General features: G+C 46.0%; 1 protein-coding gene across 1 annotated transcript; it reads left to right on the top strand.

Annotated features, from left to right (window-relative positions):
* The first annotated feature begins 8,827 nt into the window (after positions 1 to 8,827).
* Positions 8,828 to 121,409, top strand: CPEB1 (cytoplasmic polyadenylation element binding protein 1). Its single transcript, XM_073579563.1, has 12 exons — positions 8,828 to 8,974; positions 69,683 to 69,860; positions 77,117 to 77,317; positions 99,149 to 99,366; positions 99,554 to 99,806; positions 102,605 to 102,718; positions 103,382 to 103,486; positions 104,535 to 104,671; positions 106,699 to 106,897; positions 106,993 to 107,087; positions 118,376 to 118,456; positions 119,951 to 121,409. The coding sequence occupies exons 1-12, from the start codon at positions 8,960 to 8,962 to the stop codon at positions 120,059 to 120,061; spliced, it is 1,707 nt and encodes a 568-aa protein (XP_073435664.1). The 5' UTR covers positions 8,828 to 8,959; the 3' UTR covers positions 120,062 to 121,409.
* The last annotated feature ends 487 nt before the right edge of the window (positions 121,410 to 121,896 follow it).

Here is a 121,896-nt window from a genome sequence, read left to right as displayed (position 1 = left end):
GATCTAAAAATGGCAGTTTGTAGAAGGCACCCTTCAAATATCAGGGACCTGGAGCAGTTTGCCAAAGAAGAATGGTCTAAAATTCCAGCAGAGTATTGTAAGAAACTCATTGATGGTTACCGGAAGCGGTTGGCCGCAGTTATTTTGGCTAAAGGTTGTGCAACCAAGTATTAGGCTGAGGGTGCCAATACTTTTGTCTGGCCCATTTTTGGAGTTTTGTGTGAAATGATCAATGTTTTGCTTTTTGCTTCATTCTCTTTTGTGTTTTTTCATTGAAGACAAATTAAATGAAGATAATAATACCAAAGAATTTGTGTTTGCAATCATTTTCAGGAAGAAACTGAGTATTATCTGACAGAATTGCAGGGGTGTCAATACTTTTGGCCACAACTGTAGATGGCCTTGTAGGTCAGTATTAGTAATTTGAACTGGATACACTGAAGGAATGGAAGCCAGTGAAGAGAGTTGCAGAGGGGAGAAGCGGAGGAGTAGCGAGGAGAGAGATGAATTAAGGTCCCATTACACACAGCGATCTCTCCAGCGAGATCACTGTGTGACATCCAGCAGCGATCGCCCCCCCCCGCGGGGTATCGCTGATCGTGCTGGATCGTCCTGGCCCGTTTTTTCATCGCTGGTCTCCCGCTGGCCAGCGTGCATCGCTGCGTGTGGCAGCGGGAGCCAGCGATGAGCGACGCTGCACGCTAGTTACCAACGTAAACATCGGGTTTCTAAGGGGCGCGGGGCCCTTAGAAACCCGATGTTTACCCTAGATACCAGCGTGCACTGCAGGCAGGGCGGGAGGTGGAGGCAGAGCGGTGCACAAACCGGAGTAGCTCTGTTATCTGCTACTCCAGAATGTCAGACCGGAGTAGCAGATAGCAGAGCTACGCTGGTCTGTCTGTGCCGCTCTGCCTCCACCTCCCGCCCTGCCTGCAGTGCACGCTGGTATCTAGGGTAAACATTGGGCTTCTAAGGGCCCTGCAGCCCTTAGAAACCCAATGTTTACTTTGGTAACCAGCGTGCTCGCTGGTCCTGATCGCTGGAGGGGCTGTCTATGTGACAGCTCATCAGCGATCAGTTAATGTCCCAGCGATCCCATCCACGTCGGATCGTTGGTGGGATCGCTGGGACATCGTTATGTGTAACGGTACCCTTAGTCTGGCAGCAGAGTTAAGGATGGACTAGAAAGGTGCTTGGGTGTTAGCAGGGAGGCCACAGAAAAGGATGTTTCAGTAGTCGAGGTGGGAGATGATGAGTGCATGCACAAGCATTTTAATAGATTGAGGGTTGAGGAAAGGATGGATTCTGGAAATATTTTTGAGCTGGAGGCGACAGGAGGTGGAAAGGGCTTGGATTTGCAGTTTGAAGGACAGGGCAGAGTCAAGGGTTACTCCGGGGCAGCGGACTTCCGGTACGGGGGAAAGCGTGATGTCGTTAATTGTGATAGATAGGTCAGGTAGGGAAGATCTGTTAGATGGAGGAAAGATGATGAGTTCAGATTTGTCACATTGAGGTTGAGGAAGCGAGAGGAGAAGAAGGAGGGTATGGCTGATACACTCCAGGATTCTGGACAGCAGAGAGGTGACATCTGGGCCAGAGAGGTAGATTTTAGTGTCATCAGCATAAAGGTGGTACTGTAATCCATGGGACTTTATGAGTTGCCCCAGGCCAAGTGTAGAGATTGAGAAGAGTAGGTGTCCTAGAACAGAGCCTTGAGGACTAAAATAGAGAGAGGGTGGGATGAGGAGGTAGTGCGGGAGTGGGAGACGCTGAATGTGCAGTTGGAAAGGTATGAGGAGATCCAGAATAGGGCGGGGTCTTTGATGCCAAAGGAAGAGAGGATCTGTAGTAGGAGGCAGTGGTGAACTGTGTTGAAAGCAGAAGACAGGTCTAGAAGGAGAAGTATAGAGTATTGTCCGTTAGCTTTGGCTGTAAGTAGGTCGTTAGTAATTTTGGTCAGGGCTGTCTCAGTGGAGTGATGGGGGCGGAAACCAGATTGTAGATTGTCAAACAGCAAGTTAGAAGAGAGGTGGGAGGAAAGTTCAGCATGGACAATATGTGAGCACTGCAGGAAGTAACGACTGACAATACTAAGAAACCTGAATGTGAACATAGAAGACTAAATTCCATCTATGAAATATTTAGAGACCAACTGGTTGCAGGCCTAAGGCATATTTACCTGAGACAGGCTACTTTTTACTTCCTCATATTGCCCCAACAGGTCTTCTACTTGTCCCACTTTTCTAGGGAAAAACCAAGATAAGTCTACTTCTATCTGCTCCATTATATTACTCCCGTCTCTTACATTGAATTGGTGAGTGCCGCATCTATTATCTTAAACCCAATATGAGGAAGTGTTCGCTTGTCACAACTATGACTTTGGAGTTATGGAGGCTATCCAGCATGAGATCCGTGTGGGAAGTGTGGCCCCCATCCAGGGAAAATATTGTCAAATTCCTCCCACGATGTATTATGAAGTGAACGATCTGTTAGACCACATGTTGCAGAGAGGGGTGATACAAGAGAGTCAGAGCAGCCCCTGGGCTACATCCATCGTTTTGGTCCGGAAGAAGGAAAGGATTCTGAAGGTTCTATGTGGATTATCGGCGGTTGAACACCAGCATAGGCCGAGCCTCCTACCCTTTGCTATGGATATAAGAATTTCTGTCAGCATTGTGAAAAGCTAAATGCTTCTCCTCCCTTGATTTAGCCAGTGACTGTTGGAAGATCCCCATGGCCGAGCAAGACCAGCTGAAGATAGCTTTTATCCTCAATACAGGACTATTCAAGTTAAATCGGATCAGTAGTGGCAGTCGTCACCTGACCCAAGAACAGACAGCCGAGTCAGCGGCCCAAGCTATCTGCTGAGACTTCATCCGAGTCTATGGGTACCTGAAGAGGATTCTCTCAGATCAAGGGGCCTTCTTCCAGGCAAAACTCATGAATGAACTACATTGAGTCTACGGCATTGAGAAGTCTAGAAAAACGCCCTACTACCCTCAGGGAAACGGAGCCTGCGAACTCTTCAGGAAGACGTTGCTACAAATGTTGAGGTCGTCGAAAGATGATCGGAAAATGAAGTGGCCTGAGTTTGTTCCGGAGCTGGTGTGGGTGTACAACAACCGAGCTCATGCCACAATCTAGTACACACCCTACATGTTGCTGTTTGGTCGTACCGGTTGTGAAATAACCAAGGTAGAGCTGGACCCAGAGGAGGATATTACCAGGATGAGCATGACCACCTGGGTGGTGAACATCGACATTGACTGCAGATACTGAGTCGGCTCATCGAACAAAAATTCCAGGAGATGAGCCATCCAGAAGTGACCCTGGCAGGCACTACTACAACCTGGATACCGAGTGCAGGCATAAACAAAACATCCCAGGGACAAATTGGACTATAGGTGGAAGACAACACCTCCCCAGGTTACCAGAACGGTACACCCTGAGAATCCGGTGTACAAGGTTCAACCAGAGGAGGAAGAGTGGGCTCCAGGAAGAGTGCTACACCTTAAATTGCTTCGTCCCTGTGTCTCTGTGGGGGGGGTGCCCGAACCTCTGAAATAGCAGAGGAACCTGGCAGTAAGGAGACCTTCAGAGGACGTAGATGAATGGTGGGTGATATCCGCAGAGCCTAGAGAGACATTACCATTCCCTCAGACTGACAAAGAGCATAGGCCATAGGCTAGAGGCTGAGACTGCGAGAGAAAAGTCAAAAGGGGCAAGTGCTTTCAAAAGAGTAAGTCAGGAAGAGCCGCGTAGAACTGAGCATGCCAACGCTCGTGTACCACAGATAGGGTACGCAGAATATAAATTCATTGTACGTATTGTACAAAAGGCACAGGAGTGCACCTGGATACTAGCTAAATAAAATGGGAATGGTTGGTGATATCAACTTCCTGTTTGTGGCACATTAGTATATGGGAATGTTTTTTTTTATTTATTTATTTTTTTTCAGGACAACAAGGAATTCTTTTGGATTAGCAGAATAATAAAATTGGTCAAAAATCTTTGTGTGATTACTTCATTAAAAGAATTTGCAATTAATGTGTGTGTCTTTTTTAACCCTTTACTACTATAGGATTAATAATGGAAAGGTGTCTTATTAACACCTCTCCATTATTAACCTGGCTTAATGTCACCTTTCAATAGCAAGGTGACATTAACCCATTATTATTATTAACCCATGAGCCACCGCTAAAGGCAATGGGAATAGAGAGGCTAAGTACCAGAAAAGGCGCATCTTATAGATGCGCCTTATCAGGGGTGGCTGGGGGCACATTTTTTTAGCCAGGGTGGGCCAAAAACAATGGTCCCTCACTAGGCTATTAATATCTGCCCTCACTCACTGGCTTTCCCTCTCTGGCAAAGAAATTACCGCGGGAGCTCACACAATTTTTTTCTACAAATTTACCCGTTAATTTAACACCTACACGTCCAAAATTTTACACACATACCCTAATCTAATTATTATTTAAAGACATATAAAAGACTAAATTAAATGAAATGGTTTACTGTATGTAAACCATGTGTCATTTCATGTCGGGTTTTGTAATGATTTTACAGAAGCCGGCAATTGATTTAGTGGCTATTATGCTATGTAGAACTCTATGAAATATATATATATATATGTGTGTGTGTGTCTCAATGACCTGTATATATATATATACACTGCTCACAAAAATTAAGGGAACGCTTAAACGGAATATAACTCCAAGTGAATCAAACTTCTGTGAAATCAAACTGTCCCCCGTCACACACAGCGAGATCGCTGCTGAGTCACAAGTTTTGTGACGCAACAGCGATCTCACTAGCGATCGTGCTGTGTGTGACACTTATCAGTGACCGGCCCCCCTGCCGGATATCGCTGTTCGTCCTCGAAAGCCCTGGACATTTTTCTGATCGTTGATCTCCCGCTGGCCAGCACGCATCGCTGCGTGTGGCAGGCGGGAGACCAGCGATCAGCAAGCTGGTATCCAAGGTAAACCGTGGGTTTCTAAGCGCCGCGCGGCGCTTAGAAACCTGCTATGTACCATAGATACCAGCGCGCTGGTGCAGAGAGCTGGTAACCAAGGTAAACAGCGGGTTTCTAAGTGCCGTGCAGCGCTTAGAAACCCACAGTTTACCTTGGATACCAGCTCCCTGCACCAGCACGCTGGTATCTAAGGTACACACCGGGTAACTAAGCGACGTGCACGCTTGTTACCTGCGTCGTCGCTGTCCAGTTCGCTGCTGAGATCTGCCTGTTTGGCAGCTCACCAGCGATCATATAGCAACACACCAGCTATCCTGACAAGGTCATATCGTTGTTGGTATCGCTGGTGCGTCGCTATGTGTGACGGGGGCCTTAGGAAGCAACACTGATTGACAATCAATTTCACATGCTGTTGTGCAAATGGAATAGACAACAGATGGAAATTATTGGCAATTATCAAGACAACCTCAATAAAGGAGTGGCACAGACGTTTTCGATGTTTCGTGTGAAGAATTTAGCAAATTCTGTTGTGAACCAGTTGTCAACAGAGTATACTGGTGATGGGTCACCCTGATAGTGATGTGAGGTGCATTCGTACCTGTTAGTACCCTCTGGGTCGCGCCAGCCGCTGTCATATTGCTTCGGTCTGACGTGCGATGTGTCAGCAAGGTGATTCACGTTGGTTACCTGGTGAGGGGCAAGGTAGTCATTAGCAGAGTTGTTTTGCTCCATGTTTTCGTGTTTGTATCTGTCCTGGAGCTGAGCCTCGTGATGACTCTCGCTTGCTTCACTGGAGATGTCCTGATCTTGTTTTGGTACTGGTTCAGGGTTATTGTTTGGATCAGGAAGTTCATTAACGTACTGAGATGTGCGTTGTGGTGAATCTTGCAGTGGAAACTCCAGACTCGGCAGACTTTCGTCTATGCAGCTCAGGGTTTTGCACAGCTTCTAGCGATCCTGCCTCAGCGGCAGCAGCTTCCCTTTTTGCTGATAGGCTTTCTAAGGTGGCATCCACGCGTGCCTTCTCCAACTGCGACCTTCTCTCTTGATCGACTCTCTCATCTATTCGTGCTTTCTCTAATTTAAGTTGCATTTCTTGGTCAGCAAAGCTTGCTCGCATTTTGGCGGCTTCAGCATTTGCGCGGGCAATGGTGACCGCGTTGCTGATGGATGTTGTCTTTGAGGAGACGGAATTAACAGATTTTGTCCTATGTGACTTGTGGGACATGGTGTCTTGGGGATGCTTGGCTGTACAGAGATTGCTGTAGCTGTATTCATTCTCTTTGTAGTCGGTGACTTGAATCCCACTAGCTGGATGGTTGCTGTTTCACTGTTCTGTCCTCCCTAAATGAAGCAGACTCATTGCAGATATACAGACAGCTAAACCGCTGTACTGGGGTCCAATAAGGAGACTGTGGTTGAGTCTGTGCTTTTATTGAACGTGATGGTATATTGATGCGGTGAAACTGTAAACAATCATAATACATACAATCAGTGCAGGGTACAGCAGAAATACATATTATACATGTCATACATATTGCATGAAGGTTACAAGCTAGAACTGACCAGGGATACAACTGACTATGCTAGGCTAACATTAAGACAAAAATTACCTATAGAAAGCATAAGTACATATCGGCAATGCAATCGCAAGGGGACAGCAATGGATGAACTCCTTCTTGGATACAAGCTGAAGGAAAATGGAGGGAGATGGAGGCAGAGCTACCATAATGCATTGCAAAAAGAAGGGAGGAGATTGAGACACAGGTAAAAAACAGAATAGGACGTGAACATGACTCTGGCCGCTAGAGGGAGCCAAAACACTGCAGACGAATAAAGATTGTTAAAACTCCTGAATATACAAATTTCCTATATGAAAATACAAAATTATGCAAGCAAACAATCAGATAACAATTAGATGTCAGAGACAGAACACCCCACCTCCATAATTGTCCTCTCCCAAACCTCCATCATTGTCATCTCACCACTAACATCATTGTCCTCTCCCCCACCTCCTCCATTATCCTCTCCCCTACCTCCATCATTGTCGTCTCTCCACTCCCTTCTTTGTCCTCTCTCCATCTCCTTTGTTTTTCTCTCCTCCACCATTGTCCTCTCCCCCACTTTGATCATTATCTTCTCCACCATCCCCATCATTGTTCTCCCACATCACCTCTGATTTCCCACTCCCCAGTGTTCAATTTGTCTGAAGGCGGGGACAGTGATGCCAGTACTGATTGGGCGTCGTTGTCATATGTCATGTGTCACAACAGCTGCACGGGAGCACTGGGGAGAGTGAGTGCCGACAGCATGGGAATAGCGCCAGCACAGAAGGTGAGTATAGGTTTTTTTTATTTTATCAAGGCCAATCATGGGGTATAAGAAGAAGTTGTCCAAGTAGTGGACACCTTCTTTAAACTCAATGGCCCCCCTGTCGGCGGCTATGCCTTAGACCACGTTCACTGATGAGATTTTTACCTATCTTTAAGGCCTCTTTCACACATCCAGAAAAACTGGTACCGAAGATATCCGTGTGTGTACTATGTGTGGCATACAAGTGGCAACCGTGTGCCGCATCAGTACAACATGGACGGCCGCCGGAGAAGAAGCGCTACTGTAAGCACTGTTCCCCGGCGGCTGGTGCTGAAGCTGGCTGTCATCATTCTCCCCTGCTCTGCCGGCAGAGGAGAATGATGAGCGTTATATTAAAGTCCGAACGACAGCAGGTGAGTGCTGTGGAATATCCTGATCATCTGCACCTACTGTCACTGTTATTAGTGACAGCAGGTGTCAGATAATGGGGGTAAGAGTCCCAAAAGCCCCCACCTGTTGTTGTTCGGACTTTAAGATAATGCTCATCATTCTCTGCTTGCCGACAGAGCAGGGGAGAATGATGACAGCCGGCTTCAGCACCAGCCGCAGGGGGAACAGTGCTTAATTCTTCCCCGGTGCCGATGCGTGTCACACGGAGGACATCAATGTGTTCTCCATGTGCACGTGTGCGGGATGTTTTGCCATCCGTGTTGAAGGCAAAAAACGGAGATGTCAGCGTGTTTTGCCCACAGACACATGGTCCGTGGAAACACACTGATATGTGCACGTCATGTGAGTACGTGTCTCCGTGTGAAAACTGTCACCACACGTACCGGAGACATGGACTTGTGAAAGAGGCCTAAGCCAAAACCAGGAGTGGGCGAAAAATGCAGAAGTGGTGATGTGTTTCTATTAGGCTATGTTCACACTCGCGTTTTTTTTATGCTAATTTTCAGTTGTGTTTTACAGTACCAGCAAAGCCTATGAGATTTCAGAAATCACATGCACACACATTGGTGTTTTTTGTCATCAGTATTTTGTGCTTTGTTGCGTTTCTTGGACACAGAGCAGGTCACTTCTTTCAGCATTTTTCACCCATTGAATAGAAAAAAATGCACCAAAAATGCAGCAAAAACGCCCAGTGTGAATTTAGCCCTCTGGTTGCCCACTTCTGGGTTTGGCTTACAAATACTGATGGACCAAAATGTTGACTTTATCCCGTTTTTCAGAGATTCAGATGGAAGCCCTGACATGTGAATGTGGTGAAAAATGGTCCAGTTTTTCCTCTTATGTAAAATATATAATAAAAAAATGTCATTTAATTGAGACTTTAAATGAATTTTTTTTTGCCTCTTTCACACCTGACACCTCAGCAGAAACCACAGTGAGCAGCAATGGCTGCACAGGGCGCACAGTCCTCTAAGAATAAGGGGCACAGACCCCAGCGCCGCCCTCAGCTCCTCCCACCCGATGTAGCAGCCGCGGCCTGGAGCGCGGGAGGCAGGTGCAGGCAATCAGTGCACTTGGCGGGGATATAAGGGACCGGCGCCCGCGCACACGCCGGTGCATAAAGGAAACGTCACAGCGTGCATCAACAGGCTGCGGACAACCGGCGAGGACCAAACTAATAAGTGTGAAGAAGCTCCACCCGCGGGGAGGCTGCACAGTGCAATGGCTTTTCCACTGGTAAGGGCTGCGGTGCGGGCTCCTGTGCGGAGGCCTCAGGCTGCAGTAAAGTGGCGGCGAGGGAAGCTGATACTGTTGCCTTCTCCTTATACTTTGCAGCCAAATGTAATGCATAGTCTTGTATTGCAGTAATGGCCTGCAGTGTATGTAGGGGGGCTGCAAGCAATGGCCAGGCACTGGCTGGAGGTAACGCGCTGCTCGGCGCTGAGCGCAGATCCGCCTGGTCCAGGGTTCCACAGGCCACGCCCACAGACCAGAGTGGCGGGAAGGCGGCTGGCAGTGAGCGCGCAGTGTCTGCTGCTGCCGCCCGTGCAGTGGCGCTGACTAGCTCTGCACCGAGGACAGTAGTACGCACGGCTGCGCGTCTCTGCGCTAGCTGTGGCTCTGCTGTGTTCTGTCTGGCACCTTGCCTTCGTTATATCACAGCTGGGGCACTGGTGCTCGCATCTGCCTAAAGTGGCGACTGGTAATGGGCATTGGCTATTAAGCGTAGTTTGAAGCTTTTGCATGCTGGCAATTAGGTGGGGCATCACCAGTGTAGGGGGCTCTGCTTGTAGCAACTCCAAGCAGGATGTGCTGCCCCTGACAGCCCACATGCAGGTCACCTCAGGGGCCTCTCTGCCCCTGACAGCCCACATGCAGGTCACCTCAGGGGCATCTCTGCACTTGACAGTGCCAGTGGGTGCCTGGCTTTTTTTAATTTGTCTATTTGCACAACTCTGGAATGGTGCTACTAATTCAAGTTCCTGCACTTTTGTACTAACCAGCTGCCCTCTTCATGTGTTATCAGCTCTGTTCAGTTTCCATCGGTCTGTGATCTCGCTCCAGTGTCTGGGTGAACTGAAAGTCACAACTCAGTGCAAGTAGGCCCCGACACACGGCAATCTCGCTAGCGAGATCGCTTATTATGTGATGCCACAGTGATCTCGCCAGCGAGATCGCTATGTGTGACGGGGATCAGCGAACCAGAGTTAGGCCCTCAGACTTAGGAACCGCAGCAGAATATGCAGTGTGTTCACACCCTAAATGTCACAAGTGGGGCAACCCTTCTAATATGTCCTTGCATTTAAAGGGCACAGAAGCCTGTTGGCTTTTACAAATCTCATTAGACACTGTTCTTTGATCAGCCTTTTGGTTTCCTTAAGGCTTCTTTCACACATCCGGCTTTGTGTCTCCGGCGCCGTGTGGCAAAAAGCCGTAGGGGCGGATCCGGGATGTGCCGGAGACACCAGATGCCTGTTTGGCCGGATACGGTGGAGCCCATATTTAAAAGCAGCGTGAGACTGTCTCCGCATGCGCTGTCAAACGTTGCAGCGAACGTTTTTTGCAGACGCCAGACGGCTACTTTTTGCCGTATCTGGCAAAACCCGAATGCGCCGCATACCCGTGCGGCGACAATACAACTCTATGGGACAAAACTGGATCCGGTTGTTCCAAATTTCACCGCATCGTGCCGGATTCAAAAAGCCGGATGTGTGAAAGCAGCCTTAGCTACACCAATGTTTTGCAGGAAGCTATAGTGCTCATTTTTCATGTATACTTTTCAGTGGTGAGAAATCTGAATTTTTTTATTTTTTTTTTCTGCATCTGACATTTTCTGAGACCTATATCTTCAACTTTCAGTATGTGGTGCTGATGGCTTATAATTTTGTTCCCTGAAATGACATTTTTGTAGATACAATTTTAGCTAAGATAAGATGTTTTTGATTACCTCATTGCAATGTTACAGTGGCAAAAAAACCCTTTATTACTGATCAGCAGGGCTGTGGAGTCCATAAGCCAAACCTCTAACCCCACAGCACTGGTCACTACTGAGCATGTGCATAAAGTGCAGCACAGATTCATCTCAGCTGACTCCACAGCACTGGTCACTACTGAGCATGTGCATAAAGTGCAGCACAGGTTCATCTCAACCAGAAGCCAAGATCCTTAGATCATGAACAGACATTTCATAATGTTCCCAAATTCTGAAACATTCACAGGACTGAATTGCTGTATCCCAATTTATTATATTGTCTTTGTTTCTTTTATACTGACTCTTCAGCGCTGCTGATTGGTTTAATTTTTATTTTTGATATAACTTCTACAAACTCTGTTATAAACACACTTTGTATTTAAACTGTTTTTTATATTGTGGCAAAAGGATGTGATTGTTTTATTATGTTAAATGCTCACTTGCTGTATTAGCCCCCCCCCCCCCCCTTAAGGGACTTGAAGCTGGAATTATCTGATCGCTTGTACTACACATAGCAGTACTGAGGCACAGCTATGTATAGAGAACTATCCATCAGAAATGAAAGCAGCACACCATGGAGTCTTCAAATTTAGTGATGTTTATTAGCCCATCCGGCTATGTGCCCATACAGTGCGATGTTTCGGTCCAAAAGGGGTATGGACCTTTCTCAAGCTTGCACCCACTTTTTTCATCCCTTTTTTTTTTTTTTTTTTTTTTGTGCTGCTTTTTCATTTTTTTTCATATGTATAGAGAAAATCACAATTTAGTATAACCACCAGCTGAACACTGGCTCTACCAAAATTTGTAATTGCAAGTATGGAGATCTTCAGCAGACCTTGTCATAATAATCATCAGCGACCCTCTACCGTGTAATGGGCATGTGGTATGACTTGCTCTTCTGGTGCTTGTTGAATGCTGCTGTTGAAAGCACATGATGGTGTATAAAATCTGCCAAGAAAGATGCGTCCTTGGCGTGCAAGCCAGAATATGATGTAACACTATGCCATATCAGTATAGGATTAATCCACAAAGTGGCACATCTTTCAATAAGAAACCTTTGCATGCTACAAGAAGCACACCCATCAATTCTTTACCCTCAATATATTGCAGTCATCATTACATGGCACTAACAGCTCATTTTCTCTTCTACCCAGTTAATTATTTTCTGTTTGGTCTGATGTGTGAATAGACTGGATGACTCCTCCAAAGCTGTGTAGAAACAGGAAAGTCTCTTCCTGCATGTGTCAATCACTCCAGAAGTCCCTGGCCAGGGGAGGAACAGCTAGGTCAGGAGTTGAAGAGGGACAGGGAAAAGACTTCTGTTTCTACATAAAGCTTAGGAAAGATTCAGCTTGTCTGTTTTTGATCACATGATGTCATAGACCTACAGGTATGTACTCAGTGCTACATATTACTGCAATATATTAAAGGTAAAAACTGTTTTTGTTTTTTCAGCTCTTATCAATCTTTTATTTTTTTTAACCCCTTCACGACCAATGACGCCACATAGGCGTCATGAAACCTGGTTCAAATCTGACCAGTGACGCCTATGTGGCGTCATGACTTCAAAGCCCCCCTGCGGGTCGGGTGACCGGGGTCACTGAAAGGTCACCCGACCCGCAGATACAGGGGGCTTTGTAATTCACCACAGGGGGCGTGGCTTCGCCCCCACGTGGCTACGATCGCTCTGATTGGCTGTTAAAAGTGAAACAGCCAATCAGAGCGATAGTAATATTTCATCAATGAAAATTGATGAAATATTACAATCCAGCCATGTCCGACGCTGCTGTAGCATCGGACATGGCTGGAGACACCAATTCCACCCCCCCCCACCGGCAATCGCCCCCCCGCAACTGAATGACAGCGGCGATCTGCCGCCGCTGTCGTCATCTGCCCCCCTCCCATTCCCTCTGCTCCCCGCCAGCCTCCGATCCCCCCCCGGTACCTCCGGTGTCCCCCCGTCCCTCCCGGTGTCCCTCGGGTCCGGATGATGGGCGCCGCCATCTTTGAAAATGGCGGGCGCATGCGCAGTGCGCCCGCCCGAATCTGCCGACTGCAGATTCCATTCTTTCATTTTGATCACTCTCACAGTGATCAAAATGAAAGAAAAAGTAAATAAACCCCCCGATTATCACCCCCATAGGTAGGCAGAACTAATAAAATAAAGATAATAATTTTATTTTATTTTTTCCGTTAGGGTTATGAAAAGAGGGTTAGGGTTATGAAAAGAGGGTTAGGGTTATGAAAAGAGGGTTAGGGTTATGAGAAGAGGGTTAGGGTTATGAGAAGAGGGTTAGGGTTATGAAAAGAGGGTTAGGGTTATGAAAAGAGGGTTAGGGTTATGAAAAGAGGGTTAGGGTTATGAAAAGAGGGTTAGGGTTATGAAAAGAGGGTTAGGGTTATGAAAAGAGGGTTAGGGTTATGAAAAGAGGGTTAGGGTTATGAAAAGAGGGTTAGGGTTATGAAAAGAGGGTTAGGGTTATGAAAAGAGGGTTAGGGTTATGAAAAGAGGGTTAGGGTTATGAAAAGAGGGTTAGGGTTATGAAAAGAGGGTTAGGGTTATGAAAAGAGGGTTAGGGTTATGAAAAGAGGGTTAGGGTTATGAAAAGAGGGTTAGGGTTATGAAAAGAGGGTTAGGGTTATGAAAAGAGGGTTAGGGTTATGAAAAGAGGGTTAGGGTTATGAAAAGAGGGTTAGGGTTATGAAAAGAGGGTTAGGGTTATGAAAAGAGGGTTAGGGTTATGAAAAGAGGGTTAGGGTTATGAAAAGAGGGTTAGGGTTATGAAAAGAGGGTTAGGGTTATGAAAAGAGGGTTAGGGTTATGAAAAGAGGGTTAGGGTTATGAAAAGAGGGTTAGGGTTATGAAAAGAGGGTTAGGGTTATGAAAAGAGGGTTAGGGTTATGAAAAGAGGGTTAGGGTTATGAAAAGAGGGTTAGGGTTATGAAAAGAGGGTTAGGGTTATGAAAAGAGGGTTAGGGTTATGAAAAGAGGGTTAGGGTTATGAAAAGAGGGTTAGGGTTATGAAAAGAGGGTTAGGGTTATGAAAAGAGGGTTAGGGTTATGAAAAGAGGGTTAGGGTTATGAAAAGAGGGTTAGGGTTATGGTTAGGGGTGTGTTGGGGTTAGGGCTGGAGTTAGAATTGAGGGGTTTCCACTGTTTAGGCACATCAGGGGGTCACCAAACGCGACATGGTGCAACCATTGATTCCAGCCAATTTTGCGTTCAAAAAGTTAAACGGTGCTTCCTCCCTTCCAAGCCCCGACGTGTGCCCAAACAGTGGTTTACCCCAACATATGGGGTATCAGCGTACTCAGGAAAAATTGCACAACAACTTTGGAGGTCTAATTTCTCCTGGTACCCTTGGGGAAAATAAAAAATTGGGGGCTAAAAAAATATTTTTGTGTAAAAAAAAAAAAAAAAAAAAAAAAAAAAAAAAAAAAAAAAAAAAAATTTTTAATTTTCACGTCTCTGCGTTATAAACTTCTGTGAAGCACTTGGGGGTCCAAAGTGCTCACCAGGCATCTAGATAAGTTACTTGGGAGGTCTAGTTTCCAAAATGGGGTCACTTGTGGGGGGTTTCTATTGTTTAGGCACATCAGGGGCTCTGCAAACGTAATGACGACCGCAGACCATTCCATCAAAGTCTGCATTTCAAAACGCCACTACTTCCATTCCGAGCCCTTGCGTGTGCCCAAACAATAGTTCCCCCCCCCCCCCCCCCATATATGGGGCACCAGCGTACTCAGGACAAACTGTACAACAACTTTTGGGGTCCAATTTATCCTGCTACCCTTGTGAAAAAAAAAATTGCTGGCTAAAAATCATTTTTTTGGGGGGAAAAAAAAATATTTTTTATTTTCACGTCTCTGCGTTATAAACTTCTGTGAAGCACTTGGGGGTTCAAGGTGCTTACCACACATCTAGATAAGTTCCTTAGGGGGTCTAGTTTCCAAAATGGGGTCACTTGTGGGGGGGTTCCACAGTTTAGGTACATCAGGGGTTCTGCAAATGTAACATGATGCCCGCAGACCATTCCATCAAAGTCAGCATTTCATAATGTCACTACTTCCCTTCCGAGCCCCGACGTGTAACCAAACAGTGGTCATCCCCCACATATGGGGTATCAGCGTACTCAGGACAAACTGGACAACAACTTTTGGGGTCCAATTTATCCTGCTACCCTTGTGAAAAAAAAAATTGCTAGCTAAAAATCATTTTTTTTGAGGAAAAAAAAATATTATTTTATTTTCACTGCTCTGCGTTATAAACTTCTGTGAAGCACTTGGGGGTTCAAGGTGCTCACCACACATCTAGATAAGTTCCTTGGGGGGTCTAGTCTCCAAAATGGGGTCACTTGTGGGGGGGTTCCACAGTTTAGGTACATCAGGGGCTCTGCAAATGTAACATGACACCCGCAGACCATTCCATCAGTCAGCATTTCAAAATGTCACTACTTCCCTTCCGAGCCCCGACGTGTGCCCAAACAGTGGTTCCCCCCCACATGTGGGGTACCAGCGTACTCAGGACAAACTGGACAACAAATTTTGGGGTCTAATTTATCCTGGTACCCTTGTGAAAATAAAAAATTGCGCACTAAAATATAATTTTTTGAGGGAAAAATTTTTTTTTTTTATTTTCACGGCTCTGCGTCATAAACTTTTGTGAAGCACTTGAGGGTTCAAGGTGCTCACTACACATCTAGATAAGTTCCTTAGGGGGTCTAGTTTCCAAAATGGGGTCATTTGTGGGGGAGCTCCAATGTTTAGGCACACAGGGGCTCTCCAAACACAACATGGTGTCCGCTAACGATTGGAAGTAATTTGCATTTCAAAAAGTCAAATGGCGCTCCTTCCCTTCTGAGCCCTGCCGTGTGCCCAAACAGTGGTTCCCCCCCACATATGGGGTACCAGCGTACTCAGGACAAACTGGACAACAAGATTTGTGGTCCAATTTCTCCTGTTAGCCTTGTGAAAATTAAAAATAGTGTGCTAAAAATCATTTTTGAGGAAAAAATATTATTTTTTATTTTCACTGCTCTGTGTTATAAACTTTTGTGAAGCACTTGGGGGTTCAAAGTGCTCCCTACACGTCTAGATAAGTTCCTTAGGGGGTCTAGTTTCCAAAATGGGGTCACTTGTGGGGGAGCTCCAATGTTTAGGTGCACAGGGGCTCTCCAAATGCGACATGGTGTCCGATAACGATTGGAGCTAACTTTCCATTCAAAAAGTCAAATGGTGCTCCTTGCCTTCCGGGCCATGCCGTGCACCCAAACAGTGGTTTATGACCACATATGAGGTATCTGTGCACTCAGGAGAAATTGCTCAACAAATTTTAGGATCCATTTTATCCTGTTGCCCATGTGAAAATGAAAAAACTGAGGCTAAAAGAAAATTTTTGTGAAAAAAAAAGTTTTTGTTTTTTTTACAGATCAATTTGTGAAGTACCTGGGGGTTCAAAGTGATCACTATGCATCTAGATAAGTTCCTTGGGGGGTATAGTTTCCAAAATGGGGTCACTTGTGGAGGAGCTCCAATGTTTATGCACACAGGGGCTCTCCAAACACGACATGGCAACCGCTAAATATTCCAGCATATTTTCCATTCAAAAAGTCAAATGGCGCTCCTTCCCTTCTGAGCCGTGCCGTGCGCCCAAACAGTGGTTTATGACCACATATGAGGTATCGTTGTACTCCGGAGAAATTGCCCAACAAATTTTAGCATCCATTTTATCCTGTTTCCCATGTGAAAATGAAAAAATTGATGCTAAAAGAAAATTTTTGTTGGAAAAATTAAAATGTCCATTTTTTCTTTCCACATTGCTTTAGTTCCTGTGAAACACCTGAAGGGTTAATAATCTTCTTGAATGTAGTTTTGAGTAGCTTGAGGGGTGCAGTTTTTAGAATGGTGTAACTTTTGGGTATTTTCTGCCATATAGACCCCTCAAAGTGACTTCAAATGTGAGGTGGTCCCTAAAAAAATGGTTTTGTAAATTTTATTGTAAAAATGAGAAATCGCTGGTCAACTTTTAACCCTTATAACTTCCTAACAAAAAAATATTTTGTTTCCAAAATTGTGCTGATGTAAAGTAGACATATGGGAAATGTTATTTATTAACTATTTTGTGTCACATAACTCTCTGGTTTAACAGAATAAAAATTCAAAATTTTCTAAATTTTCACCAAATTTCTGATTTTTTGACAAATAAACGCAAAAATTATCAACCTGAATTTACCACTAACATGAAGCCCAATATGTCACGAAAAAACAATCTCAGAATCGCTAGGATCCGTTGAAGCGTTCCTGAGTTATTACCTCATAAAGGGACACTGGTCAGAATTGCAAAAAATGGCCTGGTCATTAAGGTCAAAATAGGCGTGGTCATGAAGGGGTTGTCTGCTAGGATAACCTCCATCTAAATGTTTGGCCCTGATAAAATAAATTTATGCTCTCTACTCATGTCAGTGCTGCTCTTGTGTGGTTGTTGTAACATGTGACACCAGCACCCAAACAGCACTGGCGTTACTGTCCCCACCTTTGCACAAATTAAACATAAAGAGGAAGTCCAGGCTGCAGCTGACTTTGTGTGCATCTTCACAGTTCAGTGGACACGTGGATTCACATGCATTCAATAGTCGGCAGCGCTTTGGATGCAGCAAACATACCCTGCATCCAAAGCGCTGCCAGTTACTGATCATCTGTACATACCCTTAGTCGTAAATACAGTATAACCGTATAGGAATTGCATAACATGATGGTCATTGCTGTTTATGGAGGCTATAGAGCTGTGCTTCTTAAACAGCTGGTTCAGCTGTATCTGTGCTGTACAGTATCTTAGTGTGAAGACTCTGCTTACAATTCTTTCCTTTAGATTACATGCCATTAACCTTTTTGCACTCTATAACGAGCTGGGTGTTTCCCAAACCTATAGTACTAGCAACTAATATAGTGCAAAAACGAATGACCATAACATCTGTCCACAAAGAATTTGTATTGGAGCTTGAAGTGCATGCAGACCCTGCCCAGTCATGGAGATGAAGCATGAGGTTTCTCAATGAGGGAGGTGCTTTGTGCAGGCATTGATGCCACTAGTTGCTCCTCTCCTCATGCTGGCATTGGATTCATCTGCAGCAGCAATAGTGACTCAGTGAGACTAGAGGTAGGTCTGATTTACATTGATTGTCTGGCTTGCGGCAGTATTGCTATGATGCTTACAGGGGTCGACCACTAACATGATGCCAACCTAGTTTCTAACAATATCTGAAATGTAAGGGTGAAGCTTATTTGTAATGCTTGCAGTGATTTTAATCTGCAGTGATGCTGCTTTTGGAAATTACTCTGCCTTTTTCCAGTTTGTGCTGTATCATGGCATTGCAATATGCTGAATAATCTGCTTTGTGATCCTATTTTAGCAACTTGTTTTCATATACTCTGCATTAGTACACCAAAGCCACTTTTTTATTAAATATTCTATTGTACACTACACTGTAATGCAAGAATACTAAAATCGCATTGCTAAGTGGCTAATCTGCTGTTCTTGGCAACTTCTGAATTGCTTTATAATGTTATGGAAGATTTTTGTTGTACCTTATGGAGAAAATATATTTAAATTGGCATTTACTGTAGTCTTCCTACAGCTTGTTTTACTAGGAATCTGCATCTTCAGTCTTGGCCCAAAAGCAGCAGTTTAAAGTAAAATCTAAACTATCTTTAATGTTCTTTGACATGGTTTTCCATAAGTTCTGATTTACAAAGACTGTCTTTATAGGAGGGTTCTTGCCTAAAAGACCTATGAAGACACTTCTAGAGTTGTCTCTAGACTTGCATGTCTGTAGCTAAAGGGGATGTCCATATTTGAGGACAGGCACTGCATACCTGTGAATTCTCACAGCACATGCTTGGAGTGGTTGGTCATGTGACCAAGTATACAGCTTGCACACTTGCAGCTACATTCTGACTAGACTTGCTCATCCTCTATTTGTGTGTACTGAGCAAGGCTGTGCACATAGCTGGTGGGTGTGACTACATGTATGCAAATTACTCAACCACCAGCTTCGGGCAGTTTAGAATCCTGACGGCACTCATTGTACACACTGAGGACTTACAAGTCAGCAGTTGCATTGTCTGCAGACTGTAGCCCCCTGGCTTGGACAACCCCTAGAAATCCACCTGTAAACTCAGTTCCCTGTTCTTTTCACAAGATATCTTGTTCTTATTCCTTCACAAGTGAGAGAATTGCTTAACCCCTTTCTAATATTGGACGGAATAGTTCGTCCAATGGCAGCACCCATGCTCCAGCGGTGAGCCTGCATCAAAGCTGGGACATGTCAGTTGTCTTGAACAGCTGACATGAGCCTGCAATAGGTGCAGGTGGAATCACAATCCACCGTGCCTATTAACTAGTTAAGTGCTGCTGTCAATAAAACAATAAATACACATATTTGGTATTGCTTCACTCAGTAGCCCGATCTATGAATAAAAAAATTAACCTTGTTGCTAAACGGTGTAGCGGGAAACAAAATCAAAATGCCAGCATTACCTTTTTTGGTCGCTGTGACATTGCAATAACAGGTGATCAAAATGTATCTGCACAAAAATGCTATTAAAAACATCAGCTCAGCACACAAAATAAGCCCTCACCCAGCCCAAGATCACAAAAAATGGGGACGCTATGGGTCTGGGATAATGGTGGGTATTTTTTTTTTTTTTTTTTTTTTTCTTCACCACTTAGATAAAAAAGAACCTAGACATGTTTGGTGTTTATGAACTCTTAATGATGTGGAGAATCAGAACAGCAGGTCAGTTTTGGCATTTGGTGAACCTACCAAAGCCAAACAAAAGTGTGTGGTTACACAACTGAAAAAAAGCTCTGGTCATTAAGGAGTTAAAGGGAACCCATCAGGTTCCCTGTGCCCCAGGGCAGCCAGCAGTCATATCTAAAGCCCCCCTTCACACACAGCGATCACGCAATGGCGATCTCACGAGTGATATAGCTGTGTGACAGGTATCAGCGACCGCACCGTGCGCCCCCCCTTGCCGGGTTTCGCTGATCGGGCTTGCAAGCCCTGGACTTCTTTTTTTTTTTTTTTTTTTTTTTTTTTCCGCTGGTCTCCCGCTGGCCAGCACGCATCGCTGCATGTCGCAGGCAGGAGACCAGTGAGCTGGAGCGGTTATCCAAGGTAAACTGTGGGTAACTAAGTGCACGCATCACTTAGTTACCCGCTGTGTACCTTAGACACTGGCGTGCTGGCCGCACAGCACTTAGAAACCCACTGTTTACCTTGGATACCAGCTCCCTGCACCAGCACGCTAGTAACTAAGGTACACAGCGGGTAGCTAAGCGACGCGTGTGCTTGTTACCCACATCGTCTGTCCTGATCGCTGCTGAGATCTGCCTGTTTGGCAGCCTACCAGCGATCATGTAACACACCAGCAATCCTGACAAGGTCATATAGTTGTCAGGATCGCTGGTGTGTTGCTATGTGACGGGGGCTTAAATGCCTAACAGTCCCTTTATTACATTAAACAGATATTTATAAAAAGTACTTATAAAGTCAATTTATAACATGACTCTGATATCTTATGCCCACAGGGGTGTGATAACATGCTAAGTGGGCCAACTAGTATGGGGACACCGACACCCCATTGACTAGTCAGATGTGTGGAAGCGACTGTCATAAAGTGCTCCTGTGAATGGGAGTGAGCAAGATGCCTGCTGTACTACTGACTGGTTGACAGTATATTGGGGTGGGGGATACTACTAGTGAGTTAGCTGAGGCACATGATAAAATGGCTTAGAAAGTGGTAAGAATAGTCTGGACTGTCATTAATGTGAATAGTAGGGCTTGGATACTCCAAGTAACTTTGTTTCAGCATTGTGTATTCTTGGTATCTCTCCAGATCTGAAAGGATATTTAAACTTAGTCTTTCCACTGGGGGGAGAGACCTTGTTGGAGGTGAGGTTTTGAACAGTAAAGGGGGTTTTACACATAGCAATATCGCTCAAGCATCACCGATTTGGTGATGCTTTAGCGATATCGCTATGTGTGATACTTACCTCTGACCGGCTCCCCCGCTGTCCATTGCTGATCGCACAGCTCCATTTCTCATCTGCTTCCTGCTTGGCTTCCTGCTGGCGCTGACTAGCAATGTGGGCGGGAGGACATCAGGATCGCTGCATGTGAAAGGTAAGTAACGACCGCTGCGTCGCTGCTGCATCGCTGAGAGATCTTCAGGTGTGAAAGCTCACTAGCGATCATTTAGCGATGCACCAGCGATCCTGACCGGGTCATATCGCTGGTCGGGATCGCTGGTGCATCGCTAAATGTAAAAGGGCCTTAAGAATATACATCTGTTTATATACATTGTTCCCTAAAGCAATGTTAAGGTCAACTATTGAAATCCCATATTACTGGTTGGGGCTAAAAACTCTTGGTTAGTAACTTGGAACAAGTAGCTTGTGAAAATTGAGTTCTGTGGCATTTCCCATCTGGATTGCTGAAGTGAAGGCATTAAAACTAAAGCACTTGATATTCAGTTCTAGGCATAAGCAATAATAGGTTCTTGGGTCTGGCTTGATGCCCTTCAGGGCAGGAAAGTAACCTCTTTACCATGAGCTACATAGTTGGACCAAAGCTTGCTCTCCAGGGAGTCCCTCAGGAAATCTCAGTTCACACACTAAAAAGCTTTATAGGAATTGGTTGACAAAATGTAGGGGGACCCATTTGAATTAACCCCTTAACGATTGCCGATATGCCTTTTAACGGCGGCAGTTAAGGGTGCTTTAATAAGTGTCTGACTCTGGGGGCCACTATACAATCTGTCTTGTCTACTGGGGGTAGCCAAGATCCTGCAGAACATGATTTGGGTTTGTTTTTACGGTTTCCAGTCACATGATCGTGTTCACCTAATTAAAAGGCCTTTTCCATTCATTTTTGTCATCTAATGATCTAGCATACCAGAGGAGAGAGAGAAATTGGGTTCCCCAGCCCTCCACATTTTCCTAGAAGAAAATGGTGGGCACGTGCATAGTGCACCAGCCAAGTTCTGCCGGCCGGTACCTGGCAACAATGGATTTTTCCCATAGGGTCTGTCAAAGTGATCAAAATGTACCAATCGGTGATAAAAAAAAAAAAAATAGAAAATCAAACCCCCCCCCTAGTTACAAAACCGTATTTTTTTTTTTTTTTTCTTTCCCTTTCTTTGTGGTGAGCATTGTTAACTAGAATTGGGGGGGGGGGGGGGGTGTTTACACTGTCTAGGTACATCATGGGGTCTCACTGCAACATGACACCCACCATTGATTCCAGCTAATTTTGCATTCAAAGTCAAATGGTGTTCCCTCCCTTCTGAGCTTTGGTGCCCCAAAACAGTGACTTTTGCCCACATATGGGATGTTTGCATACTCAGGAGAAATTGCACAACAAACTTTGTGGTCCATTATCTCCTGATGCCCTCATGAAAATAAGTTTGGTTCTAAAGTAAACTTAAAACCTAAAGCTGGCAAATGTGCCTGCACTGCTATACCTTTAACAGTGATCAGACTGCAAAAAGTGAAAGTCCCACAGTGTAACAAAGTAAAGTTGTAAATATTTAAAGTCAATGTTTTGGAAGGTGGGGGAGAACAATAGTACACATTTGGTATTGCCTTGCCTGGAACAACTGGACTTCTTAAAACTGTCCCACTAGTTAACCACTTTAGTGAACACTAAAAAAAAAACAAGGCAAAAAAACTATGCTTTATCATGCCATCGAACAAAAAAGGTGGAATAAAGCGCAGTCAAAAAGACAAATGTAAATAAAAATGGTACCGCTGAAAACATCTTGTCTGGCAAAAACCAAGCCACCATACAGCTCCATCAGCAGAAAGTTATACCTCTCTCAGAATAAAGCTATGCAAAATGTTTTCCTATAAAATAGTCTATTGTGTAAAAGCGCCAAACGATATAAGTGTTCTCTGCAATCATACTGACCTGAAGAATAAAGCTGCCATATTAATTTTACCTTACATGGCATAAACAAATTCCTGAATTGACTTTTGTTCTGCCTCCCCAAAAATCAGACTAGAAAGCAATAAAAATGTGGTGAGCCCAAAAGTGGTGCCAATAAAAAACACTAACTTTTGCAAAAAAACAAGCAGTCACATGACTTATGGAAATACTGTAGGTCAAGCTTATGTAGGTGTAGACACTGGATGCCGTCTGACCTATGATTCAGCTGTGTCCATCTTTTTATTAGGAGTTCATAAAAGTGGTGGCCTGTTTTCTGCACCTCGGGGGGGGGGGGGGGACACAATGTTGAACAGAGGCCAGAGTAACTCTGCTGCCTCATTATAGAGTGGCTCCCTCAGGGGTTCAACTGAAGTCACTCAAACTTAAAGGGATAGCCCCAAAGTGCTCAGCCTAGAGCACCAGATAAATGTTCCATATAAAAGCTTCAGCTCAATTAATAAAGCAAGTCCCCACTCAGGTGTTTATCTGTTAATGGATATATAGAGGAGGGGGGGGGCCTTCCTCAATGCTGGTAGCCCAGGGGCTCTGGAAAAGTTGTGACACCCCCCCCCCCCCCCCCCAATAAAACCCCAACCTACTGATCGCCAGTGTGCCTATACCGGTTGGGCACTACCACTTACTCACACTGACTACAGTGTACTTGGTCACTACAATGGCAGTTTGCAATTTGCACTCAGCAACATCCACTGCTGCCTGTCTTTGGAAGAAACCCATGGAGTTAAATTGTCACTGTACCTGTAGATACCTTCCCAAAGGAGTATAATTTACAAAATGAGGCCACTTTAGGGGGGAATTGTGCTCTTCTAGCACTTGTGGGCTCTGTATATGCAGTCCACAAACTACTGTAGCAAAATTCTGCACTCCAGGATGCCTCCTGTATAACAGTACTGCTTAGGCCAGGTTCAGATTACATTAACCCAGCCTGTTCAACGCATAGCGTTGACGGGCTGTGACTGTATAGCAGACACGATCGCGTTATGCTATACCCGCTAGCACAGAATTTATCTGTGCTAGCAGTGACGGAGCCTCCGAGGCTCAATAGCTGAATGGCGGCACTTCATGAGCGCATGCCGCTTTGCGATGCACTTGATAATGGGGGTCAATGGCAGTGTTAATGGGACTGCACTACACTGCAGTGTAACGCAGTCCTTCTAACAGACTTCCATAATGCAGTGTGACCCTGGCCTTAGCCATACAGCAAGACTAGGGAGGGACTGAGTGCTATTTGCCAATAGAGCACCATCCCTCCCATGTCTTGCTCTATGGCTAAGCAGTACTGTACAGCCAAATATAGGGTATTTCTACATTCAGCAGGAACTGGGACAAACTTTGGTCTCATTTTACCCATTCACCAGTGTGAAAATGTAAAAATCTGGGGCTGAAACTAAATTTTGGTAAAGATTTTTTAATTTTTCTTTGCCCAATGGTATAAAACTCTGACCCCCCCCCTTGGTGTCAATATGATTACTGTACACCTAGATGAGTTCATTGAGAGGCATAGTTTGTAAAATGTGGGCTTATGCTGTTCTTGCACCTCAGGGGCTCTGCCAATGTGACAAGGCATGCTGAAGCCAGTTCAGCAAAATGTGAATTCCAATATGGCATCTCTTTCCTTGTGAGCTTTGCATGATGCCTCAAACTTGGCTTTTGACCACATATGGGGTATTGGCGTAATCAAGAAATTGCACAAACTTTAGGGTCAATTTTCTCCTGCTATCCTTGAGAAGATGAGAAGTTTGAGATTAAAATTGTTTCAAAACTAGTTTTTATTTTCACAGCTCTAGGTTATAAACTTTGAAACACCTGAAGGACTAATAAACTTTGGTTTTGCACACCTTGTGTGGTGCAGTTTTTAGAATGGTGTCATTTTTGGGTATTTTCCATCATACGTCTGTCACTTCAAATGTGAACCCTAAAAAACAAATTGTAAAATTTTGTTAAAATGAGAAATTGCTGGTCAACTTTCAACTCTTATGTAACTTACTAACAAATTGTTTTAAAATTGCACTGATGTAAAGTTAACATGTGGGAAGTTATTTATGAACTATTTTGTGACCTAACTCATGGAATTGCAAACTCTTCACTTTTCTCAGTTGCTGATTTTTCCAAAAACGCTAGTCATATCTATTAAATTTTACCATTGCCATGAACTACAATGTCAGTGATCGCTTCATAGGCCTGGGTCACACTGGTAAGGAATACGGACGAATGAGAGGTGTTAAAAGCACACATTACACACAGACAAATTATTCTCTATGGGTTTGCTCCCAACAGCTGTATATTTCTCAGGCGTATTCTGCGGTCTGTGCTAATCGCAGCATGCAATGCAAGTCTATGGGTGCGCAAAAAATACAGATTACACGGACCACACATGTGACTTGCGAGAAATACGCACCCGGTGTCTTTTAGAAAAGCCGGCAATTCAGTGTGCTATACAGTAAACTCACACTGACAGGTTTAATAAAGAGAGAATAGATATAGACAGTGTGTATATATTCATTGTGGCAAATATATATTTATATTTCAGAATTCTTCATAGCAGAATAGCCGCTAATTAAATTGCCGACTTGTATCAAATCATTCCCCAACCCGACATGAAATGACACATGGTTTGCATTCAGTAAAGCATTTCATGTTGTTGTTGTGTGTTTTTTTTTTTTTTTTTTTTTTTTTTTGTCCTTGACTAATAATTAGATGAGGGTTTGTGTGCAAAATTTGGGAGTTGTAGTTATTTTAAGGGCTTAATTCGTTAAACAATGCATGGGCTTCCCATTGCCCTATATTGGTGGTGAGTGGGTTAATCTAACAAAGGGTTAATGTCACCTTACATTCGAATGGTGACATTAACCCTTTGTTAGATTAACCCACTCACCACCAATATAGGGCAATCTAACAAAGGGTTAATGTCACCATTCGAATGTAAGGTGACATTAACCCTTTGTTAGATTAACCCATTCGCCACCGCTACAGGTCAATGGGAAGCCCATGCATTGTTTAACGAATTAACCCCTTAAAATAACTACAACTCCCAAATTTTGCTCACAAACCCTCATCTAATTGTCAGGGACATATAAAAAAAAAAAAATGAAATGCTTTACTGAATGTAAACCATGTCATTTCATGTCGGGTTGGGGAATGATTTGATAGAAGCTGGCAATTTAATTAGCGGTTATTCTGCTATGAAGAACTTAAATATATATATATATTCAATCAAACGTGTGTGTGTATATATAGCATTCTGTGTATCTATTTTGTTTGTTAGAAACCCTGTCATAGGGCTCCATTATATGTCCACTTTGCAAGGTGGCGAGAAAATTTCGCCATATGGAGCACTATTTAGGGGTCATTCATCCGTATTACACCTGTAAACTACAGACCATATTTTGCGTCGGTTAGTGTGACCCTGGCCATAAAGTGACAGTGGTAACTGTAAAATGTTGGCCTTTTCATAAAGGTGCAAGACAGCTGTGAGGTGTGAAAGGGTTAAAAGCACTTTTAAAATCTGTTAAGCTAACAAGGGTTTTAGTCTCTTGGGGAGGGGGGGGGTTGGTTGCCTCAGACTAGTCAGCCCCTTCCCATGTTATCATGCCCCTGTGGATGTGATGACCTAACTTGCACAAGCCAGCCTCATCACCACGTAATGCAAATTTATTGCATGCGCACCACTTATTACAGCAGTGTCAATATGTTTACTCTTCCCTGCTTCAGAGGCACATGAACAGTATCAATCTTCTGAACTTCCAGACATGCACAGTGTGCTGCAAACTGAAGCTTCCCATTCACTTTAATGCTTTTTGCACATATTGATGATTTTTTTTCCATGAAAAACACTTCGCAGTAAACGCAGCATGCTCATAAATTTCATGGAAAACTCTGCATTTCTTGCATTTCTGGCTATTTTCTATGTGTCTGGGGACACACAGAAAAAATCGCAGCAAAAACGCGCATTTTCTGGGAAGGAGTCGTGTTTTTATGCAGAAAATTTCTGCATAAGTGTGCACTAGGGTGACCGCAAAAAATCGATGTTGGAATTTTGTCCGTCTGGACCCCACAAAACGATTCCCCTTTCCAGATATTGAGAGAGCCAAAATTTGAGCTCAATCAAACGACGTTAACCCGTGCCGCTCGTCGCTCAAAGTTTGAAAAAATCCAAATTGAGGTATTTTAAGATTTAGGTATTTTGCATAGTCTGTTAGACTATAAGGAATGTGACAATAGCCCTGACCAAATTTTCGAACCATTTGTGGTATTTTAATGCAGAGTTGGTGGGATTACCGTTTTTTGATCCCACCGTTACAGACCATGAAAAGTTAATGGCTAATAAATTGCTCAGTAGCACAGATGAACCATCAGAGCACGCTAGGGTTGTAAATCCAAAAGTTAGGAAAGAAAAATTAAAAGAGGTAGGAAGTAACCGACTTTAACGACCTTCTGACAAAAGATGAAGAACAAAAGCAATATGTTCTGCAAGTTGTAAGTAAATGCTGAGCATTATATTCTGACGTTTCAAAAACTACCTTAACAAAAGCTCTAGAATAGATTAGATAACTATGTAAAATTATCAACTCATGTAGGTTAGCGTGCTCTGATGGTTCATCTGTGCTACTGAGCAACTTATTAGCCATTAACAACTTTTCATTGTCTGTAATGGTGGGATCACAAAACGATAATCCCACCAACTCTGCATTCAAATACCACAAATGGTTCGAAAATTTGGTCAGGGCTATTTCTGCAATGTTGTCAAATTCTTTATAGTCTAACAGACTATGCAAAATACCTAAATCTTAAAATACCTCAATTTGGATTTTTTCAAACTTTGAGCGACGAGCGGCACGGGTTAACATCGTTTGATCGAGCTCAAATTTTGGCTCTCTCAATATCTGGAAAGGGGAATCGTTTTGTGGGGTCCAGACGAACAAGATTCTGACATTTTTTTCCCTCCCATATGAGATCTGGTCACCCTAGTGTGCGCATAGCCTATAGGTTCCCTGTCCTTGTGGGGTGGATCCCCTCTCTGGTGCTGTCATGGGCTTTGTAAAAACAATTACCGGTAAGGCTGTGTTCACACACAGCGTTTTAGCGGGTTTTACTGCGGTTTTCATTATAAAACCGCTAAATAAGCTGCAGTCATTTCTATGCATTTTGCACTTTTTGTGCACATTGATGTGTTTTTTTTTACCGCAAAAAAGCAGCATGCACATAATCTTGCAGATTTTTCTGCAGTTTTGGCTTCCATGCATTTAGAAACCGCTGCAGAAAAAACCGCATCAAAACGGCACAAAAAAGCTACGGAAAAATAGGTGCAGTTTCTGGGAAGGGATTCAGGTTTTTGAGCAGAAATTTTCTGCAACGTGTGCACTTAGCCTAAGTAATACTTGTGTTTCCCTTCTCCTATGACTTCACATCTGAGGAATCCATCCACCAAGGATCTGCAACCTACTGAGAATAAAATAGTGCAACTCTTCCACAAACTAGTTGGGTTCCACTTCAGGACAGAAAACCACTGCTGAAAGGAAGCAGTGAAGAAAAGTCTTGTACCCAGGGCTGTCCTGACATCAGAGGTGCAGGTTGTATACCTGTAGGCACAGGCTGCTGGTCCAAGGTGGGCTCAGCCCACATGCAGGCAGCAGTGACTATGCTCTGCATGTCTCCTGCTGTCACACTGCCCCAGTCTGTGAAGCTTGCAGGGGGTGCTCTCCACTGATGTCACAGGGTTAAGGCATGCTAGGATTGGGCATGCTCAGTTGATGGAGGCATCTTGCAATGGGCAGCTAGAGGAGGTGGATCAAACACTGTGCAGCTGGTTCCATATAAATTGGGATCAGTCCTCAGCGAGAGCGCTCAGACTCCTGGTGGCCTTCTTGAGGCAACATGAAGAATCAGCAGCTGACTCAACTCCAGCAGCACTGTAAACTCAGCAAAGCAGAGTATCTCTGGATTACTCAGCATCCAAAGATAATGAGGCATGTATCCTGGATCATCCTCTGCGCTTGGTACAATCACTAGGAACGGCCTAAAAGAAATGGCACACTGTTCCACTTGGTACTATGTGTAAACCTGCTTACAAGGGACTGGCAGGAAAGTGTGTAGCCTGTATTCAGAAGACTATTACAGAGGAGACCACTGATTTTCCCCGGCCCCCCCCCCCCCACACCTTAAGTCTGTCATCAGCGCAGGGGTGGAAGGCTCCCTGAAATTCCTCTTGGAAAAGAGTCTCTTCTGAGGCAGATATCACATTTGCACTTCAGGGCGCAGTGACGGCCTGCGCACGGCCACCGCTAAGCCCTGCCGCGCCTCTGCCGGTAGCTCCGCCTCCGGGCGCATGACGCTGCATGCATCCCCTATCTTTAGCACTGGAGACGCAGGCCGTGCGCAGGTATGCGTTTGGAGGCGCATGTGTCATTTTGACGGTGTGCCAAACGCAACCTGTTGCAATTTGGTTGCGCTCGGCGCACCGTCAAAAGGATGCAGGCGCCGCCAAACGCATACTGTGCACGGCCTGCGTCCTCAGTGATAAAGATGGGGGGGGGGGGGGGGACGCATGCAGCGTCATGCGCCCGGAGGCAGAGCTCCTGGTGGAGGCCTGGCAGGGGGTGGGGCTTATCGGCAGCCATGCGCAGGCTGTCGCTGCACCCTGAAGCGCAAATGTGAAACTGGCCTTAATCTGACATTTCCCAGTTCTCAGTGTGCTGTTCCATCTAAGTTATGCTTTTGTTTCTATAGATTTATTTTCATCATTTGTATAATAGTCTTGCATTTGCTCTGCTGCCACCTGCTGGTCTTTCTGTATGGCAGCTAATTAATCCTCATGGCATGCCTTCCACTTCCAGGTCAAGGTTCAGCTCTTGTCTTCCTCCTTCCAGCCATTGTTAGTGTCACTTTCTCCTGGGAGAGACATGCTTGTACCAAGCTGTAAAAGGCATCAGTCTTTTGACCACATACTTTGTTGCTCACACTTTGCTGTTAACACTCTGCATTTCTGGAGAACTTATTGTACTGACAATCATGCGCTGTATGTCCAGATTTCCAATTAAACAAGTTTGGTCTGTGCAATCCTTGGTGTGCATCATCTCTCCGGACGCTGAGCAACATATTGGTCCTGTCTTCCCTGCATTGAGGAAATGAAGGTAGGACCTCTCCCAGCCCCTTCATCAGCCACATCTTCACTCGCCTCATGTGGGGACAGAACAGTCAAAACACTGCCTTAAAGCCTGTCAAAATCACCCTTGTATCCCAACCCATCTGCCTGCTCACATACTGCAGCCCTGCTCTTCTAAGAAACTGTCTGCAGCGTCACCCCAGACCGCATTGTGCATAGACTCTGTATATTATACAACATCGCTGCAGATTGTCGGACTGCAAAACCCCACAATTCTCCAAAAACGCCTTGGGAATCTTGTCGGGACATCTTAACTAAGCTGCACTGTGATTTCCAGCCTCCAATTCAAAGGTTGTTTCTTTAAAGGGAATCTGTCACCCTTTTTTGGACTTTCAGCTGCTGGAATAGACATCGGGGGCTTATCTACAGCATTCTGTAATGCTGTAGATAAGCCTCCGATGTAACCTGAAAGAGAAGAAATACACGTTATATTATACTCACTGAGGTGTCCAGTCTGATGGGTGTCACCGTCCGGTCCAGCACCTCCTTTCATGCGATGTCCTGTAATGGCTCCAGTGCAGGTGCATTGCTCTGCCCTGTTGAGGGCAGAGCAGAGTCCTGCAGTGTGCAGGTGTCGGGAGAGGTCTGGTGCCTGTGTAGAGTCGGTGGTGAGCCGAGCTGGGGGGTGATAGGGGGTGGTCCCACTTCTTACCGCGCAAAGATGACAGAGACACGATGGAGGCAGATTCTGGGTGCAACAGGTCCAAGTTTATTCACGCTTGCCGTCCGACTGACGGCACACCTCGCGGCCCTCCGTTTCCAGAGCCGCTTCTCACACCGTACACTAGGGACGTGTCTGCACACACCGTCCCCTCCTTTACTGTCGACGCTCCTGACAGGTCCATCACTGTGGCCACCTTAGGCCCGTAAACCAACAGCGCTTCTACTGCTCAGTCGTCGTGTCACATACGGTGTCTTACACCCACTGCCTCGTCTCTTCTGCGGTCCTTTCCTGTCAGGACCACCCCCCTGACGTTCTCTCTCCTCAGTCCCCCTGGTCTGGATTCTCCTCAGGGCACACAGACTGGCGTAGTCCTCCTGTCACCTGAGCTCCCCCTGGGTACTGGAACCTTCTGGAACCCTCCCTCAGTATTTATAACTCTCCCGGTTCCTTGAAACTGTCACTCTAACTGTCACCATGCCCCCCATGACCAACGGTTTCTAAAGCCCTAAGCTGCTGTCAAGTCCTTTGCTCACACTCCTCCCTGCCATCTAATGTCCACCCAATGTACTGCACGTCCACTACACTTTCCTAGCTGTTTCCCCACTGTAATAACTGACACCTACCTACACTGTGCATACCTATCTTTTACTCTTCGCCACGACAGCACCCACTGGAGGTATCGGATCCGCCCATTTGGAACAGGAAACCCTACAGGAAAGATAAAAGGGGCGGTCCGCCTTTCCTCCTCAGTTTTGGTTTCCTGTTCCAAATGGAGCAGGATCTTACCTGGGCCATGCATCCGCCTGTGCGGTCTCTTCGGGAACGGCAGGGGCTGCGGTCCGGAGGCAGCGTCGGAGGAGACTCCGTTTGACGGCTCCCCCCTCGTCTGGTGGCATAGTGGTAATGGCCGGGTCCGGGGAGGGCCGCCCGGTCTTACCAGGGAGCGTGCCGGTCTGGCATCCGGGAGATTCCCCCCCCCCCCCCCCCCCCCCATCCCCATCGGTGGGGGTATAGCGTGGATGGTGAGGCCATGTGCGCGCAAGCCGCGTGTGTTAATAGCGGTGGCGCGGGAGCAGGCCGGCGCCCGACGCTCCCATACCCCGGAAGTAATGGTTGAACTTCCAGGGTAAGATGGCGATGACGCGGCGCATGCGCCCTGTGACAGGGCGACTTCCTGGGCTACGATAACGATACAGATAAAACAGCGCTGCAACATTGGAACATGTCGTCCCCCGCAGAGTCGCAGACCCCAGCAGGGGATTCAGCTGGGGGCAACTCCACCAGGGACCGCAGCGCCAGGACGGAGACTGCCTGCAGGAGCGAGGCAGCAGAAACCCGATCCAAACCGTCTCAGCCATCTGAACCGGTATTAAGCTTCACTGGGTGAGTGTGCAAAGCATATGCTCTACCTATTAAGCTAACCTCCTCTCCTCCCCTCCCCCCTCTCTTTACCTTTGACCTCCCGTTTCAGTCAAAGAAAAAAGGAAAAACAAAACATAAAGAATGCGCATTATGTTCAGAGCCTCTCCCTGACTCCTACCCCAAAAAACTCTGCAAACAATGCATTAAAGAGACCAGGCAGGGGCCGACGATATCTTCTCAGGATATCCGAGCCATAATTAGGGAGGAAATACAAGCCATCAACCGCGCCAGCACTCCCGCAGAGTCCAGGCATAGAAAACAGGTTATTGTTAGTTCAGAGTCAGAGGAAGAACAGGAGTTAAACTCAGGCTCCGCATCCACGTCCTCATCATCATCATCCTCGGAGGCGGAAGGACGCGCATGTTTTCCTCTGGACAGCGTAGATAACCTGGTAAAAGCGGTTAGAAATACTATGGGGTGTGAAGAGGAAAGGGGAGCCCAGACCGCGCAGGACATTATGTTTGCGGGATTGGCAGAAAAAAAGAGGAGATCATTTCCAGTAATACCGGCAATTAAAGATCTCATCAAAAGGGAATGGGAAAAACACGACCAGAGGGGTTTTCTCCCATCCGCTTCAAAACGGAAGTACCCGTTCACTGATGAAGATCTATTAAAATGGTCTAAAATACCAAAGGTGGACGCTGTCATATCCTCCACTTCCAAACAAACCTCGATCCCGGTCGAGGACGCAGGATTGTTAGCAGACCCATTGGACCGAAAGGCTGAATCTTCGCTCAAAAGGTCCTGGGAGTCCACCACCGGGGTATTCAAACCCGCAATAGCCAGCACATGTACTGCTAGGTCAATGCTGGTATGGCTAGATCAATTAGACCAGCAGATTGAGCAAAGAGTGTCAAGGGAGAAACTGCGTGCAGCCATCCCGTTGATAAGAGGGGCAGCTGCCTTTATGGCAGACGCTTCAGCGGACACCCTAAGACTGGCAGCAAGGTCGGCAGCCCTGGTGAATAACGCCAGACGCGCGCTTTGGATAAAAAGCTGGAAAGGGGATGCACAATCAAAATCCAAAATTAGTGCAACCCCATGCGAGGGTGAGTTCCTCTTCAGAAAAGCCTTAGACGAAATTCTCGCCAAGGCAAAAGAAAGAAAAAAGGCCTTCAGTGATTCTCCCATTCCGTTTTATAGGAAAACCTTTAAAAGATGGCCATTCGGGAGAAGAAGACAATCGGACAGAACGAGATGGGCCACGAAAGATGAAAAGCAGAAGGGTACCATCTTCAGAGGGCCAACATATAGGAGAGAAAAAAATTAAAAGTTTAGACCCACCGGTTGGGGGCAGATTAAAATTTTTTTTTACCAAATGGGAACAAATTACGTTAAGCCCATGGATTTTGAATATAATCAAGGAAGGAATAAAGATTGAATTCCTTCGAATCCCCTATGAGTTCTTTGTTATAACTCGCCTTAATTCCTCACTTCAGCAAAAGGCTCTCGAAGACTAGATTCGAGTCCTGCTAGCTAAAAAAGTTTTAGTTGACGTCCCTGAGGAACAACAGGGTAGAGGCTTTTACTCTCCCCTGTTTTTGGTGTCTAAACCAGACGGTACATTTAGAACCATTATTAATTTAAAGAAGCTAAATTCATTTATAAAAAATTATAAGTTCAAAATGGAATCGATTAGATCCACTATAAAGCTTCTTTTCCCAAATTGCGTAATGGCAGGGATTGATTTAAAAGATGCTTATTATCATCTCCCTATACACAACAGATTCCAGAAATACCTAAGAGTCGCAGTGGAAGTCGAGGGCAGGATTCGTCATTTCCAATACGCGGCCATGCCCTTCGGGCTTTCCACGGCACCAAGAATATTTACCAAGGTGATGGCAGAAGTGATGGCCTACCTTTGCCAAAGGGACACACTAATTGTACCATATCTAGACGACTTCCTAGTAATTGGGAATTCGGTCAAACAATGTACTGAACGCGTGACTGACGCAGTCTCCTCTCTTCAGAGCCTTGGCTGGATCATCAATATCCAAAAGTCCAGACTCGATCCGCAATCTCTCCAGACATTTCTAGGATTTCAACTAGATTCCTTGACCCAGAGATGTCTACTACCCCAGGTAAAAATCATCCTCACAAAACAAAAAATACAAGCAGCTATAGATAAACCACGTGTATCCTTAAGAGGAGCAATGTCACTATTAGGATCACTAAATTCTTGCAGTCCGGTGGGCCCAGTACCATGTCCGTACACTACAACACCAGATCCTCCAGGAGGATAAGCGACATAGTGGTCATTTACAGAGCAAAATAACCCTGTCACAAGAAGTCTTGACTTCCCTAGAGTGGTGGTTAGACGATGACCATTTATGTTCAGGAGTCCCATGGGTTATAGTTCCATCCTGTATTGTAACCACCGATGCCAGTCCCCAGGGCTGGGGAGCCCACATGGAGAATGGGTTTTATCAGGAAGGTGGAGTAAAGAGGAATGTGATTACTCATCTAATTTAAAAGAACTGACTGCAGTGTTCTATGCTCTATACAACTTCCTTCCGCAGCTCCAACAGAAGCATGTAAGGATCCTGTCGGACAATACCACCACAGTGGCATATATAAACAGACAAGGAGGAACTTGATCAGAGACTCTGATGTCTTCAGCGGCAAAAATTTTAAACTTAGCAGAAAACTATTTTTTGTCCCTCTCGGCCCTTCATATAAGAGGCGAGAGCAATCAAAAGGCAGACTTCCTAAGCCGTCACACTCTACGACAAGGAGAGTGGTGCCTCAATCGGAAGGTCTTCAGGGACATAGTAGCCGCATGGGGACAACCCGAGGTGGATCTTTTTGCCACAAGGGAGAACAGGCAGATAAAAACCTTTGCCTCCCTACCTCCGTCAGATCACCCAAACATACTGGACGCCTTTCTAGTTCCATGGAATTTCAACCTAGCGTATGCGTTCCCTCCATTGATCCTCCTACCTCAAGTAATTCGGAAGATCAGAGACGACAAAGCAAGAATAATCTTAATAGCACCGTTCTGGCCAAAAAGACCGTGGTTTTCGTGGCTGCAGACTATGTCGATAACAGATCCTTGGGTCCTTCCGACTGCCAATCTACTCTCCCAAGGCCCCTTTTTCCACCCTCAAGTGCTCAGCTTGCACTTGACGGCGTGGAATTTGAGAGGCAGTTATTGAGGACAAGAGGATTCTCGGAGTCCTTAATTGCTACACTACTACAAAGTAGAAAACAGTCCACGACCCAGATTTACATTAGAATATGGAAAAAATTTCTTCAATTCCATACAGTACCTCATACAACAGAAGTTCCGATAATCCCAATCTTGGAATTTCTGCAGAAGGGGAAAGACTTAGGCTTAGCAGTAAATACACTGAGAGTACAAATATCGGCATTAGGAGCACTATATGGCCATAATATAGCAGGCAACAAGTGGATAACTCGTTTTATTACAGCATGTGAACGAATAGCTCCAATCCACATACCCTCCGTCCCTACATGGGATCTAAATCTGGTCTTAGACGCCCTAACGGTAGACCCCTTTGAGCCGATCGACACAATACCCTTCAAATACTTAGCACTTAAAATGGCCCTCTTAGTATCACTAACCTCAGCTAGAAGAGTGGGTGATATTCAGGCCTTGTCAATAGATCCACCTTTTTTCAAGAATACCAAGACAGATTGGTATTAAAACCAGACCCTGCCTACCTGCCAAAAGTGGCAACAAAATACCATAGATCTCAGGAGATACTCCTCCCAACCTTCTATAAAAATCCCTCTACTCCGGAAGAGCAGAGGTTCCATACTCTGGACGTCAAAAGAACTGTCCTAAAATGTATTGAGAGGTCCAACAGTTGGAGGCAGAGTAGGGCCCTATTTGTTTCATTTCAGGGCTGTAAGAAGGGGTATGGAGTCATGAAGAGCACCATTTCCCGGTGGATCAGAGAGGCCATTCGTTTAGCCTACTCCGCAAAAAACGAAGATCCTCCAGGGAACATCAGGGCGCATTCCACCAGGGCAATGGCAACCTCTTGGGCGGAAAAGGGAGATGTTCCGATTGAAACTATATGTAAGGCGGCAGTTTGGTCATCCCCTTCTACCTTCTATAAGCACTACAGACTTGATCTTTCATCAACCCCTGACTTAAGCTTTGGCAGGACTATCCTTGGCACGGTGGTCCCACCCAGGTGATGGTCTCTGGAATCTCTCCAGTGGGTGCTGTCGTGGCGAAGAGTAAAAAGCCGGATTACTTACCGGTAATGCTCTTTTAATGAGTCCACGACAGCACCCGTTCACTTCCCCCCCTAAAGATATCAATAGTTAAAGTATTACCAAATAATGGATAAGAAAGATGTTAAAATAAGAGAACATTGCCTAATCCTTGGCGGTCCTTCTAGTACTCTGAAACGTAAAACTGAGGAGGAAAGGCGGACCGCCCCTTTTATCTTTCCTGTAGGGTTTCCTGTTCCAAATGGGCAGATCCGATACCTCCAGTGGGTGCTGTCGTGGACTCATTAAAAGAGCATTACCGGTAAGTAATCCGGCTTTTCTTCACTCTGACACGTTCGTCCGTACGTCAGGTCACCTTCCCTACACTTCCCCTTCCTTTGTCCATTGTCGTCCTCGACAATCGTCATCCCTGCCTTCGTCGTTCTGAATCTACACCTACATTCTGTTGTCGGACCAGCTGTTGAGCCAAACCCATTATCTGCGGGGGCCGAACCATACTGGGAGCACTATGCTCTGAGCAGCCTACTGCTACTCACCAGCGCGCACGCCACATGACAACGTCTTTCACATTGGGCAAGGTACACCCGTATTCTCTCTACGGCGTGTATCTTTCCCCTACTATCCCCTTCTGTTACCTTTCACTATTCGGTACGCCATGATCGAGGTCTCTTACCTTCCAGATCATTACCAGCGCCCGCCTTCCTCTTTCAGGGGTGTCCGTGGTGTTGGGGACCTGACCTAGGACGGCTGTCTCTCTCACGTCTTCCAACTCATTTTCCTTCTTTCAATTACATGTCATGGTCGGCGTCCCGGTCTCCCAGACCTCAACTCTTAGATCCCTACCGGATCTCACACTTTCCTTTGGTCCCGCAGACCTTCCCTTACCCGGACCTGTTGCATTTACTTTGGCATATTATACATTAAACAACTTTATAATAGCACAAGTACCCATTTTTATAATTTTTTTTTTTTTCATTTGCTTTTGCTTTAAAACTCAACATTCAACAATAAACATCGCCAGTACTCCTTTTCCCTCCCCCTTCCTTGGACATGGACACTCCCTCTTTTCTAAGTATCCCCGCTCTGTCAGTCTAACAAGTAAACACAAACTATCCTGTAAGAGGAACATAGAAAAACAGACATAAAAATCACAGATAAACATTTCTTTTTTTTAAAAGCTGACCGCGAACTGTCCTTTTGACCTGCACAACGGTGCAAACGAACTCCTGACAGTTCAATCCTCCTTCCGGTGGTCAGTAGTATGGGACCCCACAACCGTGGAGCTCCCAGGATGCAAGAAGTGTCCCTTTCTGCAAGTTAGTATAAACGAGCCGTCCCGGGGGTCGTGCAGCCGCCATGCCAGCCTCTCCCCTCTCATGGAGCAGGTTCCAGACTTCCTGCCCCCTGGCCCTCTTCTCTATAACTCCTGCGACCCAAACAGAGGGTCCGGCATGAGCCCTGGAGTCCGGTGGGCAGGACTTAACCGAGGAAGGGCGTGGATCAGGGGCGGCCGATGATTTTTGAGGCTCAACAGCCGCTGGGGCCAGGTGGCAAATGGGGACAACCGGGTCCTCGGAGGCTGGAATCACAGGGCCCACTAAGTCGGTCAGTCGACTCCAGCAGCGGCATAACCGCGGCCTCAGGACAGGCCACATCCACTACTTCCAATGGAGCCGGAGTAACGGCCGGTTCCAACGACGCAGCAGCGTCTTCTTTGGATGACTTCCGCACTGGCGGCTCCAGGCGGGGTACCTCAGGGGCCTCGCACAACTCTGCATACACCACTGGGCCCGATGTACCCAGGCCTTCCAGTGCGCAGGGGGCAGCGTGCTGCGGCGGACTGATGAGGGCCGCTGGCGGAGGCACTGGTGGTGCCGGGGGTACTCTCACCTTCCCCGGCGCTGCGGCCTCCATCACATCAATACGCGGCTTCACCCGCAGCCTCCGTCCCTCGCTCCACTGTCCCGCGGGTCTTTCCACCCTCCTGTCAGGGTCCAATATATGGAAGCGTCGATCTCCAGGCACATACTGCTTCCTTTTGGGGTACATTGGAGGGGGTCCAAGTCCATTCAACACGACTGCAAACACCCGGACCTCTCCTCTGCGCTGAAGCAACACCGCCATACTGCACAGTACCTGGTACCGCCCCGGATCCTCTGCTGGTATTGGTGGTGGCCGTTCTCGCTGACTCCGCTCCCCAGCTCAGCATCCCGCTGCTCTCCCGTGGCTCTGAGGGCGACTTCTGGCACAGCTCCATCCCCTGCCGCCACTCTAGGCGGCCGATGCCCCGACACCTGCAGAGTCTCATACCGTCCGATGGGCAGCACTCGAATGGCATCAGACAGCCGCAGCCAAGTTTTTCTTCTGTGCCACTCCCTCTGTGAGGTGTCGGCAGGCCTGCCGCAGAAGATGATGTATTAGCGGCGGCGATCCTGCCGACTACGCCAAATGTAGAGTCGGTGGTGGGCCGAGCTGGGGGGTGATAGGGGGTGGTCCCACTTCTTACCGCGCAAAGATGACACAGACACGGAGGCAGATTCTGGGTGCAACAGGTCCAAGTTTATTCACGCTTGCCGTCCGACTGACGGCACACCTCGCGGCCCTCCGTTTCCAGAGCCGCTTCTCACACCGTACACTAGGGACGTGTCTGCACACACCGTCCCCTCCTTTACTGTCGACGCTCCTGACAGGTCCATCACTGTGGCCGCCTTAGGCCCGTAAACCAACAGCGCTTCTACTGCTCAGTCGTCGTGTCACATGCGGTGTCTTACACCCACTGCCTCGTCTCTTCTGCGGTCCTTTCCTGTCAGGACCACCCCCCTGATGTTCTCTCTCGTCAGTCCCCCTGGTCTGGATTCTCCTCAGGGCACACAGACTGGCGTAGTCCTCCTGTCACCTGAGCTCCCCCTGGGTACTGGAACCTTCTGGAACCCTCCCTCAGTATTTATAACTCTCCCGGTTCCTTGAAACTGTCACTCTAACTGTCACCACGCCCCCCATGACCAACGGTTTCTAAAGCCCTAAGCTGCTGTCAAGTCCTTTGCTCACACTCCTCCCTGCCATCTAATGTCCACCCAATGTACTGCACGTCCACTACACTTTCCTAGCTGTTTCCCCACTGTAATAACTGACACCTACCTACACTGTGCATACCTATCTTTCTTCACTCTGACACGTTCGTCCGTACGTCAGGTCACCTTCCCTACACGCACAACGGGCCCTGAAGAAGCTGGCACGGTGGGGGCACAACAGGCCCTGAAGAAACTGTTCAGGGGGTCAATCTCCCAGGCGTCCGTTTAGAGGCGCTCGTTCCCCAGCCAGGTCATGACGCAGTTTCAAAAAAAAGACATAAACGTTAACAAATTCTGCTCAGTGTCCCCTCAGTAACCGGGACGGGCTCTGCGGCCGCTTATAGCGAGGTGACGTCCCCTGAGGTCGGTGATGACGGGGCCGCAGCTGTGGGAGAAGACAGGGGGGCAGTGTCCTGGCCACTGTACCGGATTGCTGTGTCGTCGCAGCGGTCGCCTGAGATCCCGGTCCTGTCACACCACGGAGGGAATCAGCGGCCGTCACTTTATCTGAATCTTTGCGGGGGGAAACTCCCGGGGAGAGTCTCTTACGCGTCAACCTTCGGTCAGTCTCAAATTTCCCTTTTTCAGTCTCCTGCCTGTCTCTTTTCCACACCGTCAGTTGCCACAGTCCTCTCTCTGCCGCACGGCTTCCTCTCTCATGTCAGGCTCTCTGCCAACTGCCACCTCAGCGCGTCCCCTGCTCCTTTTACCCTCGCCCCGCCCCCTGTTGCCCTGACAACTTCAGTCGCATGTCTCCCTTTGTAATCCCCCTGATGTGGTTTCTTCAACAACCCTGATGGCGGTCCCCCTGGTTCCAGCCCAATCACTGTATGGGGGTCCTCCTCCCCACATTCCCCCACCCTGTAAGCTCGCCAGTCCTCGGGCGAGGGTGTTAGTCTATTGAGATTGGTCTGTAAAGGTGTCAATATTTGTTGCCATACGAACTGGTCTTGTTCATACCGTTCGGGGGGTTTGCCGGCTGTTGACCGCTTGGAGCGTCTAAGTTCGACTGGGGTGGTGGACGTCGGTGAGCTGCAAGATGCCGGTGGGTTAATTGTGTCAACTGGCTCATTATTGGGTGGAGGGCCCTTGGGAACTGGAGGGAAATCCTCGTCTGAGTCCCAGCATATGGACTCCGGTTCGGATGTCCTCGGGACGGGTTCCAGTTGCTTCGGGTCGGAAGAAATACACAGGCGTAACATATTACGATGCACAATGCGAGTAGGCAGTGTTTCATCCTGCTCGGGCTGTATTTCGTACACAGGTCCTTCTGAATGGATACGGCGTAGTACCCGATAAGAACTCTCTTCCCAACGTGACTCCAGTTTATTCTGGGGGCGTTGATCTAGTACAAGCACACGGTCCCCGCTTTGGAGATGGGGAGGGGAGGTTGTATTCTTCCCGGGGTGTTCCCAGTCTTGAAGTTTGGTATGTACAATTCGGTGAAGAGTTTGCAACCTGTGGCGATGATTTCGGACCCAAGACGACACTCCGGTCCAGGGCCGAGGCTCTTCGGGGTCCAACTCTACCTCCGTGATCCCTTTACCCTCTCGTCCGAACAGCAGGAAATAAGGAGTATAGCCCGTTACTCGATGTACCCGATTATTATAAACCCACACTAATTCAGAAACATATTCAGGCCAACGAGCTTTCTTGTCACTCTCCAGAGTGCGTAGCATTTGAATCAATGTCCGATTAAATCGCTCACAAGCCCCATTCCCTTGCGGGTGATATGGTGTGGTCCGGGATTTATCAATCCCATAAAGATGTAGTTCCTCCATAACTTTCCCCAAAAAACATGCTCCCTGGTCGGAATGTATGCGCTGAGGACAGCCGTACACTTGTATAAAATTTCTGCAAATTGCGGAGGCGGCTGACTCCGCGGTCTGGTCTCGAGTAGGGGTGACCACAGCGAATTTAGTGAAATGATCCACCATGACGAGGCAGTGTTCGTATCCCTGGAATGCGGGACCAATGTGCAGATAATCCACCGTCAAGAGCTCCAAGGGTTCTGAAGTCACAATCGTCTGTGTTGCGGCCCTCTGAGCAGGCGGTTTGGCCAATTCACATAAGCGGCAAGTACGACAAACTTCGTCCACAACAGCCGACAAGCGTGGGTGGTAAACTTTCTGTTGTAACCATTGCAAAGTCTTTTTGACTCCAAAGTGGGCCCCTTTTTCGTGAGCCTCTCGAGCCAGTTCGTGTAGTTGAGCTCCGGGCGTAACCACCTGCCAAACAGTCGTTGAGGTTGTTTGCGAAGTGATCTTACGGTACAGTAATCCCCTTCGGATAATCAGTCTCTCCCTTTGTCGCAGCATCAGCGACAGGTCTTGGGTCAAAGCTTGTCGTTGAGTATCAGTGGGTAATTGACCAGCGGCGACCCATGTCCGGAGAAGTCCAACTTCTTCATCTTCTTGTTGCTGTTGTATCCACTTATTACGAGATTGTTCCAGGATGCCCCTGTGGGCCTCTGGGGAAGATACTTTTGCATCAACATTGGTGAGCACGGCAGCGGTAAGAGCGAACGGTATTTCCTCTCCTTCTAATTCTTCGTCTCGATTCTGTCCAGGAGTTGTATGTCGAATCCTAGAGAGAGCATCTGCATGAACATTCTCGGCCCCTCTTTTGTAAATCTTGTAATTGTACTTCGCCATTCGGGCCACCCATCGCTGCTCCAAAGCCCCCAACTTGGCGTTTTCCAAATGAGCCAGTGGGTTATTGTCAGTTCGCACTACCACCTCGGAGCCCGCTAGGTACTCTGCGAATCTCTCCGTCATAGCCCACACCACTGCGAGGAGCTCGAGCTTAAAAGAGCTGTAATTGTCAGGGTTACGCTCGGAGTCATGGAGTGAACGGCTTCCATATGCGATCACCCTTTCCCGGCCATCCTGAACTTGTGACAACACAGCTCCTAGCCCGTGAAGACTCCCGTCAGTGTGCAGGATGAACGGCTGAGAAAAATCCGCATAAGCCAACACTGGGGCATCCGAGAGTGCAGCCTTGAGATCTCGGAAGGCCTCTTCCTGAGGGTGTTGCCACTGGATTTTTCGCCCATTGGCCCCAGCGGGAGCCCCCTTCAGCAGGTCATGTAGGGCTCGAGCTCGACATGCAAAATTCTTTACGAAAAGACGGTAATATCCAGCTAACCCCAGAAAAGCCCGCACGTCTTTCACCGTCTCGGGGGTAGGCCATTCCTGGATAGCAGCAATCTTCTCCCGGGATGGCCTCACACTTTCTGCCGAAACAACATGACCCAGATACTCAATCTGAGAGCGAAATAGGTGACATTTCTGAGGCTTCACCTTCAACCCGTACTTTTGCAGCCGGCTGAGTACCTGTCCCAACCGCTTCAGGTGGTCCTCGAAGGAGGCGGCATAGACGATGATGTCGTCCAGGTAGATCAACGTGGCCTCAAAATTGAGATCCCCTAGACATCGCTCCATCAATCGCTGAAATGTCCCGGGGGCGTTGGCCAGCCCGAATGGCATTCGATTAAACTCAAACAGTCCCATGGGCACTATGAACGCCGTCTTAGCTCTGTCCTCTTCTGACATAGGCACCTGCCAGTACCCACTGGCCAAGTCCAGGGTCGAAAAATATGTTGCTTTACCCAATGCAGACAGAGATTCTTCTATGCGGGGCAGTGGGTATGAGTCTTTAATAGTGCAAGCATTCAATTTACGATAATCAACACAGAATCGTAGTGTACCATCTTTCTTCCGGACCAACACGATGGGGGCCGCCCAAGGGCTTTGACTTTCCCGTATCACCCCTTTTTGTAGCATCTGAGCCAGCAAAGTTTTCACCTCCTGATAGAGTTGTGGCGGGATCTGTCGATATCGTTCTCGGATAGGGGCCGCTCCTGCTGTGGGGATCTCATGAGTGATGGCGGTGGTACACCCAAAGTCGTCCTCATGACTAGCAAATACTTCATGGTACTGTCCCAGCAATGCTTTTACTTGTGAAAGTTGGGCCGCAGTTAGTCCAGAAAGCTCGGCCCGCATCTGCTCCAAAATATTTCGGCCCTTCTCGTGTCGAGACTTCGTGGGCCTGTAGGGTTCGTATTGTTACCTCCCCAGGATCCTCGGGGTGTACTCGTAATTGAACCGCAGCAGCGGGCAGCACTTCTTCTAGAGGCTTTACTAGTTTGGCCAGTACAGTCCGTGCTTTCAGAATGATATCTCGGTCTTCAAGGTTAACGCAGCGGACCAGGGCGGTTCCTTTTCGCACCGTAGCGAGGGAACTGGCCACCAGTATGCCAGGAGGTAAGTGCTCTGAGTGACACGGCTCCACCTGCACCTCTACGCCTTCCAAAGGTATCGGGGCCCGAATTGGCAGGGCCACCACTGTCTGTCCAGGAGGCAGCACAAGCAGGGGTGCCGCTGTCGCGATGACCTTGCCCAGAGCCTCACCCTCCTGGCAGTCCCGATGCACCTCGCACCAGCTGCTGGAATACCTGTCCCTGAGCTGTGCGAGAACCCCACTGCTTCAGTGTCCTTTGTGTGGGATCATTAAGCAACAGGTTACCAAACTCTTTTAAAATATTCATGCCTAGGGTGACGGGGTGTCGTTGATCAGCTTCTCCTTGAGTCAGCACCACCCCTCTGCGGCCGAGGGGTTTACCGCACAACGTCACCTGCACCCACACTACCCCGGCAACCGGAACCGGCAGTTGGTTGGCGGCTACTAGTCTAATCATGGGCCCCCACTGAGGCCTTGCTGCCTCCGGAAAGTTTTGTTGAAAGTACGCTGCGGGCATAGTGGTTACTTGTGACCCAGTGTCCACCACACACCGGACGGCCCGGCCCTCTACTTCTGCCCAAACTTCGGGACACTTTGCTACCAAATCTTCGGGACTTCCACCACCCCTAGTTGTGGTTTTCGGCTCCGAGCGGCGTCCCCCCAGCCCGGAGCCCTTTAGTTTAATGGCCGCCGGGGTGGGTATCTCCCACGCCGCGGACACTCTCGGGCGAAGTGGCCTGGTTCTCCACACTCATAACACTGGGCCGGTAGAGACTGACCACCTCGCGGAGAGCGTGACCCCCAGGGACCGGGATTAGCACTGGGTTGTCCAGTCTCCGGTTCGGTTCTTCTCTTTACTTCAGCCAACTCGCTCTTTATATTTTTCAATTCACGCTTCATCTCCTCCACCCATTGAGGTTCCTCAACTGTGTTCGAGGAGGCCTCCACACCTCTGACCTTCCCCACGGGGACCGCCATCCCCTGCTCTTGCTCCTGAACCCGTGCCTGACTTCCCACTTCTGAAAAGTCGATTTGGGGATTCATTCTGATCCGTTCCCTTAAAGCCTGCTTTATCAGTGGATCTCGCAGTCCAGTCACCAGTAGGTCACGTAGGGTTATGTCAACAGGTCCTACCCCTACCCCATCTTTTCTTTCAATAGCCGTATGCAACTCTTGGAGTACATTCATATACTGAGTAATCGTCTCCCCCCTCTGCCTGCATCCGGCTAAACAGTCGGGTCCTTAACTCTCCCACATTAGTGGGATCCCCGTGGGTCTGTTCCATTATCTGCAACACCTTTTCAAAAGTGTTGCGGTGCCCCGGGGGTTTCAACATCACTGACCTCCGCACCTCCCCGTCTAGGGCCATGAGTGCCACTTCAGCTTCCAGGTCAGGGGTCATTGGGTGCATCCGAAAAAGCCCCCTCATCCGCTCTGTCCAGCTCCATAGCATAGTATTTGAGCCAGAGAATCTAGGCAGGTTGTTCAACATGGCCCCCAATGAGATGCTGGTACGGGGACCCTCATTATTTACAGAGCTTACAGCTCCCCCATGTTCGGGGCTACCACTGTCCGCGCTCGGAGACTGCATCCTGCCGACTACGCCAAGTGTAGGGTTCGAGCAGGCTCACAGGATGCAGTGACGAGACACGAGACTGAATGTGGGGTGAAATAAACTTTTATAAGTTTTAAAGCCGCAACGGCTAAAACTGATTAAATCAGACAAAACGGGAAACACTTATTTGTCCTCGCAGGGACTCGTAAAACATTAAAAAAACAAAAAGGGTCCTTATTTTCTCTATAATACACTTAGCCTTCCCGGCGTCGCTCGAGTTCACGACCACTCAGGGGTTGCAGATGTGGCTGCCTTGTAATCCACGACTTCCCGGAAGGACTTGTGCTTGTCCAGCCCCGAAGAGACCGGAACGATGGGGCGCAGCAGGCCCTGAAGAAACCGGAACGATGGGGCGCAACGGGCCCTGAAGAAACCGGAACGATGGGGCACAACAGGCCCTGAAGAAACTGGGCGGTGGGGGCACAACAGGCCCTGAAGAAACTGTTCAGGGGGTCAATCTCCCAGGCGTCCGTTTAGAGGCGCTCGTTCCCCAGCCAGGTCATGACGCAGTTTCAAAAAAAAGACATAAACGTTAACAAATTCTGCTCAGTGTCCCCTCAGTAACCGGGACGGGCTCTGCGGCCGCTTATAGCGAGGTGACGTCCCCTGAGCCTTAAAGCCTGTCAAAATCACCCTTGTATCCCAACCCATCTGCCTGCTCACATACTGCAGCCCTGCTCTTCTAAGAAACTGTCTGCAGCGTCACCCCAGACCGCATTGTGCATAGACTCTGTATATTATACAACATCGCTGCAGATTGTCGGACTGCAAAACCCCACAATTCTCCAAAAACGCCTTGGGAATCTTGTCGGGACATCTTAACTAAGCTGCACTGTGATTTCCAGCCTCCAATTCAAAGGTTGTTTCTTTAAAGGGAATCTGTCACCCTTTTTTGGACTTTCAGCTGCTGGAATAGACATCGGGGGCTTATCTACAGCATTCTGTAATGCTGTAGATAAGCCTCCGATGTAACCTGAAAGAGAAGAAAAACACGTTATATTATACTCACTGAGGTGTCCAGTCTGATGGGTGTCACCGTCCGGTCCAGCACCTCCTTTCATGCGATGTCCTGTAATGGCTCCAGTGCAGGTGCATTGCTCTGCCCTGTTGAGGGCAGAGCAGAGTCCTGCAGTGTGCAGGTGTCAGGAGAGGTCTGGTGCCTGCGCACTGCGGAATTCTGCTCTGCCCTCAACAGGGCAGAGCAATGCGCCATAGCCATTTCAGGACGGGAGAAGAGGATGGCATCTGACCAGACGGTGACACCTATCGGATCACCCACCTTGGTGAGTATAATGTAACGTATTTTTCTTTCAGGTTACATCGGGGGCTTATCTACAGCATTACAGAATGCTGTATATAAGCCTGTGATGTCTATGCCGGCAGCTGAAAGGCCAAAAAAGTGTCAGATTCCCTTAGAGTGCACCTTAAATCAAAATGGCTGAAAAAGACCCTTCAATCTCCCACTGCTGAAACAGAGCAAATACAACCCAATACTGCTCACTATGAAGAGCAGGAAACAGAGCCAGCTTCACAAACAGACCAAGACTCACGACCAGTACGCTCCCTTAAGTCAACGTTAATGGTCCTTGAGAACTAACGTTCCACAAAAGATGAGTTCAGTGACAACCTGGACGACCTATGGGAACAAGTCGTCTCCCTCATGTCAAGCATCAAATGCCACAAAAATGATGCAGCGAGTCTACAGGACATTATAAAACTGCTAGACACAGCCCACAGAAGACACAAGACTGTCTGCAAAGTACATTGCCTTCCTAAAAGACTCTAATATTGATGAAGCCTCATCAGAATTAAGCAAAGTAGATTCCACAGAAAGAGAAAGGGATGCCGCCATGCAAGACTCCAAAGATAAAGCGGAGCTCCATAGTGCTCATCTGCAAGAATCAAGATCCCACATGTCAGGCTCATCCAGGCACTCTTCTCGGTCATACAAATTATCCTGCTCAAGAACTTCAACCCTCAGCAACAGAATCCTAGAGGCCCATTTAAGCGCAGAGTGATCCAAACTAAGACGTTCCTACACAGAAAAGAAAGCAGAAGCGGAGGCCCAAGCAAAGAGCCTTCAAACAGAAATGGAGGAAAATAACATTAGCTGAAGTAAATACTCACACAAGCATTTGCAAAACCTCGACCCGATTTGCCTACCACCACTGGAAGATGACTCTGCTATATCCATACCAGTGATTATGTGCAGAAACGGATATCTGCAGTGCACACACACACCTTCACCAGCGATGTTCAACCCAACAATGTGGAAATGTCCAAGTCAGCCCAGCTTATTGTGCCAGTGTTACCCACAGCATCTGCACAGACCCAAGACCAATGCCATAATGTTCCCCCTTAGGAGCTGCAATCATCACAAGATGCACTCCAGTCCATCTCCACAGTTCAAGCTGCAGTCATCAATCTCTAGAGGTTAAACCACAGCTCAACCCTGCAGCAACATCATTCTACCCAGGAACAATTCACCCCTCCACACCACAGCTCATACACCTGAGGGGCACCACAAGGTAACAAGGAGTGAAGAATCGGATATGTCTGAGTTTGCAAGGTTTATGGTGAGCAAAGAGCTAATCAGCACCAGCCTCTCAAAGTTTGACAGTGCAGAGAACTACAGAGCCTGGAAAGCAACCTTCAAGGCTGCCATTGCTGACCTCAACTTATCTGAAGAACAGGAGCTCTAGCTCATGGTTACATGGCTGGGTCCTGACTCCACAAACCGTATCAAGAGTCTTTGGACCGTCTACGTGAGGCGAGCTGAAGCGGGGTCTCGCTGGTGCCTGGCTGAGACTCAAAAGAGCCTAAGCAATGCCATAGGTTGTGCCCACATTGCTTTTTTTGAAGCAGAATATTCCTGAGCGGAAGCACACGCCCTCTTCCCAGGAAAACACATACGTTTTATGAAGCGCTTTTGTAAGTGGTTTTTGACGCTATTAAGCGTTTTAGCATGCATTTTTGCAATACAATTGTTTCTGCAAAATTGATGAACATGCTGCATTTTTCTGCTAAGCGTTTCTGCAGCAAAAAAAACACCATTAGCACAGGTGCAGATTCAACTATGACTACATGGGATGCTCTTCAGCATTTCCGTGGCAGAAACGCACATCTAAAAGTGGCTGCAGAAACACTTTAAAAAAAAAAAAAAAAAAAAGCAATGTGTGCACACAGCCTGAAGCCATAGAAAAGTCCCTATTCAAGAGACTGCAGAATGTTCCAAAGATCAACCTTAACTTAAATCCAAAAACTTGTTGGCTTCCTTATCTGCTTATGGAGCTGGAACTTGCAAAAGAGACCCCTGTCTGGATTGTGCTACCTGGACACCGCCTATGGGGTGAACCCAATCGTCTCAAAGCTGCCACATACAAAAGGTCGCATGTCACCTTTCCACCGTTCACTCAGTTCTGTAGGTTCGTTGACTAACAGGACCAAATGAGGAATGACCCTAGCCTAGACTTCCTGGAGTCTCACTGCAGCTCCAGCAACACCCTCATCTAGGTATGAAAGCGTCTCGCATACACAAGGACTTGAGGAGCCGTGTAAGTGCCAGACTAACCTGCCACCACCTGCGGTACCCACTGATAAGCAGTACACTATTCTGTCGAGGGATAAATCTTCCAATTGTGAGTGTCCCATTCACAAAACACTCGAACAAATGTAGAGGTTTCAGGTCCAAAACCATGCAAATCCTCAGAACTTGGGGTGTGTTTCAAGTGCTGCGCCTTATTAGAACACATGGCCAAGGACTGCAAATCTGTCATGAAGTGTCATAGTGACAAACACCCATCAGCTTTGCATCCAACCTCAGCCACTAGTGATCCAGCAGTTGCAGTTACCTCTAGTCTGACTACAAGCCATGGTGGGGAGCCACAGAATAATGCCAAGCCTACCACAGCTGGCTCATGCTCAGAGGTATGTGGGGGAGAGCCAAAGTGATAAATGCTGTGCCAGGATATGCCTAATCGGAGTTTATCCAGAAGGGCAACCAGAGAAGGCAATAAAAATGTATGCCATCATTGACTATCAGAGCAATCTATCCCTAGCTGGACCTAAGTTCTTTGGAATCAAGGGACCAGCAACGCCCTATACTCAACACTTGCTCAGGCCGCTTAGAGATTGGCAGCAGGAGGGCACAAGGTTTCATTGCTTCTCCTGTCAACGGAGGCGTAGAAATACCCCTATCTACACTAATTGAAAGCGATCAAATATCCAGCCAAAGGGATGAGACTCCTACCCCAGAAGCTGCATTCCACCAACCACACTTAAGGCACCTAGTCAGCGTTATCCCACCTATGGACACAGTTGCTGAAAGCCTACTTCTGCTCGGTAGAGTTTTATAAGGTCCACCAACAGTACAATGGTCCTGACTATGCCCCCTATGCACAGACTCGACTTGGGGTGGGTAATCATAGGAAATGTGTGCTTGGACTGAACAAGTCAATTCCTTTAAGACCTACGTACACCAAGATGGACAAACTACTTTCTGCAAACCATGCCCTCATCACTATGAGGCGAAAGAAGCCTCCAGATCCCATACAGCTGCCTGATGTCATTCCTTCTCCCTATGCAGACAACTTGGGAAGATTGGTGTTTCATACAACTAAGGATGACAACAAGGTATTCCCATCAATGGAAGACAAGGAATTTGTCATAATGGACAATGAGTTCCTTAAGGACGAGACTAATCACTGGTTTTTCCCCTACCCTTCCGAGCTACCAGGGTAAGACTCCCAAAAAATCGTCAACAAGCGTTATCCAGATTCAACTCTCTCCAGCGCACACTAAGCAACAAACTGGAGATGAAAGAACACTGTCACCTTATGAGCAAAATATTCCATAATAACCATGCGGAGCCAGCGCCTCCCTTAAAGGAAAACGAGGAGGGCTGGTACCTACCCTCATTCGGAGTATATCACCCACAGAAACCTAAGCAAATTAGAGTTGTCTTTGATTCAAGCGCCAATCAAGGCGTGTCAACGATGTCTGCCTCACAGGTCCTAATCTTACAAACAAACTAGTAGGAGTGATTGATGTGGTTCTGGAAAGAGCCCATTGCCATCACCGCCAACATTGAACAGATGTTCCACTATTTCATAGAGGACCACAGGAATTTCCTCCAGGTTCCTGTGGTACAAGGGCAATGACCCTAGCAAAGAGATGGAGTATTGCATGAGGGTGCATGTATTTGGAAACAGCCCCCCCCCCCCCAACAGTGGCAACCTGTGGAGAACCCCACAAGGAGAGTCCAAATATGGAACAGATGCCAGACTTTGTAGAGAGACTTCTATATAGATAGACTAAAATCTCTACCCACAAAAGCGGCAATTGACCTACTCAAGAGGACCCAAGGTATGCTGTACCAAGCTAAGACTAGATTGAACAAAATTGCATCAAGCAACCTAGCTGTCATGAGAACCTTGAGTCAAGTGGCCAGGCACCAGGATTCTGGGACCAGACTGTCCACCTGTGCAGAGAAGCTTAGGCTTGGTGGAACGTGTCAGTTGACACCTTCAGTTTCCAAATAAACTGTGCAGACAAACTATTCACTAAATGTGGTGTCCTGTCAGTGGTGAATAGCTTATACGACCCACTGGGATTCATAGCACCAACTACCATACAAGGTAAATCCCTCCTGAGACAGCTTTCCAAAACTGTCAGGGACTGGGATGCCCCACTCCCCCCTGATAAGAAACCAAAATGGGGAAACCTGGAAGCAGTCTGTGCTTTGGATGAAATCCATATACCAAGATGCTACACCAGAATCTCACTTGCTGCTAGGACGGAACTCCATGTATTCTCAGACACATCCACAGAAGCCATTGCAGCTGTCGCCTACTTGAGGGTGACGGGACCCGACAATCAAGATCACGTTGGGTTCATTTTCAGCAAGGCTAAGTTGTCTCCCAAACCTGACCACACTATTCCCAGGCTCGAACTCTGCATGACCATGCTTGTTGTAGAACGCTCAGACTTTATACAGCATGAGCTGGACACCAACATAGATGATGTTAAATACTACAGTGACAGTAAGGTTGTCTTGGGTTACATCTACAACCAAACAGCAGATCCCTCTGAAAAGCCCCATTGCCAATTTGAATCCAGTAATGGACCGCTTCGATTGCAGAGTCTGGTCGTTTAGATCGAGACAAGATTGTGGTTTCAGAGCAACATCCTTGCATCATTCCCAGTAAACACCTTATCTCCAAACAAAGGCAGGCAGATCACAGAAGGCAAGTTAGGTCTGCAGGACTTTGGAATCATAGGTATGAAAAGACATGTAGCAGGATCACTACATTGCTGTGTGCAATGTCACAAAACCAGGGGAAAACGGGTGCATCAACAAATGGCTGACCTGCCCCCTGACTGAGTGCCGAACCGCCTTTCACCTACGTTGGCCTAGACATTTTTTTGGGCCATGGATGATATCTGCATGCAAAACTCAGCGGATATGCAAACAACAAATGTTGAGACGTACTATTCGCTTGCATGAATTTTCATGCTGTCCACATAGAGGAAATGGTCTATGGACACATCCAGCCTTAACGCTTTCTGGCGTTATCTAGCGGTCAGGACTGGTGAAACGGTTAATATCCAGATCTCAACATGCACCAATGGAGTTGCTTCCGGTCAGACCTTGACATCAAGCCAATTTAGGATCAACTGGCAGAAAGACGTTGCACCTGGATTTTTTTTAATAGTTCTCGCATGGGAGGTTCCTGGGAAAGGATTGGGATCTGATGCAACATCCTGAACTCTGTTTATGTTTAAGACCTTGGATTCTCTTCTGGCTGAAGTTTCTGCCATAATCAACTCAAGACCACTTGTCCCAGTGTCGATAGATCCTGAAATGCCAACCATTCTTACGCCAGCTACTCCTCTCACCCAAAAGACCAGGAACCCACTGTCAGTGGAGAGTTTACTTATGCAAACATCTACCAGAAACAGTGGAAATGTGTGCAGTACCTCACTGATTACTTCTGGAACAGGTGGAGAAAGGAGTATCTCGTGTTTCTCCAAGGAAAAAGGAAATGGTGACAGTAAACCGAACATGAAAGGAGACATGGTGCTAATGAATGAACAACAAGCTCAAAGGATCGACTGGCCTTGTGGGAATCGTTACAAAGACTTTCCCTAGTCAAGAGGGTAAGGTCCGGAAGGTGGAGCTGAAGGTCCTTAGGAAAGGAAAGCCTAAGACATTTCAGAGGCCAATCCAAGAGCTCGTATTGATACTACCAGTTGAGGACATTCTGGTAGCATGAACAAAACACTGCCCTAGTACTTCGTCCATTGGATTACCATTAGGTCTGAGATAGTTTGGCCTAGTGCGGCTCTTCCGATCCAAAGATGGGTATCTTTGGGTTGTCTCGAACTGTCTGTCACCTCATTTTGAAATTGTTGCATGCATATTTTTTTTTTTTTCTAAGTTCAATAACCTAGAAAAACACAAATATACATGCAATAACAAACATTAATATAATGAAATCCCTTATGGAATTTCAGACAGGGAGTGTGCTGTTCCATCTAAGTTGTTTTTATGTTTCTATAGATTTAGTTCCATTCTTTGTGTAATAGTCTTGCATCTCCAAGACCCTTATTAATCAGCCACATCTTCATTTGCCTCATGTGGGGACAGAACACAGAGGATGAATGTCAGTGAATCTTCATCTGGTGCTGATGAAGGGGGTTAAACCATGTTTCCCAGTGGAAGATGGACTAGTCAAAGTGGTTAGAACAATGGGCTTAAAAGAGATGGATAAAATCCTCAAAGATGGGTTGGAGCAAAGAACCATACCTTCCCTGTTAAAGTCTAGGCCCTTAATGTGGAAAGTAGAACCTGAAAAATCTGGTGCCTTATCTTCTAAAAGGGATTTTTTTTTTTTTTTTTTTTTTTTTTTTTTTTTTTTAAGAGAAGGATTCAGAGGTATGGGGCAGTATCAAAGGTTGGCTTTGCTCTTGAGTGTTCTGGGGCATTAAGGCCGCTTTCACACTTCAGGCTTTCGGTATCCGGCATGGAGTGGCGAAAAACCAGACTACCGGATCCAGCCGCAAACGCAGACACCGGATCCTTCTTTCTGCTAGATATTTTCCTGGCAGAGAAGGTTCCGGGCATGCGCAGTCCGAAAAACCAGTCCGCCGTTGGGGGGGGGGGGGGGGGGGGGAAACATTGCATGAAACTTTTTTTTTTTTTTTTTTTTTTTTTTTTTTTTTTTCTTCCAGAAGCCGGATCGGCTATTTTCTCCGGATCCGGAAAAAAAACGGACGTGCCACATTGCCATGCGGCAGCAATGATACAGCACGGGGGAAAAAGCCGGATCTGGTCGTAACAGGTGCCGAATCCGGCAGTCCGGTTTTTCGCCGCACCTTGCCAGATACCGAAAGTGTGAAAGTGGCCTAAAGCCCCCGTTACACACTGCGATATAGCTGAAAAGTCACCGATTTTGTGACGTAGCAGCGATATTGCTACATGTGATGCGTGCCTCCGACCGGAGACTGGATTAAAAAAGCAGATGGCTATCTAAGACACATGGGAAGCCACAGTGGGGTGGCTGCAACCAGCTACTGACAGAACTTGCACTGCAACAGAGCAGCTAAAGGATAAAACGTCAAGGGAAGATCCTGGCTTGCCTACCATTATTGCAAGGAGCGGCAGCATTCCTTTGCAGACTCTAAGACTAGTGGCTAGGTCCACAGGCTTGTCCAATGTGGCTAGACAGGCCTTTTGGCTTAAAGGCTGTGGCTGTGCAGGAGCCGTCCAGTCTAAGACTGTGCTATTCCCATGCAATGGCCAATCCTGGTTTGGTAAATTGGATGAGATTTTTGAAAAGTCAGAAATGAGGGCAGTTTTCTGGTCTTTTGAGGCAAGAAAGGTTTCCCTTCTGAGGAAAAGATTTAGTCCTCCAGGAGAGAAAAGCAAGTGGACTTCAGGAGTAGGAAGGCATCTGGTTATGTTCAGAGGTACCTCATTGGTGTCCAAAAAATCCTTCCAATGGCAATAAACTACAGGCTTTCCCTCTATAGCCAGGCCTGGGAGATGATTTCTTCCAGCAAGTTGATTCTGGACACAATAAATGTAAGGGAAAAAAAAAAAAAAAATTTGCCAATTGCCTGGTCAGTCCTTCTTGGTGAGCCCCCTCCCCAGGAGGTCATCAGAGTAACAAATAGCCTTAGATGGAGATCTTGGTCTGGATAAAGAAATGGCTCTTGTGTGAGGTTCCATTAAAAAGGAAGTGTTTTTATTTCTTATGGGGGGGGGGGGGGGAGAGAATAACTGTTCATTCAGAACCATCAACTTGGATGAACCTGCACCAATGGCTAGAATAACCAGACCTTCAAAATAGAATCTTTAAGAATTTCCATAACTCACAATTGCTTCATGGTGGTGACTGATTTAATTGCTTATCACAACTAATCTAGAAAATCAAAAAATTCTTGAGTCGCATTATACATGCAAGGAGACGGTATCAATTCAGAGCTCTTCATTAATTTTGACTCCAAGAATCTTCACCAAAGTAATAGCAGAGACTGATGGTGGGAAAATCAGAGGAGCACTGTGCTACACAACTGAAAGATGCCTTTTTAGAAGATCTTTGCTGGATCTTGAATGCCAAAACGTCAACGCTCGGCTTGTTTCTAAGCTCGAGGCTTCAAACTTTATTTGTACTAGAGGAGAAACAGGGAGAGGGTAGTAGCCCTTCAGCAGCAATTATGTTCCAAAAATGACCTTGAGGAAAGCTGTCCTTATTGGGAGCGCTTCACATCCTGCATCCCACCAGTGATGTGGGCCCAGCTATACATGCACGAGGTGGCTAAAGTGTGAAATTTTCATCAGGACAGTCATGGGTGAAGGGAAAATGCTACAGTGTTGCATACTGGCAGCTGGTTTTCCAGAAGCCATGATGGCACCCATTTATTCCCCCCCCTCCTCTTCTCACTATAATGGTGTCTTATGTACATAAGTTGTTTTTTTTTGTAGGTGATCTGTAACCCAACTGATGTAGGGGAGAGGTGGGTGGATCCCCCTCAGGTGTGTGGTCATTCCACTATCTGGGTACATCATGGGCTCATCAAACTCAACATGACACCTGTAGACCTTTCAATCAGTCTGCATCACTCCTTCCTTGTGAGCCCAGTTTTCCTCCACATATTGGGTATCGACATACTCTGTAGACACTGCGCAGCACTATTTCCATTCTGAAAATAAAAAAATGGGTCTAGAGTAACATTTGTGAAAAGTTCAGTTTTCTACAGTTTCCTTCCTCTTTTGCTTCAGTTCCTGTGAAGCACCTGAAGGGTTAGGTTAAACTTCTCAAATGTGGTTGAGGACCTTGAGGGGTTCACTTTTGCCAAGCTTCTGCACCCCCCCCCCCCCCCAAAAAGAAAAGCCAGTCAAATGTTACCACTATCATGAAGTACAATCTCAAGCAGTCCCCAGATCAATGGGGTCTGTTGAATATTTCCAGAGTTATTACCACAGTGACACTGGTCTGGTCAGAATTGTAACATTTAGGCCTGATCGGTAAGGTGAAAACAGAATTTATGTTGAAGGGGTTAAAATAGCTTAACCCCTTACCTACAATTGACGTAATATTCCATCCATCCGACCATGGACCTAATTACCATGGACAGAATATTACGTCATGCCCTTTAATGCGACATCGTGACTTAAGTCGCGGTGATCGCATTAAAATGCCGACGCCATCTTACCTCAGGATAGATGGCCTCGGCATCCCGGGCAGTCTCCGCCCTGGCCCGCCCCTCTCTGAGCTGTGATTGGCTGTTCTGAATTGAACAGCCAATCAGATTGGCTGAAACAGGATCCTAGGCTAGGATCGAGTACCGATGTAGTTGATCCTAGGACTGGTGCCTGGCAACGCCAGGCACCAGAGAAAAGCCCCCAGATTGGCACGATCGCCGATCTAATCGATCGCAGCGCAATATCGCCGCTGTGCCCTGCCGGTACCGGCCTGGATCGGTGCTGTAATAGCACCGATCCTAGGGCAGGGCCTGCAGGAAGTGGTTGGCGCGATTGATTAGATCGGCGATCGCGCTAGCCACAGGGCACAGCTGTGGTCACGCTGTGACTGCTCTGTGCCCTGCTGATGACCTGGCCATGACCTGCCTAGGAATTGGAGCTGTGAGCTCTGATCCTAGGCAGTTACCATGGTCACCAGGCAGAGCAGGGATTGGTGGGATCGATGTAATCATTCGATCCCACCAATGACAGGTCACAGCAGCGATGTGACCTGCCTCTGACCTGTCTGCAGGGGTCCTCGCTCTAGCTGAGGATTCCTGCAGAGGTCGGACGCAGCAAGAGCTCCTGTGCTGGGTATTGTGGTGCCACAGCTTGTAGCATCACGATCCCTGCAAAAGAGAGACAGAAAAGAGAACTACAACTGTAAGTGTTAATTGATCCCCCTGCCCAATCTATCTTCACCCCCCTATCTTCATCCCCCCCCCCCCCTTTGCGCCGCCTCCGTGCGCAGCTGCCGAGCGTTGATCGGTGACACAGTTCACCGATCAACACTTGTGCTCGCTTTTTTTCCTCTTCGCCACGACAGCACCCACTGAGAGGGGATCCGCCCCCGGAACAGGAAACCTACAGAGATAAATGGGGCGGTCCCCCTCGCTCCCTCAGTTTGGCTTCCTGTTCCTGGAAAGGAACCCGCAGAAGAGGATACCTGGTCTGGTAGCCGCCTGCGTGCAGAATATGAGCAGCAGGGGCCCCAGGACTGGAGGCAGCGTCGGGCGGAGAGGTATATTTTCCCCCCCCTAGAGCTGGTAATGCAGGGGGGGCGCATTACAGATACCAATGACCGGGGTTGATGGTGCCCCCCCCCCCCCCCCAGCAAAGGGCTCAAGCGTTTGTGCGGGGCAGCGCTACCGGGGGTCATACCTGCGGAGGGGAGAAGGACCCCGTGTGTTGGTGGCGGGGTGTAGATACCCGGGAGGCACAGCCGGACGGCCGCCGCATCAGTGCTCTGCTGTGAGCAAGCGCTTCCCCAGGAGAGGCAACCCGGAAGTGGAGAGGACTTCCGGGGTTAGGACAGGAGGCAGAGATCGCGGGGGAACGCCCGCGTATGCGCAGAAGTGCAAAAAAAAAAGGGGGAAGAGGAGCAGCTATAGCAGAGGCTATAAAAAGAAGCCACAGACGCAGCGCTGGTGCGCAGTCATGTCGTCCTTAGATGACCCAGCTTCGCTCCCGTTAGGTCAGCCAGTGCAATCCCCACATGGCAGTAGACAGAGCAGTGCTACAAGGAGAAGTAGTAGCACCAGGAAAAGTGGCAGCTCCAGGAAGGAATCTAGTGGACCTTCCAGGCAAGATGAGCCCTTGGAGAAAAAACGCAAAGAAAAGAAGTCGTCCCATGCCTCGCCTCAGCCTGGGTCGCGGACCCCGCAGCCGGTAGTTTACTGACGAAACTCACAGGTGAGTGTTTTGTGGTCAGAATATATAATTAATGGCCTTCTCTGTCTGGTCCATACCCCCTTTAGGCTAAAAGAACGGAGAAGGCGAAACATAGTGTGCCTTATGTTCTCAGCCCCTCCCAGATGGCCACCCTAAGATTATGCCAATCATGTATTGAGGAGGCCTTACAGGAGGAGTCCTCACGAAAGAAGGAGGATATCCGGGCAATGATAAAAGAGCTACGGGCCTTAGGCGGTTCCAGTAGTTTGGGGGGTCACTCCTCCGCGAGAGAAATATGTTCGCCAAGAGGAGGAGCCTCGCTGGCGTCAAAGTCGCCATCTGAAACCGGGGAACTAGATTCCGACAAGTCCCAGGAATACCTTTCCTCAGAGGACGAGGACCAAACGTGTTTCCCCACTGACAGTGTCAGTAATTTAGTGAAGTCTGTCCGAAATACCATGGGGTTGCCAGAAAGTAAGGACCCCAAGACCCCACAGGACATAATGTTTGCAGGCATTTCCCGTAGAAAGGTCCAGGCATTCCCAGTGGTACCAGCTGTTTAAAGAGCTAGTTAAAAGGGAGTGGGAAAAACAAGGTCAAAGAACCTTCCTCCCCTTAATGTCAAAGCGTAAGTACCCCTTTGACGATGAGTTAATAGCCTGGTCGAGAGCCCCCAAGGTGGATGCGGCAGTGGCCTCTACCTCTCGTAGATCCTCTCTGCCGGTAGAGGATTCGGGAACTTTGGCTGATTCTTTGGATCGTAAAACCGATACATTTCTTAAAAGATCTTGGGAAGCATGTACGGCAGCCTTTAAGCCCGCAATAGCAGCCACGTGTACGGCAAGATCAATGTTGGTGTGGCTGAATGACTTAGAGGACAATATTAAGAATGGAGTAGCTAGGAATAGACTCCTTTCCTCTATGCCCCTCATTAAGGGAGCAGCGGCCTTCTCCTCCGCGGACTCTCTCCGGTTATCGGCTAGAGCGGCAGGACTGACCAATGCAGGCAGGCGGGCCTTATGGTTGAAGGGATGGAAAGGAGACACACAAACAAAGACTAGACTTTGTGCTATACCCTGCCAGGGTAAGTACTTGTTTGGCACGGAACTGGATGAGATTTTGACAAAAGCGGGGGAGAGGAAGAATGGTTTCCCTAACCCGTATGTTCCGTTTAACAGGAGGGCCTACAGGAAGCCGCCGTTTGGTAAAAAGAAGGACTTTAGACCCCAGGACCGCTGGGGAAATAAGGACCCCAAACAAAGGGGCAACCTATTCGGGAAACGTCCCTTCAGGGGAGACAGATCCCGATAAAATCATTATACTGGTAGGTGGCAGGCTATTAAAATTCAGCCGCCAATGGGAGAAGGTGACATCTAATCCATGGGCCATGAATATTGTGTCATCAGGCCTGAAATTAGAATTTGTTCGGTATCCACCGAACTCCTTCCTATTGACTTCCATGAAGTCCCAGACACAGCAGGAAGCGCTGGAGATTGCAGTACTGCTAACTAAACAGGTCCTAGTAGAGGTCCCAGAGGACGAAATAGGAATGGGCTTTTATTCTCTATTTTTGGTCCCAAAACCAGATGGCTCTTACAGGACTATAATAAATTTAAAGAAGCTTAATACCTTCTTAAGACTGAGGTCGTTTAAAATGGAGTCGATTAAGTCTGCAATAAAACTTTTGTTCCCCAGGTGTTATATGGCAGTCTTGGACCTAAAGGACGCCTATTACCATCTCCCCATATATCGAGGGCACCAGAGGTTCCTGCGGGTAGCAGTCTGGTTCAAAGGTCGGATTCAGCATTTCCAGTTTGCGGCAATGCCATTCGGGCTATCCATGGCTCCTCGGGTATTTACAAAATTGATGCTGGAAGTGATGTCGTATGTAAGGCTGAATGACACCCTAGTTGTCCCTTACTTAGACGACCTACTCAAAATGGGGAATTCTGTTTCACAGTGCGAAGCGAGAATAGCTAGGATTATCTCATCCCTACAAACACTGGGTTGGCTAATTAACTGGGAGAAGTCCAGACTAGAACCAGTGACCTGGCAGAGGTTTCTGGGCCTGCAAGTGGACTCCGTAACTGAGGAGTGCTTTCTGCCGAACGCCAAAGTAATGGCCATAATCAGTAAGATACAGAATACTACAGGAAGACCCGTAATATCATTGAGACAGGGTATGTCCTTGCTGGGGTCTCTGATATCGTGCAATGGGCTCAGTTCCACTCCAGAGAACTGCAGTGGGCTATTCTGCAGGAGACAGACTGCAGGGGCGGCTGGAAGGGAAGATGTCCCTATTGCCCGAGGTGGTAAGATCCCTGAAATGGTGGTTAAATCCTTCCAATTTATCAAAGGGAGTGCAATGGTGGGTGACTCCCTCCAAGATACTCACTACAGATGCCAGCCCCTTAGGTTGGGGAGCCCACCTAGAGGAGCACATGGTACAAGGCTGGTGGCGTAATGATGAAGTAGAAACCTCCTCTAATGTAAAGGAGCTAACAGCGATTTTCTATGCGATGTCTCACTTTCTTCCACAGTTAAGGGGCACCCACGTGGGAATTCAGACAGACAATACCACTGCAGTGGCCTATATAAACCGGCAAGGAGGCACGCGGTCAGGACCACTGATGTCTATTGCGGGAAAGATCCTAGAAATAGCCGAGGTACATCTTCTCTCCCTGTCAGCGCTCCATATAAGAGGAGTAGACAACTCCCGAGCAGACTATCTCAGTCGCCAGACCCTATATCAGGGCGAGTGGGTCCTCAGCAGGCACGTCTTCGAAATTATAGTATCAGAATGGGGCAGACCGGAGATAGACCTATTCGCGACCAGAGCCAACAGGCGCGTAAGAAGGCTTGCTTCGCTGTACAGGTCGTACAGGTCAGACAACCCAGACATTCTAGATGCCCTCCAAGCACCCTGGACTTTCCAGCTAGCCTATGCCTTCCCTCCAATGGCTCTACTACCAACAGGGGTCAGGAAGATAAGACAGGAGAGGGCGAGGGTCATCTTGATAGCCCCGTTTTGGCCAAAAAGACCATGGTTTTCATGGCTGAGAGCCATGTCACTAACCGTCCCATGGATCCTGCCGCTGCACCAGAATCTTCTCTCGCAGGGACCCTGCTACCATCCACAGGCCAAAGCCCTGCACCTAGCGGCCTGGAATTTGAAAGGGAGCTACTGAGGCAGAAGGGTTTCTCAAGGAACCTAATCAATACCCTGCTACAAAGTAGGAAAGAGTCCACAACAAAGATATATGCTAAGGTGTGGAGGAAGTTCCTGGCCTTTCACCCAGCAAAGCTAGCCGGTGAAGTACCCATTACAGCCATTCTAGAATTTCTACAAAGAGGCCGAGAATTGAGACTCTCAGTGAGCACTCTAAAGGTCCACGTATCAGCCCTAGGAGCCCTATTTAACTATAACGTGGCAGCAAATAGATGGGTGACTCGTTTTATCTCGGCTTGTCAACGATCAGAACCGGTGCATATGCCTCAGCTACCAGCGTGGAACCTTACTCTAGTTTTGGATGACTTCACTCAGGCACCGTTTGAGCCCATAAGCTCAGCATCAGTAAAGTGCCTCTCATTGGAAACGGCTATGCTAGTGGCCTTAGTATCGGCTAAGAGCGTGAAGATCACTCACCCTCCATCAGTAGACCCTCCGTTCCTGTTAATAACACGAGACAGTCTAATTTTAAAGATGGACCCGTCCTACCTGCCCAAACGGGCAACTAAATTTCATAGATCTCAAGAGATATGCCTACCTTCATTCTATGAGAACCTGTCAACACAGGACGAGGAGAAATATCACACCTTAGATGTGAGGCTAGCACAGCTCTCTTATCTAGATAGGACCAGTCCCTGGAGGCAGAGTAGGTCTTTTTGTCTCCTTCCAGGGCAGCAGAAAGGGGTCTGCAGTTACAACGGGCACAATATCCAGGTGGATAAGAGATGCGATCACGATGGCATATTTGGCAAAGGGAGAAGACCCTCCACTGGGGATTAAGGCGCACTCTACTAGAGCCATATCCTCCTCCTGGGCCGAGAGGGCAAACGTCCCAATTGAACAAATATGTAAGGCTGCAACCTGGTCTTCTTCATCTATCTTTTATAGTCACTATAGACTAGATTTATCCTCTACCGAGGATTTGACTTTTGGTAGATCAGTCCTTAACACGGTGTGCCCTCCCAAGTGATTATCTCTGGAAATCTCTCAGTGGGTGCTGTCGTGGCGAAGAGGAAAAACCAGATTACTTACCGGTAATACTCTTTTGTAGAGTCCACGACAGCACCCGCTCACTTCCCTCCCGTAAAGATTTTTTCACACATGGGTCTCCTTGGTGGTGGAGATTATGAGTTAAGTAGGTGATTAAACTTAGTAAACATAAAACTACATAGGGGTAAGATAGATGAATCGCCCAAACAAATTGACTAAAACATGTATGGCGGTTCCTCCGTTGTTCTCGGTAACACAAACTGAGGGAGCGAGGGGGACCGCCCCATTTATCTCTGTAGGTTTCCTGTTCCAGGGGCGGATCCCCTCTCTCAGTGGGTGCTGTCGTGGACTCTACAAAAGAGTATTACCGGTAAGTAATCCGGTTTTTTACTCCACACACCCCGTTTTTAATTTTGTTTCCCCCGCCCCCCCCGTGCAACCTAACTACAACCCTAACTGACCCCTGCCCAATCTTCCACCCCAATCCCCCTTCCCCCTATTTTTACCCCCCACCTCCGTGCGCAGCCGCCGAGCGTTGATTGGTGACGCAGTTCACCGATCAACACTCGTGCTCGCTTTTATTTTCCTCCGCGCACACCCCGTTCATTTCCCCCCCCCTTGTGCCACCTAACTACAACCCTAACTGACCCCTGCCCAATCTCTCTTCATCCATCGTCCACCCCACTTTCGTGCCAGCTGTTTTCCGTTTTTCTTGTTCACCCCCCTTTGAGCCACCCCTGTGCACACATCCAGCAGCCACTAAATTTTGGTAAGTGACGCCATTCACTTACCATATCTAGGTCCTGCTGTTTTAGACTTTTTTTCACATTTCCTTTTAGCTTTTTCTTGCAGGATAGTGTGCACCAATCACTAGCCCCCCACCACATACAGAGTTATAAATAAAGTACACCCAAGCACCATATTTACACAAAAAAAGTCCCGCCCATCATGTTCCTCCCAACAGCGCTATTCAATGGAGGAGGCATATTCTTACCTTGCCTCTGACACTGATAGCGAGGATGACGATCCGACTTTTCTTTTTCGGATTCTTCATCCTCTTCCCCTTCCTCCTTGGGTCCTGCGGAACCGCCACGCAGACGCTCCAGGACAGAAGATGAGGCAGCGCCCACCATGCCTGCAGCTGATTCAGCAAACCCTGTGTGGACCTCGCCCCCCAAAAATTACAAGCCACTGATTCCTGATTTTGTGGCAGAATTAGGAATCGAGTTTGACACCACTGGCCTCACGGAAATTGACTTTTTCAAAGTCTTTTTCTCTGAGGATTTTAACCACATGGTGGAGCAAACTAATTTGTACGCTCGGCAATTTTTGGCACAAAACCCGCGTTCATCCTATACTAACTGGTCTCCTGTGGACGCAGTTGAAATGACGAAGTTTTGGGGCCTGGTCCTCCACATGGGTATCCTGAAGAAGCCTGAAATTTCGCAATATTGGAGTGTTGATATTTTATACAACACTCCAGTGTTCCGAATGGTCATGGTCCAGGCGCGTTTTCAGGCCATCCTCAAGTTTCTGCATTATAACAATAATGCACAGTGTCTCGCACGAGATGACCCCAACTTTGACCGTCTGTTCAAAATTCGGCCAGTCATCGAACACTTCAACAAAGTTTGCTGAAGTGTACGTGCCCCAAAGGAACATCTGCGTGGATGAGTCCTTGGTCCATTTTAAGGGCAGGCTCGGATTCTGTCAATACCTGCCCAGTAAGAGGGCCAGGTACGGAATCAAACTCTATAAGCTGTGTGAGAGTACCTCAGGGTACACCCACAGGTTTAGAGTGTACGAAGGAAAGGACACCAGGATTGAACCCCCTGAGTGTCTCCTGACCTGGGAGTGAGTGGGAAAATTGTGTGGGTTTTGGTGCACCCACTGCTAGATAAAGGTTATCACCTCTACACTGAACTTTTATACCAGTGTCCCACTCTACAAAGCCCTCTTTGCGCAAGGTACCGCAGCTTGCGGTACTGTCTGCAAAAATCTGAGGCCTCCCGAAGACGCTACTTGGGCAGATGCTCCGAAAAGGTGAGAGCAGGGCCCAATGTAGCGACCACCTGCTGGTGGTCAAGTACAATGACAAGAGGGAGGTCTTTCTCTTGACCACCATACACGGTGATGGCAGCGCCCTCAGCACTGTACGGGGTACCTCTGCACAGGTCAGCAAACCTGAATGTGTGCTGAGGTACAATAAAAACATGGGGGGGCTTTGATCGCTCCGATCAACTCCTCTAACCGTACAATGCTTTGAGAAAGGCCAAGGTGTGGTACAGAAAGCTGGCCGTGCACATCGTCCAATTGGCAATGCTCAACGCATTCCTATTGTCACCATGTGCATGCCCCAGCGATACGTCGTACCTTCAGTTTCAGGAGGTAGTGGTTAAGGCCCTGATGTTTGGCACTCTGGAAGGAGCGGGCCCAAGAACTTCCGGAACTGAAGGTGCTCGTATTGTACCAGGTCAGCATTTCCCGGGGGGAGGTCCCGCAAACTGGAAAAAGAGGTAAATCGCAAAAAGGTGCCGAGTGTGTTACAAAAAACGGAATACGCAAGGACACCATTTATCAATGCGACACCTGGCCCGAAAAACCTGGCCTATGTATGAAGGATTGCTTCAAATTGTACCACACCTCAATTCACTACTAAACTTCTTTACCGGGCACATCTAGATAAGTTCCTTGGGGGTCTAGTTTCCAAACCAATGTCACTCGTGGGTTTTTTTACTGTTTAGGCACATCAGGGGCTCTGCAAATGGAAAATGACGCCCGCAGACCATTCCATCTAAGTCTGCATTTCAAAACGTCACTCCCTTCTGACCCTGACGTGTGCCTAAAGTTTTTTCCCACATATGGGGTACCAGCGTACTCGGGACAAATTGGACAACTTTTGGGGTCCAATTTCTCCTGTTGCGCTTGGGAAAATTGAAAATTGGACTAAGCGATCATTTTTGTGGGCACAAAATAGGATTTTTTATTTTCACGCCTGGGCAGTATAAACTTTAGTAAAACACTTGGGGGTTCAAAGTTCTCACCACATATCTAAAGTTCCTTAGGGGGTCTAGTTTCCAAAATGGGGTCACTTGGGGGTTTCCACTGTTTGGGCACATTGGGGGCTCGTCAAACGCAACATGGTGTCCAATCTCAATTCCAGCCAATTTTAGGTTGAAAAAGTCAACCGGCGCTGCTTCCCTTCCGAGCCCTGCCGTGCGCCCAAACAGTGGTCCCCCCCCCCCCCCCCCTACATATAGAGATCAGCGTACTCAGGACAAATTGGACAACAACTTTTGGGGTCCAATTTCTCCTGCTACCTTTTGGGAGTATAAATTGGGGACTAAACGATCATGTTTGTGGAAAAAATGACTTTTTTTATTTTTACGCCTGGGCGTTATAAACTCCTGTGAAGCCCTAGGGGGTTCAAGGTGCTCACCACACATCTAGATAAGTTCCTTAGGGGGTCTAGTTTCCAAAATGGGGTCACGTGTGGGGGGTTTCCACTGTTTGGGCACATTGGGGGCTCGTCAAACGCAACATGGCGTCCAATCTCAATTCCAGCCAATTTTAGGTTGAAGTCAAACGGCGCTGCTTCTCTTCCGAGCCCTGCCGTGCACCCAAACAGTGGTTCCCCCCCCCCCCCCCCAACATATAGGGTATCGGCGTACTCAGGACAAATTGGACAACTTTTGGGGTCCAATTTCTCCTGTTACCCTTGGGAAAATTAAAAAATTGTTGCTAACAGATCATTTTTGTGACTAAAAAGTTAAATGTTGTTTTTTTCCTTCCATGTTGCTTCTGCTCCTGTGAAGCACTTGAATGGTTAATCTTCTAGAATGTAGTTTTGAGTAACTTGAGGGGTGAAGTTTTTAGAATGGTGTCACTTTTGGGTATTTTCTGCCATATAGACCCCTCAAAGTGACTTCAAATGTGAGGTGGTCCCTAAAAATGGTTTTGTAAATTTTGTTGTAAAAATGAGAAATCGCTGGTCAACTTTTAACCCTTAACTTCCTAACAAAAAAAATTTGTTTCCAAACTTGTGCTGATGTAAAGTAGACATGTGGGAAATGTAATTTATTAACTATTTTCTGTCATGTAACTCTCTGGTTTAAGGGCATAAAAATTCAAAGTTTGAAAATCACAAAATATTCTAAATTTTCGCCATATTTCCGTTTTTTCATAAACGCAAATTATAGAGAAGAAATTTTATCACTAAAGTGAAGTACAATATGTCACGAGAAAACGTCAGAACCGCCTAGATCCGTTGAAGCGTTCCAGAGTTATTACCTCATAAAGGGACAGTGGTCAGAATTGTAAAAATTGGCCCGGGAGTTAACGTGCAAACCACCCTTGGTAGTGAAGGGGTTAATCATGCTGTCATTTATTTGCAGCCATGGTTCAGTTTTCTAAGTGGACTAGAGTAATTCTTAGTCATGAGACTCTACAACAATCCTGCAACAATGTACTTTTTGAATGCTGTATTAAGCCCCCGTTACACACTGCGATATCGCTAGCAATATCGCTGTAAAGTCACCGATTTTTGTGACGTTACAGCGATATTGCTAGCGATATCGCTGCATGTGATACTTACTTCCGACTGGCTCCCCCGCTGGTTATCGCTGATCGTGCGAGAAGCTGCTGGACCATTCCTCGTCGTCCACTTCCTGCGACGACGAGCGACGCGTGGAGCCGGGCGGGAGGACGCAGGATCGCCACGTCTGACAGGTAAGTAGCGATCCCCGTCCCCAGCGATGTCGCTGGTGAGATCTGCCTGAGTGGCAGCTCACTAGCGACCACCCAGCGATTCACCAGAGATCCTGACCGCGTCATGTCGCTAGGTGTAACGGTACCCTTAGTCTATAGCCACCTATTCCTGTGTTAACTGAAATGTTGTTTTTTTCCCCATAAAGTTTCTTCTGGTAGCATTTAGGGTATTAATGAACAACTCTTGACTTTCAATCAGTATATGAATTGGATGAGCTTTCAAAGGGTACCTGTGGGTCTTTAACCCCTTCCCAACCTGTGACACAGCATATGCATCATGAAAGTCGGTACCAATCCAACTGGCACATATGCTGTCATGGGGAGATCGCCCTCCTGCAAGTCATGTGACCTGCAGGTACAGGGGAACCTATACTTCACCCCAAGGGGGTGGCTTTGCCCCCCTCCATGGCTACAGTCACTTTGGCTGTTTCACTTTTAACAGTCAATCATAACAATTGGAAATATTGCAAACCAGCCATGGCCGGTGCTGCAATAGCACTGGCCATGGCTGGAGATGGCAATCTGCCCTGACTTCCGATTTTCCTCCCAGAACCTCCAGAGTCCCGGTGTCCCTCGGTCTTCCTCCATGGGCACCGCCATCTTCCAAAAAGGCAGGCTCATGCGCGGTGCGCCCACCAAATCGGCCGGCAGATTCACTCATTCATTTATCACTCCAGGTACACTTTGATCACTTTTTTTTTTTTTTTTCACGGCTCTACATTATAAACTTCTATGAAGCACCTGGGGGTTAAAGGTGCTCACTAGAATCTAGATAAGTTTCCTTGAGGGGGGGGGGGGGGTCTAGTTTCCAGAATAGGGTCACTTGTGGGGGAGCTCCAATGTTTAGGCACACAGGGGCTCTCCAAACACAACATTTTCCATTCAAAAAGTCAGATGGCACTCCTTTCCTTCTGAGCCCTGCTGTGTGCAGACATGTCAATTCTTTCTGCGGATTGAAAACCGCAGAAAATTCTGCACCGTCTGCACTGCGGTTTTTGATTCCCATAGGGAATCATGGTACTGGGGTCCGCAGCAGCCAAAACCGCTGCGGAACCGCAGCAAAATCCGCAGCGTGTGTACACAGCCCTAGGGCTAGGGTTAGGGCTCAGATTAGGGTTAGGGGTGTGTTGGGGTTAGGGTTGGAGTTATAATTGGGGGGGTTTCCACTGTTTGGGCACATCAGGGGCTCTCCAAATGCAACATGGCGTCTGATCTCAATTCCAGACAATTCTGAGTTGAAAAAGTCAAATGGTGCTCCTTCCCTTCCAAGCTCTGCCATGCGCCCAAACAGTGTTTTACCCCCACATGTAGGGTATCAGCCTACTCAGGACAAATTGCAAAACAATTTTTGGGGTCCAATTTCTCCTGTTACCCTTAGGAAAATAAAAAATTGGGGGCAAAAATATCATTTTTGTGGAAAAAAATGATTTTTTTTATTTTCACGTCCGAGTGTTATAAACTTCTGTGAAGCACTTGGGGGTTCAAAGTGCTCACCACACATCTAGATAAGTTCCTTGGGGGGTCTAGTTTACAAAATGGTGTCATTTGTGGGGGGTTTCCACTGTTTAGGTACATTAGGGGCTCTCCAAAGGCAACATGACACCCGCAGACCATTCCATCAAAGTCTGCATTCCAAAACGTCACTACTTCCCTTCCGAGCCCCGACGTGTGCCCATACAGTAGTTTTCTCCCACATATGGGGTATCAGCATACTCAGGACAAATTGGACAACAGTGGGGTTTCCACTGTTTTGGTACATCAGGAGTTTTCCAAACGCGACATGGTGTCCGATCTCAATTCCAGCCAAAAACGTCAAATGGCGCTGCTTCCCTTCCGAGCTCTGCCATGCGCCCAAATAGTGGTTTACCCCCACATGTGGGGTATCAGCGTACTCAGGACAAATTGCACAATAACTTTTAGGGTCCTGTTACCCTTGGGAAAATAAAAATTGGGGTGAAAAGATCATTTTTGTGGAAAAAATGATTTTTTAATTGTACCGCTGTACGTTATAAACTTCTGTAAAGCCCTTGTGGGTTCAAAGTTCTCACCACATATCTAGATAAGTTCCTTGGGGCATCTAGTTTCCAAAATGGGGTCACTTGTAGGGGGTTTCCACTGTTTAGGTACATCAGGGACTCTCCAAACGTGACATGGCGTCCGATCTGAATTCCAGCCAATTTTGCATTGAAAAAGTCAAACGGCGCTCCTTCCATTCTGAGCTCTGCCATGCGCCGAAACAGTCGTTCCCCCCCACAAATCAGGTATCAGCGTACTCAGGACAAATTGCACAATAACTTTTGTAGTCCAATTTCTCCTGTTACCCTTGGTAAAATAAAAAAAATTGAAACTGAAGTGTTTTTTTTTTGTGAAAAAAAGTTAGATGTTCATTTCTTTTTAAATATTCAAAAAAATTCCTGTGATGCACCTAATGGGTTAATAAACTTCTTGAATGTGGTTTTGAGCACCTTAAGGGGTTCAGTTTTTTAGAATGGTGTCACTTTTGGGTATTTTCTATCATGTAGACCCCTCAAAGTGGCTTCAAATGTGATGTGGTCCTAAAAATAAAATGGTGTTGTAAAAATGAGAAATCGCTGGTCAACTTTTAACCCTTATAACTTCCTAACAAAAAAAATTTTGGTTCCAAAATTGTGCTGATGTAAAGTAAACATGTGGGAAATGTTACTTATCAAGTTTTGTGTGCCGTATCTCTGATTTAAGGGCATAAAAATTCAAAGTTGGAAAATTGCGAAATTTTCAAAATTTTTGCCAAATTTCCATTTTTTTCACAAATAAACGCAAGTTATTTGAATGAAATTTTACCACTAACATGAAGTACAATATGTCACGAGAAAACAATGTCAGAATCACCGGGATCAATGGAAGCGTTCCAGAGTTATGACCTCATAAAGGTACAGTGGTCAGAATTGTAAAAATTGGCCCGGTCATGAACGTGCAAACCACCCTTGGGGGTGAAGGGGTTAAATTTGTCACTAACATGAAGCCCAATAAGTCACAAAAATCTCAGCATTGCTAGGATCCATTGAAGAGGTTACCTCATAAAGGGACACTGGTCAGAATTGCAAAAAATGGCCTAGTCATTAAGGTCAAAATAGGCTGGGTCATGAAGGGATTAAAGTATACATTAACTAACTAGATATGACAAGTGTTTGCTTTTACTACAGAAGGATGATCTAGGGAGAAGTAAGGATTGCTGGGGATGCCCTACCGACACTCCAGCGCTTTCCACATGCAGCAATGCTGACATCTTCCGAAGGATAAACGCCATGCTGGATAATTCCCTGGACTTCACTGGGGTCTGTACTACCCCCAATGCCAAGGGTAAATGTGACCATCTTCAAGGTAAACCCTTTTTGTCTGATCAGTGTACAAATTTTTGACTTTAGTTTTAAGAATCTAGTTGTGTTTGCATGCTCTCCAGAAATGCAACCATAGCTTGTTTTCAGTCATGGTGCCAGCATTATGGAGCACTTCTGTAAGCTGATACAATAAAGCTTACATAAGACAATTGGCCCAAGTGTTCATGAGAAACCTCACTGATTTGTTTGCATGTGAGCACTAAACCAACTTTTTTGTTGACTTTATTTCAGATTGGGGTAAGGAGAGCAGTGTATTTGATTGCAGCTTGTGCTTTAGGGGTACTTCACACTAAAGGGCCTGTCACACTAAGCGATATCGCTAGCATTATCGCTGTAACGTCACTGGTTTTGTGACGTAGCAGCGATATTGCTATGTCTGATACTTGCCTCCGACCGGCTCCCCTGCTGCTCATCGCAGATCGCGCGAACGTCCTGGACTGTTTCTCATCGTCAGCTTCCTGTGGCACCGACGAGCGACGCGTGGACGCAGGCGGGAGGACGTCAGGAACGTTGCTATGTTGCTGGTGAGATCTGCCTGTGTGGCAGCTCACTAGCGACCACTTAGCGATGCACCAGCGATCCTGACCGTGTCATATCGCTGGTCGGGATCGCTGGTGCATCGCTGAGGCTAGTTTCACACTAGCGTTTATTCGACGCAGCGCACGGCGCTGCTAAGCCCCGCTCCCTGCCCGCCCCATCCGGTCATCGCCACCTACTATCGCACATGGACGCTTGCGATCTGCACACCCTATCTTTAGCATAGGGTGCGCTGGCCGTGCGTTAGTAGGATTTTGGCGTGTGCTGCGCACTTTTGAAGGTGCGCCTGTGTGTGCCGAACGCAGCGTGTTGCATTTCGGCGCACCTTCAAAAGTGCGCAGCGCACGCCAAAATCCTACTAGTGCATGATCTGCGCACCCTATGCTAAAGATGGGGTGCGCAGATCGCAAGCATCCATGTGTGATAGTAGGTGGCGATGACCGGATGGAGGGGGCAGGGCTTAGCAGCACCGTGCGCTGCATCGAATAAATGCTAGTGTGAAACTAGCCTAAGTGTGACAGTACCTTAAGCGAGATTGCTAACGAGATCACTGATGCGTCAGACTTTGACAGCACACTGGGAGCTGGTATCCAAGGTTAACAGCAGGTAACTAAGTGCATGCGTCCCTTAGTTTACCACTACTTACCCTGGTTACCAGCATCTGCGCTGGTCCTGATCGCTGGTGAGTCTGCCTGTTTGAGAGTTTACCAGCGATCATGTAGCGACGCACCACCAGAAATCCTGATCATGTTGTATCATTGTCAGATTCGTTGGTGCGTCGTTTAGTGTAATGGGACCCTTAGTGGTGTTCTTGAGTGTGAGATGAACACCAGAAGCATAGTAATGTGAGTGTAAAACTGGCTTAGGCCCATTTCACACCAGTTTTTTGCCATCAGTCACAAGCAATCGTTTGTTTTTTTTTTTTTTTCCCTGAGACTTGCAATCCGATGCTAATACAACAGATGGCCTCATGTTTCATTCGCCGGAACCATCAAACTTTGTCCGGCTGCCGGACACAACACAAAGCAGCGTTTTGTGCCCGTCAAAAAAAAAAAAATCGGACAGCGCTGGACTCAATCGCTGTCCATCGTTTGCTAGAATGAAAGCCTATGGGTGCAGGATGGGTTTGGTAAAATCATTACCAAACCCAACATATGACACGGTTTACATATAGTAAACCATGTCATATCAACACGAATTATATATCTGTGTTGAATCAATTTAGTAGTGTGTTAGGAAAAGCTTGGAAATCCAGGGGTTAAACTTAAGGCTATAATCGCAGAAAAAAATTGCGTGGGCTCCCACATTAGCATCGGCCCGCCTGTAAACTAGTTAACCACTTGTGATGGATTTATGGCATGGGACCTGAGTGAACTGCAGAGGTATGGATAGTGTTGCTTTGTTTATTTCTTTTACAGGGATCGATGGCTTCAGTTGGATTGGCTGTATAATAAATTTTGGTCAAAGTGTCATTTCATTAAAATTTTTAATGCCTGTCTGTAGTTTTTAACCCTTGCACACTATAGGATTAATATTGGGTAGGTGTCTTATTAACATCTCCATTATTAACCTGGCTTAATGTTGCCTTTCAATAGCAAGGTGACATTAGCCCATGAGCCACTGCTAAAGGCAATGGGAATAGAGGCTAAGTGCCAGAAAATGCATATTTCTGGGGTGGCTGGGTGCAGATTTTTTTTTTTTTTTTTTTTTTTTTAGCCAGGGTGGGGGCCAAAAACAATGGTCCCTCTCTAGGCTACTATCTGCCCTCACTCGCTGGCTTTTCCTCTCTTTTTTTTCTCTCAGAGAAATTACCACAGGAGCCCACACAATTTGTTTTCAACTAATTTACCTGTAAGGCTATGTGCACACGGTGCGGATTCTGCTGTGGAATTTTCCGCGCAGATTTTGCTAAATCTGTAGGTAAAATTGACCTTCGTTTTACCTGCAGTTTTAGTGCAGATTTAGTGCAGTTTTTGTGCGGATTTCCCCTGCAGTTTCCACCTGCAGATTTCTATAATGGAGCAGGTGGAAAACTGCAGCAAAACCACACAAAAGAAGCAACATGCTGCTTCTTTTATTCTGCACAAAATCTGCAGCATGTGCACAGCCTTTTTGTTAGCCTTAAATGGTACTGTACATCACGTGCAGTTCTGCAGGGCCAAATCTGCTGCAGAACTGCACAGAATCTGCACCGTGTGCACAGGGCCTTAAATTCTGGACATGTAGGTGTTAAATTTACACATACCCTAATCTAATAGTCAGACATACAGTAAACCATTTCATTTATCTTTATATGTAAACCTTGTCATTTCATGTCAGGTTTTGTAATTTTACAGAAGCTGGCAATTGATTTAGCCTTACAGAAAACTTGTCTTAGGCTGGTTTCACATTAGCGCTTTTTAAGCGCACGCACGGCTGGGGGTAGCTCCGCCCCCGAGCCGGCTCTCTGCCCGGCGTGCCCACCCCTTGCTTGTAGCGCCGCCTCCTAGCGCACAGCGGCGCCTGCGATCGGCGCACCCTATCTTTAGCATAGGGTGCGCAGGCCGTGCGCTAGTTGCGCTTTGACCTGCGCTGCGCACTTTTGACGGTGCGCCATGCGCGCCAAAATCAAACTTTTCGGATTTTGGTGCGCAGCGCAACTAGCGCACGGCCTGCGCACCCTATGCTAAAGAGAGGGTGCGCCGATCGCAGGCGGCGCTACAAGCAAGGGGCGGGCACGCCGGGCAGAGAGCCGGCTGGGGGGCGGAGCTACCCCCCGGCCGTGCGTGCGCTTAAAAAGCGCTAATGTGAAACCAGCCTTACACATACCATGTATAGGACAGGAACACACACACGCGCGCCACAACATGGAGTAGTTGAGGATCTGTGAGAATTTCTTCCCAACTCCGACTGCAGAGGCAATGGCTTGTAAGGTTTATCACTTCCACCATAACCAAGGAAAATTTGTCTCATCTGCATTAATGTTGACAAATCCTAAGCATCCAGCAAATTCTCCCAGAGTAGCTTTGAACTGCTTATCTGTGCTGTATGGTAACTGTCTGGCAAGTTGGAGATCTCACTGCTTGATGGCACTTATTGTGGTTTGGAAGGGTGAGAGGAGAGCTGTCATTACATGTGCAACTCTGCTTTCCTCCACCATACTGAAAGTCCTGTGAGATGAGAGCTGCAAAATGTAGCTTCCAACTCTTCTCTATGAACTTGCCATCAGTGAGATCTGAATGACCTGGAGAGGAGAGGTAAGCCCATTGTGTACACTGCTCTGCATTTTGTAACAAGTGCTGTCCTGGTACATGTATTCAGTTGGTACTGGTAATGAGTTCCATGACCTGGTTGGACACAAGAATATTTAGAATTGAGTCCTGTGGTTGATACCTTTTTAATGGCTAACTGAAAAGAACTGGTTGGACACCTCAGTCATAAAGGGAACCAGTAACCAGGTTTTTCCCCATATGAGGTAAGGCCAGTACCTGTTTGGCTACTTTCAGGCTGTGTGCCCACGTAGCGATTTTTAAGCGTTTTTGCCGCAATTTTCAGTGCGAAAATGTTTAAAAATCGTGTACAGAACACCCCCCATGCATTCCTCTGGCATTCCACACATGCTGTGCTAATGCTGCGCTTTTTCCCACAGCGGAATCGCATCACGGAAAACACAGCATGGTCATTCTTTTGTGCGGAATCGCAAAGAATTGCTGCGATTCCGCACCCATAGGAATGCATGAGAATCGCTTACTTCCCGCATGTGGCTATGCCCACCATGCGCGAAGTTAAGCGTCTCGTGCGGTTGGTACCCACGGTGTGGAGGAGAGGAGACTGTCCTCCAGGCCCTGGGTACCATACCCCTGTAAAAAAAAAAAAAAAAAAAAAAAAAAATCAGGGTATATTTACCTTCCGACGTCCCGCGCTGTATTCCCGGCCTAAGCGTTCCCAGTAATGCCTTGCGGCAAGGTCCTGTGATGACTTAGTCTCGCATGACTCTAGCGGTCTCGTGAGATCGCTATAGTAACGCGAGACCAACGTCATCACAGGTCTCGCAAGGCATTACTGGGAACAGTGAGGCCTGGGATGGCAGCGCGGGACGTCGAAGGTAAATATACCCTGATTTTTTTTTTTTTTTTTTTCCCCATTTTATCTTTTACTATTGATGCCGCATAGGCAGCCTCAATAGTAAAAGGCTGCTCACTTGTCAAACACTGTTTGAGTGTGACCAACCTGTCAATCACTTTCCAAGCGATGCTTCAAATCGCTTGGAAAGTGCTTGAGAGAATTGCGGTGAAATCGCAGAAAAAAACGCGCGATTTCTGGGAAGGAGTCCGGTTTTCAATGTGCGTTTTAAAACGCTACGTGGACCCATAGCCTTACAGTAGCATTTCCTGGAGCTGCGGAGGGATGTGCATGGCCACCATGAAGCTCCACCCACAGCCGCGCCTCCAGTCAGATCTACCTATGGACGCATGATGCTGCATGTGACCTCCGTACCCTCTTTAGCTTTGGGTACGCAGGCTGTGCACAGGTATGCGTTTGCCAGCGCATGTATCCTTTTGACGGTGTGCTGAGCACACCAAAATGCAACACTGCATTTGGCGCAGGTCTGCGCACTGTCAAAAGGATGCATGCGCCAGCAAACCTGTGTACGGCTTGCGTACCCAATGCTAAAGATGGGGTACGCAGGTCACATGCAGCGTCATGCACCCATAGGTGGAGCTGACCAGAGGAGTTGTGGACGTAGGGGGACCTTCATGGCGGCTGTGCGTATCCCTCCGCTGCTCCAGGAAATGCTGGTGTGAAAGTAGCCTAAGCCCTCACACAGCATTGTAAAGTGCTGTGTGTGTGTGTGTGTGTGTGTGTGTGTGTGTGTGTGTGTGTGTGTGTGTGTGTGTGTGTGTGTGTGTGTGTGTGTGTGTGTGTGTGTGTGTGTGTGTGTGTGTGTGTATATATATATATATATATATATATATATATATATATATATATGCCCCAAGCCAGCCTTCAAGACAAAGTTTCTTGCCTTCAGGGCAGCCTGATTTGAGCATCATTGGTCTCAATCCAGTGCTCCTTCTTGTGGCGCTGTCCTCCTGCATGGTTTTGTGGATGACTTATTTTGTCGTCCAGTGCCCAGCATCGTGCTCCTGCAGTCTTGCTTCCGTCACGGGCGAAGTACAGCAGTATGCAGTAGAAGGCCAAAGCACACACTGCAGTATTTTCATCTGCCCTTGACAGGGCAGAGAAGTGTGCAGGAGCTTAACTCTGGACACTGGAAAGCGGTGCTGGAGGACAGCATTACAAGGAGAGGAGGCAACAGGTTATGACAACTGCCCTGTAAGTGAGTAATAGTGTCTTCCAGGCTGGATTGGCAGCATGTATACAGCATACTAGAATGCTGTATATGAGGGCTTGCAGGTACTGTCCTTGTTTCATATGGGAAACATCTGGTGACAGGTTCCCTTTCAACATATTGTGTAGAGAAAGCCGATTCTGATCTTTTAGGGGCTTGACAATGCCTGCTTACAACTGTGGGTGGGGGTAGGAGGCAAAATCCCCATAGTAGAAAGTCAACACCCCCTTGGTTATAGTGCAAATTGGTAGGTAAATGTTACAAGCCACTTCCTGAACAACACTTTTTATTTGTCTTTATTGCAGTCTTCAGCCACTTTGTCTAAAGGCTCCGTCTCACATAGCAAGATAGTTAGCGAGATCGTTGAAACGTCACCGATTTTGTGATGCAACAGCTATCTCGCTACATGTGACACATAGCGGCGACCGGGCCCCCCGCTACAATGTTGCTGATCGTGCTGGAATGTCCTGTGCCATTTTTTTTGATCGCTGGTGTCCCGCTGGCCAGCATGAATCGCTATTTGACGCTGACAAGCGACCTTTTTGGCTACTCGGAACTCGGGGATGCAGGCAGGAGTCAGAATCGCTGCTATGTGACAAGGTCCCAAAGACCGACTAGGTCGTTATACGGATCGCCGGATCGTTGCTGAGTAGATCTGTCTGACAGCTTACTAGCTATCATTTAGTGACATACCAGCGATCCTTACCAGGTCGTATCACTTTCTGGATCGCTGGTGTGTCGCTTAGTGTAACGGTACCCTAAGACTTTGAAATCTGAAGACTTTAGTGTGAACAGCTGCCTGTTTTCACTTGGAAAAGCTACCTGTGCTGTCCAGCAGTGGCTTTCTCCAGTCTCTATACATGTGTACGCTGCAGTAATTCTTTAATTCATGGTTTAGTTGCAAAGGTTGATGACATTGTAACATGCATAGTACAATCAAGTGTTCAGAAGCTTTATCCATATTGCTTCCTGGTAAACAGCAGCTCAGATAACTCTTGTCTCTATTCCAGACAAATAGATTTTGCTAGCACAATGATGAAGCCTTGCATTGCTGCTGCTGCTGATTCAGGCTTGGCATCTATCCAGAACTGTGTGGGAGGGATTCTGAAGGGGATGAAGGCAGGGACAAGCAGTGCCCCTGCATTTGTGCACAGAAACCTTTGGTGGTTTTTTTTTTTTTTTCTTGTCAACTGCAGATCTGTCTTGGTTTTGCATTTTTCCCTCAGTGTATAAAATGGTTATGGTTGAATTATGCCCACCGGATAAAAGGGTGTACACAATGCAATGGTTTAGGAGTTACCTGCTGCAGCTGGCAAATTCCCTTGTAATAAGTATCAGAAACTAGCTTTTTCATTCCTGTTCCTGAGCAGATTTTACAGATACAGAAGGAGCTACTGCCAGTAGGATGCTCTTCCCAACATCACATGATCCGTCTCCTCGTGGTCTTCCTGACACAAATGATTTGTGCCTTGGTCTGCAATCCCTCAGCCTCACAGGTTGGGACCGGCCATGGAGCACTCAGGACTCTGAGATTTCTGGGCAGTCTAGCACACCATCGGCTGCACATTCAGGTGAGAAACTTCTTAAGCTTAATACTTCTTGGCAATATGAAATTATCTTCTAAGTTTAATTTTGGCTGTAAGTGTTGTGAAGTTTAATGTGACATGACTTGTAATCCTTTGTTAAAGCCTGGTAGATTGGAGTAGGTCCTGAGATTCTTGTCAGTCACTGAGCCATAGAGCAAAAGTGGGATCCCACAAACCTCCATGGCCCTCTTGCAGTATGCGCTCACTTTGTACTAACCCAGCACTGTCATACTTTACCAAGCTGTTACCCATGTGGCAGAACAGTTAGTGAGAACTTGCTGTCAGAGGTCATGGTGTGTTATATATATATATATATATATATATATATATATATATATATATATATATATATATATATATATATATATATATATTTATATTAACATTGAATTCCTTAATCTGAGGACTACCTTATCGTAGGTGATGAATGTTCTTGTTTTAGTCAGCTTTTGTTTAAACTATACCCTGATCATAAAGTGATACTTCAGGGTAAAGTTTCTGGGATCCCCATAAAATCTCAAAATGAAAGATGCTGCTAAAGGCCCCGTCACACCGCGAGATCGCTGATTTTGTGATGAAACAGCAATATCGCTGTGTGGCACGCATCAGCAACCAGCCCCCTTCTGGGTGTCGCTGATCGTGCTCGAACGTCCTAGTGTGTTTTTTGATCGTTGGTCTCCTGCTGGCTAGCACTCATCGCTGCGTGTGGCAGCGAGAGAAGCGATCAGCGATGTTGGTTTCCAATGTAAACAGCGGGTATCTAAGAGGCACGCCGCTCTTAGATACCTGCTGCTTACATTGGAAACCAGCTTGCTCGCTGATCCTGATTGCTGGAGGGGCTGTCTAACGATGTCCCAGCGATCCCATCCATGTCAGATCTTGGTGGGATCGCTGGGACATCGTTATGTGTAACGGGGCCTCTAATCACTCATCCCCTCCCTTTCACCATTCACATGCACTCTAATCACATCTTTCTGTATAGCCAGGTGGATGGCTCCTTTTCAAGAGGGTCCCCAGTGGAGTTAAAATTTGAAATGGCCATACCTTCATAAACTACTAGGACAATGTGAATGGTGCAGCTTCTACCAGTAACTATTGGGGTATGTTCATACTGGGCATTGTTGCTGCCTGTTTTCTGCAGCAAAAATTGGTTTCTTGGCAGGAAAAGCAAACAAACGTGTTGTAGCTGCAGCTTATGTTGCATTTTTGGGGCTAACTGGTCTTGCATACTAATAAAGTTAAGTGCCCCAGAGTGAAATTAAACTGGCAATTACATATTACAGAGGATTACATATAAAATAGATGTCGGGGACATGTACAATTAGTACAGTGTGCAGCTTACTGTACATGTAACGCTACTTTGCATACTTGCATTATCAGTCGCAGCGCTCGGCTGCTGCTAAGCTCTGCCCCGTCTGCACCCTCTCCTGTCAACTCCTATGGTCGCATGACGCTGCATGCGATCAGCATACCCTATATTTAGCGTTGGGTGTGCTGCTATGGTTTTGCCGACTCATGCGCCCTTTTTGCGCTGCGCCGAGCGCACAAATGCAACATGGTGCGTTTGGTGCACATCGGTGCAGCGCTTAAAGGGCGCATGCGCCAGCAAAACCATGCCAGCATACCCAACGCTAAATATATGGTATGCTGATCTCATGCAGCGTCATGCGACCATAGGAGGAGCTGACCGGAGGGGGTGTGGCCAGGGGCGGAGCTTAGCGGCGGCCGAGACTGATAACGCAAGAGTGCAAGTAGCCTAATGTACATTAATTAGTAAGATTATTTTTCTAAAAAAAATATGGAACGGCCTAGCATGTCTTATCAACCAGCTGGGTAAGATGTTTATCCTGATGTAGCTTTTGAGGGAGGGCTAAATTAACCCTTCACAGTTGACCAAGTGATTTCCAAATTAATCCACGGGGTGTTGCTAGCAACTGGGAATGACCAGACTGAGATGGGGGGTCTCTGTATGGGAGGATCAAGGCAGATCACTAAGCCTGTTTATTTTGTCACCTCTTTTTATAGTAGTTTGCTTAACTATGCAAAGTACATGGCTACCAATAACATCATCGTAATACATTTACTTTGTAAGCCAGTAGTATTGCAAAAGAATCAGAATATGCCCCTAGTTGCATGATGTAGAAAATGGAACAAATAGCACATTCTTCAGGGTCTCATATCTTGTACAAGCTGGAACAGTCTGGTTTCATAACCATGAACCTTCATCTAGTTAAGTTACAAAATTTAACTCTTAAACAACAAAAAGGCATCGCGTGCAAAAATGGAGTCTGGAGAACAAGATGTCCTGTACTTCACAATTCTCCCCCCCCCCCCCCCCCCCCCACTAGATAAATTTTGTTAACTAATATGCAGCATCAGAGGTGCTATCCCAAGCCATAAGCTTGAGGGGTACTGGTCTTCACATGGCTGATGCAGTGTTATCAGTCATGGCTGTTGCAGCGCACCCATCCCCCCCCCCCCCCCGTATGCTACAATTTACAAATAACACTTTTTGACAGTGGTGGAGGTCTTTTGAAGGTAGCCATGTGCTTGCCTTCAACATCTTCATCAAGTAACCTTTTGAGATCTGTGCAAAGAAAAGCAGGGGTGACGATGCCTTTGGTATCATCATTAGCTGTTCTAGTGCAGAATTTCCTAATACATACAGAAATACACCAAAAAACAAGTTTTAGTATCACATATACAACAAGGATACAGGCAGCAATGTATAACAAGCTTTGTAAGATCCCAACTATCAGCCCCAGTTCCCTTAAACCAATTGGCTGGATTGAGAAAGGAGAAGGTGTCTGACCACCAACTGTCCTTATTACAATCATATTGATCTGAGTCTTTGAATGTCTTCTAACTTCAACTTCATAGTACTGTTAGGATCTATATAATGACAGCAAGCGGGTCCAATGACCTGACACATACCACCTTGTGCTGCTGTTAAGTAGTCCAGCACTATAGTATGTTGATTAGTGACTATAAGTTGATTTTGGACAGCAACAGTAGTATTAAGTATATCCCAAACTTGATTATCTAGAGTCTGTGGCCCTAACCAATTTATCCCACATTTGTGTAATCATAGGGTAAATGAAAATAGAACTGACCACTTTATTGGCCACACATCTGTACTATATGTGGTCTCCCTGAAAAACAGGGTGAATTGTCCCATGCGGTTACCAAAAGTAATATGGAAAATACGAAAAAAAAAACATTCCCCCTTATTTGCTATTGGCTTGTTGGGTGATGAGGAGGACTTCATAGGGACCCGTCATACAAGGGTTCTAGTCCGTGCTTCCTGACATGCCTTTTCACGACTACAAAATCACCAGGCTTCAGGCTATGACAGGTGTTGGTTTCTGCTGAATCTGGAAGAGAAGAGGAAACTAGAGCATGGGTGTTGGCAAGATTTTTACTAAGCTGAATAACACTGAACAGCACGGTCAGTTTCTTCTGATAACTGCTGAGGCTGGAAACTTGCAACTGGGGGCCTAGCACCAAACAATATCTCACTCATATGGGGACAGGCCATGTTTTGCAATAGGGGTAGTACGAATGTGGTATAGTACAATGGGTAGGAGCTCTGGCTGTGGAGCCGTAGTCTCCTGCATCATTTTGGTCATTGTCCCTTCAGTGTGCCATTCAGCCTCTCCACTTTCTCACTGGACTGTGGATGGTACAGAGTATGGCGGGCTACAGTGGATCCAAGCATTGTCAGAACTTCTTGGTACACATGAGAAGAAAAGGCTGGACCATGATCACTTTCAACAACTTCTGGAACCCCATATCTGCATATTTCCATCACCAGTTTCTTCACTGTGGTTTTTGCAGTAATGTTGGTAACAGGGAATGCTTCCAGCCAACTGGAGAACATGTTGACAACAACCAAACAGTATTCATACCTTCCAGACTTGGGTAATGTGATATGGTCCACCTGGAGCCTTTGGAAAGGATAGTCAGGCTAAGCAAGATTCTTCGGTGGTACACGATGAAGTTGACCGGGATTGCAGGTCTGACAGATACTACAGGCACAGTCAACACTGTAGAAATTCCTGGGGCCCAGTAGAATTTTTGCACCAGTGCAAGGGCTTGATGTAGGTCCATGTGGCAATAGCAGGGTACATCTGCTTAGGGAGACACACAAGTTGGTCCTTTTTTCAGAGACCATTATCCATACGTGCCCCATCAGTCTGCCATTGCTTCACCTCTTCCTTTGGAGACACTCTCTGCATTGTCATTAAGCGGTCTCGAGGGGTCCAACAAAACTTCAGTCTGTTGTAGATCATCAGGTTCTTGAAGGGTCAATGCTTCTTGTAACGGTTTACGCTGAGAGCGTGTAGTCACCATAGTTGATATGGTTGGTTCAACGGGTAAAAGAGCAGCGACTTTTGCTGGTGTATGCGTTGCCAACAGTCTGTGGACTGTTAGGACCGTGCGCCTTAACTTTGATAATAGCCACCTGAGTAGGTAATTTGATCGAGTCCATGAGGGTTTTAACAGCTTCAGCATTTTTCACTGGGGTTCTGGCAGTAATAAACTCTCGATTGGCCCATAGAGCCCCAAAGTCGTGAGCAATACCAAATGCATACTGTGAGTCCGTGTATATATTAGCCCGTCTGTTCTTGGCCAAAGTACATGCAGTAGACTGACCCTCAGTCTGCACAAGAAGCAGAGCTCCAGGCTCTGAGTGCAGCTGCATGCACTAGTGTCCTCTGTGGTAACAGCATATCCCATGTGGAATCTACCAACCTCCTCAGCATATCTTGAACCATCCGTGTATAACACCAGATCAGGATTTGGAAGTGGATTCTCAATGACATTTGGTGGAGTAGCTGTTTCTTCAGTCAGAAGTTGGGAACAATCATGTTGGAGGTAATCCTCATCACTGCCATCTTTCCTTATAGTTCATTATACCATGTTTTAAGGCATTGTAAAGGGGTTGCATTATGCAGGATGCATCCGGTATCCACTGACAACAATAAGTGCATAGTCCAAGAAAACGCTGGAGATTAGTTTCATCTTTTGGGAAAGAAAGGGAGCTGACAACTATTTTTCTTTCTGTGGTGTCTGACACCCTGAAGGAGACAGTGACCCAAGAATATCACTTGATCAAGACAGAACTGAAGTTTCGAGGCCAAAACCCGACATGTCAGTGCTGCCAGATGCTTGAGGAGGCTAACAGTGGCAGCAATGGCTTCCTGCTCCGTCCATGCACACAACAAAAGATCATCCACATACTGAAACTGTGACCTGGGGGTGATTTAACTGCCAGGGCAAGAGACACTCGCTCATATTTTTTGTAAACTGGTTATTCTGGAGCAGAACTGTGATAATAAATCTGCCCCTAGTAAATTTACTGGACATGTGGGAGAGATTACAAACTGAGCAGTAACCTTGGGGAAGGGTCCCACAGACGGGTTTTGTAAGAGTATGATAATTGGGTCTGCCATCAACTCCGATTAAAACAGCAGGGGTATGACAGTCAGTCTGAAAGTGACCGAGTCGGCCTCAGCGCCAGCATTGCAGACAAGATTTGGCACGGCGGAGCTGGGGAGTAAGGTTCCCAGCCACTTGACTGAAAGATATTGGAGTAGGGAGCTGGAGTTTGTTGTGTGTGCCACTGATAAGGAACCAGCTGCATATTCCCAGCTGTGGTGGGGGCAGAGATTGGAGGGAACTGGAGCGGCTGCTAGCTTGGTTGGCTCTAAAGTAGGAGGGGGTGGATATTAATGACCACTAGCAATTCTAGGCATAGCAGGGACTGATGGCGGCGGTGGCTCATAATAAATACCATCAGTGTTTAACAAAGGAAAGGTGGGGGCTGTGACTCTGGGTCTCCTTGTTCCACAAGTGTAACGGACCTCTCCACATACGGCACAAATCCACCTGGCAGGATCATGGGGTGGGGGCGTACTGGGTTTTGGTAGTCCAGGATATATTGGTGCCCTGAGGTTAAGAGGCACAGAGCTTACAGTTGGGAGGAGGCTTGATTTCCTGGGGAGGGGTCTTATCTAGCAGGGAGACATCTTGTTTCAAATCATCACTTTTAACTGTTTGCCTGACACATTAGTCTTAATCTCAGTTCCTCCTTAGTCAATCACTTTCTCACACCATAGTCACTTTCTTGAACCACAAAACATCCAGTCCTTGCCATAATAGAAAACTTTTACTACTTCAACATAGTAACAAACAATCAGAACTCACTTCCTCTGTTCTTCCTAACAGCTTAGGCCTCTTTCACACTTCCGTTTTTTACAATCAGTCACAATCCGCCAGGTTTTGGAAAAAACGGATCCGAAATTTTCTTTTGAGGATCCGTTTTTTTTCCCCATTGAATTTCATTAGTGGCGGATCCTGACGGATTGCTGTCCGTTGCATCCGTTTTTGTGAGGATCCGCCGTGATGTTGCTTAACCCGACATTCTCTCTCTCTCTCTCTCTCTCTCTCTCTCTCTCTCTCTCTCTCTCTCTCTCTCTCTCTCTCTCTCTCTCTCTCTCTCTCTCTCTCTCTTTAAGAACGGATCCGCTTTTCTAACTTTTTGGCGGATTTGAACTGATGCAAAAATGACGTGTGAAAGAGGCCTTAGTCACACAATGTGCCAAGCCACAAAATTCTGCTTTTTCTTCCATGGATTCTCACCTTTAGAGCTAAATTTCCTTACTTCACTTGTGCACAGTACTGGAGCAGCTGTTCAGTCTGTTCCACAGGGTCAGTCCCCCTCTGGGATACCCAAAATTCAACGCAGTACTCGAAGAAAGGAGGAGGGCGTCTCAGACTAACCCTCCGGACACCTCTAGAGAGAAAAATATATGTTTATATATTGCGTATCCTACCCAATCTTCGATCACATCACCACACCTGACTCTTAACAGTGATCAGGATTTCAGGATATTTTGACTGTAGTCACAATCACTGGTCAATCTGGGGTGTCTGTCCCTTATGAGGTATGGTTTGAGCACTGGGCCCCCAACGGGATGGCACCTGTATAATTCCACCCAAGAATCACCCCACCATCAAGGACAAACCTCAGATCCTTTGTAGCAACAAGCACAGGAAAACCACACCAACTGTCAGTCTGAACAGTAGAACTGCCAACTTACCGTGGTTGTCATGGGGGATGATCAGTCCCAATTTTCCAGCACCTTTGTCTTGTCCTCCCAGGAGCAGAGGCATCTGAATTCGCTTTCTGGCCTAAATCTGGTTACTAGTGAAGGTAGTGGAGCTGCTTATATTGACAGAGGGGTCGCGAGTTCTTTCTGGGCTCCCTCTCATGCAGGGCTGTGGAGTTGGTAAGCCAAACCTGCGACTCCAACTCTGACTCCTCAATTTCCGCGACTCCAACTCTGACTCCACCACTTCGACTCCCACATATATTGCTTATATTTAAGTGAAAATTTATTGTAGTACAATGTGAACGTCAGACATTTAATCATTTCTATGATCCAATAATCAAGATAATTAGAACATAATACCAATTTATTGAAATACAACTTTAGAACACAAACTGTAACAAATTGTAAATATGTAATACACTGTATAATATCAATTACATACGGCACAGACCAAAGTTTGGACACACCTTCTCATTCAAAGAGTCTTCTTTATTTTCATGACTATGAAAATTGTAGATTCACTCTGAAGGCATCAAAACAATGTGGAATTATATAACTAACAAAGTGTGAAACAACTGTCTGCTGCTAGAACTGTGGCATTGACCTAGTCTCTCTAATCTGAGCTGCTGTTAACCTGTGATTTCTGAGGCTGGTGGCTAGGATGAACTTAACCTCTGCAGCAGAGGTGACTCTTGGTCTTCCTTTCCTGGGGCGGTCCTCATGTGAGCCAGTTTCTTTGTAGCGCTTGGTGTTTTTTGCCACTGCACTTGGGGACACTTTCAAAGTTTTCCCAATTTTTCGGACTGACTGACCTTCATTTCTTAAAGTAATGATGGCCACTCGTTTTTCTCTAGCTGCTTTTTTTCTTGCCATAATACAAATTCTAACAGTCTATTCAGTAGGACTATCACCTGTGTATCCACCAGACTTCTGCGCAACACAACTGATGGTCCCAACCTCATTTATAAGGCAAGAAATCCCACTTATTAAACCTGACAGGGCACACCTGTGAAGTGAAAACCATTTCCGGTGACTACCTCTTGAAGCTCATCAAGAGTGTGCAAAGCAGAAATCAAAGCAAAAGGTGGCTACTTTGAAGAATCTAGAATATAAGACATACAGTATTTTCAGTTGTTTAACACTTTTTTGTTATATAATTCCACATGTATTTCATAGTTTTGATGCCTTAAGAGTGAATCTACAATTTTCATAGTCATGAAAATAAAGAAAATGCTTTGAGAAGGTGTCCAAACTTTTGGTTTGGTGTGTGTGTGTATGTATGTATGTCACACTGACTTATCTCGGCTAAGATAAAGCCTAGATCCTCAGGCTACATTCACACTATGGGCGTAGCCAGGATCAAACCTGGGGGGGCGGCAGAAGCTCATACTGCACACCCCTACACTTGAAAATAAAGCCTGCACCTTAAGATGTGGTGGTGAATGTAGTCCATTTATTCCAACTATCAATTGATGTGTTACTGAAGACGAGCAATGCCTGTCCTGGGCGTCCTTTTGGGCAGCTATGAAGTGTACCTGACTGGTGAAAAAAGTTAGTCTGTGTGCTATCTGGCTTTCATTCTTTTTGGTACAGATATGATATGGATAGACAGAAATGGATAAATAGAGCAGATTTCTAATCTGCTTTTGCTATTGAAAACATTAGCTATGAGCTCAAAAACCTTTCAGGTGATGCAGTTTTTTTTTTTTTTTAAAAAGCTGATCTGCCTTTGCAACTGAAACGTATACTCAAAAAAGCTGTGTGTGAATGTAGCCTTAGATCAGGAATAGAACAGTCATTTATAGGACGTTCCATAACTTTCCCAAATTCCTGTAAAAAAAAAAAAAAAAAATATTCAGCACATTCTGCATTGAACTACTGTACCCAATTTATTATATATTTTAGGAGTCGGACCATTTTATACCGACTCCACCAAAATGAGCTCTGACTCCACAGCCCTGCTCTCGTGGTTACTGGAGGTAATGGAGCTGATCTAATTAACAGAGGCCTGCCACCTGATCATGAGGAGGATGACTGGAGATCTGGAGTTTCTGACTGGATTTAAGACAGCTGACTCCCTCTATCCCTGCTGGTGGGTTTTTTTTTTTTTTTTTTTTTTTTTTCCCCTGCCTCCTGAGGTCTTAGCTGAGCATGCAGGGACTGAGCTGGAAACTAAGTGTTTTGCTATTCACATTTTATGTGGCTTTGTCTATTTCAGTTCTGTGTGTTCAGCCAGCTCTGGTTGGGGCTGTGCTGAATTTCCATCCTTATGTTACTGCTTGTGCCAGTTTGTTTTTGTCCCTTATTAGATTGGCCTCTCTTTGCTCCGCTTTCAGGATATACCAGAGTGCTGATAGTGGGTGAAGTCTAGTGACTTCAGTATTTTTCTATAAGATGTTTTCGGCATTTTTTGCAGGGTTTTTTGTGATTGCAGACAATCTTTCCTGTCCTGTCTAGTGTGGGCCCCATTTGCTCAGTCTATTTTCCTACCTGCATCTGTGTTTTCATCTTATCTCACTGACTGTTTGGGGGCTATTTATTCCTTTGGGGTCTGCTCTGGGGCAGTTTAGGTTTCCCCTTTCTTGCTTTAGGCTTAGTTCTCTGGCTGTGTCGAGGCGTCTAGGATCATCGTAGGTACACTCCACGGCTACTGCTAGTTGTGTGGATAGGATCAGGGGTCTGCAATCCGCTTGGCTACCAACCTCTCTGGTTTTCTGTGGCTTAGCTTGGTCTTGCTTTTGTCCTCGGTGACCCAATCATAACAGAGTATATATGTGTATGTATGTTTTTCCTTTTTCTCAGGGGCCATAGGAGGATTTTTTCTTTAATGGAGATTAAGCAATTGTCTGATCGTGATGAGCTACTGGCTGCTGAAGTGCGGGGAATTTCCGCCTATCTCACGCAATCACCTACTGTCGAACCAAAAATCCCTACTCCTGATGTGTTTTTCTGGGATCGGTCTAAACTTTTGAATTTTAAGAATAATTGTAAATTATTTCTTGCCTTGAAGCCTAACCCATCGGGGAGCTCTGTGCAGCAGGTTAAAATTGTCATCTCCTTGCTGCGTGGCGATCCTCAGGATTGGGCTTTTTCTGTCACCTGAAAATCCTATTCTGACTAATGTGGACCCTTTTTTTTTTTTTCCCTTTTTTTTTTTTTTTTTTCCCAAGCCTTGGGGTTGTATGATGAACCTAATGCTATTAAGCTGTGTTTTTTGTGGAGACGCCCCTCATACGATCTGTCTGCCCTAAACGAGAAACGTTTTGCACACACATTTGCTGTGGGCAGTGTACAACCTAAGTTCCTTTTGGCAATTACTGATTTGCTCCTTGTCTACATTTTCCGCTAAGGCTTTTATAGATTCAGGAGCAGCTTTGAATCTGATGGATTTAGACTTTGCTAAACGTTGTAGTTTTCCCATGATACCCCTGCGGACTCCTATCCCTTTGAGGGGTATTGATGCTACTCCTTTGGCGGTGAATAAACCCCAGTTTTGGACCCAGGTGATGCGGGTCGCCCCGGACCACCAAGAAAATTGTAAATTTGTGGTGTTGCACAATTTGCTTGATACTATTCTGGGTTTTTCCTGGTTGTAAACTCCTAATCCTGTTTTGGATTGAATCTATGGTGAGTTGGGGTTGTCAGTGTGTTCTTAGTGACACTCCTGTTTTCTCCACCTCTCCTCAGTCTTGTGATATTCCTGATTATTTGGCTGATTTTTCTAATGTATTTAGTGAGATTAAGTCTGTGTCTTTGCCTCCTCACAGGAGTTATGACTGTGCAATTGAGTTAATGCCCGGGTGTTATTTTCCCAAGTGTCAGCTTTTCAACTTATCGGTACCTGAACATGATGCTACGCGATCTTATATCAAGGAGTCATTGGAGAATGGTCATATTAGACCATCCTCTTCACCTTTAGGTGCTGGTTTTTGTTTTGTGGCCAAGAAAGATGGTTCATTAAGGCCTTGTATTGACCATCGTTCCCTTAACAAAATCACTGTTAAATATCAGTACCCGTTACCCCTGATTTCTGATTTATTTTCCAGAGTTAAAAGTGCCTGCTGGTTTACCAAGCTTGACCTCAGGGGGGTGTATCTTATTCGCATCAAGCACGGGGATGAAAGGAAGATGGCGTTTAATACGGAGGGACATTTTGAGTACCTGATGCTTTTTTGGGCTCACTAATGCCCCTTCTGTCTTCCAATCTTTTATGAACGATATATTCCGGGATTTTGTGGGTAAGTTTTTGATCGTTTATCTGGATGATATTTTGATCTTTTCCAGTGATTGGGATTCTCATGTGGAACATGTCTGGACTGTTTTCTGGATTTTGAGGGAAAATTTCCCTGTATGTTAAGGGATTGTAGTGCCTCTTTGGTGTACAGAGGATTTCATTTTTGGGATTAATTTTGTCCCCCGTCAACTATTGAAATGGACCCTGCTAAGGTACAGGCCATTTGATTGGGTTCAGCCCACTTCTTTGCAGGCTCTCCAGAAGTTTCTGGGTTTTGCTCATATCTATCGTAAATGTTATAAGTAATTTTTCTGGTATTGTCAAACCACTGACAGATCTGACCAAAAAGGGCGCTGATGTGGTGAATTGGTCTCCAGAGGCAGTCTCGGCATTTCAGGAGCTTAAGCGGAGTTTCACTTCTGCTCCGGTTCTACAGCAACCTGATGACTCCCATTTCAGGTGGAGGTAGATGCTTCTGAGATTGGTGCAGGAGCCGTTTTGTCCCAAAAAGATCCAGGGACTTCTAAAATGAATCCCTGTGCCTTCTTTTCTCGCATTCTTCCCATCTGAACGTAACTGACGTGGGGAATTGGGAATTGTTGGCCATGAAATGGGGATTTGAAGAGTGGAGACATTGGTTGGAGGGAGCTAGACATCAAGTTGTGGTCCTCACCGACCGCAAGAAATTGATTTATCTTGAATCAGCCAAATACTTGAATCCTAGACAGACTAGGTGGGCCTTGTTCTTCACGTGGTTTAATTTTGTGGGGTTTTTTTTTTTTCTTCCGGGCACTAAATGTCAAGGCGGACGCCCTTTCTAGGAGTTTCTCTGCGGATTCTCTTATTGTGACTGAGCTTACTACCATTTTAAATGAGGGGGTAGTTCTTTCCACCATCTCACCCGATTTGAGACGTGCCCTGGAGGAATTTCAGGAGGACAAACCTGAACATTGCCCTATGGGAAAATTGAATGTCCCTGATCAGTGGAGGAAGAGTAATGTCTGAAATTCATTGCTCCGAGTTGGCTGGTCATCCAGGTATTTTTGGTACCAGAGATTTGGTGAGTCGGTCTTTTTGGTGGCCTTCCTTACCTTGTGGTGTCAGTAATTTTGTGCAGTCCTGTGGGACTTGTTCTCGGTCTAAACCCTGTTCTCGTTCTAGTGGTTTGATGCCCCTGCCGGTGCCCGAGGCCATGGACCCATATCTCAATGGATTTTATTTCTGATCTTCCTGTCTCTCAGAATGACTTATCTGTGTGATTTCTGATAGATTTTCTATGATGATCCATCTTGTACCACTCCCAAAGTTGCCATCTTCAGAGTTGGTGCCCTTGTTTTTACAACAGTTGGTTCGGTTGCATGGGATTCCTGAGAACATTGTGTCGGACGGAGGAGTCCAGTTTGTTTCCAGATTTTGGAGAGCTTTTTGTTCCAAACTAGGAATTCAGTTATCTTTCTCCTCTGCGTTTCATCCTCTATGGGCAGACTGAGAGCAAACCAGACTTTGGAGTCCTAGTTGAGATGTTTCATATCTGCTGATCAGGATGACTGGGTCTCATTTTTGCCCTTGGCCGGATTTGCGCTAAACAATAGAGCTAGTTCTGCCACTTTGTCGCCTTTTTTCTTTTGGGTTTCATCCTCTATTTTCTTCATGGCAAGTGGAATCTTCGACCTGCCCAAGTGTGGATGCTGTGGTAGAGAGAATGCAGCAGATTTGGGACCAAGTGGTAGATAAGTTGTCCCTCTCAGGAAAAGACCCAACTGTTTTCCAACCGGCATAGGACCATTTGTCCCCGGTTTAAAGTGGGTGATATGGTTTGGTTGTCAAAGAATGATGAAGTTTGCATCTCCAAAGTTCAAGCCAAGATTCATTGGACCTTATAAGATTTTGGAGATTCTTAATCCTGTTTCTTATTTGGCTCTTCCAGTTACATTTAAGATCCATAATGTGTTTCATAAATCTCTGAAGAGGTTTGTGGAGCCAGTAGTTCCTATGGCGGCACCTCTTGATCCTGTATTGGTTAAAGGCAACGTGGAATATGAGGTAGAGAAAATATTGTATTCTTGTTTGGCTAGAAGGAGACTCCAGTACTTGGTCAAATGGAAGGGTTATGGCCAGGAGGATAATTCTTGGGTCTCTGCTTCTGACATTCATGCTAATAATAGAATTAGACTTACCAGTAATTCGGTTTCTAGGAACCTTCCACGACGGTCACCTTGGAGGGTGTCTCCTTTCCCTAATGGGGGACAGGAAACAAAGAGGTTAAATAACCCTCCCCTTCCTGCTACCTCCAGTGTTTTTTCTGGACATACTAGCATGAATAGTTACTGCCAGAGCAGGAATCCAGTGAAGGTGTTAAGTAGGGAGGGAAATTAGTGCTGTCGTAGAAGGTTTCTAGAAACCGAATTACCGGTAAGTCTAATTCTATTTTCTCCAGTCACCTTGGAGTTATACCAGCACTAATTTTTTAGGGAGGGACCACAGCTTGCAGAATGCATCTGCCAAATGTTAGATCCCTATAAAAATTCAGTCTGTAGTGTCTGGTAAAGGTGTGTACAGAGGACCAGGTGGCAGCTCTGCATATCTGCTCCAAAGATGTGTTACCTCTTGCTGCCCATGATGTAGCGACTGATCGAGTGGAGTGGGCCTTCAGCATCTCGGAAGGAGAGAGATCTCTTAATGAATCTGCCAGGTAGATTAACTGCTTGATCCAGCTTGCTATCGTGTTTTTTGCTGCCTTCTTTCCCCTGTTCCGTCCTGAATATTGAATGAACAGGTTCTGGTCGATTCTCCAGTCCTTGGTTAGTTTAAGATAATGGAGAACTGATGTGTCTGATTTGAGATGTCTAGGATTATAAGCTTGTTTTGTCCCTCACAATGTTGTATCTTACCTGTCTGTATATTCTGGTGTATTCATATGTGTATTTCTGGATTGTTGTACCTTATTTTGAAAAGAATAAACACGTTTATGGAAAAAAAAATAATGGAGAACCACCCTGCGGACATCCAGGGTGTGGAACTTTTCTTCCTTTGTATTGGAAGGATTTGGGCAAAATGAGGGCAACACGATATCCTGACCTCTATGCCCAAAGTGGTGTCAGACTTTCATAAAGTAGGGGTCTAGGCGCAGTACTATACTGTCCGAGTTGAGCAGGAGGTATGGTTCCTGTAGTTCCCCTACTCGCCTAGCAGTGGTGATTGCTACGAGAAACTGTTTTGAGTGTGAAGATTCTCAATGAAATTTCCGACAGGGGCTCAAATTGGGCCTGTTAGGCTATCCAGCACTATATTAAGAACCCAGGGGGGAACCCGGGTAGGGAGTGTAGGCCGTATTCTGTTTGCAGCGGTCATGAATTGTTTAACCCAACGGTGCCTGGCCAGGTCCTGGTCAAAAAAGGAACTAAGGGCAGATACCTGTACCCTTAGAGTGCTTGGAGTAAGTCCTAGCTCTAACCCTTTCTGCAGAAAATCTAGGACCTGGGCAATATTGGTATGGAAGGGGTCAGGCACCTCAGGAAGACACCAGGAAGAGAATTACTTCCATTTTTTGTCATATGGCATTTATCAACTTTCTACTTTTTTGAAGGGTCCGGATTACTTCATCTGATAGCCCTTTGGCCTTCAGAATGTTGGCCTCAATAACCAAGCTGCTAGACTCGGTTTGCTGGGGTTTGGGTGCAGTAAGGGACCCTGGAAAAGGAGGTTGGTCTTTTGGGGTAGAAGCAAGGAACCTTCCAGGGCCATGTCCAATAGGGCACTGTACCAGCTCCATCCTGGCCACATTGGAGCCACCAGGATTGTCATGACCTTGTCTGATCTTCTGCAGCATCTTTGCCAGCATAGGGATTGCTGGAAAAGCGTAGGCCAGTCTGAAGACCAACGGATGGGTGAACGTATCTGTCCCCCGGGCTCCGTACGTGGGACTGAGGGAGAAATAGGTTGTCGGTTTTGCGCATTCGCAAACAGGTCGACTTCTGGGTCTCCCCATCTCGAGGTCAGAAACTGGAAGACCTCCTGATTCAGACACCACTCTCCCAGATGGACGTCCTTCCTGCTTAGGAAGTCCGCCTGGATGTTTTCGACCCATTCAGGTGTACCGCAGAGATGGATAATGGGTGCTTTTCTGCCCAGAGGAAGATTCTTGCTGCCACAGCCTTCAAACTGGCGTACTTCGTGCCCCCCTGGTGTCTGAGATATGCTACTGTGGTTATGTTGTCGGAATATATCCGAACATGATGGTTCTAGACAAGGGATGATGTGGCTTTTGGTACTTCTTCCACTGCCTTCAATTCCCTTAGATTTGAGGATCTGGTTTTTATGCGCTGGGACCATTGTCCCTGGAAGTAAGACTCCTCCACCATGGCTCCCCAACCTCTCAGACTGGCATCAGTACACAGTATTTTCTGAGGAAGCTGGTCCCAGCTTATTCCTCGTCTCAAGTGCCAGTAACTCGGCCACCACAAGAGGGCGGATTTTTTTTTTTTTTTTTTTTTACGTGTCCTGGAAGTGGAATCCTTTCTGACAGATTGTTCTAATACTTCCTTGTGTTTATCAGGACGTATGACTGGAGGACTCGCCTGTGCCCAGGATACCGCCTGGAAACACGATGTCAGGGAACCCAGGATAGACATGGCATCCCTCAGCTGGTGCGCTTTGTTCTGACCCGGCTATTCTGACGAAGGTCTGATGATCCTTGAAGAAAGGACGCCCTCTCTTCTGAATCTTAAGAGGATCCCCAGGAATTTTTTCCTTGGGGAAGGATGAAGGTCTGACTTCTGGAGATTCAGTATCCAACCTAGGGATTCGAGCATCTGCAGGATCTTTGATACATCCTGGTTCAGCCAGGATACTAATGGAGCAACAATGAGCAGATCGTCTAAATATGGAACAATGCATATTCCCTGAAGATGGGTAGAAACGACTGCTTCCCTCATAATTTTCGTAAATACCCTTGGTGCTGGGGATACGCCAAACGGGAGGGTGTTGAACTGGAGATGGATGATCCCCTGATCTTGGTAGATCGCGAACCTCAGGATCTCCCAGTGATCTGGATGAATTGGGACATGGTAATAAGCGTCCCTTAGGTCTATTGAGACCCTGGGTCACCGGGGTCTGGGCCACCATGGAGGTCTGAACCTCCTGTCTAATGAGAGGTTTTTATGCGGTCAAACAGGGAGGGCTGCTCGGTGTGCAGAATGTCTTGCGTACAAGGTTGGCATAGCTTATCAGAAAGGAACCTGGCACCACAGATACCACATTTACGGGGGTTTCTTGGGGCAGAGGCCTTGCCCTCTTGCAAGAAGAGAGGCTTGTTCAGACCCATGCCACCAGGTCTGACAGATAAGGGACGGGACCGGCCCTGCTACTCACAGTAGGAGGGGGAACGCTGGGCTCTGCAGTTGAGGGTTGTCAGTCCATGTCAGCACTCTAGTACAGAGACACTGCGCTTACCTGGGGTCCGTAGCACCCTTATATGGGCGTCGCAGCGTTGGTAGCTTCGTGCCCCTCCTTCCTCCTGGTCCCGTGGGAGGAAGTCTCGTCCGACCCCTGCCGCCATTATGTCCCCATGCACTGGGTGCCAGCGCGCGTCCCCATCCTGGGAAATGCTGGAGGACGTGAATCAAGTGCTCCGACGTCACATCCAGTCGGGAGCCCGCCCCCTCTGACGCACGTGGCCAGCAGCGTGGTGAGAAAAGAGGGAGCTGGGGAACTAACTGGAGGACCCCGGCCAGCACTATACTGCTCCGCTTTAACCCGGAGGGCGTGGGAGGGGCAGACGAGTCTCAAGTCACACTGGGAGGTGGAGACGGGAGGAGGGGGGTACTGTTGTGAATTTGCTTTCTGGCCAACCTCTGGTTACTAGTGGAGCTGGTTATATTGACAGAGGGGTCCTGAGTTCTTTCTGGGCTCCCTCTGGTGGTTACTGGAGGTAATGGAGCTGATGTAATTAACAGAGGCCTGCTACCTGATAATGAGGAGGATGACCTGGAGATCTGGAGTTTCTGACTGGATTTAAGACAGCTGACTCCCTCTATCCCTGCTGGTGGGTTTTTTTTTTTGTTTTTTTTTTTCCTGAGGTCTTAGTTTCCAGCTCAGTCCTCCATGCTCAGCTAAGTGTTCTTTTGCTATTGTTCATCTGATCTGGTTTTGTGTTCAGCCAGCTCCGGCTATGCTGAATTTCCATCCTTGTTACTGCTTGTCAGTATGTTTTTGCCCCTTAGATTGGCCTTTTTGCTCTGCTTTCAGAATATACCAGAGTGCTGATATAGTGGGCAAAGTCTAGTGACTTCAGTATTTTTCTATAAGATGTTTTGGGCATTTTTTGCAGGGTTTCTTGTGTGATTGCAGACAGTGTCTTTCCTTTTCTGTCCTGTCTAGTTAGTGTGGGCCCCATCGTTCGCTCAGTTTATTTTCCTACCTGCATTTGTGTCTTCATCTTGTCTCACTGACAATGTTTGGGGTCTGCTCTGGGGCAGTTTTAGATTTCCCCTTCCTTGCTTTAGGCTTATTTAGTTCTCCGGCTGTGTCGAGGCGTCTAGGATCATCGTGGGTGTGCTCCACGGCTACTGCTAGTTGTGTGGATAGGATCAGGGGTCTGCAATCCACTTAGTTACCAACCTCTCGTTTTCTGTGGCTTAGCTTGGTCTTGCTTTCCTCCTCGGTGACCCAATCATAACAGGCGTCCCTATTTGGGGGCCCCATGTTGGGCGCCAAACTGAGGTAGCTCTTGAGGGAGGGCTAAATTAACCCTTCACAGTTGACCAAGTGACTTTCAAATTAATCCACGGGGCGTTGCTAGCAACTGGAAATGACCAGACGGAGACGGGTCTCTGTATGGGAGGATCAAGGCAGATCACTAAGCCTGTTTATTTTGTCACCTCTTTATAGTATTTTTCTTAATTATGCAAAGTACATAGCTACCAATAACATCGTCGTAATACATTTACTTTTATAAGCCAATAGTATTGCAAGAAAATCAGAATATGTCCCTAGCTGCATGACGTAGTAAATGGAACTATAGCACATTCTTCAGTGTCTCATATCTTGTACAAGCTGGAACAGTCTGGCTTCATAACAACCGTGAACTTTCATCTAGTTAAGTTACAAAATTTAACTTGTAAACCACAAAATGGGTGTCGCAAGCACAAAGTCTGGAGAACAAGATGTCCCATACATCTGAATACTGTACTTCACACTGGGAAGGGGTAATACCCCTGGAGCTTCCCAGGCTATTTGCTCACAGCTGTTTACACAGCCTTTACTGACTATTAAAATGTTGGACCACCCCCAAAAGACATGGGGGTCCCCTATAATCAGCATAGCCTAAGCAGACAGCTGTTGGCTAATATTAATAGCCTAGGAAGGGGCCATGGATATTCCCATGCACCCACCCCCCCTCCCCCCGGCGAGAAATCCACGCTCAGCTGCCCCAGAAAGGGCACATCTGTAAGATGTGAACTCCGGCACTTGGCCGCACTATTCCCACTTGCCCTGTAGCGGTGGCAAGTGAGGGGAGGGGGGGAGGAGGCACTGATGGTCACATCTGTATTGTCACATGACATCAAGCCCAGAGGTTACTAATGGAGAGGCATCTATAAGACTTCCCCCATTACTAACCCCATAGTTATATTGTATAAAAACACCAAGAATGTCCTTTTTAATTGAAAGAATGAGACTCCTTTAATAAATCTTAGTTATACCATACTTACAATCTCTCCCATTCCACAACTGTCTCCTGCAAGAGAAATAAAATAAACCATGTCCCACGCTGTAATCCATGTCTAGGGGATAAACTGCTTTCAACCTGGATGGTGCCAAGATGCAACCGTCCAGGCTGAGAACCACTCATGAATGAGCTGCTGCGATTGCAATATCCATGGCCCCTTATCAGCCTGAGAACCAGTCCTCGCTGTATGCTTCAGCTTGGCTGGTTGTCAAAAAAGCTTAACTTTAATTAAATATAAAATATCAAGAGTAGAGGGGTCCCCATGCCATAACCAGCCTTGCTGAAGCTGACTGTTGCAGCCTCCCAGCTGTGAGTTCTGACTGGTTATCAAATATGGTGAACATTTTTTTTTTTTTTTTTTTTGCGCAGGGGCCACCTGAATACTCCCATCAGCTGCTCCTGCTCACTGTTAGCTGCAGTAGTCCCATCAGCTGCCACCAGTGGCTGGAGAAACTCTCTACCTCTAATCACAGCAGCTGGCTCATGCTGTCTTTAGACAGCGTGGGAACCACAGCTCTCTGACTGGCAGGGATGGTTTCACCACTAAGTGGTGGTTGCCATGCTGTCTTGCACATGACAGCGTGGCAAACCTTGTATTGTCAGGCCCCCCCATTCAAGCGAATGGGGTTCGGATCCGCTGCTCAGTGTCTATGCGGATGACAGGCTGTATGGAAGCGTAATGCAGCCTGCCATCTAGACATAGCAGAGCTTACTGGTCACATCCTCCTGTCCTTGACTTCTCTGCAGCAAATATGCTGCAAAATAAAGTCTACATGCGTATTTGCAATGTTTTTTCACCATCCATGCAAGTCAATGGATGAAAATGACATGCTTTGGCAAAAAAAACTGCAGCAAAGCACAATCCTGACGAGTGTGATTTTTGAAAACTGATAGGCTTTGCTGGTACTGTAAGAAGCTGCTGAAAATTGGCAAAGTGGCAAAAAAAGTCCAGTGTGAACATACTCTTAACAGTCTCTTCTCCCCCCTTGTGGTACATTGCATCACATCATGGACTGTGACCTACTCCCTGATACTAGAAGGCTGGTTGCTACTAGCAGCTGGGAGCAGGCTACGCTCCTGATATCAGACCAGAAACTAGATAACACCAGGGGCTGACATGCAGTCCAACCACATCCTCCCTTTCACTGACTGCTCTTGGCTTATGCATAGTGTATGTAGTAGGCTATAAGAGTGCAAGAGTGCAGCATTCAGAAACTGATCAGCAGCTCAAATAGTTTTGACTAACCCCTTTCTGACCTCAGGTGGGATAGTATGTCTGAGGTCAGATCCCCCTGCATTGAGGGCTCATGCAGTGAGCCTGCATCAAAGCCGGGACATGGCGGCTGTTTTAGAATCGCAATCCAACTGCGCCTATTAACTAATTAAATGCCACACTCAAAGCCTGACAGCGGCATTTAACAAGCTCTTCGGGCCACAAATGTGTGTATTTCTTAACCCTGTCATGTGACCAGGGCTCAGCAATGTGTTGGCAAACAACCTGAGGTCTCCTGGAGACCTCTATGGTTGATGCCGGATTGCTATGAGCGCCACCCGGTTGGCACTCATAGCAATGCAGTAATTCAGCATAGGCGATCTGCTCATCGCCTATCTGAAGCAGAGCCGATCAGGTTGTGGCAGCTTCTAGTCTCCCATGGAGGCTATTGAAGCATGTCAATTAAACTTTAAATATGGAAAAAAAGATTAAATCACCCCCTTCGCCCCATTCAAAATAAAATACCCAATATGTGCATGTGATTTGTTATTGGCTCGTTCAGAATCGCCCGATCAATAAAAGGGTTAACCTGATCGCTAAACAGCGTAGTGGGGGGGAAAAAAAATCATAACTCCAGAATTACATTTTTTTTTTTTTTTTTTTTGGTCGCCGCAACATTGCATTAAAATGCAGTAACGGGCGATCAAGATTGTATCTGCACATAAATGGTATCCATAAACGTCAGCTCGGCACGCAAACTAAGCCCTCACCCAACTCCAGATCACAAAAAATGGAAACTCTATGAATATCAAAATGGTGTGGTGGGTTTTTTTGTTTTTTTTAAGCAAACTTTGGAATTTTTTTCACCACTTGGGATAAGAGAACCTAGATGTGTTTGGTGTAATGGCAGGTCAGTTTTAGCATTTAGTGAACCTAGCAAAAAAGCCAAACAGGAAACATGTGAGATTGCAATTTCACCGCACTTGGAATCTTCCAGTTTTCGAACACACGACATGGTAAAACCAATGGTGTCTTTCAAAAAGTACATGTCCCACAAATAAGCCCTCACACAGCCATATTGACAGAATAATAAGTTATAGGTTATGGCTCTGGGAAGAAGGGGAGCGAAAAACAAACACAACTGAAAAAAGCTGGGGTCATTAAGGGGTTAAACTTAAAAATAAGCCACCCAGTAAAATGATGCATTGTTGGAATTGGAGATATCTGCTCTCAGGGTAGCGAAAACCTGGCAGTGATTTAGCAAAACGTATCCTCTGGAACATCAATGCCAATCCCAGAAACAAATACTGCAGAGACCTAAAGCGTACAATTCTGATATCCAGTGTGTTCAGGCTTCTAGCTTTCCCAAAAGTGGGTGGTGGCTTGTATGCAGCTTTTAACATGTCAGTCAAGCAAAACTCCTTTTATGTGACTTAGTTTGCTACACTGTAGATCCTGATAAAGCAAGGTGTTGAATTTTAAGGATCATACTGTACAATTGTGTTGAAAAAAATTTCTTTCTTAGTTTTCAACCTACTCCACAATCCTTTGGGTAAGCCTCCACCTCTGGGCTTCTTACCCTTGGATCCAATTGGCTCAGACTTGGTGGATAAGTACCCTTCCCCACTGCTTCGCAACTCACGACTGGACAGCCGATCAATTTTGGACTCTCGTTCTAGCAGCCCTTCTGACTCTGACACTAGTGGATTCAGCTCTGGCTCGGACCACCTCTCCGACTTGATTGTAAGCATACTGTTGATGCTGAATACTATGGCTCGGAACAGTGTGACAACACTTGATATGAAAAGATTTAAGTGACTGTTTGTGTAGACATTCTTTTATGTAACCAGCACTGGATTTCAGATATATGCGTATGGATTAAATTATCTGCAGCAGTGCAACTGTTTAACAAACTTATCTTGATTTACAGTCTAGTCTGCGTATTTCTCCACCTCTACCCTTTCTCCCATTGGGGAGCGGAGTTTCACGAGACCCTCTAAAGCTGGCTATTGGCTCAAGGCTTGATCCAGATCATGCTGCTCTAGCAGCAGCCACTGCTTCCCCCATAGGATTGTCAAAAAGATGGACTGGTACGTCTGTATGGCCATCATGGGATTTGCTTGACACTGCTGATGATCCATTCAGCATTGAAAGGGAGGCACGCCTGCACAGACAGGCAGCAGGTAAGAGTTTTGTGCTAATCTGTACTTCAATATGTTTGGCCTGTAAGTAAATGTTAACTTTTAAATGTTTAAACTACAGCACTTGCTGTGGGAGCTTTAAAATGTAACTTTTTTCCTCCATAAAACCAGTAGTTAACATTAAAGTTTCTTCTATTTAAGGGAGCCTGTCAGCAGGATTGTGCACAGTAACCTACCGTTTCAGGTCAGCACCATTATACGGATTACAATGATGCCTTGGTTGATGAAATCCATCTTGTGGTGTAATATTTGCAGTTAATGTGCTCTGGGGTGGTGTCTTCATGTGGTGCTCTGCTTATGTATTCATCTGTCCCCCTAGTTTACACAATGCATATATTGATATTATTGATGCATACAATGTTGGCTATTGTGAGGCTTAAAAAATATATCCAGCAAAATGGTGCAACCACCGTCTTGCTGCTGCAAATTCTCCCCCCCCCCCCCCCCCCCAACAAAATGGCACTGCAGCATCTGTCAGCAAGTGATGTACCACCAGCGACAATTTGCTGGATGGGGAAAAAGTGGGCACAATAAAATGGCAGCAACACTTGCTTGGTAGCATCTATCAGTGAAGGATGCTACTGTGCAGATGCCTGTGCCATTTTGCTGGATGTAAATTCTTCTAAGGCCTGTTTCACACTTCCGTTTTTTCAAATCCGTCAATCCGTTGTTTTCCGTAAAAAAACGGATCCGCCATTTTTTGCAGGATCCGTTTTTTTTGTCCCATAGACTTCCATTACGGTTACCGCGGATCCGTCAAAAAAACGGATCCGTTTTTAAAAAAACGGATCCGTTTGCATCAGTTTCCGTCAAAAAAACGGAAACAGATCCGTTTGGAGGACACAAAAACGGAAGTGTGAAACAGGCCCCTCACAATAGCCACATATACATTATGTAAAATAAGAAGCAGGTCATTGAAGGATGAGTGACCTGTCATATGCATCTGCATGGGCTTATAAGCAGCGCACCACAAGACCACCCACCCAGGCTGTCAGAGCACAAGAATTTAAGAATTTCATGAACTGGAAAGTACAAATAAAGCAACCACAAGGCAGATTTCATCAACCAAGATATCGTTGTAATCCGTATAACACCGCCAACCTGACACTCTAGATTACTGTGCACACTCCTGACACTTTTCACTTTAGTAAACCCCACTCAGCCGGTATTTGGTTTTATTTACAGCATTGTATGATAATGACATGAGTTTCTCCAGAAACACTGGAAAATTAGACACAAATGTTTTAACACACCTTGACCTGTTACTCTTGGTCACTCCACCTACAAGTCTTTCAAATTTACTCTAGTCTTTACACTTGTGTATAAGCCGACCCCCTCCCCCCTAACTTTGCCACAAAAAACATGGAAAACTTATTGACTCGTGTATAAGCCTAGGGTGGAAAATGCAGCAGCTACTGGTAAATTTCATAAACAAACATAGATACCAATAAAGGTAAAATTGAGACATCAGTAGGTTAAATGTTCTTCAACATCCATATTGAATCAGGAGCCCCATATAATGCTCCATACAGTTCATGATGAGCCCATAAGACGCTCCATACAAAATACACCCCATATAATGCTGCACAAAGGTTAATAATGGCCCCATATGATGCTCCATAGATTATGCCTCATTTGCTGAAGCTGCTGCAAATAAAGACATACTCTTGTCCCTGGGGGCCAGGTGTCAGGTCCTGAGCAGGCATGGACACTGGCATGCTATGGGGGCCAGGTGCCGGTGTCACTGCTGGATTAGGACCCGGCACCTGAGATAATCACCTGTCCCCGGTCCATCACTGTCTGCCACATCCTCTGTCAGTGACTGTTCAGGCAGCAGAGGACGCGGCGCACACTAACCACGTAATCGCGCCCTCTTCTGCCTGAACGTCACTGACAGAGGACGTGGCAGACAGCAGCGAGCAGCAATGGACTGGGGACAGGTGAATATTGGATATACTTACCCCCTCCTGGCACCGTCTCTGGAGCTCCCCCACTTCTCCCATGGTCTCCTTTCCTTCATTGGTCATGTGGTACTGCTCATTAAAGTCATGAATATGTGCATATTCATGACTTTAATAAGCAGTACCACATGACCAGTGAAGGAAGGGGGGGGGGGGGGGGGGGATGGTTTGCAGAGATGCATCAGGGGGTAAGTGATCTGTTTTATCTGTTTACTTGAACTTTCAATCCAGTGTACATCCTTTGTACACACAATTGTACCGCAAAAAAAAGCGGTCAGCCACTCATGGGACTACCCGCTAGACCAAAAATCCCATGAAGAATTGCATTTTATTTAAAACATGGGTTATGCTGAATGACTTCTCACAACCATATAGAGCAGAAGCTGAGCAGATTGATGCCATCATATTAAAGGGAACCTGTCAGCATGAAAATGCTGACCCATCTGCAGGCAGCATGTTATGACAGTTTGAGAAGATGATTCTGGATAACCTGTTTAATTTTAACCTGATTTTTCTGTATTTTTTTCTGTATTTTTTCAGTTTAAGTGACTATCTGTATGTGCTCTTGTAGAAAGGTGGGCCCACTGATGAAACCACCCACTGGCCTTAAATCCCAGAAAGAGCAGAGAATTAAATAAAGATTATATTTTCTTGCCCATGCCCAACTATCAATCTGCTCAGCCCCTTTTGCTCTAGAACATTAAAACCTGCAGTTTAGAGTGGATTTTCATGGTGACTGGTTCCCTTTAAACTGCATTTATCCTTTTAATCACTCTTCAGGCATATGGTAACAAAGTGTAATTTTATTTTTTCTTACAGCTGTAAATGAAGCTACATGCACATGGAGTGGCCAGCTGCCACCTCGTAACTACAAAAATCCAGTATATTCCTGCAAAGTGTTTCTTGGTGGTGTGCCATGGGACATTACAGAAAGTAAGCTCACACAATCACCACTTTGACAAGACATGAATACTTGCGTTTACAAGAGCAAACTTTCAGTTACTAAGCATCTTCCTTGGCTACTACCTTATGTGCTGCAGACTGTCAGACATATGGGTTGTGACCCTGGCAGATCATACCAAAAGCTGGTGTACTGGTTCAGTTGACACTGAGCCAGTATACTGCTGTGCATGCTCATAAGCTGCACATGTACTGAAGATTCTGTGAAGGCCAGCCCAGTGATCAGCAGATGCCTTCAGGGACACTACCTTCATTTGTATGGCCAGATAATCTAGTACATGGATGGGTCAAGTGCACCTGAGTTGCAGTTCACAACTTTTTTTTTTTTTTTTTTTAGGCCACTTATCTTGTCTGTAATCAATGTTTCTTGTAAATCTTTGAAACATTTACAGGCATATCAATTAAAGAAGCAGTCATCAATGTTTATATCTTGATGTACTGCAATCATATTATACTTGCTAATTTTCCCTTTCTACCCAGCTAATTCTTCTGGTCATGTCTCACCTAATGGAAGAATTAGCTGGGTAGAAAGGCAAAATGTAATTAAAATTGCTCAATGCTATACAATGATAGCACTATATTAATAGGATAATTGATGGGAGTGTGTTAAACTAAAGCACAACTTTTACTTTCCAGCTGGATTAATAAACACATTCCGTGTGTTTGGTGGTCTGAGTGTTGAGTGGCCTGGTAAGGATGGAAAACATCCCCGTTGTCCTCCTAAAGGTAATATGCCTAAAGGTAATGCAAAGATGGTAGGATCAAATTTTTATTCTAGCACTTCCTGGGTGTGCACTGGTGGACTGGCTTACATGTGACAAATAGCTGGTGACATGGTGATGGGACAGTTGCAGAATTAATAATTACAAAGCAGGTTAGTGTAAGGGCTGCAATAGCTGAACATGGTAGTGCTTGCACTTCATATAATAAAGCAAAATTCTTAACTTCATTCCCCATTTGCTGACTGCTGGAGGCTGACAACAGACCCCCAGCAATCCCAAAAACTAGGTGCTAATAAACTGACTCAGCAAAGCCACATCTTGAATGGAGCAGAGGCATGCTCTTAACTTTTAAAAATAACCCTTTAATTGGCACTTCCCATGACTGGTCAATAATTGGGACAAATGATGACCCTGCATCCTAAACACTAAAACGTGAGTGTTGTGTGGTTTGTCTTGTCTGTTACAGGGTTAATCTCATTAAAATTGTAAAGTGCTTGTAAAGACAAGCTACTTTGCAATTTGCTTAGTTACAAATTCCTCCACTCTTGAGCATTTTTATGTAAAGATCCAATCTGGCCTATTGCTCTACTTTAGTCTCATTACAGACTGAAGCTAGTCTGCTTTCTTTATAATGAACGGTGGCAATGAAATTTGATCTACAAGCTGGTGCTGCTGTGGTGTGGGTTTTTATTTCCTTTCTGCAGTGAAGAATTTATGCTGTGGCCCCTTCTCAGGATTAGTGAGATCCCATAAGTAACAATCTTAATCTTAGCCTAGTGACAATACCATCCTAGACAGTTAATGGCATAGTCACTCAACTGGCTCAAATCAACCATTAATCAGGCAACTACCTCTAGCATATGCCCTAACTGAGCATATGGAGACTTGGTTAAGGCTACAAAAGTCACACTTGTTTCAGTAGCTGCCTCATGGATACAAATTGTCTAGAAACTAACTCTTTATAATTTTAAAGAAATATTCAGCTGTTGCCTGTTGTATGATTTAGACATTTAATTTCAATTGACCTCCTTCTTGTTCGTGTTTGTAACGCCATTTCTCTCCTGTAGGGTATGTGTACTTGGTGTTCGAATCTGAGAAATCTGTGAGGGCACTACTTCAAGCCTGCACTCAGGACTTGCTAAGCCAGGATGGACTGAGTGAGCACTACTTCAAAATGTCAAGTCGCAGGATGCGCTGCAAGGAGGCAAGTTCCCTGTGATCGGTTGAGAAAAAAAAATTGGACCTAAATTCTACAATAAAACAATATTGTCAGTCAGGCAAAAGCACGCTCCCTTAAGATATTGGCTCTTAATTCTGCACTCCTCCAAGTTAATTGAAGGGCCTTTATAATTCGCTAATACAGATGAGCAGACCCCTGGAAGTGTTGGTTCAGCCGAACAGTTACAAAACGTTCAGGTTTGGGTACCAGAACAGTACCCACACCTGGACCCCTATCACTCAAATGAGGGGCACAAACATGGTGTTTGCCACGCTGCCATGTGCATGACAGCGCAGCAAACACCACTTCTGATCGGCAGTGAAATTATCGCCGCTGTTCTGAGCTGTAGTTCCCAACCTGTCAACAGACAGCATGATCGCTCGGATCAATTTAAGTGTGGGGTCCCCCCCCCCAATTTGACAGCCTGCCTTGCTAAAGCAGACAGCTGGGGGCTAGTATTCTAAGCCTGGTAAGGGACCATGGATATTGACCACCCCCCCTCCTCACGGCCTAAAAATAGCAGCCCATGACCACCCAGAAAAAGGCACATCTATTAGATGTGCCAGTTCTTGCACTTTTTCCCAGAACTTCCCACTTGCCCTGTATTGGTGGCAAGTGGGGTTGATGTCACCTTTGTATTGTCAGGTGACATCAAGCCCATGGCTTGGTAATGGAGGGGTGTTTATAAAGTCCCCATCTCACATGGCGAGATGGCTGAAACGTCACCAATTTTGTGATGCAACAGCGACCTCGCCAGCCCCCTGCTGCGATGTCCCTGATCGTGCTCGAATGTCCTGGGCCATTTATTGATCGCTGGTGTTCCGCTGGCCAGCACGCATCACTGTTTGACAGACGAGCGACCTCATGAGCGACCTCATTAGCGACTCAGAAATCATGGATGCAGGCAGGAGTCAGAATCGCTGCTGTGACAAGGTCCTAACGACCGCAAAGGTCGTTACACGGATCGCTGAATCACTGCTGCGTCGTTGGGGAGGTCTGCCTGTTTTATGGCCATGTAGCAATCATGTAGTAACGCACCAGAAATCCTTACCAGGTTGTATCGTTGTTGGGATCACTGGTGTGTTGCTATGTGAAACGGTACACTAAGACACCTATCCACTACTAATCCTATAGTTATGTGGTAAGACACAGCCAGAATAAAGTCCTTAGTTTATTAGAAATAAAACAAGTTTTAATCTTTTTTTATTTGGTCACCTGACACCTAACTACACCGATGCCCTTGTTCTCCTGTAATAAAACAAATAGAAAAATATCCCTCACCTCTGCCATAATCAATGTCTGGTGGCAAAAACCGTTTTCAACCTGGATTGTGCCAACATGCAACCGTCCAGGCTGAGAACCACTGACTGAACTGCAAGCGCAGCCTCAGTGATTGACGTGTCATCGCGGTTACCTCTGGTCGCTGAGGCTGAATTCCCTGCTAGGCTGAACTGCTATGACCTCAGTGAGATCCCCACTAGCACAGTCTCTATTCTTGATAACCAGCCTTGTTGAAGCTGGCAGCTTGCTGCCACACCTGCTGTTATTGGCGGCAGCAGCAGGTATCAGATGGGCCAGCTGTAGTCCCATCAGCTGACACCAGTGGCCAGGGGTGAACTTTATTCTGCTGAGTGGTCATGCTGTCTTTTGACAGTGTGGGAACCGTGGCTGACTGGTGTGGATGATTTCACTGCCGATCAGAAGCGGTGTTTGACGTGCTGTCATGTGCATGACAAACGACAGTGTTCGGGCAGCTGAACCCAAACGGTAACAGACCTTCCTGGTGAAGTCAGTGTTAGAAGTCCATGCCCAAACAGTAGGTGTTCGGTACGGACGCCAAACTTTACTGTTCGGGCTTGCTCATCCCTATTCCCTAATGGTCTGTAGCCATCAATCTGACAAGCAGAAGTGGGTATCAAAGCTTTGCATGTTGATTTTAAATGATTTAAAGTTTTTATTAAACACATTTTGATGTGTTAATCTTAGATGGAATTTTTTTTTTTTTTTGGTAGGTGCAAGTCATTCCTTGGGTGCTGGCAGACAGCAATTTTGTTCGTAGTCCATCTCAGCGTCTGGATCCCAGCAAGACTGTGTTTGTAGGGGCTTTGCATGGAATGCTGAATGCCGAAGCTCTTGCCTCTATAATGAATGATCTGTTTGGTGGTGTGGTCTATGCTGGCATTGATACAGATAAGCACAAGTACCCAATAGGTGTGTAAAGCTGTGCACTTAATTTAATTGTCGTCAATATTAACTGGTTAACTTTTTTTTTTTTTTTTTTTTTTTTTTTTTTTTTTCTTAAACAGGTTCTGGTCGAGTGACATTTAACAACCAGCGCAGTTATTTAAAGGCTGTTAGTGCTGCATTTGTCGAGATAAAAACTGCTAAGTTTACTAAAAAGGTAAAATTTGCTTTGCCGGATTCTGTTGGTACTAATTTTGATAGTGTGCTGTAAAAACCTAACTACAGTATATCCCTATCAATTCAGAAGGTGTAGGTGGGAAGGTGACTTATGCTTTCCTTATATCAACATATTGCACAGTGATTTTACTGACAATTATCGGCGCTATACCCACTGGGGCTCACAATCTTAAGGTACTGTCACACTTGGCGATGTACCAGCGATCCCGACCAGCAATATGATGCGGTCAGGATCGCTGGTACATCGCTAAGTGGTCGCTAGTGAGCTGCCACACAGGCAGATCTCAACAGCGACATCGCTGGGGCGGGGGTCGCTACTTACCTGTCACACCAGGCGATCCTGACGTCCTCCCGCCCGGCTCCACGCGTCGCTCATCACAGCAGGAAGCGCCGCAGGAAGCTGATGACTAGAAACAGTCCTAAATGTTCTCGCGCGATCAGCGATAACCAGCGCGGGAGCCGGTCGTAGGCAAGTATCAGCCACAACGATATCACTAGCAATATTGCTATAACATCACAAGTTATAGCGATATCGCTTAGTGTGACAGTACCTTAAATTCCCTATCGGTAGGTCTTTGCTGTGTGATGGGAAACGCATACAAACTTCTTGCAGATGTCTTGGCAAGGATACACAGTCAGTCGCATAATGCTATTAATCTGCAGACCTAGAGTTGAAAGTTGATCTGAAAGTTAATGGTTATGAAGGTGCCCAGCTACTGGCTCAGCAGTGCATTTTATAAATCTCCCACACAATTTAAGCTGCATCACCCAGTCCAATGGGTGCTGTTGGTCTTTGCCCTGCTCTTCCATTATCTCTAAAATCTCATTTCACCTTTACTTGATGTGGATCACGCATCCTATGTCATACACACCACACTGTAAAGCATGTGCAATTAACCCCTTCATGACCAGAGGTATTGCTGATCTTGCATTTGTGCATTGCTCCTCTTCAGAGCTATAACTTTTGTTGTCAATATGGCCATGTGAGGGCTTGTTCTTTGAACGAGTTGACTTTTTTTCCCCCCCCCCAGTTTTCCAGTACACGATATGTTAAAACCAATGGTGTGAAATTGCAAGTGTGCAACCCCACAGTTGTGGTTTTGTTTTTTTTTTTTAACTATGTTCACTAAATGCAAAAACTGACCTGGCACTAGAATTGTCATTACAAGGTAATAGACACCAAACATGTATAGGTTCTTTTTATCTTAAGTGGTGGTAAAATTCCAACGGTTAAAAAAAAAAAAAAATGCGATATCTTCCAATACCCATAGCATTTCCTTTTTTTGCACGCTAAGTTGATGTTTTTAATACCATTTTGGTGCAGATACGATCTTTTGATCGCTCATGATTGCATTTCAATGTAATGCCATGGCGACTAAAAAAAATTCTGGCTATTTTATTTTTCTCGCTACGCTGTTAGCGATTAGGTTAATTTTTTTTTTTTATTGTATTTTGAATGGGGGGGGTGATTTGAACTTTTTATCAAACTTTTTTACTCTTGGCATTCTGCCATTACTCTTATCGGCTCAGCTACACAGGTCATTCCATATCAAGTGATCCAGATATGAATATTTTACCTGACATCTTTAGATTTTTTTTTATGAAGTGCAACTTTAGTTAACCCCTTCACTACCAAGGGTGGTTTGCACGTTAACTACCGGGCCAATTTTTACAATTCTGACCACTGTCCCTTTATGAGGTCATAACTCTGAAATGCTTCCGTGGATCCCGGTGATTCTGACATTGTTTTCTCGTGACATATTGTACTTCATGTTAGTGGTAAAATTTCATTCATATAACTTGTGTTTATGAGAAAAACGGAAATTTGGCGAAAATCTTAAATTCCGCAATTTTCCAACTTTGAATTTTTATGCCCTTAAATCACAGATATGGCACACAAAAAAGTTAATAAGTAACATTTGCCACATGTTTACTTTACATCAGCACAATTTTGGAACCAAAATTTTTATTTGTTAGCAAGATATAAGGGTTAAAAGTTGACCAGCGATCTCTCATTTTTGCAACACCATTTTATTTTTACGGACCACATCACATTTGAAGCCACTTTGAGGGGTCTATATGATAGAAAATACCCAAAAGTGACACCATTCTAAAAACTGCACCCCTTAAGGTGCTTAAAACCACATTCAAGGAGTTTATTAACCCTTCAGGTGCGTCACAGGAATTTTTTGAATATTTAAAAAAAATGAACATTTAACTTTTTTTCACAAAAAATTACTTCAGGTTCAAGGTCATCTGTTAAGGAGGATCTGATGGAGGCAATTCTATTTCTTAGAACAAATTCATAGACTGCACAAATGTTTAGTATGTTTTTGTTAAACTGTTTTTTGCCACTTACATAGTTTATTACATAGAGATAGATATACACATCTCTCACTATCTAATCGATATTACATAGTGTATTACATATTTACAATTCATTAGTTTTTGTGTTCTAAAGTTGTATTCCAATAAATAGATGTTTTTAAATGTCTTGATTATTGTATCATAAATGATTAAATGTCTGATGTTCACATTGTACTACAATAAATTTTTCAGTTAAATATAAGCAATATATGGTGGAGTCAGTCGGTGGAAGGGAAATTGAGGAGTCGGAGTCGCAGGTTTGGCTTACCGACTCCACAGCCCTGGTTGGAAACCCACTATTGGGTGAAGGGCATCGATTCCTTACACTCTGTCCATGTGGTTGAGGGAGACAAATACCCATCTTCACATTTTGCCTGTTGGCGACTAGGTCCACCTCCGCCCCATCTTGAGGCTAGCGACACTAATACCGTCTGGTCCAGGCGCCACTACTCCGGATGAACGTCTTCTCGACTGAGGAAATCTGCCTGGGTGTTGTCTGATCCTTTCAGACATACTGACCAGGAGAAGATCCTTGCTGCTATTGCCTTCAGGCTGGTGTACTTCATACCCCCCTTGGCTGGAGATGGACAGCTTGACCACAGTGGCCTGAGTAGATGCAGACGTGGCGATTTTTGGATTAGCGATATCTTTTAGCGCTTTTCCTACCGCCTTCAGTTCTCTCAGATTTGAGGAACTGGTGCTGATGCTTGGCAGCCATGGCCCCTGAAAATAGGATCTCTTTACTACTGTGCCCCAGCCTCGTTGGCTGGCATCTGAGCGGAGTGTTTTCAGGGGAAGCTGAATCCGGCTGACTTCCTTCTGAAGATTTCGGTAGTTCAACCACCACCTCAGGGCCGGTTTAACCTGACCAGGGAGGGGAATCCTTCAGGACAATGGAATTTGTTTATCTGGGGTCTGATGGTTAGGGACAAGGATGTTCCTACCCTTGCCCCCCTATACTCGTCCTCAGTATGTCAACAGGACCATGGATTCCAGCCAGCCTCTCATGCCGATAACTGGCCCAGCCTCAAGCTGCTTAGCGGCTGTGATCTGACGAGGGCATGCAAATTCAGCTTGGAATAGCTGTTGACAGGTTTGGTCACAGGAGGGACAAAAAAATCCATCTCCTAGGATTTCTATGTTCCGGAAGATATCCTTTTTGTCCGAAGCTTTGTCCAGGATGTTATCCAGGACAGGCTTAAACAGTGGCCCTGGAAGGGGATGACGCACCATTTGGAGAAGTCGCCTCCCTTAGGATTTTAACCAGGGCACTCCTCTAGAGGAGTTAGAAAGGAAGGCCGCTTTTGTGGCTACCTGTACCTGGCGAGAGCAGTCACGCTCAGCCTAGAAGAACCAGTGCATTAAAAAATTACCTGAGGCCTGCAAATTACAGGCTGGCCTTCCGGCCTGGTCTCAAGTTTAGCGACCGCCAGCGGAAGCATTGGCTAAAAACCTCTTTGCTTTCTGCAGTAGGGGTATTGCTTCAGGTATCTTTTCCCCTGAGGTGCCCTGAGTCTGTGTAATCGTAGAGACAGGGCATGTGAAAGCTATATTAGCTTCTAGCAGATTTGTAGAGGTGTCCAGGACTCCTTGATAAGCTCTCAAATATATAGATTTTCCTTGATCCATTGGATCTTTGAGCTGGGAGGAGCCCTCAAAGGGATGGTTTGTGTTTTTTTTTTTTTTTTTTTTTTTTTTTTTTTTTTTTTTTTTTTGTGGGAGGCCTCCTTTTTATGGAGGATCAGATTCTGTACGTTCTTGTGTACAGGACACCTTCTTTGGGCTTCAGCCCAACATCTCGTCCTGTACTGTGTATTTATCTTCCTCCACCCCTATGGTGCTCTTAACCATACTGATTAGCTCACCCATATTCTCAGAACCAAGTGATATTTTTTGTTCCCTGGTTTTAGGAGTGGAAATGGAAGAGGAACCCTCAATCTCCCGAGCGTCCTCTGAATCCGAGGACTGAATTTCGCCCGAGTCTGAGTTGGATTCTATCGGCGCTTTCCTCCTCCTAGAGGGAGGCGGTCTGGGAGGAGTGAACCTCCTGTATTATGAGGGATTTGATGCTATCCAGGAGAGAGGGCTGCTCGGTGCAAAGGACCTCTCTGTACAGGACGGGCAGAGCTTTCCCCATATGTCGAGGGAGTCTGGCAGCTCCTCATAGGGTCAGAGACCTTATCTCCCCATATTAGAGAGGTATGCTACGCCATTTTAATAAAATGCTGGATAGCCAGGGCTGATGCCTGCTACTTACAGTAGTAATAATCTTTATATAGCTCTAACATAGTCTGCAGCGCTTTACAGTTTTCACACATTATCACTGTCCCCAATGGGGCTCACAATCTAAATTCCCTATCAGTATGTCTTTGGACATACAGTAGGAGGGGGTACGCTGGGCTCCGCCGACGCAGAGACAGAGGGCTTGTCACCGTCCATGTCGTCGACAGTCAGTGTCAGACTGGTGTCTTACCTGGTGATCTCACCAGGACCTTGAAAGATCGAGGGTCCAGCGTTATTTGTGCACCTCCTCCCTTTCGCCCAATGGGGGAACCACATGAGGACGCCCCAGAATGTGACCGCCGGTCCCAGGAGTAACGCACCCCCCCCCCAGCTCGCGTGTCACCGTGGAATGCATAGGGACAGACCGGAAGTGATGCGCTCCCCAGTGGGAAGCCCAGTAATGCACAAAGTGGAGGAATGCCACCCCTGGCCAGCGTGAGCCCTCAGGAACCGGCAGCACGGAGGAGGAAGCCGGGGAGTTATCTGGAGGCCCCCGGCGCACACATCACTGCCTCACTTTACCCCCGAAGGAGGCGCGGGAGAGTCCCGAGTCCCACCATGCAGGCGGAGACGGGAGCAGCCACCGGAGGAGAGCAAGGCCCCTGACCTCGGCTGCCCGGCATCTGAAAGGTATCCCAGCTGGTACTGGGCGTGGAGTGCTCCCGATCGCCGGCCACGGCAGCACCCATCGTAGACCTTTTCATGCCCCATAGGGGACAGGAAAACATTGGTGGTTGCAGGAAGGGGAGGGTTATTTAACCTCTGTGTTCCTGTCCCCTATTGGGGCAGGGAAGACATCCTCCAATGTAGCTGTCGAATCATCTGATTGTTTTGAGTCTTTTTTTTTTTTTTTCTTTTAAAATTACAACTTGTTGAATTCAACATTTATATGCAACAATAAACACAAACAAATACAGTAAGTGCCAGAATAAATACATCTTAATTATCACACAACTTGCTCAGCATTTTCAACCTGAATGCATGGAACAAACCAAAACACAAAAGCTGATCATAGTCTCATCCTAAAAACAAGATTAAAAACCAATATTCTTACTATTTATACATGTAACAAGTTTTTTTTCTATTAAACACTTCTTATATCACTAAATAGGTCATATATGAATAGTTCAGTTGTTAAATCCTCGTTCTATAAAATATGAAATCAAACAATTAGTATGTCTTTAAACTGACCTTTTGTCATCAATTTGTCCCTTCTAGTGGGTGAAATGTTATCTTGTCCATAAGCGCTTTCTAGCAATGGCCATTTCCTTTTGTCAGAGTATGCACTGCCTGTCATGGTGTTCAGCTCCACCTGAGTTAATATCTGATTTTTAGAAATGTCTGGTTTTCTTGGATGCACAAAGGATGGTGCTGGACCAGAAGGATGCAAAAAGTCACTTCTACTTCATTTTCACAATTTTTGGAGAGTCCATTGGCTAGCCACCTGGTTTGTACAATACATGAATTGGATGTTAAGAATATTTTTCTCACTCCATTTAAAAAGTTGCATGGGTGTTAAGATTTGGTCTGAATATGGCCTCTGAAGGTCAGCTTGAGCTGCATGGCATTTCACGGTGCCTTCTAAACCATCACATACACCTTTATCATGAGCAGTGGCAAAAAAGTGCCATTTAGCTTCCACTCCAAAATCTTTCTTGTGATGGGGCATACATTTATAAAGTTTTTCCTGTTTTTATACTGTGCAGAAGAGCCATTCGAGAAGTAGACCTTGCTCAAACTTGATAGGATGTCTGTTTATATCACTGAAATTTAACTTTTGTTCCAAAAAAAAAATAAAAAAATGAGCAGCTATTAAATAATGAAGCACTCAGACATCATAACTACACTTTTTTGTACTTTATTTCTCCATTCTCCTTGTAATGGATCGCAAAAGGGTGCACAGTTGCTTGTTCGTTGTTCCAGTGAAATGACTGCTTTATCCTGAACAACCAAGAAATAGTTCTCTGAAAAGTCTTAAGCGTATTACTGCCTCATTCTGTTTGATGCTTTCTTTGAGGTGATTGTAGTAGTCACTGTTGGTGAGCTATAAATAAGTTTCTTAAGGACTATATCAGCTGTTCACAAAAACATTCTATAAAATGTTCTGCACTTTTACAAGCTGTCAAAAGTACATCTGTCAACAGATATCCACTGTTTATAAGTTATATTATCTACCATAGCCTCCTTAAAATATAAAATTTTGTCTTTGAGAGCTAATACTGAAGGACATTTTTTGCAAATACTGAGGTAACCACTCCAACTCTCGGTCACAATATTTGAGACACATACTTTGTAACCGCCAAGGTTGGACTTGCCAATCTGAATATCTTTCAGCTTACCCCCTTCAATCATGAGCTTGGTGTTGTACATACGCATACTGAGTGTACCACTACCACCAGCCAGGACGCAATTCTTAGGTCGCAGTTTAGCAAATTTTGAAAATCCTATTTTGGCAGAAGTAGGTTTTTTTTTTTTTTTTTTTTTTTCCCATAAGTTTCTTTCAAATTGTTAAGAACCAGCCTCTTCTGGACATAGTTTTCTTACCTTTCACTTTCCTAAACAAGCTTTCTTGACAGGCATAATTCTGCTCACTTCATCACTATTGTAAAAATCTTTCGCTTTACCCACTATAGCTTTGTCTAATGTTTTGCCTGCTTTAGTATCATGAAACCTTTTTGTTCAACTAGAGATTTGGCTTTTTTATTGCTATTGTTAAATTCAATTTCTATTCTTTTGCATGTCCAACTCTTCGGTAGTATAGTCCAGTATCATGAACTGTTCACTTCTGCTATGGGTGGATTTACATTTATCTTTAAGCCGCAGAATGATCTCTGAATCAGTGTCATTTTCTTCCTTCACCTTTTCTTACTTCACCTTCTGTTTCACCTACCAGCTCAAGGGTCAATTTGTTTGACTTTTTTTTATTTTTTTGCAGTGGGTGATTCTTCAATGTTAGGCTGGTTTCACATTAGCGCTTTTTAAGCGCACGCACGGCCGGGGGTAGCTCCGCCCCCGAGCCGGCTCTGCCCAGCGTGCCCGCCCCTTGCTTGTAGCGCCGCCTCCTAGCAGACAGCGGCGCCTGCGATCGGCGCACCCTATCTTTAGCATAGGGTGCGCAGGCCGTGCGCTAGTTGCGCTTTGACCTGCGCTGCGCACTTTTGACGGTGCGCCGTGCGTGCCAAAATCCGAAAAGTTCGATTATGGCGCACCGTCAAAAGTGTGCAGCGCAGGTCAAAGCGCAACTAGCGCACGATCTGCGCACCCTATGCTAAAGATAGGGTGCGCCGATCGCAGGCGGCGCTACAAGCAAGGGGCGGGCACGCCGGGCAGAGAGCCGGCTCGGGGGCGGAGCTACCCCGGCCGTGCGTGCGCTTAAAAAGCGCTAATGTGAAACCAGCCTTAGAAAGTGATTTATTCAAATACTCTATTGCTAAATTAGGATTTATAAAATCCTGTGTTGGAAGTTAGAGGTTCTTCAAAACTTTCTGCCTGCAGAGTATCTTTCTCTTTTGCAAGTTGCTTTCTACAACTGTCACAAATTTTCATGCCTGCATTGATTGATGGATTTATATGAAGCATCCAATCTTGTACTAGCGTTCTGGGTGCAGAGCCGCTGCTTAGCTCCACACCCCCTCCGGTCAGCCCCTCCTAGGATCGCATGATGCTGCATGCGATCAGCGTACCGTATATTTAGCGTTGGGTATGCTGATTGTGCGGTGGTCTGATTTTGCTGGCGCTGCGCCCAGTGCACAAAAATGCAACAGCACTTTATTGTGCGCTGGCCGCAGCGCCAGCAAAATCAGACCACCGGACGGTCAGCATACCCAACACTAAATATACAGTACGCTGATCGCATGCAGCAACATGCGATCCTAGGAGGAGCTGACCAGAGGGGGTGGAGCTAAGCGGCAGACCTGCACTGCGCCCAAAAATGCGAGTGAAACTAGCCAAGATTTTTTTTTTTTTTTTTTTTTTTTTTTTTTTTTCCTGTGTCCAGTTTTTCAAAAGGATTGCAACAGCATATATTATAAAATGCTCTTCCTTGAAAAATAGCAGCCATTGCTGTGAGAAATAGTTAATAGGGAAGATGGGTAATAAAAGACTTGCATTACACTTGAGATTTAACTAACTATAAAGTGAGTATTAGGGCTAGGATATACATAGCTTTTTCTGTGTGTAGAAAAATGCTGCCAAAACCACAGCATTTATTCAGAGTTTTCACTATCTGCACTAGTTTTTTTTAATCACTAGTGAAAACTATGGCAGCTTTTTTATAAATGGTGGTAAATGCTGCATTTATTGCAGCAATCAATAAGTAGTGCAAGCAGTGATTTACTCAAACACTGCATGTGTTTAACCCCATTGAAATCAATGGGGAGGCATTTTCTCATTGATTATCACTCAGAATAGCACTGTGTATTAGCCCTTAACAAGAAAAGCATTAAACTATCAAAATAAACTTGCTCCAACTTTAAACACGCTCACCAATATTGGAGCACACCGACTCCCTTAATGCCTGTTTAGAGACTATTTCTTGTTCACGAGTGAACATATCCAGGCATGTCAGAACATGGAAGCTCAGAAGCACGGTCTTACTTCTGACTCTGCGGTGGGCAGACACTTAACATGATTGACAGCTGCTGGCCTGTCATCTGCTCTGCATTCACGGTCTACTCCTGTTCATTCTCGGGTTGAGCCCTAACAAAGCTTTCTCTGTCCTCTAAGCTCTAAAATACAGTAATATCTAAAAATCATGGATTTGGTAAATATAGACCCCACACTTTTAGACCACAGGCTGAACAGATCTGAATCAAAAGATTTTCAATTGACACTGAAATAGATATCTTTAAATATAATCCTATTGCAATCCCAACTTGAATTTTGGTACAGATGTGGCTAGGAGCATAGCCACATGTGCATTTTGACATTTTTAAATTAAATGTTTTTTCCAAAGTGTGTTTTAAAATTTTGCATTCGCATGGATAAAATATTAACAAAGATACTCTTGTGACACATCTGGTGAAAGCCTGTTCAGTTCTGACTAGAATGGTGTTTATTTTGTTTATCTAGCTTTTTTTTTTCTAGCCTGAGTTAGAAATGTAAAGGCAGGCAACACCGAAATGTTTTTTTTTTTTTTTCCAAACTTAAAAAATTCTAGAAATTTTTTTTGATTTTCATTCTTCACATTTTGCATTCTGACACAATTACCAAATAACAATCTTAAATAGCTAAAAATCATTAGTTCACTTGACATGGGGTGACCCACACAAGCGATGATCCGATCGCCTGTTTGTAGCAGACTTGCTATGAGTGCCGACCCTGGGCGGCACTCGTAGCAATAAGGCAGAGACAACCATAGGTCTGCAGGAGACCTCTGGATGTCATGCCATCCCATCAGTGACTCAATCACCTGATGGGGTCAACAGTGGGCAGATTTCCAACACAATGGCCAGAAGCACACACTAAATTCCACTGTCAGTTTGACAGCAGCACTTAACAGGGTAACAGCCTGGGGAAGATCACAGCTGTTGGTGGCACATGTCAGTTCAAAACGGCTGACGTGTGCAGGAAAAAATGCAGGCTCACTGCTGGAGCCCACATCAAAGGGAGTATTTATGCCCAATGGCGGAAAGGGGTTAAAGGAATGTTGGGTCAATTTTGCATACTATACAAACAGTATCTTGAAATAAGGCATGGATAGCATGTTCAGGATATGTAATTATCTTTGTATGTTGCCCCCTTGTCTTGCTGTAAGCCCGGGAAAATTTATAGCTGCACACAGCTAGTTATGTGTGCATGTAAATACAAAATGAATACACTCCACTTCTGCTGCACATTCTCACTCAGCCCTCTGTGCCAGTGATTGGGTGCAGGCAGACTGCCATATTACCCACCGTAGGATTGCATTGCAAACCTCACACTGGCCATCTGCTCTCCTCACTGGAGCATGACTATGCACCTGTCACTCGAGTATTACGGCAGTCTGACGTCAACCTGGGCGGGGGAAAGGGTGGATGTTCACTTTCCCTCGCATATGCTTGATTAAAGGGCACACAACTATAAATTTACTAAGGCTTACAGCAAGCTAGGTACAAAAATGTGCTAATCCTGAAAGGTCTGCCTAAGCCCCATTTCAAGATGTTGTTGGGATGCTATGCCAAAATGACCTGATCGATTCCCTATAATCACAATCGGCACTCTGCTCTTGCTCTTACACTTACCCAGCTCTACTAAAGACAGTCAAGGTATGCCTATGGTTCAAATGTGCAGGCATGACATTTGCAGCATTCTGTAGATGACTTTAGATGCATCATCCACATTAATCCTGGTGTGAGGATGCAATTGCAGGGTTAGGTGTTTGAAAGCACCCATTGGAGTGGACAGTGCCAATTGTGATACAGCACATGAGAACTATAAAATTTTTCTTTTGAGCTGCAAGCTTTCCCAATGTATAAACTAAACCCTATTGCTTGCATTTAATACTTGTGGATGAACACTAGACAGTCGTGATGCCATTAATACTTGGTATAATAAAACCTATGTAACAGTGTTAACAGTAAGGCTATTTGTCATCTGCTTGTAAATGTGGCAATTCTTTTTTTTTTTTTTTTTTTTTAGGTTCAGATTGACCCTTACCTTGAAGATTCTGTGTGCCAGGTTTGCAATTCCCAGCCAGGTCCCTTCTTCTGCAGAGACCAGGTAGTTTCAAATTTCAGAACTGCATTGTTTTGCTTAGTATTCAATAGGTAGAAGTTTAAAATAAACAGGTAGTGTCTGCAACATTGGGATTACTGTAAGGCTGAGTTCACACGTGGCGTTTTTTTCGCGTTTTAACGGCGTGATTTTTCCGCAAAAACGCGAAAAATAAGCATCCCATGCATTCCTATGGGATTCTGCAATGCTGTGCTAATGCTGCGGTTTTTACCGCGGCAGAATCGCTTTGCGGTAAACGCAGCATGCTCATTATTTTGCGGAATCGCGGCGATCCAGCACCCATAGGAATGCATTGTTCCGCTTCCTTCCCGCATGTGGCTGTGCACAACATGCAGAAAGTAAGCAGAACAATTGCGGATGGTACCCACGGTCTGGAGGAGAGGAGACTGTCCTCCGGGCTTTGGGTACCATATCCCTGTTAAAAATAGAATTATAAAATAAAAAATATTGTTATTCTCACCCTCCGACGTCCTGCGCAGCCTTCCCGCCTCTCTCCATGCTCCCGATCCCAGTAATCCTTTGCGAAAATGCCCGCGATGGCGTCCGATCTCGCGGGATCGCAAAGTCTCGCGGTCATTCGTGCGATGTCATCGCGAATTACCGCGAGACGTCGCGATCCTGCGAGAACGGACGTCATCGCGGGCATTTTCGCAAAGGATTACTGGGAACGGATGCGCGGGACGTCGGAAGGTAAGAATAACAGTATTTATTTTTTTTTTTTTTTTTTACATTCTATCTTTTACTATTGATGCTGCATAGGCGGCCTCAGTAGTAAAAAGTTGGTCACACTTGTCAAACACTATTTGAGTGTGACCAAACTGTCAATCAGTCCTCCAAGCGATGCTACAGATCGCTTGCAAAATGCTAGTTTTTCCGCGGGAAAATCGCGGGAATTTAAAATGCGATTTTCCCGCGGACTGGAATTCTTGCGGTAATTTCCGTGAGTTCCCGTACGTGTGCACTTAGCCTAAGACTCTAACATATCTAATGTTCAGATGCAGTGTCTACACATGCCAGTTCAGTGGCACATCTCTATTTTCAGTACCACTTTTACAATGACTTGGTGATGTTTAACCAATTTTGTACAAGTGAATAGCACAATTAAGCTTTCCTAGTGCTATTAGTATAATTTGTATTCATCATTCAAACCAACTGACTATAATCCTGACATTAATTTGCATACATGTTGAAAGGATGGTTTCTTGTCAAGTCACCAGTGAGACACCCTAAGACTTGTCATCACTCACACAACCATGTATACATTAAGTGGACCTTGGCCCTTCTGAGGCTGGTGTATTTACTTTGAAAATCCATTTCCAAAACAACTGGAGTTTAACCACATGAGCTTTTCAATCAGTTTTTATTGATTCTTAAAGGTTAAAGCTAGATTCTTTAGCATTTACAGTTTTTCAAACCTGCTTGACTAGACATTATTTTAAATTCAAGATTCAATATCAATTAACATATTAAACGTTTTAGGTTTGCTTTAAGTACTTCTGCCGTTCTTGCTGGCACTGGCAACACTCTATGGAGATTCTACGTCACCACCGCCCTCTAATGCGCAACCAGAAGAGTCGTGACTCCAGTTAATGACCTGATGAGAACAAATTTAATTCGCAACACATGTGCTGAAGAGGACCCTGCGCCCATGTCCCCACCAGACAGCACTAACAACATTCAAAGATCTTTCCAGGATTATTGCGGAAGACAGCAGATGGTGGGGGGGGGAAGTCACTTTATTTTGTTTGGCACTTACTGTTTGCTGTAACTTGTAACAGTTTTCTTGCACTTGTGCACAGTGAAGTTTTGCCAGGGATACTGTCTGTTTCCAAGTTCTTTGTTTTTGTTTTTTTCCTTAATGGGGAGCTTGGTTCTCCTCCCAGTAGTTTTGCAGTACTCTTATTAAGCTACAACACTTGCTGAATGTAAGCAATGTGTGGACAGTATCTGGATTGCTTTTGCCTTCGTATATATTTTCATTTTTTATTACAGGCGCTTTTTTACATTCTTGCAAATACTGTGGATTTATAAATTTCATTGAGTGGTTACCCAGTCTTTTGCCGTTGCCACACAGTGCCTTCTGATTTCTTTAATGTCCTTCTGAACCACAGGCTGTTCAGTTGGCATTTTTACTGAAACACCTATTGCAGGATCTGCTCTTAATTTAAACCAAATCATATTTCATATTTTACCCTCTGTGGGATTTTTACCAGTTCCTTTTTACACTCTTAAGATGGTTTTTAAGTCCATAATTTTTTTTTTTTTTTTTTTTTTCTTTCCTGGCAGCTTTTAACTTTATTGCAAGTGTTCTGTTTCTGGGAGCTGCTAGCTGAAGTGAATTACCTAAAATACTTTATATGTAGAACAGAAATTGCAACAAAATGACAGACTTGGGGCCTTGGCTGAAACAGATGAGTACAGTGTGTGTATATAGTTTTAAGGATGTTTGTTGCACTTTTTTAATTTGCACTTCAGGGGATGGTAGAATTTTTAAACACTACTTGTTTGGTTGGCTGGTCAGAAAAGGGCTGTAATATATTTTCTTTTGAGAATGTGGTAGAGGCAAGAGATGAGACCTTTCTCCTGGAGGGAATGTGCCCATGCTCTTGGGTTAAGTATTTTGTTATAGGAAGCAGCTGACTTGTTCAAATTGTTGCAAGCCTTTCAAATTTGTGTCTGTTTGTTTTTTTTATTTCTGTACCCCACCCCCTCTGTTTGGAAGCTCTGTGCCAAAGATCCCACCATCTGTAACCCTCCCCTCTTTCAAGTACATGCTGAGCTAAATCTGCACTAGCTGCCCTAAGTGGGCATTTCTGTGAAGCTGCGTGTGTAAAGTCTCTACCTCATTGTAGTTATGCAAGCAGAAAATGCACTTAACCTACAGATGTGGTGTCGTTTTCTTTTTGTTTGGCACATAATAAACACGTTGAAGCAGTGATTGGGTTTTATATTTTTTTCACACCCATTTGATCAGAAATTACACTTGAAACATATGTATCCTCTGTATGTTATAAGGGCACACATCCTAAATTTGTACATGCCACTCCAGAAATCCATAGCAAATTGGCTATGACTGAATGCTGCATAATGTGTACTGTATGTAGCTAAACATGATTTAAGGCCTCTGCAATAAGAGGTAAACTAAATGAACAAACGGCAAGCTATTTACAGCAGGAAAAAAACTTAGTTGTCTGGCACACATCGAAGGGGAAAAAAATCACAATTACATATAATATCTGATTAAAATTAACTTTTTGCCAAAGCCTTCCACCAAACAAATGACCTCCATTTTGGAAAATTAACACCAAGGAATTTATGTACACATGGAAAGTCTTAACCCCTTAGCGACAGCCAGTTTGCAGCTTAATTACCAGGCCAATTTTCACAATTCTGACCACTGTCCCTTTATGAGGTTATAATTCTGG

The sequence above is a fragment of the Dendrobates tinctorius genome, unplaced genomic scaffold, assembly GCF_039654945.1.
Source record: "Dendrobates tinctorius isolate UK_male_01 unplaced genomic scaffold, ASM3965494v1 ptg000062l, whole genome shotgun sequence".
Taxonomy (NCBI): Eukaryota; Metazoa; Chordata; class Amphibia; order Anura; family Dendrobatidae; genus Dendrobates; species Dendrobates tinctorius.
This window is presented reverse-complemented; position numbering and strand designations above follow the sequence as displayed.

Excerpts from the sequence above, each read along its gene's own strand:
- CPEB1 (XM_073579563.1), top strand. Across the intron at positions 77,318-99,148 it reads ACCATCGGCTGCACATTCAG|TTTTCAACCTACTCCACAAT; the intron begins GTGAGAAACTTC and ends TTTCTTTCTTAG. Across the intron at positions 106,898-106,992 it reads TAAGCACAAGTACCCAATAG|GTTCTGGTCGAGTGACATTT; the intron begins GTGTGTAAAGCT and ends TTTCTTAAACAG.